The sequence below is a fragment of the Cololabis saira genome, chromosome 7 (genome assembly GCF_033807715.1).
Source record: "Cololabis saira isolate AMF1-May2022 chromosome 7, fColSai1.1, whole genome shotgun sequence".
Taxonomy (NCBI): Eukaryota; Metazoa; Chordata; class Actinopteri; order Beloniformes; family Belonidae; genus Cololabis; species Cololabis saira.
The window spans coordinates 25,814,634-25,958,812 of record NC_084593.1 but is presented as its reverse complement, the minus strand read 5'-3'; the positions used below and the strand labels follow the sequence as shown (position 1 = coordinate 25,958,812).

The window sequence follows — 144,179 nt, the reverse complement described above, 5'->3', positions numbered from 1 at the left end:
CCGGGCGGCCGAGTTCTGTATGAGTTGCAGTTTGTCGGTGAGTTTGGTTGGGAGGCCAGTGAGGAGAGCGTTGCAGTAATCAATACGGGATGTGATGAATGAGTGGACCAGGATTTCGGTGCTGGATTGGGACAGTGCTGGACGGAGTCTGGAGATGTTGCGGAGGTGGAAGAATGCAGTCCGGGTGATGTTGTTAATGTGAGGTGCAAATGAGAGTGTGCTGTCCAAGATGACGCCGAGGCTCTTGACGTAGGGGGAAAAGGGTACCGGGAAGCCGTTGATGATGATGGGAAGGGCGGGAGAGGGTTGTGACTTGGTGATGGTGGATTTGGAGCCGATGAGAAGAGCCTCAGTTTTATTGCCGTTGAGTTTTAAGAAGTTATTGCTCATCCAGGTATTGATGTCGTGTAGGCAGGTGGTGAGGGAAGTGGGAGGAATGGCAGCGGTGGGTTTGGAGGAGATATAGATCTGTGTGTCATCGGCGTAGGTGTGAAAATGAATCCTATGGTGACGGAGAATTGAACCTAGGGGTAGGAGGTAGATGGTGAAGAAAAGTGGACCCAATACTGACCCCTGGGGGACACCCATTGTGACACCCGTGCACCCAGATTTATGGTTCCGTAGTTGGACAAACTGTTGACGGTCAGTGAGGTATGATGAAAGCCAGGAGAGTGCAACACCAGTGATCCCAATGCCAGCCAGGCGGTCCAGGAGTATTGGGTGAGAAATGGTGTCAAAAGCTGCGCTGAGGTCCAGGAGGATGAGGATGGTAAGTAGGCCGGAGTCAGCTGCACGGAGGAGGTCGTTGGTGATTTTAACCAGGGCTGTTTCAGTGCTGTGATTGGGGCGGAAACCAGATTGGAAGGGTTCGTGGAGGTTATTTGATTTGAGGTGGGACTGTAATTGTGCTGCAACCACCCTTTCCAGAGTTTTGGAGATGAAGGGAAGGTTGGAGATGGGCCTGTAATGATTGAGGTCAGATGGGTCTGCACCGGGTTTTTTTAGGGTGGGTGTGATGGCAGCTAGTTTGAGGATTGGGGGAACAGTTCCAGTGGTGAGGGAAGAGTTAATTATTTCAGTAATCATAGGGGAAATGGATGGCAGACATGCTTTGACAAGCAGGGTCGGGAGGGGATCAAGCTGACAGGTGGTGGTTTTGGCTTTACGAATGAGTTCTGAGATGGTGTGTTCTGATACCGGAGTGAAATTGGTGAGAGAGCTGGAGAGAGGTTGGTTGGCGGTAGTTATCCAAGGTGGGTCATTTGTGGGAGTGCGTGTTGAGGCCAGTTGATGGTGAATTATGTTTATTTTGGAGCTGAAGAAGTCCGGGAAGGCGGTGCACTGGTCGGTGGAGTTGTCTGGAGGGAGGGTTTTTGGAAGCTGAAGTAAGTGGTTGACAGTTGAGAAAAGGACTCTATTGTTTCCTGTGGCAGAATTAATGAGGTTGGAGTAATATGATGATTTGGCAGTATTAAATGCATTTTTGTAGTAGTGAAGGTGGTCGGAGTACATTTGGTTGTGTACAGTGAGTCCGGTCTTTTTGTAGAGTCGTTCCAGTCGACGGCCTGTGGTTTTGAGCTGGTGGAGGTCAGGGGTGAACCAGGGGGCAGAGTGGGTAAATGAAACTGAGCGGGTTTTCAGTGGAGCCAGGGCAGTGAGGGAGGAGGAGAGACAGTTGTTGTAGTGGTTTACCAGGTCAGCAGGGGAGGAGGATGAGGGGGGATTGGGGAAGGAGCTGATAAGGGTAGAGAGATCTGTGGGGTTGACGTGTTTGATGTTCCTGAAGGAGATGATCCGTTGTTCTTTGACTTTGTGCAGTTGGGTGTGGATGTCATAAAGTATGGCTTTGTGGTCCGAGATGGGGAAGTCCATGATAGTGAGGTTGGCGGAAGTGATGTCCGTGCAGCAGATTAAATCGAGAATGTGACCTTTGTTATGTGTTGAGAGGTTGACGTGTTGTGTAATACCAAGGCAGTTCAGGAGTGATGTGAAGTCGTTTGCCAGGGTGCAGGATGGGTCGTCAATATGAATGTTGAAATCGCCATGGAGGATAACAGTAGGGGACATTGTGCATACAGATGTTAACAGTGATGAGAATTCAGTGAGGAACACAGCGGAGGGTTTTGGTGGTCTGTAGATGGTGACAATGATGATGGGTTTGGGTCCAGAGAGTTTTACGGCTAAGCATTCAAAAGAGGAGTGTTGGGGGACAGTGAGAGCAGTGACTTTTATGTTTTTACGGTAGATAAGAACCAGGCCCCCCCCCCCCCTCCCAGTGGCGCGGGGTTTACTAAAAAAGGAAAAGCCGGGTGGGGTGGTTGCATTTAACTGGGTGAAATCATTTGGCTGTTGCCACGTCTCTGTGAGGCAGAAAATGTCCAAAGTTTTGTCGGTGATGAGATCGAAGATGAGAAGGGCCTTATTGGTTAGTGATCTGATATTGAGAAGACAGAGTTTGAGACAGGTGAGTGGTGTGTATGCAGCTGCTTTGGGCAGGGGAGAGAGTACACTGTAATTGACAGGATTGATGTGGCGGTCTTTGCGGGGAGGGGGGCGTGGCTCTGTGGACCAGGCGGATCGGTGTGCAAGCTGAGGTGGAGCAATGTAGGGGGGGCTATTTTTATATTTAATTATTGCTTTGAAAGTGGCATGGGAACGGAGGGGTCTGACAGTTACAATGGTATCAATTGGGAGACCGACGGCAAGGGGTGTAATGACAGCAGGGGCCTGTAGGGGGAGGGATTTACCGAGAGAAGGAGGAGAAGAAGAAGGCACTGGTGGCACGGGGGAGTGGGTGTGGCATGTAAATAGTCATGCATGGGTGTCCTGTATGTAGTCAATAGTGTGTACAGTGCGCTGTATGTTTGTTATAAGCATGCGGCTGCCAAGCTTGCTCGGGTGAAGTCCGTCGTGCCGGTAGAATGAAGGGCGGTTCCAAAATAAATTAAAATTGTCAATGGAGTGAAAACCGTGGATACCGCAGACAGCCTGGAGCCAGAAGTGGAGGTGAAGGAGGCGACTGAAGTGCTGCTCGCCGCGGCCCAGGGTGGGAAGAGGGCCGCTGATGAAGACTGACTTTCCACAGTTTTTTAAGACGGCAAACAGGCTGTTGAAGTCCCGTTTCAGCACGTCAGGGTTACTTCGGACCACATCGTTGGTCCCAAGGTGCAAGATGATACGTTTTATGGAGTGGGGAAGTGTTTGGAGTAAACCTGGAAGTATTTTGATCATTTTTGTGACTGTGGCTCCTGGAAAACAGTGCGTGGAGGCGTTAAAAAATCGAGTATTCCTGATTATGGAGTCCCCCACTATAGCGGTGGTTGGGGGAAACAGGGGGGGGGGGCAGGCACTGTTCCTCTGTTGGAGGGGACCTTGACAAGGTTGTAGGTGCAGCTGCGGCCACTTCGCAGCGGGGTACACCACTGGAGCGTCGCGCCCTGAGTGCAGCCTCCTTCACAATTTTGCGACGGGAGGAGGAGGTGGTCACAGACCGGGACGATGAAGGTCCCGAAGCAGACCCACAACCCCCTTGGGCTGCTGGCATCGAAGCTGTGACGGGGCTAGCAGGAGGAGGATGGACAGATTGAGGGAAATCCTCGAGGCTCAGGATGTTGTATTTGTTTCCCAGCTGGAGCTCGCAGGGGGGAGGGGAGGAGGGGGGCGGGTTGGGACTTCCTCGCTCTTTCCCATTGACTGTGGACCATGCCGTTTGGATAGGGGTGGAAGTGATGGACCCGAGCCTCGGGTTCGGGTTAAGGGTGAAAGTTGCCTCTGAACTTCGGCTTTTAGTCACCCATTTTGGCTTTGGCTTGACCCCCTGCAAGAGCCATGTGTCTCCAGCCGGGGGATCCGGGTGTGAAACAGAGACTGAGGAGGCTAGCCTGGATGTAGCTGTGGGGACAGCGACAGTGTGGGGCAGAGTGGCAGGGGCTGTCCGATTAGCTGGGGCGACCGCTGCGGCAGGGGAGCCGGCATCAGGCAGCGGGAGAGTGGAGTCCAGATCAGCAGGGTTGGCAGGAGGACCGGCGCCCAGAACAATCACGGAGTCCAGGAGAGTCTCTTCATTCCTGATCCAGTGGAGGTTGGAAATGCGTTGCTCCAGCTCTGCGATCTTCTGGGACTTGCGGAGGCAGCTGTCGCAGTCGTGAGGAGAGGTGAGTGGAGCCATGGGGGAAGATGGGGTAACCTAGAAACCAGAAAACAAAACTACTGGGAATGGCAAAAAAACGGTTTTAAAGTCAAAAAATAGAGAGCTGTATTGGCGAGGGACGCCGACTCACTGTCTTCCGGGTCACGTTGACCACAGTATCATCCGAAGCGAACGCAGTGCTACGGTGCCCCAGGGTCCCTGGGTCTCTTTAGTCATGCAATTGAGGTGGTGAGAGCTTATGTCGTCCTTTTTTGCTTTCTGGAGCATGCTCCACGTTGGATCCGTGCCTGCAGAGTCTTAATACTGAAGAATACCTGAGCAGATGACTCAGCTGTTTTGTAAAGCAGCAGTTCTTCCTTGCGTGTGTCCACTAAGCGTGTGTTGTGGACGCGTAATTGTAATTGTTGTAATTGTACACTGTCTTTTATCTCCACGACTATGAGTGTTACCAGTGAATGCTGCTTCAATGTCCAACTTGTGATGCTCTTTTGTTCTACCTGGGAATGCTTCTGTCCTGACCTCAAAATCCTGAAACTGGGATCTCTCTCCTACACAAAATCTGCAAATGTGTGACCCACTGAAACTTTCAATAAACCCCCCAACTGAGTGGGCACCAAGGTTATCCGCAATCACAGAAAATACAGTGCCCTTTATTATTTTTCCTAAACAGGGCACAAAAAGACCATCTTCTTCAAGTCTTTTCAAATCACTTAACAATGGATCTAGCACTTGGGGATAACCAAATTTCTTAATGTTGTCTGCCTTGCACAAAACAGATAAATAGATAGATGATAATGTAGACCTCAATACAGATGGAATATCAGAAAACACCCAGTAAACACCTGTTACCTTGTGCTTCTTACGAGAGGTTCCTAACGGATTGCATATTTCAAAGTCATCACAGTAAAGTAGAAGTGAAAGCCTTAACTCTTCTCCACAAAGAAACGTGTTTTCCTTGAAGTGGGTACCATCATGATAACTAGTGTACTGACATGAAGAACCACAATGTCTTACACTTTTCAAAACCTTCTCCTGGATGTCACTATTTTTCAGAACTTGTGACAAGGATTGCAAAATAGGTATATACTGAAAGGTCTTTCCTTCTTTGGCATCTAGTATATACTCAACAGGTTCAACAATAGAGAAATGTTCTTTTAAATATCTATTTCTCTTGTATGCTGTGCCAAGAGGACCTTTTTCACTAAAGGCTACACTTAGAGGATTTAACTGGCAAAGGCTTTTTACTAAATCTGTGATCACCACTTCTTCAACAGTGCAGTTATGGGTTTGTAATGTGCTATGGACAATATTTTTAATAACAGGTGCAGATGCTGAACAAGTAATAAATTGAAGCTCTTCTACAATCTCATCTATACATCTTCTAGGCACATTGACTATACAGTCTAATTTAAGCAATAGTGAACCAAGCTCATCAACAATAACCTGGACTAAATCATCACCCTCTTGGACAAATGTTTCATCAGAAGTAACTTCACTTTCAATCAAACTACTATCCTCTGTTACCTCACTTGCCCGACTTGAATGTGTCTGGAATACAGTATCTTTAAAATCTTCAATGCAGTGAGGATTGTGCTTCCTACTTTTATGTGAAGCAAAAGTTGAGTATATATTCGTACTGTAGTCACAATCTTTAAAAACACAATTAACAGTTTTGTGCTTTTTCAGATGAGTCCTGAGGTGTTCAAAATATTGCTTCTCTGTGTTAAAACTACATGAATTACATACAAGACATGAAAATGAAAAGCTCTGCCCTGACTGTCGAGTCTGTGTATGATTTCTAGACAAATGTGCATGAAGTGCCCCCCAACTTTTAAACAAACAAGGACAATCTGAGTACAAGCAGGGTAGTAACCGGCCTTGACCAGTGTGTGTGCATGACCATCTCATACCACAAGATGCCTACTCTTTCTCCCTGATGAATTTGAATTTCTCCTGGACCTCCTCTCCCTAGACCTCAACTCCAACTGTCCACAAAGCCCACTGGCTCCTCCAAAGGGCACCCTGAAAATGAAGAGACACAATTTGTGGTATTAAAGCAATGGTCTAAAATATTCAGCCACAATTTTAATATTACCTTATAGTGGATGAATAAGGGGAACATTTTTTTTTTATCATGCATACATTATTTTCTACTTGCCTGAATGATGAGAATAATGTTGTTCTGATTTGCTTCCTGTTGATAGATAGAAAAATATTTTAATAAGACTTTAAGAAATAAACTGTATCATGAACAAACGAAAATGAACATTTTATCTAGCTGAATAAAACAATTACACATGACAGATTTATTTGCAAGTAGAACTTGTAACAATTAATTCTTTCATTTAACTACAAAAACATGATTCAGTTTGGTTTATCCCTGTTGAACAGTTTTTTTATTGCAAAGGCAAATTTGAACTTGAAATTTAACAATATATTAACCTTTAACAGTATACTGTAAAAGGTTACAGTATAATATAAATAACAGAGACTCAGCAGCCAGACATTTCTCTGTTTAGGAGCAGCTGAGATTGTCACTACAATGAGAATAACTGGTCCACCTTAAAGGAGCTTGAGGCTCCTTTTAAGAAATGAGACTCTCTAGCGCCACCCTTCACCACGACGGCCGTTGGGGGTACTGCAGCCAACAGTGAAGCCGGCACGGGAGAACGGGGAGAACGCACATGCAGCGTCATGTGACGTCACATCCGCAGCCCAGCGCGGGAAATTCGGGACCGAATTGCAGCACATTTTGCAGCACACAGCCTGTTCAAGGCAAAGGAGAGATACACTAGAGGGCTCATTATTTTGGGTTTGGAACGCTTCATCTGACATTATTATTAGAAAACTTAAAATGTATACAGATTTTTTTCATAAATCTTGCCACAATCTGGCCTCAAGCTCCTTTAAATGTCAGCCCACCTTAACTAAGCCTGGTCAGGTCTATGCTCCGTCACGTGACTTGTACAAGAGGCTAACCCATTGTGGCTAACTTCAGGGCTAACCCGCTTCACTTTAAGGTGGCAAGCAAGACACGGGATCTTGTTTTGGGTCTTCAGGAGTTGTAGCATTTATTCACCGACAAACAGCAACGTTACACACACTGCACCGCTACGTTTCACTTCATACTCTCTGCTTTGGTCGCCACACACACGCACGCACACACACACACACACGCGCACACACACGCACGCACGCACGCGGTGTTCATGGTAAATGTAGTGTACAGCTAGACTGACCAAAAACAGCGCTGCAGGGAGAACTGCGCTGGACCATAGGCTATATAGTTAGCTCATTCATCATCACCGGCCAAACTGGCCGGTAAGTTTTTATTGATACCCGCCAAAGTGAATTTGAACCTGCATTGGACGGGTGTTAATTTAGAGCCCTGCCTATACCTAGTGAAATAACTGTCTACTATGACGGAAAAAGTTGTTAACCCAAATTAGTGCAGACTGGTAAACATATAGACAATTTATTGTGAGTATCGACACTAATACGGACACATTTGGTGTCGAAAGTATCGGTCCGCACATCACGAAGTTGCTGTGGGCTTCACACTGCATGGCACAGCCTGCTACTAGCCGTGCTAACTAGCTTCTTGTCAAAAAAAGGAGCAGCACGGTACAATGTGGCGTTATGCTAGCTTTAAATTAACTTATGAACAGTGACATATCTTGCGTCTAACTACATGCAGACTTACATTATATCACAAATTTAAAACAGAATGGTAATAAGTTATTACCAATAACTTACCTGCGAAATGACTGTCGTGCGTGCTACACCTTCCTCTGTGATGCTGTAACGTCCGAGCAGAGCCAGTCCAGTCCTGTTGTACTGTACGTAGGGTTGCCAACATCCAGATTTGCAAATGAGGGACACCTGTGGCGGGCGGCCGAAAATTTTTGGGGTTTTTGGGGGTCAAAAACGCATAAATGACAGCATTTTGGCACAATACCTATAACAGACTATACAAACACAGGCTACTGTATTACACTAAATACACTTACAGTAACAAGATTGTAATAACAACTCATGATCAGTTTGATCAGTTTTGTATTTGAGGTATACATGTGAGACACTTATAGTTCAAGTATGTATTTATTTTTGGCACAATGTGCAAAATAAGAAGATGACAATTGCTGTCTAATTTTTTCTTGTTTTAACACTTTAAAACAATGTAAACAGTGTAACAGCAATAATCAATTAAATCGTAGGCCCACTAGTGCAACCATGTTGTGCAAACAGTTTTAGGTTATTGCCTAGCCTACTTATTTGAAACTTACTAACTTTACAGTAACTTAACATTTCTTTTTTTTCCAACAAAAAAAGTGCAAAATCAGAATTGCAAAATCTTCTGAACAACAAATCAACAAGGTGCAATATATAACACTGAAAGCAAACACATACACACACACACACACACACACACACACACACACACAAAACAGCACCGCGGACAGTGTCTGCCTTCTCCCTATCTCTGTCTCTCTTTAAGACTTAAGTGTCCATCATTGGGAAGCAGGGGTGTCTGTGACAGATTGGTCCTGACTGATTGAGAAGAAAGAAAAAGAAGAACAAAGGACAGACTAATTAGGAGAGTGTAAAGACTATTTGAGTGAGACCAATAGTAAAAATACAAATTAAATAAAGAACTTGCATGTTTCTTCAGGTCATTTTCTCCACCGTGACTTATAGAAAAATCCCTCCGACAGAACGTGCAGAAGCCCCGCACACAGGCTTAACCCAAACGTATTTTTCCTCCCACTTTTTGTTATATGACACAAGTCTTTTCTTTTTCGAAGGGCCGGGGCCTGGGACATCCACGTCCTCCTCTTCATATTCTCTCTCATCATTGAGTTTGAGTTTATTTTATTTATAACAGGGACAATACATATTAATGAACATATACATGTAAATATGCAAGATTATAGCCAACGGCTAATTTTCATCTTTAGTCCCTTAGGCAGGTTAGTGTCAACAACATAAAATACTAAAATCAATAAAACAACAGTAACGACAAGTAGAACAGTTAGCAGGAGGAGCAATTACAAGTGTCCTTAAAAACACGATAGGACAGAAAAGGAAAAGAAAAGCAACATCAATGAAAAGTATACATGTTTTAGGCACGGTTGTGGCAACAGTGTTGTTCTTCCAATAGCCAAGCTTTAAGATGTTTGGTAAAAGAGGACAGATTCGGGAGTTCACGTATTGTGTTTGGTATTGAATTCCAGGTGTGGGAAGCACGAACAGAAAAAGTGGCTTGGCTAAAGGCACTCTTTCTGAACGGAACTACACAGTCACCTCTAGAACCAGCTCTTGTTGATCTGTTTGAATTTTTTTTCACAAAATCTTGTAATGGAGGAGGTGCTTTGCCATGGAGGATTTTGTAAATCAAGATAGCGTCTGTGTGTTTAACAGTGTTGTCCCAGCTTAAGCGCTCATGTTTTTGTAATATCTGACAGTGATGGTACGTTTTTGGTTTTTTATCCAATACTTTCAGAGCTTGTTTATAAACCGTTTCAATCGGTTTTAGTCTCGTCTTACAGGCCGATGCCCAACTTGTTATGCAATAGGACATATGTGACATGATCATAGCATCAAAATACAATTTTGCTGACTCAAGAGTTAGATTGTTTCTAATAAACCTAAAGTTGGACAAGTTAAACTTAATTCTATTCACAGTGTTTTTTATCTGTCGTTTAAAGAGAAGTTGTGAGTCAAGAGTGATTCCCAAGTATTTAAACTCTTGCACCACCTCAATTGTTTTGCCTTGCACAGAAACGTTGGTATCGCTGTCAGTATTTGCTCTTTTTGAGAAGAAGAAGTACATACACACAGTCTTGGATGTGTTCAAGTATAGTTGGGATTTCTCAAGCCAGTTATACACATTTGTCATAGCATCTGTCAGTTCTTGCGCAGCGTGTTTTTTGTCCTTTGCATGGACATACAGAACAGTATCATCGGCATACATTTGGCAGGTGACATTCGAAGGACAACAACTTGGCAGATCATTTATAAACAAACTGAAAAGCAGTGGACCTAGCACTGACCCCTGCGGTACCCCAAGATTGTTGTTGCGTAATGTTGACTTCATGTTTTGTATCCTAACACACTGTGATCTTGCAGATATGTATGATTCAATCCAATTCAGAGTACTTTGGGAGAAGTTAAAGCTAGACAGTTTGGTCAACAGTATCTGATGGTTAATGGTCTCAAATGCTTTTCTAAGATCGATGAAAACAGCACCAATGACACCGCCTCCATCAAGCTTTGATTTGATATTTTCCAGAAAGAAGCAAACCGCCGTCTCAGTAGAATGATGTTTTCTAAAGCCAAATTGCATCCTGTTCAAGGTATATGGACTGTTGTTAAGATGATCTTCAATTTGCTCTGCTACTATTTTTTCCATGACTTTGGAGACTGCTGGAAGTATGCTTATCGGTCTGTAGTTGCTGGGTATTGCAGGATTACCTGACTTAAAGACTGGTGTAATGACAGAGCACTTCCAGGGTTCAGGGAAGGAACTTTCGTTTATGGATTTATTTATAATAGTAGTTAAGGGTGCTATGAAAGATTCTTTGTGATATTTTAGAAATGTTACATCCATACAAAATGCATCTTTGGCTTTAGAGCTTTTGAGGCCACACACAGCTTTATCAACTTGTGACTGCGACACTACGCACAAATTAAGAACGGGGTTGTCGGCGTTCAGTGGCATTGGTGGGTGGTATTCTATCTGGGGGAAGTTGCTTTGAGTCAGTTCTTTAACTGAGTCTATAAAGTAATCGTTCAACATTGTTGCAATGTCCCTTGGATCATGGATGACTTTCTCTTCTAGCTGTAGCTCCCTAATTTCTCTGTGCACTGTACTATTTCCCGTCAATTTTTTAATATTTGTCCAGATCTCTTTAGCATTTCCTCTTGCAGTACTGATTATATTAATAAAAAAATTTGCTTTTGCAAATCGAATTTCCTTTACGACTTTATTTCTAAGAGAAGTAAATGTCTGTCTATCATTCACCCTTTTCGTTTTAAGTGATATTTTGAGAGCATGATCTCGTTTTTTCAGTAATGTCCATATGGTTTCATTCAACCACGGGAGGTGATTCTTTTTTGATGGTTTTGCTTTAATTTTTCTAGTAAATGCAGACACTGTGTCTTGGATAACAGTCATGAATACGTTACAGTTGTCACTAACATGATTATGGGTGAGATAATTATCCCAGTTGATATTGTTTAGTGCCTCTGTCAAATTTGGAATCTCCCTCCTTGGTACTCTCATCTGCTCTGATGTTGTTTTCTTAGTACAAGAAAATCTATTTTTAGATAGCTTTCTTGAGAACAGAATGAGGTTATGGTCTGACAGACCTGTGATCATATTGAACGTCTTTTGAATTCTCTCACACTTGTTGGAAAAGACAAGATCTATGCATGTTTCCGAGGAAGTAGTTAGTCTGGTGGGACCTTTGATTAATTGAGTAAAATTAAGATTAGTTAATAGTGATTTTAACTGTCTCCGATTTGATTTGTCAAGCCAGTTAATATTTAAATCTCCAAGCAAGATTACTTCATTTTTCGTGTCACATTCCTTAAGTACAGCCTGAAGCTCTGCATAGAAAGCATTAGAAGCTGATGGAGGTCTATACATCCCAATCAGCGTTATCGACATTTGTGGAGAGAGAGCTATTTTAAGACCGATACATTCAAGGTTATGTACACAGACCCATTCTATCTGTTTGCACTTAAAGTGTTCCCTTACATAAAATATTACACCTCCACCCCGATTTCCCACCCGGTCTTTCCTAAAGATGTTGTAGCCTGGTACATGTAGTCCAGCCATCGGTGAATTTATATTTAGCCAGGTCTCAGACAAACATAAAAAGTCCAGGTTCGAGTTACTTAATAGATTATGAACTTGGTCACACTTGGGCAAAATACTTCTAATATTTAAATGTCCACCAAGAAGACCTCTTGGCTTATATTGTGGGTCCCAGATTACCTTGGCTTGGTTAAGGGTGCTGTGTAAATTTGCAGATCGTTGTTTTTTGAACACAGGGTTTCTGGGGCATAACCCACTCCTGGACTCACCTATCGCTGCACTGCTGAGGGAGCCTGAATGAGCTGCTGGCAGTGGTGGAGGTCCCGCTGGCATCGATGTCAAGCCAGCCAGTGGTGGTGGAGGTCCAGCTAGCTGAGGTGGAGGCCCAGCCAGTGGTGGTGGAGGCCCAGCCAGCGGTGGTGGAGGCCCAGCCAGCGGTGGTGGAGGCCCAGCCAGCGGTGGTGGAGGCCCAGCCAGCGGTGGTGGAGGCCCAGGCAGCAGAGGTGGAGGCCCAGGCAGCAGAGGCGGAGGCCCAGGCAGCAGAGGCGGAGGCCCAGGCAGCAGAGGCGGAGGCCCAGGCAGCAGAGGCGGAGGCCCAGGCAGCAGAGGCGGAGGCCCAGGCAGCAGAGGCGGAGGCCCAGGCAGCAGAGGCGGAGGCCCAGGCAGCAGAGGCGGAGGCCCAGGCAGCAGAGGCGGAGGCCCAGGCAGCAGAGGCGGAGGCCCAGGCAGCAGAGGCGGAGGCCATTTTCACGTCCTCCTGCAGCAGCGCTCATTTTTCCGTGCGAGACTAGATGTAAATATTGGCACGCGTTTCACTTCCTCACAAACCAACGCAGCACACCCACATCGCGCGCGCACGTCCATACACACACACAGAGACTGAATCACACGCACATAAGCACGTGAGCACTGCATACTGAGCGGTCCTAGTAGTGCCCTTAGGAATCAGCTGGCCAGACAGGCCGGGAGACAGACACACAATGCGCGCATACAAAGAGAAAAAATATATGCATCCTCCCTTTACCCGTGCGGCCGCTGCGGCGGGACAAAGAGCGTCCCGTGCGGGATGCGCTCATTTTGGCTCAAATGCGTGATGGTCCGCCTAAATTGGGACGGTTGGCAACCCTAACTGTGCGCATGCGTCGTACATGCGTTTCAAAACGCTACACTTTCAAAGTAAAGTTTATGTAGTATTTATAGGTTAATGCACATACAACTATTAAACATTTAAATATTATGAGGAAATCTAAGTAAAACGTACTCTTCCCCCATAATTCATGTATTACGTTAATAAAATGTTTAATTTTACTGAAGAAACTCTAGTTCTCACTGAATCTTAAAAATACAAGGTAGAAATTATGACATTTACTCTAATAGAGTTTACTACACCAAAAAGTCACTTTTTTCAGTGTGGTGTAAAAGGGGTGTATTTATGTTTGAAACTCCTTATTTAGCAGAGAATCCACACCTCTATCTTTCATAAGAGATCCTTGCAGATTTTTCCATCTCAAGTAGCAATCTCTATGTGCCTCTCTCCTCTCATGGACTGGGAATTTGTTGTACATTTGACGCCACTTTACATCACACATTTTATATCCATTTTGACTGGTCAGTGCACTAGTGGACGGCTTTTTCTGTACATGGGAGAAAAGCACACATGGTGTGCAATAAAGCGAATTATTGCTTTGACTAAAAGTCAGCCAGTCTCTCCACCTTTTCTCTTTTATTTGCTGCCTTTATGTAATTCAGGTAGTCGGGGAATGGCTTCCCCTTTGAATCACTTGGCATTTGTACTTCTTTCTCTCTCATGGCAAGTTATCTTACTATTTTCTCCCGATCCTGATCATTTAAGTCTGCTGGCCAGAAACCATTGTCATCAGTCAGATGATCTTCCCTTTCCTCAACATCAGCTTGTTGCTCTTCCTGCCTCTCTGTTGTCTTTCTGACTCTTTCTTTCTCTGTATTAGATTAGATTAGATTAGAAAACTTTATTGATCCCCAAGGGGAAACTGCTTTGCCATGCAATAAAAACACAAACATCCACTTAACAAAGAATACAAACATTTCCATACCATTGCACAAAGCTTATCAACATGATTGGATACTTCATACAACAGAGTAGGCTGCTCAAAGCAAGTGATTTAAATTGATATGAATATAGGCAAGGATAAATAAATAAATAGATATAAGAAAATATACACCTCCAGAAGATTAAAAAACAACAACAACAACAACAAAAGACAGCCGCTATTTGTGGTTAAAATATCTGACTGCTGCAGGAACAAAGGAGCGTCTGAGTCATTCAGTAGAACACCGAGGCATCATTAACCGCTCACTGAAGGAGCTTTTAAGATCCTTAAATATATTGTGGAGTGGGTGGTTATCAAAGAGGAGGACTGTTTTCAACTTGGTCCTTGTTCTCTTCTCCACTATTACCTCAAGCTTATCTGGGTTAAAACCAATCACTGAGCCAGCCCTCTTGATTATTTTATTAATCCTGTTCTTGTCGTCAATAGGTATACTGCCTCCCCAGCACAGAACAGCATAAAATAAGACACTAGCCAGAATGCCCTGGTAGAAAATGCCTAGCAGCCTTGGGCTAATGTCAAAGGATCTAAGTTTCCTTAGAAAGAAAAGCCTGGACTGAGCCTTCTTTACAAGGACCCCCGTATTTTCCTTCCAGTTGAGCTTATTGTCCAAATGGACACCAAGATATTTGTAGGACTCCACAATTTCTATTCTCTGATTATTAATTGTCACTGGGACAGCCTCCTCTTTTTTCTTTCTAAAATCGATAATTAGCTTTGGACAGATACTGGACATTATGCGCGCATGTCAAACCGCATCTTAACTTTAACAATTCAGACATGAACTTCCAATCTCAGCTTCTAAAGTGCATTATTTTAGTATGTAGAAAACATTAATAACAAACAATTTAACCACCAGAAATTACACCCTGCAGCATTCTATAAAACTTTCACAGTACGAACAAGTGTAACATCCTGAAAAATTCCACTCATCAGGCTCTGATAAATGTATAAAATTCTTGAACAGAACAGACAACAAACCAGCCGTTCATAAGTGCAGGCTGAATGTCATGTTGTACACTGAAAGATGCTGGCCTAGGCTAGAAGCTTTATTTTTCAGAGTCATGAACCTGGAGGATGGTTTTGGATGCAGTGTGTCGAGTCCCACAAAAAGTCTCTGAAAGACCTCAAATGTTTTGACAAGTTTGGAAGGATACTGGAGGTCAAGCGCGTATGTCAATCCGAGGAGTAGGCTGCATGCTCTGGCCACGTTGCCAAGATCAGTGAGTACTGGGATTCCCTCTGGGATGATGCCCACCCCATCTGGCTCACGACACACATAGATCCTCATGATGTCCGTTTTCAGGTCCTCATGCACACTGGTCTCTGCTGTTCCCTTTAAAACATACAAGCACAGTAATTACTCTAAGACCAACTGTCTCATTTGTCGATGAAAGATAAAAATACGTTAACTAGATGTTATGTGATTTAATTAAGATAGCTTCTCTGAAGACCACTTTGAAAACTAGAAAATTTCAGAACAATCCTAATTTGAGATCTTGTACATTAGACTTAAGATATAGGGTGCAATTCTATCCACTTATACACATATTCCAAAAAACCCTGAATGGAGACACTAGAAATAAAAAAAATAAAAATCTTGAAATATCACTAAAAAGTTTTAATGCTCACTTGAAGTGCTTTTTCCCCCAGCTACTTATATTTTTCCCTTTAAAGGGAAAGTTCCGTTTTTACAACGTGGACCTTATTTCTGGCATTAAATACAGTCGTATACTCAACCATAAATGTTTGGTGTCATTTGGACGTCCCGGGCACAGCTCTCTGTTTATTCTGTTTGCTACTGTTAGTTTCCTTGTTTACTGTTAGTTATTTGAAACATGGCTAAATCTTGTGGATGACGACTTTGAATATGATGGATGTCCTTACCGTTTTTAGCCAGAGTATACGTGCCCGGGATGCACGCTCAGAGATGACGTCATACATGTCAGAGGTTTTCTTTATACAGCCATACACCGATACACACACAGCCCCGGATGATGACAACAAGCAACTCTAGCGATTCATAAAAGAATATTGGTGAAATTAACAAGTTTTGCGGCAGTAATGTGTTATTTAGAGGCTGCAGACGGTGCCCCCATTCACTCCCGTTATATGGATAAGCGGCTCCCGCAAAACTCTTAACATCTTCCGAAGGACTCCAAATGACACCAAACTTTTCTGGGTGAGTATACGACCGTATTTAATGCCAGAAATAAGGTCCAGGTTGTAAAAAACTGAACTTTCCCTTTAACTAGCTGCATGCTGCTTGCTCTCTCCACCTACACCTGACTCATGCCAGTTCAGTAAGTTTACATAAAAACAACCCAGTTTAAGCTTGAACAGTAGACCGATCCAACCCTGCTTTCAAACAATACTTACAGAGGAGTCAGAGATGAGCTCTTGTCCACTCTCTCCCATATACTTGAGGCATCTCAGTGTTATCTCTCTCTTCTTCACAACACAGGCACTTGGGTCCTAGAGTTAATAAAAGAATAATGAAAAACAGGATTTGAAAAACAGGCCAGCATTGTTTTTACTATTTATTTTGTTCGATTTGTGTGACTCCGAAGTTGTTCAAATTTCCTATTTTTGATCTGGGCATAAAATCAAAAGTGCAAAAAACATCAACTATTATTTGATATTTGATATCAGATTTATAATCATATAATGACATAAATCATTTTTTCATTTTCAATTGAATCTTGAAATAACAAATAATACAGGGATAAATATCACTCCAAACTAGCAATACCATCATCACTTTGGGTCGGTATTTCTTAATCCGTAAAGCTTATTATTTTTTTATTTTTTAAATTCGACTTTAACCAAAACCACTTGAAACTATCAACTAAAAATGTTAAATGCAATATTTACCCAGAAAAGCAAGATAAGTAAACAAACTACTCAATGTAATTTATATTGTTCTTTTAACCTTTTAGCAAATTTTGCCCCACCTGTATCAGCTCCATCAACAAGTTCTTGATGCGCTGACCAACTGCTCCTCCCTTGACAGAGAACAGCTCCAGGAGGTTGGGAGTAAACTTGTCCAGCTGGGAAAGGAAAGTCGATGCCAGTGGCACAGCAGTGCATCTTTGGAACTCTGCATTTATCTGTAAGACAGCAAATGTCTGTTACTTGGGGCATTTAGAAGGTGTAAAAACTAGCAACCTTTCAGTTTTATGCAATCCAATACTCCCCCAAATTCTACAAAAATTAAAGTTAATGTCAGTATGTTTAGAAAAAAAGTGTGTCTAGTATCTCAACTCCAAGTCACAATGACACAAGTCCACATCTCTGCTCTGTAATGAGAAGTATTGGAGACTCAGGAAAACTTGAATGATAAATAATTTACCTGGAATGGATCAAAGAGGGCAGGACATCGCTCCTTAAACTCAACCACCCCTGGGGACTGTCCGACAACTTCTTGTCGTCTCCAGCTGTATGTCGTGGCCATCATGTCATTTATGCTCTTGACACTGTCCTTTTTCTTGCTGGCTGCAATCAGGTCAATTCTCAGATTCTCAAGAGTGTTGTCCGTTACACCAAGTGGGTGTGGGGGTAGGAAGTTTACTTCTGCCTTCTTTGGCTTCTTGATATTTTTTGCAGGCTTTTGCTCATCCTCTGCCTTGCCTTTCAGTGAGTTGATCAGGATTTCAGGGCTTCCCAGTGCCTTGCGCTTTGTCCAGTAGTTTCCACATTTGTATTTCAGGCTTTGCTGCCACCCATAAATTCCATTAAATGATCCGGGCTCCCTCAAGCAGGTATGCTTCTCTACTAGTGCCTCTGCCACTGCAGATCTCTGGGCATCATTGGGGTAAGCTGTGTATAGAAACATGGCCTCTGCCAGGCGCTTCAGGATGTCTGATTTGACACTTGGTGACTTCAGTAGAGTGCCTTCTCTTAAATAGATCTCATTGCCTTGCCTCAAAGCCAGCTCGGTGTTGTGCGAGAAAGTTGGAATGGGGAACACAGCAGGCCATGGCTTCTGCCTTTTAGAGGTGGGGGAAGGACTGAGAGCTCAGATCAGAATCATCAGGGGTGCTTTCCTGGGGGGCAACTGTCAATGTTAAGTTTATCGGTGCATAGACTACTTTAAGTGTGTCTTTATCTTTCAGTTCATTTGTAGACGTTAGGGTGAAAAAGTCATCAAAGTCTTCATCTTTGTATTGAAGACTTGCATCTATGGGGATGGAGAAATTTTCTTTGACAGCTACAACCAACTCGTCCACAGTTGAGGGTATGCCACTGCTGAGTGTAAGTTTCTTTACCTCTTGGTCAATTAGGACCCGGAATCTCAATGTTTGTTCCATGTCTAGGAAGATAGAAGACACAGAGATGTGATACAATAATACTCAACACCGGAGGCAGATGTGGCGCTTCAATGTCACCATGCGCTTTCCTGCTACAATGTAGGCTGACAGAGGACATACATCACTAAGACTTTGTTGTTCAACAAGAGTTATGTGATCTGTTTTATCCAGATGATATCCACGATAGTGTTCATCGTACCAGGACATCTGTGTTCTCGCGGTAAAATGCACTCTTTCCCCCAAAAGCACAATTTGAACAATCTCTGCAAAATCTGGAAGACCACCAGTAGAACCATAGGCCACAATCATGCCTTTTGAGTACCTTGTTCCATGATACGTGACTGTGTCAGCCAGCTGAACTTGATCCTGAGCAGGAGAAAGACGCCTGATTGACCTCTGAACATCTACATGCAGAACATCCAATGGCACGGATGTTACTCTTACAACACTAAGAGCAGACAAAACTGTTGTGGAATGCAGATGGTGGCTTATCATAAGCTGGTGCTTCGTAGCCAGGGACAAGAGTATGTTCTTGAAGTTTCCACTGTGACTGTCAGTTTTGTCAGCCCATTTATATGGAAACTGCGAGATGTCGCTGTTTAGTTCACTGAATGTGAAATATTTTTTAGAAATGAAAACACTGAAGCACAGACCCAGTTCCAAGGGAACAATGCCTTCAAAAATGTCGTGCAATACGTCAGGTGGGTAGCCTGTGACACAGTGGAAATAGCGCAGATTTTCAGTCAATGGGCAAGCCTTTTTTACACCATAACAGTGTGTCAAAGCAGGGTTTTCTGTAACAGTCAATACATGAGTGGCATATGCCTCTTTAGTACGAGCTGGGAATGCACCTGACCTCACCTCCTTTCTCTGAAATTCTGATCGCTGTCCGAGACAAAATCTACAAATGAATGGTCCAGAAAAATTTCCACAAGTCCACAAATTGATCGTGCCCCAAGATTATCTGCAGCTACACAAAGCACACTTCCTTTCACATTTTGTCCAAGAGAGGAAATGTAGACGCCTTCATGCTCCAAGATAGCAATGTCTTTTAACAAAGGGGCAAGCACTTCATCATAGCCAAATCTTTTGATGTCAACTGCTTTACATACAAGATCCAAGTATACTGAGTTCAGAGTGGATCGAGATGAGTGAGGGATGTTACCAAACACCCAGTATACTGCTGTAATTTTATGCTTCTTTCTTGATGTTCCCAGCGGATTACAAATCTCGAAGTCATCAATGTATAGTACAAGTGTAATTCTTAGTTCTTCAGAATAAAAAGAATTCTCTTTGTAGACTGTACCGTCACGATAGGATTCATATATAGTCGATGAAAACTGCCCCTGTTCTTCACTCAGAATTTTTTCTCTAAGATTTTCTTTGCCCAAAATCTGAATCACGGACTCAAGAATTGGGACACTGGAAACTTCTCTTCTAATTCGGCTCAAGGATGTATTCAACAGGTTCAACAACTTCAAATTTTTCTTTATAATACTGCCGTCTCTTGAATGATGAGGACAGGGGACCTACACTACTGAGTGCTGTACTTAGGGGATTGGATTTGCACAATTCTTCCACAAGAGATGTAACAAACGTGTCATCAGTGGTTTGGTTATTTTTCTTGAAATGCGAAACAACAATATCTCTCACTGAAGTTATGGGTGCAGAACTTGCTATGAAGTGAAGATCATAAACCAATTCATCAATGCACCGGACTGAAACATTATGAAGACTTTCTAATTTCAACAAGAGGGATGCTATGAACTCTACAACCACATTGCTTCCATCTTCCTCTTCATACTGTGCATTTATGCCAGTGACTTCATAATTACCATCATTGTGACCATTATCCTCTTCAGAGGCTTCAAAATCAAGTGTTTCCTCTGATTCTGTTAACTGTTGACAGATAATGCCTGGTTTGAAATCCTGGAAAGTATGTGGAGTATGCTTCCTGTGTTTGTGGGTCGCAAACGTCCCATAAACATTTGTTTGGTGATGGCACCTTGCAAAGACACACTTTATAGTCTCATTATTCTTCAGATGATGACCTATGTGTTCAAAAAAATCCTTTTCACAAGGAAATCCAGGTTTTTTACATAATAGGCAGGTAAACGAAAAAGTTACTTGTGGTGAGCTGAGAACTTCTGGATGGTACCTTGACAGGTGACAGCGGAGGGAACTCAAGTTTTTAAAGGAGCATGGGCAATCTAAATGTATACAAGGCATGGCTGTGTCCAAAGGTTCCATGATGCAGTCTATAATGCTTCAAAATATCAGTCTTTGCTGGTACAACAGTGCTGTATAATTTACAAGGCTGTCATTAAAAAAAAGAAAAGGTATGGTTTATCTCTAGCCTTTTTGATACAAGCCTATTTTGGATACATGGCTTAAAGGGATAGTTCGGTTGTATGAGGTGCTCGTCTATTGTCAGTTGCCTACACTAGTTGACACTGCACTCTCCCAGTTTGGAGAAATGCAGGAGGCCACAGCATGAAATTTAATAGTGCAGCAGATTAACTCATTTTATCAACACGATACTTCACTTTGGTATAGAAGCATGAAATTTGGCACAGATACTCTCCAAGGTCTACTCTTAAGGGAACAGGTGCGTGCCACTCAAAATTCCAAGATGCCGGCCCCAAAATCCAAGATGACCGCCCGAAAACGTGCTTTTTCCTTTATAACTCAAAATGCCTTGATTTTTTTTTTTTATATTAAAGTTGAATATAAAGTTGGGTATTGTGGACATTTTGGTACCAAGTACATGTCTGTATCCATTACGGTTCTTGAGATACATCATACAGAAACTTGTATATACCCGGAAAAGTGAGAATTTTGTAAGATTGATTGTTGTTACGAGAACATGGATTCATGAAAATGTTACTCTCATAACCTGATATTTCCAGTAGGGTTACTTACTATTAAGACAACCTGGGGGTTGTCTTATTAGTTAAAGATGTCGGCCCTTTTTTCAAGATGGCCATCAAATTCTCATTATAGTAGAGTATAGTAGAGTGAATGTCACTACACAACCAGGGCACACTGGTGACATCACTGCTGTGGAACTCAGCATGGGGTTCAGTGCCAGCTGATCTAGTTGTACTAATACTGTAGTTGTTGTCTAGTAGTGATAGTATAGCTTTGTTTAGTGTCCCAAATGCTGTCTAACAGCCCCATGTCAATTAGGTAGTACTAGTTAGATGTAGTTAGATAGCCGCACCTGAATTGACAGGTTGTGCCAGTGCGGGAGAGCCGAGCCAAGGGTAAGTGGGGCATTACAAGACTTGTTCATGTATTCTTACCTGGAAGGTGTACCGATCACACGGGACTTAAATGGCACTGGATGAATGATCGGGCTAGGTGTAGGTGACCCGAACCTAGTTGAATCCCATACCCGAATGTGTAGCATTATGATTAAGGTGGTATATAAGGATAACCCCTCGGCCTTAATCAGACATGGCAAATGCAAACCCAATGTTAGCTAAGAGGCAAACTGATTGGAAGAAATGCTGTCTTTGTCAGACAGACAAGAAAGAAGATCTACAATCACCACCTACGCATCATGTTCTTCAACATGATGGCTATACAATGCTCGCCACCAACGTTCCACTCTTCCATGAGATCAAGCAAATGCCAATGATCCTGGACCTGGGAAGGCTGGATGAAGGTGGTGGGATAGAAGCTACTTTGAGAAGGAACCAAGTACCATTTAAACTGTCGAGCTTTGTTCAACAACACAAAGTTACTTTGTGCAAGGAAGAGACACTCCAATACTCAGTGCAGTGAAACAGATGACAGTCAAGTAAAGCATCGCAGATCCATGATGCAAAAAAGTAAGGATGATCAGGTTTGCTTTCTTTGTGATAAGATATCTTCTGCATCTGAGCTCAGCCAGGTCATGACAATGCACACAAACAACAGACTACATGAATGTGCACACACACTGAATGATGGTAAATTATTGGCTAAACTCAGTGGGGGTGATGCCATTGCACAGGAGCTGAAATACCATCCTGCATGCCTCGCTTGTCTTTACAACAGGGAGAAACTCCACCTCAGAAGACTTGAGTCCCTTCAGAGTGACACAGTTCAAACAGATCTCTTTCCTCAGGCTCTCTGTGAATTGGTGAACTCTCCCATCTTCAGCAAACTAGGTCAATACCCTCCTGTATTGACTGATGGTGAGCTAGAGATCTTGGAGAAGTTTGTTGTCCTCATGTATGACAGATCGAGTACGGCCGTTAGTGTAGATGAGGCTAGGCTTGATGTGTTTGCCCGAAAGCAGAGGCCATATGAAGCCATTCCTCCAACAAGAGCAGCTCTGCTTCAACACACTAAACGCGCTGCCTATCAGGCAGGCTGCATATGGGGTCAGGCAACCCAGCGTAAGCCACAAGAAGAGAGCCCTGCTGATTGGGGATGGACAAAGGTCGGTGCACAGTGGCAGGTCTACTGGACAGCAAATGCGTCTGTTGCTCAAAGTTGTGAACAGCTGGCCAAGTGTAACTGCAAATCAGAGTGTTGTGGAAGGTGCAAATGTTTCAAGTTGGGTTTCAATTGCACAGCACTGTGCGGTTGCAAATGTGAATAGAGCAAGTACACTGAAAACCTTGTGGTGGGCCTGGAGCCTATCGAGTACCGTGATGACAAGTGCACCTTCCTTGATATGATGCCCCTGATGCAACCCATAATACTGAGTGCCAAGCAGGGAGAACTGTAGTATTTTAGATGGTCTTTTGTTTGACTCGGCGGGGGATCGAATGCACAACCTTTCAAATTCAGTGTGGACATTAACATCTTAAATTTTTGCTGGTCATTGAATTTTGCGATAACAGTGGCCCTTTCTATGCCTGCAATCTTGCAAAAGGCAGCATCTTGATTTTTTACTGGCTATACACTTTTTCAAAAAGAGTGGCCAACACAATATTTGGAGCATATATGATTGCATCAATATTTAAGCATTGTAACAATGAATATAGGACAGGAGTGGAAGACATGTTAAAAAACGGTCCCATCCTGAATATTTACTGGCCGTTTTCCAAACAAGTGGCCCTTCCTCTTTGTAAGCTGCACCTTGCCGTGGTGGAGAGGCTTGAGTATTCCAATGATCCCGAGGGCTATGCCGGTGGGGATTTTAATTTATATCCCTGGCAAGTTTAACTAAGCTGGATAGGTAAAAGGTGAGGAGGCAGACAAAGCAGCGCCCTGGGCCTCCAGGTTGAGGTTTGGCCATGGGGATATCTAAGATTAAGACAACCCCCAGGTTGTCTTAATAGTAAGTAACCCTACTGAAAATATCAGGTTATGAGAGTAACATTTTCATAAATCCATGTTCTCGTAACAACAATCTTACAAAATTCTCACTTTTCCGGGTATATACAAGTTTCTATATGATGTATCTCAAGAACCGTAATGGATACAGACATGTACTTGGTACCAAAATGTCCACAATACCTAGGTTTATATTCAATTTCAATATATTTATGGGGCTTAAAACCAAGGCATTTTGAGTTATAAAGGAAAAAACACATTTTTGGGCGGACATCTTGGATTTTGGGGCCGGCATCTTGGAATTTTGAGTGGCACGCACCTGTTCCCTAAAGAGTAGACCTTGGAGAGTATCTGTGCCAAATTTCATGCTTCTATATCAAAGTGAAGTATCGTTTCACTAATCTGCTTTACTATAAGGAATATATTGCTACAGAGAGGAGCACAGGAAAAAACATTTTACCTTCTTAAAAAAGGCTCACCTGGAGAAAAAAAAAATCTGTATTTAAAATTTTCACCACTTGATCTTGCCGTAAGGCAGCCTTTTCATTTGTAACTATATTTGCTCAACCACATGTGAAAATTGAGAAAATTGAGAAAATACAGATCCAAATGAAAAGGCAGACTGATGGCAACATGAAGCAGCAATATTCTATATATAGTGTAAACAGATTGAAACAGATGATTTTTCAGGTGAGCTGTTTTAAAGTTGCTAAAATGTGTTTCTCCTGTGTCCCCACTGGCAGCATGTTGCCCCTCATCTACTGCAGGCAATACACTGACAACGCACAAGCACCTCATGCATCCCAACTTCAAATAAACCAAACTATTACTTTAATTATTCTAAAAAATGACATAATAATTTGACACAAAAGCCTATTTTGAAAAAACATGTTATTTGTTAGTCTGACCCTCTTGAGGACTTACCCAATGTGTGTGAACAAATGCTGCTCCACTAGGCTTGATGTGAGGGTATTCTGAAGAAATAACTGGAAGAAAGCAGAGAGTTAATTTATGATAATATCAAGAGGAAGAATGTTAATGCAAATAACAAGTTAGTCAAGAAATTTTTAATTTCTTTTCACTTGAACAAAGTTTTAAAATGAATTAAAGTTCAGTCAAATATGTCACCCGACTAAGGTTAGGCATTTGCTACCAACAAATAATTTGATTATGAAATTGTAATAATGCATTATGCATATAATACATAGTGAGCACACATTTGTGTTAAGCAGTAGCTTAATACCAATATATTCAAATCTGTACTTCCTGAAAAATGTATAATTAGCCATTGTTCTTTGTTGACACTGAAGCCAATGTATTTTATCATTGTTTAGAATGTAACAGACCTCACTGATGTATGTGTAAAAATATTTATTGCAGCTTTCAAATATTTTATAACTTTATTAATCACCAATATGTATGTAAAATTGGGAAACGTCATGAAATGTCAAGCTCCTTAATAGCCTAAAAACATTTTCTAATCTCAGATTGTACTTTTGCTCCATTTTCTAGTAACACCACCTCCAGGCCTGGAAACACTTGTCAAGCGGTTTCCATGACCAAAGCATATGCACTCTCAAATTCAAATAGCTTTATTGGCATAAACAAACATGTTGTTGCCCAAGCAATTGACATTGCATAGGCTATTAGATCAATCATACATCTATTTTTTTTTTTAAATATATAAAAGACAAAAATTAAATCTCTCTCTCTCTCCCTCAGTGACAGGTACTTCCTGCATGAAGTTCACATGTTAGCAAGACTTTAAACTGCCATTACTCATATGATCATTTTAACCCTGAGTAGTTTATTGTAACCCATGCAAAAATCAAATGAGAGATAGCATTCTGTTAACTGCTCCACTCACTTCCTGCCTCATCACAATCATCACAATATGACTATCAAATCATCACAATATGGTTTCATCACTGCTTGTGGTCAGACTGAACTGAATACAGTTGTAGACATAACTTCCAAACACCTCAATAGCATAATAACACTTTCTAATCTCAGATTAAACCAAAATACCTCATGTTCATGTTGAAAACATCGATTATTTAACACCGTTATATGACTTTAAATTTCAGTTGATGAAATTCAAGATCAAATGTCCCACACAGTCAAGATATCACATGCTCTTCTTTTTGTGACTATCTCTGGACAGCTGCTGTGCAGCTCCTGCTGGATTAGCTTGTTTGCTTTTAGCAAACTAACAGCACTTCTACTTCGACCGCCGTTACAACTCACAACTTACTTAGTTTTGAAGCTGTTTAATTTCCCCCCTCCTTCTTTTGCCTTCTGGCTCCTAACCTGTTCGCTGCATGCAGCACAGCATCAGAGAGGCTCACTACGCTGTGCGGGTGGGTTGGTGTGTGCGCGCGCGTGTCTGTGTGTGTGTGTGTCGGGGATAAAAGACCCAGGCCGTTAAAACTACAGACACAGCCGGATGGACGGACTGTCACTGTCAGTAAAGACTTAATGGATATGTTGTGCTTTTTTAAATTGTAACTTACACTGGTAAGACGTCCCTCTGATGCGGCGGCCCAGCGGGAAAAGTCCCGATAACCAGTAAAACACTGTGTATAGCCCTACCGTCCTGATCAAAACCGCTTCCTCCCATTCAAATGACTGCGAGTCACCGCAGGGCGGCGTGTACTTGACCGCAAAACGATGGGGACTTTTTTATCTGGCCAGCACGCCAGGCCTGTAAGTTACTGAAAAGAGCAGCTAATTTATTAAAAATTTTGGACTCCTAACGTTAAGCGAAAAAGGCGGTAACAGATGATAACTAGAAAATTTCAGGAATTTTTTTTTTTTAAATATTTTTATCCCGGTTTTTTCCCAATTTTTATCACCCAGTGCTCCTACCTAACAGTCCTGTGCATTGCCATCCTCTACCAACCCCGGGAGGGCCCCGCACTGACCCAGGTCTCCTTAACCTGAGGAGTGAGCAGGCCGCATCTTTTCACCAGACAGGTGGGGGTTTCTCCGGCCGGACATAGCGCGTGGAAGGATCACGTTATTCCGGCCGGATCCTCCCCACCCCATCTGGCGCCCCGGTTGGCCAGAGGGGGCATGTATAGCCCAGGACTGTGTGCATGTTTTTGTGAGGGTAGCTCCCATTAGCTACCCAGGGGAACACGGGGAGAATATGCAAACTCCACACAGAGAGATCCTTTCGCCAACCCCACCCAGGGTGTGCGCGCTGAAGTCATGGGGCATCTAACACGCACTTCAGCGCCCACAGCGTCCCCGGCGGGGACGAACCCAGGACCTTCTTGCTGTGAGACGGCTGCACTACCTGCTGCGCCACCGTGCCCCCTAGGAAATTTTGATATGGGCATGCCCTACTGCCCATTCGTCCCCTCTTGCTGCTTAGGTTTGGGGCTGTAGTGGTTGTGTTCGGGGTGGTTCTATGTAAGTTTGAGGTGTTTACGATTGTATTGCATTCATTACTGTGCTCCCCATAGTTATTAATGGGGGGTGCTTTTTGGCGTCTAGCGTCGCCACGGTAACACCTTTGACTGAGAAAATTAATGCCCATCGAGGCATGATGGAGACGCATCTAACGATGTATGCCATGCGTGGGTGCACGTTCCACTATCGCAAAAACTGTAATAAGTGGCATAATGAGGTTGTACAGTCCGTTAGTGCCAATCGGGCCGAGTGGTTGAAAGTTTGAACGATGTCTCTACGATAAAGTTCGGCCGAGCAATAAGCGTCCGAATTTTCTCCTTTTTTTTCTCCTTTTTTGCATCTAGCGCCCCAACGGTAACGCTTTTGACTGAGAAAAGTAATGCCCATCGAGGCACGATGGAGACGCATCTAACGATGTATGCCGTGCATGGGTGCACGTTCCGGTTCAGACTACGTTAATGGATAGGTTTTTTTTTTTTCACCCTGGTAAAAAAAAAAACATTCAAATGAATGGGGCCATTTGGCATGGATTTTGACATAAAATTTCCTTAAGTCACAGCTTCATGAAATTTGAATATGTTGAATTCCACAGCGTGCCGAGTCGGGGAACATTTGTACGATGTCTCTATGATAATCTGTTGCCTAGCAACAAGCATCCAAAGTCAAACGGAAATAATAAAAAAAAGGAAAGGTCAATATCGCAAAAACCGTAATAATTGGTATAATGAGGTTGTACGTTCAGTTAGTGCCAATCGGGCTTAGTGTTTGAAAGTTTGAACGATGTCTCTACGATAAAGTTCGGCCGAGCAATAAGCGTCCGAATTCTCGCCTTTTTTTTTGCTTTTTGGCATCTAGCGTTGCCACAGTAACACTTTTGACTGAGAAAAGTAATGCCCATCGAGGCACGATGGAGACGCATCTAACGGTGTATGCCATGCATTGGTGCAAGTTCCGGTTCAGGAACGTTTCCAAAGGGTGCTTGCTGAAAAATAAATCAGTGGCATATCGGAAGACAAATAGCAGTAAAAAAAGACCCCAACTAATTACATTCCATGAATGTGATTCTGTGATGTCAATTAATATGAAATGTAAAATAAAAATGAAGCAATTTAGGGGCAAGTGTACGTTTTGTTCACACATTGCACAGTAACTATGGCATTTAATAAGATCAACCTGAAATTTCGTAATATTACTTGTTGCTTCAAGTACAGAATTTCAGCACTATGAAAAAAGACTGTGCTATGTAATTTAATCAATGTGTTTCATTACAGCACAGTAATAAGAGAATCCTGTATATTTTCATGTAGCTATAGATTTAACTAACTTAAACTTGTGTCTGCAGTCCTTGTGATGGGATGGTGAAAGGCTGGTGAAAAATAGCTGCTTAACATTTAAACATAATGCTCAGAATTCTCTGGTTGTAGCTACAGGTCTAGCAAATCATTTTGCTATTAAAACTTAATTTAGCTTTTTTAACCAACTGAAGCTTGGAATAGATCATGGAATTGTAGTACATTTTAGAGAATAGGAATGATTCAGACCAACAAATGGGCTAGAACCAATTACAAATTTATCACAATTATCAACATCCCTGCAATATATAAAATTTGAAATAAACTAGGAATTGTTTTGTGCAAGATGTGGGTTTTCATTCATACACACAATGGAGGCATTGTTTTTGATTAACAAAATAAAAATACCTCATTCTAGCCCTACAAATCTTGGAAGGTGTAATGTGATCATGTGTGTTCACTTTGAGATGTATTTTGCCTCCACATTTTAAAGTTAAAACAATTGCAGACTAATCCTACAGCCCTGCAATAAATCAGACTTTGATGTAGGTTATATTGTAAATTATGTTTCACCTTAATTATATCAGTGAGTGTGAACTACATCATGAATCAATACCTTTCCAAGACAGTTTCAAGAACATAACCTTTAAAACCTTTAAAGTAGGATTGATTGCATATGTAAAATTTAAAAATTAAAACAAAATTAATGAAATGAGATTAAATATATTGTGTTTCCTTTTTACTGTATGTTTGCATTTATTGTATCATAATTAAATTAAAACATGTTAAATAACAATTATATAGCACTTTTTGTTTTCAATAACTGAATGATTTTTTTCCCCATTGTGACATGAATTTTCCATGCCACATTTTAATCAAATCAAATCACAACACAGATATCAAATTGAAGAGGATCACTGCATTTCAGTGTTAATTTCAAAAACATCCATAAGTGGAAAACATATTCAAGACATGCTAGTTTTCTGATTTGCGTCCATTCTATGATGACAATTTTAATGGTAATCTTCAAAAAAAATTGTAAAAATAAAGATTTACTGGATTACAGTTAAAGAAAAATATGTAACTCTTTGACCAAAAATAAATACATCCCATTGCTTCAGAAATCCGGAGTCATCCTCATGCAGATATGCAGGGAGAGCACGGAGGACAGCAGCACGTCTGACATGGACGTCAACTTGTTCCTTGGGTGAAAAATAAAACATTCTTTCTTTACTATGACTGGTAAACAGCATAGGCACCATATTAAGTACAAAGAGCCCATGTCTTTAGAGATGAGAGTTCTACCAAAGATAAACCAAAATCTACTGTAGCATCATTATCAAGTACCAAGAAGCTTAACCAACCTACCTGGAGGTCATAAATCCTGAAGATCTGACTGAGGACTTCGGCTACTTTTCCTGTGCGTGCAGCTTTCTTCCTGAACAAGCTCTGAAGAAGAGGGGCATGGCGGTCCAACTCAGCATAGAAGTAGCTCTTCAGGTTGATGTTTCAGATTCTGTCAAACTCTGCACAGATCTGCAAAAAAATTACTGTTTAAGTCAGAGTATAATGTATATGTGTCCTTTCAGAAAAGAAAAAATGAACAGCAATGAAAAATGCCACACTAATGTGAACAGTAAAAACCTGACATTCTACTATGACCACAGTAAAACTGTCCAGGTTCTCACCAACACAGCCACACAAAAGAATTGCATTTAATACATCTGCTCAAATAGGTATAGTAAGAAAAACATGTTCACCTGTGACTCCATTCTGAGGGCAGGCCAGCGTTCCAGGATCTCACGACAGGTGGTTCATCACTGATGACTTCTTTCCGCCGCAGGGCAAAGGTGGTCTGCATTAACTTCCCAATCAGGGGAAGGTTCTTGTCAGTCATCTTCCCTTCACCTACGATTTGGAGTCTCAATCGTTCAAGGCTTGCAGCATCTTCACCTCTTGGGAAGTTTGGGAGGAAATTCACCTCTGCCCTCTTTGGTCTTTTGATGTTAGTGTGGGGAGCTTGTTTGTCTGGATTGTTTCTGCTCCTTTTCCCAGAATTTACAGCTACCTCATGAAATCCTGCACGGCACAATTCAGTGTGGAAGTTCCCCATCTTAAATTTTAAGCTATTTTTCCAACCATACCATCCTGTCTGAGATCCTGGCTCTTTTAGACAGGGATGCTTAGTGACTAGTGCTTCTGCTACTATTGAAACCTGCTTATCGTCGGGGTATGCTGTGAAGCTATTCATTTTGTCAGCAAGGGTCTCAAGAATGTTATGCTTTTGCCCCTTAGATACCTTGAGACTTTTTCCTGTTCTGTCATATTTAGCATTTCCGTCACTGAGTAAGAATTCTACCTCGTAAGAAAAAGTGGGCAATGGAAAAACATCAGGCCGTCTGTCAGCCCTGCTTGGAGTCATGGCATGAGGTAGTATTATTGTGTCATCTGATGCTACTGAACTGGCATCACTCTCACACCTGATCACTTTCAGCACAGTCTTCTGTGGAAGTTCCTCAATGTCTAAAAGGGAACATAACTGTCCATTGTTATGTGTGGCCAGGTATGGGTTGCTCCACACCTAGGAGTGTGTGTGTGTTGTTGCTGCTGTCTTCTCCCCCTCTCCTTCCTCTTTGTTCCCTCCTCCACAGGCCGGCAGTCAGTTAGCAATCAGGAGGTAGGGGATAAGGAGGAGGAGGAGGGAGGCCTCGCTCACTCTGGGGCAGCAGTAGCAGGGGAAGGTTTGTTTTGTTTCATTTTTGGGAACAGGTAACCCTTATTTTTCATCTGGCCATAATGGCAGAGTTTTCTTATTTTATTTTGTTATTTTAGTTTGAGTTGGAGATTGCCGGTAGTCCTGTTATCGGTTTTTGTTTGGTTATAGGTTTACCTGGGTTTTCTTATTTAGTGGGGAAAGTGCGTGGTCCGACGGCCCATTGTGTGGCTGGCCCTGTGCTTACCCCTCTTTTGTTCTTTTTGGCTGGGATCTCCATCTCCTTTTGGTTCATTACTTTTGGGTTAACCTTTTCCTTGTTTTTTCTCCCTAGTATTTGAAAACAATAATCAAATAAACTTTTGTTTTCAAACTTGAAATCATTGTGTGGACTCACGCGGTAAGCATGCTGCATCAATGTCATGCTGAAGCACATTTGTACGTGTAAGCACGTCTGAAAACAAAGAAACATGAGACCTAATTAATTTGACCACATCCTCACGTTTCGGCTCATTCAAATGAGAAAAACTCCAATCAAGTTTTGACAACATTTCTAAATTTTTAAGCCGTCCTGAATGACAGCAGTGGACGGACCAGTGACATCACTTTCATCAAAACTGCGCATCAACGGAGTCAGCACTGGAAAGCGACAGGTGCGCATCAGTGGAGTCAGTACTGGACAGCGACAGGACAGTTTTAACGTTCTCCTTAGAAGAAGACAAAGGGACACTTTCTCTCTCCAAGTACGGCTTAATCATGTTGATATGGCACAACCTACTCCGCCTTCTGCGATCTGGTGTTCTAACAATATAGTCACGATCATTCAGCTTCTCTTTGATCTCATGCGGACCACTATATCGAGCCTGTAGAGCTGAACCAGGAATAGGCAGCATTACCAACACTGTATCGCCTGGATCGAAACTCCTCAGCCGTGCGTCTTGATCAAACCATGTCTTCATTTTTGTCTGCACAACAGCAATGTTTCCCTTTGCCAACTCACAAGCACGGTGAAGTTTAAAACGAAAGTTACTGACATAGTCACACACATTTTGCTGTTTTTCGTCACTCAGCCACTTTTCCTGGAGAAGCCTAAGAGGACCACGCACAGTGTGTGCGAAAACCAGCTCAGCCGGACTAAAGCCTAGAGACTCCTGCACGACCTCACGAGCCGCAAACAGAAGAAGGTGAACACCCTCATCTGTACATTTTTGGCAACGGGCAGTCCTTCCCCTCGCTTGGAAGGATGGCTGGGGGGTGTGATTGGGAGGTGGTCGGGCTGGTGGTGGTAGGGGAGGAGCATAACTGGGGGTTGACTGGAAGGTGTAGTATGGCTTAGTTTGGGGTAAGGAGTGGGCCATCTGGGTGTTGCTGTTGTTCACCTGAGCATCCATTAGTGCGGCCACCATCTGTGTTAGGGTTTCCACCTGCGCGCTGAGCTGTTGGATGGTCTGGTGGTTCTTGTCGTCCGCAGGGGTGGGTCTTGGCTTGTCATCCATCTCCTGTCTCCACCTTGGCAGTGTGGGCCTGTGTGTTCTTCTGGCGGGGAGGCTGGCCCAGTCTGCGCTGATGTTCATTCTCGTCGCTGATCATTTTCGTAATTCGGCCGAGGATCTCCTCATCAGTGACTTGGCGGTTGGAGACAAGGGGTCTCAGTCTCTGTCGGAGGTCAGCATGTTTCGCTCCCAGGCCCTGGTAGATCATGTTGAGGAAGACCTCTTGAATGGTCTTAGGGTCGTAACAGATGTCTGTGTTGGCCTGTTTTGACTGGAAAAGGAGCCTCTGCTTGAGTCCAATCATGCGGTACAGGAACTACTGAGGTGACTCTTGTTCGGCTTGTCGGGCACACATCAGCTCCTGGAACATCTCCGTTGTAGCCTTCTCCCCAAGATGCTTCAGCTAATGCATCAAATTCAGCATTGGACGGATAAGCTTTATATTTGATTATCTGTGATGCCAAACTTTCAAGAATGTCTGACTTCATTCTTGGACTAGGAGTGAAGAGGGTACCACGGTTTTGAAAGTCAATAGCTGCATGCTGGAGTTGTAGCTCGACATCATAGACAAACACAGGCACAGGAAAGATGTCTGGCCATAGCTCACATCTGAGGGATGATGATGATGAGCCAGAAGAGAGAATGTCAGTGTCCACGGATTAAATGGAAGCGGTATCACCCATGCTGGGCTCCACTGAAGAAAGGCAAGGGCTACTTGTAGACAAAGCACTTGGGAGGTAATTCACTTTGATAGTGTCTTTATTGTGGATGTCTGAGGTGGAATTCAGGTTTATGAACTCATCAAAACCGGTGTCCTTGTATTGTAGTCTGAAGTCTCCTGACACCTCACATTGTCTCTTTATTTCACCTTTTAGTTCCTCAACAGAATCTGGAATTCCTAAAGACAGGTTGACTTTGGAAGAGTCATTTTCTCCAAGGATGATATGAAGCACTGGCAATGTTGCCATATTGGTTGACAAGTTATTCTGAAGAAAAGCAGAAAAAAATGATTATAAACAGGGCTGCACATAAGTGGGCCGCCAGAGCGCATGCGCCGTCAAAATCCACAGTGCGCTGTCAATCTTGTGCTGCGAAGCGCTTTTGCGTACCAACAGCTGGGGCTCATTTTATTGGTTGTGGCCAGACCAGAATACTAATATTAAAAAATCTATTGGGAGAGCTTTTCCCCAGAACTGCCACTCAAAGTTGGTACTGGCCAATCACAGCGCTCGTTACTCCCCCTCCATGCTCGTTGGGCAGGAAGAGAGGTAAGAATCAGCTTTATTGAACAAACCCTGACACGTCTCGTCAAAATGTCCAAGAAGCAAGCGCCATTAAGTAATTATTTTGGCGTTCCACCACCACCAACTACAAAGAGACGCCAAACTGAACCACTACCCGAATCGAACAGAAAACGTGTGTTCGCCGAGAAGTGGCTGCATGATGTTACGCGGCGACGCGCACCATGCGTTCGCGCTCCCGCGTATCCTACCCCGTAAGCTCTGCGTTGGTGCAACGCGGAACCATAAATCAGCCAGTGTCCGTCAGTGCGTGCAGCAGTTTCCTGCACCAGCAAGACGCTGCTCTCTAATGGCTCAAAGTTTATGAAAACCCCAAATAAAAAATAAATTAGAGAATATTTTATGAAATCAATAAACAATTCCATCATCCAAATTATAACAAATAAAGGTTCAACATATCTATTGAAATAGATTCACTTTTACACCATATTCTAGTTGAATTATTGAAATAAATTAACTTTTACACCATATTCTAGTTGAATTATTGAAATAAATTAACTTTTACACCATATTCTAGTTGAATTATTGAAATAAATTAACTTTTACACCATATTCTAGTTGAATTATTGAAATAAATTAACTTTGTAAAGGACCATATTGAGCCATTCATCTTTATAAGTGAATAAATATCGTTTTCCTGCATCCTTCTTTTATCGGTCCGGCGAGACGGGTCACCGTGTTTTTGGAGGCCCAAGTCACATATCCAGGGGCTCCTTTGAGCACCAGACCAAAATAATTATGTGCAGCCCTGATTATAAACCATATAGATGGTAAGACCTTGACCTCAAGCACATTCACCAGAGAATATCCTTGCATTCACCCGCCAATCCACTCAAAATGGAGTTCTGAGCATACGCAATGCCCGACCTACGGAAACTCATCAAGGACATTTTTAGTGTGTACAGAGGTGATTGTGCGATTCATTCAACAGTGTTACGTTGTACTTACATAGCTGACTTCTTTTGCTTGAAGTTTTCATTTTAACTTACGCTTAATTAAGAGGACTACGTTTTAAAACCAAACACAGAAAAATGTATTAAATTTAATATAGAGTGGCGCTGTCTTGGTTCACATAACTCGTAAGGCCCGCAAAGAAGTCTCTGTCATCAGATGAACTGGCACTGGCGACATCTGTCAGCGAAGGATCCTCCAGGTGCTCCTTGATGTAGTCAATTCCTGAAATACAGGGAAGGTGAAATACCATTAGTACAGCTGAAATACCAAAAATAATATAATGGAGAATACAAAAGGTAGATACATTTTATATTGGTGTTCAAACGCTGATGCATTATTTCTCCCTGCTCAGCACAATTAGACAATCATAACAACCAGGAATGCATATGCAGAAGGAAATCAGACAATTAGGGGAGCTTAAATACCCCTCCCAAATTGGTCAGCTGATTGCCACTTCAGTGTATACGTGTCTTGTATAACACTGTTTACATCCACATACTACAATGCAGTGTATTAACCTCTCAAGTGTATGCCCCCTGAACTAACGTCGCAAACTACGAATCCCTATCATACAAGTAAAAATGCATTATGTCCATGTGCTCACCCAGTTTGATTGTAGCATCATCTTTTGTCCAAGTAGTTTTGAATTTGGGGACAAGAATTGTAGCTGCAATCAGTTCAGGATCTCTAAAGATGTAATCAAAGTGCTCTTTATGCCAGCTAGCAGGGCATTAGCCAATGGCCTGGAGTGCTTCAGCGGCATCTTAGCTTTCTCCACTTTGGAAGTCAGACAGGTAATCGTTGGAAGCAGTCAGACACATTTTATGGGTGCACAGATGTGATAATTACTTTTTTATTACGCAATTTATGTGTACTGTGTCTATATTTTCTCCTTTTAATTTTAATGGTGGCGGCGCCCTAGCGCCCCCTATTGACAAGCTGCCACTGGTTATGACTCTGTAAGACTTCTCTAATGTCATGTTTGAGTATCGGCTGGGACAAGGAAAATATCTGAGTCAAATGCTCCACTATTTGCTGAGATGCCATGTCAGATACATGAAGAATAGATTGCATCTTTAGGAATAATGATGCCACGTTATGGTTCAGCTGGGCTGAACTTAAAGTGTCTGTGTCACACCTACTGTTTACCTCATCGAGATCAAATGTGTATGTTCAATTATTAATGATACTATTTCATAATACATCCTACCTGTAGCTGTTAAAAGGCTCTGGAGATGATCTCTCAACCATACACTTGAGCCTACGAAGAAATACGTACACAGGCCTGGTTAGTATCATGCTAACACACTCACATTGGGCTGTTAAGCATTGTTTGTTTCACGTTAACACACACACATGACGGATTGGCTATGGTGGTTACTCGACAACGTAAAATATTGACTGTGTGACGCTAACGCTTATTGTAATAAGTACACTCACAGTATGCGCGTGCATAACCGGCGGCCAGGAAACCTAGACAACCAGCAGATACCGGAAAGAAGGAAGATGCTTTCCGCCTCTTCTGCCTCTGCCGTTACATTGGCTCAACACAATTTAAAAACAAAAAGGTTATTATATATATTTGCTTAGTTAGTACCTTGATGTATCTTTCAGCCAGTGTCCAGTCAAGGTTTTCTGCCTTTCGCTTGTCCCAGCCACTTGCCTGGATTGTTAGCATATCTGTGTGAACTGGAAACACAATGTATGTGCAGTAATTTAGGTTCACAATGAGGACCAAAGGTCGGATACTACATTGATGATTCTCTAATATTGTCACATAACCCTGGAAAGATTCATACACTTAACGTGTCATAAGTTAAATTATTATAAAGAGAATCTTGATCCGAGTGTTGACTAGACAATTGTTTTCAAAATGAGCACCTATGCATGGAACTCTAAAATGCAAAGGCCAAGCATCAGGTTCAAACCCGTTCTCAGAAGGGGGAATATGGGAAATATGTAAGTCTGGTGCTGTTTGTCTCCTCGGGAGTTGGACACCTGAAAAGATTTGACTCCACCTCACCATGAAGAAGCACTCTATTGTAGAGAGGGTCTACACCTTCTGGTTTGATGTATGTGGAGAAGGATTTATACTGCAGCATGATAATGACCCCAATCACACCCCAAAGCTCTGACAGAACCACTTGAAGACCAAATATGATAATGAGAAATAGTGCTGCATTAAAAAAAACTAAAAATATGTTGGCTTGTGGTGTCAATTTGGACACAACTATACATGAAAAATGCTTACCGGCTTTTGACATGTACTTGGAACATGTGGCTGCTCGGGAGAGGAAGCTGTTAACCTGTTCAACCTCCTCCCCGATTGTAGTTCCAGCTCCTTCTTGATTGCGTCCCCCCCATTTTAACTGTAACACATTTACATGAATGTTATCATTTAGAAAACAAAAAGTGGGGGCAGAGGACAGACAATCATAGTGTGTGTGGTAGAAATGGTAAGAAATACATCTAACTGTCATTATTACCTCACACATCCATGAATGTGCTTTTGCATGCATGTTGGAGAGAAATGGGCACGTTTTCAGCAAGTCCTCCAACTCTGGACAGTGGTCCACAACTCTCTGCAGATATGGCCAATATTTGCAGACCACATCAGAGCAAAAAAAACTGGATGGTCTGTGAAGCTAGCTGTTTCTGGAGATATAATGGGTATGCAAATATTTCTCCACGGAACATATTCAGTCCCTTCAGTAAAACCCCATGACAGCAGACAGCAACTTCAACACCTTCCTCGTCTAGTTTGCTCGCAGACTTGTTGGCGGACTCTCGTGCTGCTGTCCACTGACCTGCACCACATCTCCCTTTCTCTGGATTCTTAAACAGATGAGGGCAAATACAGACATTTCCACAGTTACATTTTACAAAATAAGCTGTAAATCATGGAATTATGGCATTTGTTGCAGTAATGCCACTATATTACTTAAATAAACCAAATCATGTTTAAAAGTTTAAAAAACAGGCTACAAGCATTCATAGTGTTACACATGAAGAAATATAAATTAAGCTTACATGTCCAGTTGTTCCATGGATGTAATCAACAAAGGAGGACACCTCAGTATCAGTGGCCAAAAAGACTCCATAAAAAAACCCATCAGGTCTTGAAAGAAATATATAGATGTGGGTTACATTTACAGTATAAAAGCAATTTGTGGCTCACTAGTACATTTCATTTCATTGTACATGAATGTTACACACCCTGGTTGGCTTTTGAGACGATATAATTTGCGGTTCCCATCCACTGCAACTGCCAACATGGAGGGTGTGCATGCAGGGCACTGAAAATGCTGGACCTGGGACAGCTTGTCAACCTCAAATTTGGTATAGGCCCATTCGAGGAAGGCCCTCCGCATTGTGTCCCCACATATGTTACCACTCTGAGAGCAAAAGTGAAAAAACAAAACAGTAAACAGTAAAACCCTGCAGTTATTAGTACACAGCTCACGATGTGTCGAAGATTGGCTTCACTCCGTGTTCATGATGAAAAAAGGGCTCTGTCAAGAAATGTGTGCTGAAACTTTGGGGATTGTAAAAACAAGTCCTTACAGTGAATCAGTTATTTAAAAGGTGATCCAAACAAGATAACTTAAATGGTGAATCCACTCACTCGCCCAAAGAGTTTTGTTCTACACTCTAGCATGCTGACAAAAGCTTGTCGCGACATCCCTGGGGCAGATCACTTATGGTCACTGGCAAGGTTTTTCCACAGGAGCAGTTTACTGATGGAAGGAAGAGGTTGTATCTTCCTGAAATTTCAGAGAAAAATAATTATCTCTTGTTCACAAGAAACAAAAAGCACAATAGGAAGAAAATAAAAAACAGGGTTACCATTCATTCCAATTAAAATAACTGGCTTTCCCTTGGAAAAGCTTATTTGCCCAGTGGAGCAGTCACAGCAGGGAGGAACGATTGGCAACATGGAATCTAAAAAGCAGAATTAGTTTCCATATTAGAGTAAATGAAACCAAAAACTCTGGGTGTTGTTTCTATCAAACAAAACTTCATCCAGCATGTTTGTTGGAGTAAACCAGGGTTTGTGTAAAATGTAAAACAGTCTATAACCTGAGACTTAAAAAATACCTTTTTCATGATAGGAGAATTTCCCTCCCTCATCCTGCTAAACAAAAGTGGATGGCGGCAGGTGTCTTAAGAACCCCTCCACCACGGATGCTCTGTTATGAAGCACCAGGGCCTCATGTGTGGAAAGGTCACAGGCTGTGCAGTAGAGTGATCGCGGTAAACAGTCCCTATACATCACTAATGCAGCCTTGTGTCCACAATGAGGGCAAACTCCCTCCTTGGGCTTGGATTCATTTTTATTTATCCCAATTACTAAAGTTTCTCTTTTTTTCTCCAGTGAACAATTTAAGACAACGTAGAATACAAAAATATGAAAAAGATAACAACCCATTCAACTAATTAACACATGTAGCGCAGTATGCAAGTGCCTTTGCAGATATATTTCTTACACTTTCTTACACTTACTTGCCCTAGCTGGGGAAGTGGCTGTGGTAGCTGGATCGTTAGGTTGATCAGGAGCTCCTGCACTCTGAATAGCTTTCACAACTGTTGCTGAGGCTTCTGTGCAGGGGACATGCTTCCTTCTTCCAATGAGTGGAGTTACAAGTGCCTTTCCTAGCTGCTCCAAGAACACCCTCCTCTTGTTCTTCTTATGAGATATCCAGGTCGGGTTGATCTCTCTCCAGATCACAAAGGCATTGTAGGGTGGAAACATCAATGATGTTGTGGAAGCTGACCAGGGGCCAGCGGGCAGTCATCCTTCTGCAACTGTATGTTCCAATCACCTTATCTAGATTGTACACACCTCCTTTGTTGCGGTTGTAGTCTAGGATGATGACTTCCTGTCCTCATGATCGCTAATGTCACCATCTGTGTGCAGTTTGCTCAGAAGTACTACTTTCTTGTTTTTCTTTGGGAGGTAAGAAACTACAGTGGCCGTGGGCGTGAAGGCGAACTTTGATGAGAAGACCTCTCTCTCCTTTGTTGCAAGCAGTGCAGGTGGGAGCTCAGGCTTGTTCTTTCGAACTGTACCAAGTTCCAACCATGGTGATCTTAATCTTCAGGAGCTGCTGTCCAAGTTCATAAGAGGTAAAGAAATTATCACATGTCACATTGTGACCACTCAGTCCCATCCGCATCCCCTGGTTCTTCTCTGGGCATCCACTGGTCAGCTTTCCAGTATATACTTGCATTTTCCAAGCATAGCTTGATTTGGCATCGCAAGCCACCCATGACTTGATCCCATATTTTGCTGGCTTGTAGTATCAGTGTCACAGAAAACAGTAAAAAAAAAATAGATTACCTTTAAATGGAACCAGCTGCTCATCCACTGTTACGTCAGGCCCTGGATTGTAGAGGTAGGGCAGCCGCTCCACCCACTTGTCCCAGACCTCTCTAATGGCTGCAAGTTTGTCTGTCACACGTCTTTCTGGTCTTGATTCACTGTCATCAAATCGTAGCAGTCTTGAGTAGGTGTGAAAGAGTTTGAGTGGCATTGTGGCTCGGAAAATTGGCCTTCCACTCTCTGCATCCCTTAGAGTAGCTGCAGCCTTACCTCGGCATCTGTATACACCTGCTAAGATTAGTAGCCCTAAGTAGGCCTGCAGGTCAGTCTCATCCATCTATTTCCAGCTGTCTCTATATTTGCGAAAGCCCTCCAGATTTGTCATCTCCAGGATTATTTTTTCTATTGCTGGTGTGATAAACAGGTAGAATGTAGAGACAATGTCATGGGCATGAGAAACGGCATACCTTGTGGGTCCTGGGGTCATCTTTATGACGTTTTGTGCTGCATGCCTGCCGTGTTGGTTATATGCTGCTGAGGACCATGTTATTTTGCCATTTATTGAAAGGAAAGTCTCTCTTTCAGCTTCAGAGTTTTCTTCTTCTTCAGAAGATGATTGATCATGCTCCGAGTTATATTCCTCCTCATCTTCTTCCTCTGAGACATCCTCCATTTCCTCTTCCGAATCAGAGTTGTCTTGCTGGACATCTGCAAAAATCAGCTCTAGAGCCTTTTCAGCATTATAACGCACACTCATGGCATCAGCACGGACAGAATTCGGGGTCCTGTCATCTGCAGCACCTTTATAACCCCTTGAAATCCACAAAAAAGAGCTCTGCAGGCTGCGAAAACGCCACCTGTCTTGTGTTGTTTATGTCTGCTACTGTCTTGTTCACGTGTACTACTAATTGATCTAAGACTGATCAAAGGCACAGCAATCTGCGAGAAGACCACCTGATTTGTCTTGTTTACTTCTGCTACTGATTGATCTGAGACACAACTAAAACATTGTAACATTCTGTGGTGTGGAAATAACTCTTTGACCTTGATTTAAACTCTATTTGCCTTATGGGTCATTTTGACCCGAAGACCACCTTTGTACTTTTTTTTGTACAGCTTACATGGAAATGTGACTAAAAACAACATTTCATTTTTTCTACTTTTGGGGCCAATCTAGGAAAAGTCATAACATTTAAAGCAAAAAAAAATGTCGTTTAGGGGATTTTTTTTTTGGTTTTTACACACATTTTGACCCGAGGACAACAGGAGGGTTAAAATAATTGCCTAAGTCATTTTTTGCAATTTTTCAGGAAACACAAAAAACTGAACCATTTGTTGAATATTTACAAACAATTTTAATCAAAAAAGTTGTAACAACAGATGTCTTTTGACATACAAACAGCAAGGTCAGTCAAACATGGAACATGACAGAATTCAATGACTTAGGCTAATTTTTGAACATGCCTTTGTGACCTAGGCAATTTTACAGCACAAACAAAACATAATGCCGAGAAGGCATGTGCATTTTTTCCACTTCTCCTTCCAGCTCTTCTTTGCTGGGTTCTTGTCTGATGCCTATTAGTGTGGCAAATTGTCAAAGAAGTGATGACACTCGACAGGCATGATGGGTTTCATTGACTGGAGGTCCTGGAACTTTATCTCTTTTCTTTTTTTTTTTTAATATTTTTATCCCGGTTTTTTCCCCCCATTTTATCACCCAGTGCTCCTACCTAACAGTCCTGGGCATTGCCATCCCCTACCAACCCCGGGAGGGCCCTGCACTGAGCTCAGGTCTCCTCCTTAACCTGAGGAGTGAGCAGGCCGCATCTTTTCACCAGACAGGGTGGGGCTTCTCCGGCCGGACGTAGCGCGTGGAAGGATCACGTTATTCCGGCCGGATCCTCCCCACCCCATCTGGCGCCCCAGTTGGCCAGAGGGGGCATGTATAGCCCAGGACTGTGTGCATGTTTTTGTGAGGGTAGCTCCCATTGGCTACCTCTCTCTTTGATTGGCAGAGCACATGGAAACAAACTTATCCATGCCATTGGCCCATTTGGCACCTGCACCCTTTGTGGCAGTTCTTCCCACACAGTCTTCTGAAAAGGACAGCTTGAAATGGACCTTGCCTTCACTGCTAAACTGAAGAGCCCCCAAGTCATGCACAGTCGGGTCTCCAACATTTTTGCCTGGTCTGATGCTGAAGAAGTAAGATCCATTCAGCTTCAGGAACTCACCGTGCTTGAGCACTTTCACATAGTAAGGTGATGGCCTGAGTATGCATTCGCTACACATGTATTGCGATTCTGATAACCGCAACCGTCGCTCCACACTATGATCTCCTTGAGGTCTGGATGGCCTTTGATCACACCTTCAAAATGATGATACTGAAGATGTGCAAATACCTCGCTACAGAGGTCACCTTCTGATTCGTCCCAAACGTAGCAGTAGCCTTTCTTTGATCTCAAGTTGAAAAGGGTAAAGTTGTGGACCTGCAGTTTTGTTTTGTAATATAGGCTGCTGGCTTGGGTTTTTGGACACAGTAGCACAGCTTGCAAGTCCATTGTCCAAACTGACTTTTCTTCATCAGCAGAACCCTTGTCCCTAGATTTTTCTTGCCTCGCTTCATCCTTCTTGGTGACATGTGCGTCGTATGCAGCCTTACTGATATTTCCATGTTTGAATGAAACACAAACATCACACTGATCTTTTTTTGGAATAAATACGCTGTATCTCAAGAACTGTAATGGATACAGACATGCACTTGGTACCAAAATGTCCACAATACCCAACTTTATATTCAACTTTAAAGGGGACCTATTATGATAACACGTTTTGTCTTGCTTTAACATATATAAAGTGGTTTCCCCTCAGCCTGCCAACTCAGAGAAGGAGGAAAGTAACCAAATTCTGCAGTGTCTGTACAGCCGCCCGGATGAGTCGTCCAGTCTGATGTGGCTTCTACGAGTCGTTCAAATTCTGCTCCCGTCGTTACGTAACGAGGGAAGCAATGCGTGAAATCACGCCCACAACTAACTCCGCCGGCTGGAGCTTCCGCCATTTTTTAGTAGCGGTGTATCGCGTCATTCAGGCAGCCAATCAGCACAGTGCCTCATTATCATAGCCTCCCCACCCACTCAGAATCCCGCATAGATAATGAGGTTAGAGACTGGGAAGATAAAGACATGGCTCAGAGGCTGAATTTCTAATTTATTTAGCAAAAACAATCAAAAGCTTGTTTTTAAGACATTCGAGGCCTGTTTAAAATAGGTATTACATGCCATAATAGGTCCCCTTTAATATATGTATGGGGCTTCAAATCAAGGCATTCCGAGTTATAAAGGAAAAAGCACGTTTTCGGGCTGACATCTTGATTTTAGGGGCCGCCCTCTTGGAATTTTGAGTGGCACGCGCCTTTTTCCTAAAGAGTAGACCTTGGAGAGTATCTGTGCCAAATTTCATGTTTCTTTACCAAAGTGAAGTATCGTTTCACTAATCTACTGTACTAATGGGAGCGCGTTCCGGCTGGCCTCCGGGACCGGTCGGCCCAGCGGGTTGTGGCTCTCTCCAGCCCAGGAGCCGGGGTCTGTGCGCCCAGCCTGGCTCTGCTTCTCCATCTCGGCCAGGAGCAACCACGGGCCGGCGTCACCAACCCCGGGTCCCTTCCCGCAAGAGGCCCACCTGCAGGCAGCTCCGCAGCAGCGTGCCCCCTCCGTGCTGATCGTCGGGACCTCGATGGTCAGGCACATGATGGTGCACGGCGGCCGGGCCTTCTGCCACCCCGGAGCCTGCATTAAGGAGGTTGAGTCCTCCGCCCTCCAGCTGTGTGCTCAGCACAGCTTGGCCTCCACGCTGGTCCTGGAGTATTTCACATACATAAGTTTTATGTCTGGTATTGTTTTTATGTAAAGCACTTTGTGCTGCATTTCTTATGCATGAAAGTTGCTATATAAATAAAGTTTGATTTGATTTGAATATGCTTCTTGGAAATTTTCAAAAATTGTTTTTTAACAGAGATGGGGATTATAATTTGAGTGGGGATAACAATTTAAAACATCCTTGTTCCGCACAACACTAAAGACATTTATCATTTCCATATGTGGAGTGAAGTTGTGGAACAGTTTGGGTGCGGCGCTCAAGCAATGTCCAAGCATGACCCAGTTCAAACAGCGGTACGAAAATATGGTTTTCACAGGGTACAGGCAGGATGAAGGGCTTTGACAATCACCAGGTGTTTCCACAGATCATTTAGTCACTTGTTTACTTACATTATTTATTTTCTTTGTTTGTAAATATGTACATATGTAACATAAATATGTAACTCATAGACCCATGCATATGGACACACACACGTGCATACATACACACATATACACACACACGCACTCACTTCACTGGACTCATAATGGACGCTCTATTGTGTTTGTTGCCAGTTAATTGCTATCTCTATGTCAGTATCTGCTAAACTACCCAAAAAAGGGCTAAAAATAGCTCATGTAAACATATGCAGCCTCAGATATAAGGTTCAGGATGTTCAGGATCTGCTAACAACGAATAATATTAATATATTGGCAATGTCAGAAACCCACCTTGATGACTCATTTGATGATGGTCAGCTGTTAATACAAGGATACAGTATATATAGGAGGGACAGAAACATTAATGGGGGAGGAGTTGCATTCTATGTGCAAAGCCACATTTATGTTAAGTATAGAGAAGATTTAATGTCAAGTGGTGTAGAAATAGTGTGGCTGCAAGTCCAGCTACCCCATTTAAAACCTTTGTTAGTGGGTTGCTGTTATAGACCACCAGGCTCTGACTGTCTTTATTTAAACAATATGTGTGAAATGATCGACAAAGTATGTGATGAGAACAAAGAAATATACTTATTGGGAGATATGAACGTTAACTTTCTTTCATCTGATTGTGCACTAAAAAAGAAACTATTGTCAGTAACAAGTGCTTGCAATCTGGAGCAGGTGATAAAACAACCAACAAGAGTAGTCACTAACAGCAATGGTGTAACATCATCCACATTAATAGATCACATCTATACTAACGCTGGAGAACAATGTTCAAAAGCAGTATCTGTACCGATAGGCTTTAGTGACCATAATGTCATAGCAATCTGTAGGAAAGCCAAAGTACCAAAGGCTGGACCAAAAATAGTATTCAAAAGATCATTCAAACTATTTTGTTGTGATTCATATGTGGAGGATGTTAAAAATATAAGCTGGTCTAATGTCTTTAAAGAGAAGGATCCAAACTGTGCTCTTGAGGCTTTTATGAAATTAATAACTCCAATAATGGATAAACACGCACCTCTTAAGAAGGTAACTGTAAGAACTGTTAATGCACCATGGATCGACAAGGAGTTAAAGAAATGTATGGCTGACAGAGACAGAATAAAGAAGGCAGCAATAAAATCTGGTGATCTCTCGGAGTGGCAGTTGTACTGTAAAATAAGAAACGAGGTGACTAAATTGAATAGGAAAAAAAAGAGATTATATTATACAGCAAGAATAAACAGTATAAAGCATGATGGTAAAAAGCTATGGGGAACCTTGAACAACATTATGGGCAGAAGCAATACCCCAATACCATCCTATATAGAGTCGGAAGGGGCACTCATAACCAAACCACTAGAAATAGCAAATTACTTTAATGATTATTTTATAAGTAAAGTTGAAAAACTGAGGCAGGAGATGCCAAAATCTAATTGTGATGCTTCCTATGCACACATTAGAGACAAAATAATGAAGAACAAAAAATGTAAGTTTGAACTATGTAAAGTTAATATTGCAGAAGTGGAAAAATTATTGTTGTCCATCAATAATGACAAGCCACCTGGTAGTGACAATATAGATGGAAAACTTTTAAAGAATGTAGCTGCTCAAATTGCTGCTCCAGTTTGTCACATTTTTAACTTAAGCTTTGAATGTAATATCTGCCCACTGATATGGAAAGAAGCTCGGGTGATACCACTCCCAAAGAACACCAAGAATGCCTTCACTGGCTCTAATAGCCGACCAATAAGTTTGACACCAGCTCTTAATAAAATCCTAGAAAAAATAGTTTTCAATCAAATACAAGATTATTTTACTGTGAATAATTTGATAAGTGAATACCAGCATGCTTATAGAGAGGACCACTCAACAGCCACAGCACTTACTCAAATGACAGAAGATTGGTTGAGAGAGATGGACAGGAAAAATCTGGTGGGAGCAGTACTATTGGACTACAGTGCAGCCTTTGATGTAATTGATCACAGACTGCTAATTAATAAACTCAGGTGGTATGGTTTCACTCCAACAACGACTGCATGGATGGAGAGTTATCTACACAATAGAACCCAAAGAGTATTTTTTAATGGCAGCTTCTCAAAGATTAGAAATGTTGAGTCTGGAATTCCACAAGGAAGTTCATTAGGTCCTTTACTCTACTCTATATTTACGAATGACTTTCCTCTGACGCTAGAAAAAGCAAAAGTGTCTATGTTTTCTGATGACACGACATTATATGCACATGCACCCACAGTAAGAGAAATCAGTGAAATCCTAAATAAAGAACTGACTGCAGTAGTAAGATGGGTAACTAGTAACAGACTCGCTTTAAATATACAAAAAACAAAAAGCATTATCTTTGGCACAAATTATTCACTGAGTGTTAAACCCCAGTTAAATTTGATGTTAAAGAATATAAATGTTGAGCAGGTCAAAGAAACAAAGCTCTTGGGTGTCATCTTGACAAACAATCTGTCATGGACAAGACATACAGATACAGTGGTTGCTAAGATGGGGAAGAACATATCAATTATAAGAAGATGTTCAATGTATTTAACTCTACAACTGACCAAAAAGGTAATTGAGACACTTGTCTTGTCAAACCTAGACTACTGCTCAGTGATATGGTCTGGTGCAAATATGAGGGACCTGGGAAAGCTGCAGCTGGCTCAAAATAGAGCAGCTCGGCTTGCTTTCAAATGTACATTAAGGTCTAATGTGAATGAGATGCATGTCAAGCTCTCCTGGACAAAAGTCACAGAGAGGCTGACAATGTCACTCCTTGTATTCTTAAGGAAAATTATATTGTCAAAACATCCCATCTGTCTATATAATCAACTCACATTATGTTCCGACACACATACTTATAAAACCAGACATGCCACAAGAGGTTGTTACCAACTGCCTAAAGCAAAAAAGGACTCTATGCAAAGTACTGTGTTGTATCGAGCCAGGTCATCATGGAATGCACTGCCAGAAACCATCACCAAAGAAAAAACAAAACTGGGTTTCAAGAGGCTACTGAAATGTCATCTGATAGCCCATAGTAATATATAGTAATATATAATAATATATAGTAAAATATAGTAGTATATAGTAATATATAGTAGTATATAGTAATATATAGTAATATATAGTAATAGGTAGAAGGCACACGACGAGGGCACGGCCAGAAACACATACATACACATACACACTCACAAATGATGATGATTGTTGTTACTGTTTTATTTTGTTTTACTCCTTAAGTTGATCTATGAGATAATTATTTTTGTCTCATTTTATTTATTTATTACTATTATTGGGTAGTATTTTTTTTCTGGTTGTTTCTGTTTTTGTTGTTTTGTAATTTTACTTAATTGTTATCATTGTTTTAATTATTGCTGCAATGGTTGCAGTCATCATTAGTGTAAGTTTTTCCTTATCATTATAATTTGTATTTTAGTTGAACTTTTTCATTACCGGTACTCAATGTGAACTTACGGGTGGACCCCAGGAAGATTAGTAGCTGCTGTGCAGCTGCTAATGGGGATCCAATCAAATAAACAAATAAACAAACTATGTATATTCATGAGGTGTTGGTACACAATATATGAGAAGGGAGAAGGGGTAGGATTAAATAAGCACATGCTTCTTTCTACTCCTTTTCGGACATGGTAACATTGTTTTATTTTTTTTGTTGTTTTGACTATTTTGACTTGTGTGTTTTTATGTTTTCTCATGTTCGGAATAAAGCTTACATTCATTCATTCATTCATTCATTCATTCATTCATTCATTCATTCAACAAATTACACCATGTTGGCCATGTGGCAAGCTGCTCAATCAGGGAGAAGAGAAGAGAGCAGGCTGACAATTGAGGCCTTTTGTAAGGTGGGACCACATCCTCAGGTGTGGCTAAAAAGAATGGACGGCCCCCTCTTCAGCCACAGGGACAGGAACTGCTGTGAAGACACACACAAATTAGTAAGGCCGTCACAAAATTAAGAAAAAGAAAACATAATACTGTTGAAAAGTATTTTCCATATCTTTTTTGAGATTTAAAATTGGGTTTTAAAATGACGTGTTGGTATTGTATTTGTTTTTCAAGTTGCTGCATCCCACAGGTTACAGTTCTCTTCACATTTATGGTCAAATCAAACCTAAAATGAAACGGCAGTTTAAAATGTAACCATCAAATATAGAAGCGGTCAATCTTCTACTTTTTATCGGTCCCAGCTGGCTTAGTTTTAGCGGTCCCAGCTGGCTTAGTTTTAGCAGTAAATGTTACAGATGAAAATCTTTGTTGACATTGTGTCAGAGTTTGTCGGTCTAACTGGTAATAACTAATTTAATGAAGACATTACTCAAAGAATTCAATGATAGTATGTACTGTAGATGTTTATTTCACTACAAAACGCCGCCATTAATACTACAAAATATATTACACAACACACAATGTTTCAATAAAATAAGTGGAAAAATTCAGTCAAATTACTGTCTTATAATGAGGCTTTTACCAATTAATAAGGCCTTTTTCTGATGTTTTCCAGTGAAATTTAATGGGACTAGATGTATGTAAGCAATGGCTGCACGTAAATTGTACAGGAGAGTATAGCTTTAATGAAGGCATAGTCATGCTAATTTGGCTGAAAATGGATGTTGAATTTACCAGTTTGGTACGTAAATTTTATGTTATTTTGTAAAGGATTACAGTTTAAAATTGTAACATTTACAGGTTGTTCTATAATGTGTTTTACAATCCGCTGTATCTTTTACAGTATTATTCCGGTAACCACAGCTGCCAGTTTGTTTTCTGTAAAAACTTTTTTTTTTACTTACAGTTGGTGACTTTCTGCCCATATAGTGCTGGTCTTCAACAGCTTCTAACGATTTGCTCCCAGTATGGTTCTGGCTTTGACATTAAATATGATGCAAGGAAGAATAGTGTTATTCTTGTTAGTATGGAGGACAGTAAAGCAGTAAACATGTCCTGATTTCTCTGTATTTTTTACTGTCCTTAAAGTATGTGATGATGTTAAATACTTAAGACATAAACTGATGATCTGAAGTATGTACAAGTTAACATCTTGATCTGCAAATTTGGTGCTTGGTATGACTACATTGTTTAAACCAGTGTTTCCCAACCCTGGTCCTCGAGGCCCACTGTCCTGCATGTTTTAGATGTTACCCTGCTTCAGCACACCTGATTCTAATTAATGGTCCTAATTAGCTTGTCATCAAGGTCTGCACAATTCTGTTGATGACACAGCTCCTTGTATCACGGTGTGCTGAAGCAGGGAAACATCTAAAACATGCAGGACAGTGGGCCTCGAGGACCAGGGTTGGGAAACAATGGTTTAAAGCAGGGGTCACCAATCCTGGTCCTCGAGGGCCGGTGTCCTGCAGGTTTTAGATGTTTCACTGCTTTAACACACCTGATTGTAATTAATCCTCATCATCAGCTTGTCATCCAGGGCTGAACAGTTCTGTTACTGACACAGTCACTTATATCATGGTGCAATGAAGCAGGGAAACATGTAAAACCTGCAGGGACACCGGCCCTCGAGGACCAGGATTGGTGACCCCTGATCTAAAACATGCAGGACAGTGGGCCTCGAGGACCAGGGTTGGGAAACAATGGTTTAAAGCATACTGTACTCTTATGTTTGGGGTGTCAGGCTCCAGTCCTCGAGGGCCGGTGTCCTGCATGTTTTAGATGTTTCCCTGCTTTAACACACCTGATTCTAATTAATCGTCACCAGCTTGTCATCAAGGTCTGGATAGTTCTGTTGATGACACAGCTCCCTGTATCACGGTTTGATTAAAAAAAGGGACACATCTAAAACATGCAGGACACCGGCCCTCGAGGACTGGAGTCCGACACTACTGTGCAGGCAGAACATAAAGAGCAGTAAACCAAAACTTAATGTAGCATATAAGGATGAAATTAGGCTGCTGCTTAAGCTACCAGATGGAACAGTGCAAGTCCAATGTTTGTAAATGTTGCCATGCCTGTACCTGCTCTGATGTGTTGCACAGACAGTCTCGTGTATATATGCAGAAAAGACAGAGGTGATCATTTTTGGCCCTAAAAATAAAAGTGAAAAGATCAGCGCTCACCTTGGCTCCATGTCATTGACAGCTACAAATAAAGCCAGAAATCTTGGTGTAATTATTGATTCAGACCTGAACTTCAACAGCCATCTAAAGTTTATCACTAAATCTGCCTATTACCACCTAAAAAACATTGCTAGAATTAAGGGGATTCTCTCTAAACAAGACATGGAAAAACGTGTTCATGCATTCATTTTCAGTAGGCTGGATTATTGCAATGGCATCTTTACAGGCCTTAACAAGAAATCAATCAGGCAGCTGCAGCTGATCCAGAACGCTGCTGCCAGAGTCCTTACAAACACCAGGATACTGGACCATATTACACCGGTCATGAAATCACTACACTGGCTTCCAGTGAGTCAAAGGATAGAGTTTAAAATCTTACTGCTGGTCTACAAAGACCTGAATGGTCTTGGACCAAAATACATGCTGGATCGGTTTGTTGTGTGTCCCAAGAACCAGAACCAAGCAAGGTGAGGCAGCGTTCAGTTATTCTGCTCCTCACCGGTGGAACAAACTTCCTGTAGACCTGAGGTCTGCTCCAACTGTAGATCCTTTAAATCAGCCCTAAAAACATTAGTGTTTACTGAAGCTTACTCCTAAATGAAATACTTACCTTTAACAACTTGTGCTTTTTATTATTTTACCTCTTTTATTATTTTATTTCATTTTATTTGTTATTTAAGCGTACTCTTAAAATTAAATACTTTTTGAAAACCGCGAATGAGATGTGTACCTGCGGTACTCTACTGCCCTTAGTTTTCAGCAACTTGTGCTTTTTATTATTTTACCTTCTCTTCTCATAATTTTATTTCATTTTATTTGTTATTTACTGTCTAATTATGTCTTGCCGCTTTTAATGTTGATGTAAAGCACTTTGAATTACCTTGTGTTGAATTGTGCTGTATAAATAAACTTGCCTTGCCTATATGCATGTGCAGGCTATCAGATTCTGCAAACAGTATAATATCAACACTGACAAACGGTCAGGTTATTTTCTAGTGTGTGGAATCATTGGCTTCTTTGTCTATGTGTAAATATATAATAATATGGATTTCGTCTGTTTTTACTTTATTTTATTGTGTATACTTTTTGTACTATGGATTCTATGTGTGGCCTTAAAGGTTGTGATTGATTGATTGATATATTTGCTGCTTTTATTTTTTTTTTATTTTAACTGCCCAGAAGATGGTGTCCATTTTAGACTATAGGCTAATAGCTTTTATTTCTAGACTTTGTATTAGACATGAGTTCTCCTGAATAATATTGGGGCATTTTTTTAAAGTAATAAAGGTATTAAATAAGGATTATCATTTAGTTTGTCTTATTATGAAAGGCTTGACATCTTACTTCAACTCAGTGTTCTGCTTAGCACACTCCCACAGTCTGCACACTTTTGCCGAGGTCAACAGCGGCCTCGTGTGGACTTACCCTGTACCTGCAGCTCTGCCAGCCTCCCTCACGTCATAAACATTTTTATTTTCATCGTGGTTTATAATGCCATTTTCCCATACAGCACAATAACATAGCAATGCATGGAAACTCCTTGATGAGTAATTACAAGAAAAGTGCCACTGATATGTCACGTATTTGGCAAAACGATAGGCAAAGTGTGACCCACATAGTTTTGCATCTGTTCTCCCCTCCCACATGCGTCTGTTACGTATTGGTTCTGGATGTTGGCACATGCACTGCCGCATTCTGCAACGTCTCCTCCCCTTTCAATTTGTATTCACCATTTTATGTCCACCCATGCTGCAATAATGACACTGGACCGCTATGAAATACCCAAACCCCCTTATCATTGACTTATGTTGCATAACGATGGAGGTAGTCGGTAGCAAAGACATATAATCCGCTGTTTGCAAGGTGACGACGCTGCACAGAGAGGAAGGAATAAGGGGTGTGGTGTCGGAATACTCCATCACACAGAGCTCGGTGAACAGACGGCATATCGCCATGGCAACGCAGCTCCTCTAGTGAGGTTGCTGTCCAGGGTGCTGAAAGAAGCAGAGGGAGGGGCTGGAGCAGAGACTTCTACAAATGCAGGCGTATCCCTGACGGTTTTATTATTTTCTTTTTGTTTTCATTGAGAAAAAAAAAATAGAAGTGAGGCAACAAATACACAGATGTGAGCTGTGCATATGTTAGCCTGCTGGTGTCAGCTGCTGGTTGTTTTTGTGCTTTATTACACATTGTTGCATTGCCTTGTCATCTGTGTCTAATCTGTCAGTGAAACAGAGCAGCTATAGACACGCACAATACAAGTCACATTTCAGGCTCAGTGGTGATAAGGGAGGGGGGGGAAGAAATACATTTTTGTTTTTAAATTTCTGTCTAAAGATATGTATTTTCTTATTTTGCATCAAACTGTAGCAGTCAAACCAGTAGCCCTCATGAAAGCATATTTTTTATTATCTGGGTCTGAATGGTATTTTCTTTGTGTGTCCTGATATGACCTCATCTCTCTGGGGAGGTGAGGTCATGTGAACACACACAATGAGACAGGCTCACTTATTATCTCACCAGCATGGAACAAATGAATAAGTAAACCCTGCACATTTTTTACATGTACAACAGTGTTACCAGTTATCATAACTTATTTATCTATTTTGATTAACTGTATATCTATACACCAATCAAGCATTCTGCTGCACAATTCCTACTCTTTGGTTCTGTTTATATTATTATATTTGATCTTAAGATGAGATTTATTTATTAATTATTCAGAAATATTCAAGATTCATATTCATTTTGTACATTGCATATTGTATATACTGACATTTTAGTATTCTTTAAAAAATCTGTTCAGTCTTGTGACATATAACCAGTAATTAATGTGTGATATAGAAAATATTACATTTTTATCACAGATAATCACATTTATAGTACTCAAGTATGACAAAGATGTGTATTTATTTATTCATATCAATACTGTGTCTGCTGGTTGGAAATATGTGCTCTTGAAGCAGTTTAATGACGGATGAAAAATCATTGTGGAAACACAGCTCAATTTCTTTTCTTGTACTTTCTTTGTTAGTTAAGATTCAGGTTCCTTTTTTGGTATCTTTTTTTGTTATAACTTGTTTTTGGTATAATTCTAAAACTGTCTCCACATTACAGTTTGATGAAACTAGAAACGAGTCTAAAAAGCTAAAAGAAAAGTCCACTCCTTGACACTATAACAGGGTTTTGCCTGTAAGAAATTATATGTGGGTAAAAGCACAAATGACAATGTTTCAAATTGAAAAGCAGAAGATATGACCTACATATGACATTGTCTGCACTGACAGACTCCAGTATGCACATGTCCTTTGCGCATACTGGATACTTGTGCAATCTCCTTGAAAGTCAGTAAAAACCTTTTGCCAATCACCGGCTGCTATGAAAAGAGGTCAGTTAGTGGATGAATGAGAGCAATATATGCAGAATATCTAATATTCCATCCCAACATTCTTTTACATTCCAATTTATTACTGTATCAGTACTATTGTGATGCTCCTGGATATAACTTTCTCAAATAACAGACCAAGAGATCAATATTCAGTTCAAATTCTTGCAGGTAATCAATTTTCTTTAAATGGCAACTTCAAGAAATTAACATGCATAATGTATTTTTCTTCCCACATGCATAGAATGCTAGGTGTTTGTGTGACAAGCTCTGCTGCAGTTACAAAATCTCTTCCCATTTATGATATCTGTGTTAGGCCTGACTGATATGTAAAGCTTGTTTAGAAAATGGTCCACATTATCACTTATCTACCAGAACACGAATCACAACAGATGTAGTGATTACAACTTAGATATCCTTCAAAGGTTCTTTTTTCTGGAGAAGAGATGAAAATTTGATTCAAATAAAAAGACAGAGGGATAAAATAGGTTCTGCTAAAATGAAGATTAACCCCATCTGATTAATTGCTTGTGAGGTTCAGACAGAAATAATAATTATAACAATTTAAACTTTTTATCATTGTCATTGCAAATGTATTATACTTCAACAAATCAATATTCTTTGAGCTTATCTAATATTAAGTGAACAGAAATTTGCTATAATAAGGACCATAATTTAAACCTGTTTTACAGTAATGTAGATATCCACAAAAAATATACATTTGATGCAAAAGTGAAGAGATCAAGAAAATTCATCACCAAATCTGTTTTTGTGTTTAATAGTTCATAAAGACCAGACCATAGCATCCATTTGGCTCACATTACACAAGTGACTACATGTTCTACTATGAAATTACCACTGTACAAAAGCACTTACTGTATAAGTTTGGCTGTAACACATTATAACAAGAAATGCAACAGGACCTGTGCTTAAGAGTTTAAATATATGTTCTCTGAATGTGAAATTCTGTAATATGATTGATGAGCCGTAGATCTGATGATGACTCATAATTTTGTACACATTTAAGAGGTGCAAAAGCAATTAAAACTGAAAATGTAAGGCATTTTATACAGACGCATGGTGAATTTTGTCAGTTATATCTGTGTCTCAATTCATGTGTTGATATGCAGACACATCAAGTACATCAGTCATATACATGAGCACACCCTTAAAAAAAATAAAACAGATATGTTGCTTCAGTACCTTTATGTATGCATTAACTTATCACCAACTGCAAGACACTGAAATTAAGTAACATCCACAGGTTAAGATTAGGAAGTAAAAAAAAGTTAAAGTATGCACTGGTGTTTCTAATATCATTATATACAGTAGTCATAAAGACATGTCATTCTTTTCTCAAAGAATCACTGTGTTCAGTTCAAACATCAAGACTCATCCTCTTTGTTCTCTTGAGTTCATGCTGAGTTCATAACTTTGAGTTGTTTGAAGGGAATTCTATTGCTCTTGCTTAATAAAATAATAAATAAAAATAAGACTGAATGAATATGGCACTCTGTTGTTTTTGCATTAAAATGTAATTTTCCATTGTGTTGAGAAAAAAAAAACAAGCTAAACTGGAAAATTTGGAAATGTTCAATACCATTTAAACATCTAAAGCTATTGAAATACTTTGATTATTCCATGCCGAAACAACTGAAAGGCATGATGGCAAAAGGCCTTGTTCTTTGTTCAGCGTTGCATAAAGTCAGCAACCCCCTTCATATTTAGGCCTTTCTTACTTTTAAAGCACAAAAGAATAAAGTGAAAACCATAAAATGACTAAAATCTACCACGTTTATGAAATACTGATTCTTTTTTTTTTATTCCTGTTTTTATTGTATGTTAATGTTTTACTGAGAAATCTTTTTCACCTTTTCAGTTTATATTATACATTAATGCTGTTATGGAGTCGGATGAAAGACAGGTAACAACTTTTATGTAAAGGGAAAACAGTCTCTCTATGGCATTTCAACATTTTCCCATCCACCCTTACAGTCCTTGTAGTGGCTTCTTTAAATATTCACAGGTGCATATGTTTTTTTTACAGTCTGCTCATTTGTGAGCATCTCTTCTTGAAAGACCTTTGTATGGCAGTAGCTGAAGTCATGCAGTCACATCATGCATAACACTTGGACATAAAGGCATTGTTATTTTTTTCGTGTGCTTAAAGAAGGAGAGGGGTGGGGCTTGTTATTAGATAAGTCATAGTCCATTGGTGTTACAGCATGACAGCTACACACGGAGCGACTAAAAAAGAGCAGACTGAGCAGGTTTGATGTGGGAAGTGGGGGTGGAGAGAGAGGAGCAGTAGCTGATACGCTGTTCCTCCTTTCTTCCATGAAGCTTTCCTGTTAGCATCATCACCGTAAACAGCAGGAGGGATGGTCTTACGTGGAACTGCTGCTGCTAGTGGTGGATGCCTGTCAATAAGACAAGAGAATTAGACAAATGTGGAAGAGGAACGACGGCACTCAGAGTCTTGTGACTGGCCAAACTGACATATCTCATGCAGCCGATGTCTGTCACTCAACAGGGGCTTCAGGCAGAGGACAGAGTGGGTGAGGGGACTGGACGCATCCTTGAACGTGTAGCGGTGAGGTAGCAGTTCTATCAATGAATACCATGCTCCAAAATTATGTGAAGGAAAGTGGTTGCTAGGTAACTGGGGAACTGGGTTTCTCTTTGCGCTACTCCTGCACAAAGAATTAGGTCACATTTCAGACTACAGGAGATGGGTCATTTATGTTTAGATGTGTCATTCTGTGAAGAGGACAGAAACAGCATGATCCGGATCCACTTACAAACATTTGTCAATAAGTCTTATTCCTAATACAGCATTAATGGGTCAGGAGGGGGATGAACAGATTAATATTCACATGCACTGCATCCTTTTAAGAACATAGTGATTCAGGTGGGGCAATAAATATTTTCTTGTCATTTATACTCAGAGCAGAGACCATATTGTAAAAAGCAAATTCAGCATATCATGTGCTAAAGGAGAATTTTGTCTGAGCCTTAGATACAGGCTAAGATGCATTGCTAGGTATACTTATAACCAATAGCAATGTCTAGGACAAGAACATTGTTTTTAAACTATTTAATGTGAATCACCATGTTTGCTTGATTGTCTACAAGAGGTCAGTCAAGCCCATCATTGCTTCATGTCAAAGAAACTGTTAAAAAATTATTTCAGATGGTCCAAATCCTGAAATCCTGACAAATGCGGTGTTAATGACTGAGCTAATCAGTTAGTACAGGCAACTTTTATAAGCTTTAAAGATGAGACAGTAATGTCAGTAACACTGAACAAAATTTAAGTGAAGAGCTAAAAGGACCTGGCAAACTGTATGTGATATCAAAAGCGAGGTCCTTTGCAATAAGAAAAATACTCCTACAAGAGAAAACAAGACAAAATGATAAATCAATAATAATAATAATAGTTTAAAAAATCCACTGAAAATAAAATGAACACAAGAAACAAAATACAAAACGATCTGCAATATAATTCAAAAAGGTTATCCGGGGAGGGGGGACTCTGCATACCTCCATCTGCTGAGTGGACTTTCCTCATTTAGGGTACTTTAGAGTGGGGAGAAAAAAACAAGCAGTTTAATGGTCAGTGCATGGCAAGAACAAAAGAATAAGGTTTTGTTTCAGTGTATGCATCCTGTCACCACAGAGTTAATGTCAAGACACTATGAATTAAATATTAACTTTGAAAAATGGTATTGGCAGAATTTGTGACTTTTAATAAGAAAACACTGCTTGTAGCATAAACATATAATTTAGCCTCACAGCTCTTCTTTCACTCCACAGCATACATACTTACCTAGATAGATAGATAGATAGATAGATAGATAGATAGATAGATAGATAGATAGATAGATAGATAGATAGATAGATAGATAGATAGATAGATAGATAGATAATGAAGGTGCAGAGCATAAAAACTCCATGCACACTTGCACCAGCAGCAAGAGAAGAAAAAGTACAAAAACTGAAGTTTTTCAACTTTCATTAGAATATTAAGTAACATGAATGAAGTATATAGTAAAAAGAACAAGTGAGTTAAAAACATCTTGTAAGTTTTTTTATTTCTGTCTTTTCTTTCAATTTGTGCGTTCACTGCAACAACAGAGAAAAATGTAACGGAAACAGATTCTTTTAAACCTCTTGAGGATTTAACTGAAGATTTGAGATTATTTTTAGAGTTGCACAACTTGCATTCATCAGTTATTTTAAAGTGTTTTTCCAGCATTATGACATGAGTATATGGTTCTTTTTTTCATTTTTGTGATGACTCAGTCACTGTATAAAGAACACACACACACACACACACACACACACACACACACACACACACTTACAGACAGCTATGTCAACTAAATTAAAATGTGTGAGGATCAATAGTTAAAAAGGTGGTTAAAGATTACATAGGCGTTATAAGGTGCCATTTCCCCACATTTACTGAGATTCACCGGTCTAATTATTGGGTTTATCAATTTTTTTTTTTTTCTCTATTTCTGTTTGATATAGTTTGTTCCACGACTGAAAAGGTTCAGTTTAATGCTTAACATAATCAATAAAACATGTGTCCACTGTTGTCTGTTTAAATATGAAAGTTGAAATTTTTGAAAGTGGCCTGTATTTGGCTTTGTTCTTTTCTTTTCCAACGGTAATATGTCTTGTGATTAATCTGAAATCTGGTGAACTGATTGATCACTTGTACCTGCAGGGTTGAAGCAGCTGAGTCACTAGTATCGGTCAATCCTGTTCCTCTTGGTAAACTGGACACGAAGTACCGGGAGCCCTTCGGCAGAGGCTGTCTAACCACCATCTTTCCTTTCCTGGTCTCAGCTAGAAACAGACTGTACCAGTAGGCATCGTTGGAGACCAGAGTGGAGTCTGCAATGGTGGAGTTCCTCTCACTGATCACACTGTTCCTGCTGGGAGGAGCCGGTTTACTGCCTTTGGGACTCTGACACTTGAGCACGATGGTGACAAGGATGGTGATCAGCAGCAGAAATGACACTGAGCCCAGACCGATGAGCAAATACAGGTTCAGGTCTGAAAAGATGTCGTATTCCAGAGGCATCTCAGTCATGTCAGAGTAGGTCTTAACAGCAGTCTCCACTGTGATCAGCTTGATGGTGACTGTAGCTGAGAGAGCGGGCTGTCCGTTGTCCTTGGCAACAACAACCAGTCTGAGGTGACGTGGATCTTTGTAACTGAACATCCTCATAGTCCGGATCTCTCCGTTGTATTGGTCCAGACTGAACAAACTGGCATCAGTCACTTGTAGAAACTGGTAGGTAATCCGAGAGTTGTGCACCGAGTCTGTATCTAAGGCTATCACCTTAGCAACCAGGGAGCCTTTATCAGTGGATCTGGGGATCTTTTCCTCCACCACCGAGCCATGTGCACGCCATGGAGAGACAATGACTGGAGCATTGTCGTTCTGATCCACAATAATGATGTGGACGGTCACGTTACTGCTGAGTGGAGGAGAACCAGAGTCTCTGGCCTCGATGTGGAAAAGAAACTCATCCTCAATCTCATAGTCAAAAGTTTTCAGAGCGTAAAGGTTACCATTCTCTGGATTGATGGAGAACAGCATGGACATGGAAGTGTTGACAATCTCCCTCTCTATGATGAAGTAAACTAGATACTGGTTTTCATGGAGATCAGGGTCAAATGCAGTGAGTGAGCTGAGCAGGGCTCCAGGTGCGTTATTCTCCATTACACGTATAGTATAAAACGACTGGGGGAACTGTGGAACATTGTCATTAACATCCAGCAGCTCTAAAGTCATAGTCTCATTGTCAGATAAAGGAGGAGAACCTCTGTCTGTGACTGTGAACGTGATGTCATATTCTGGGACCTTCTCACGGTCTAATGGCTCTGACACCACTAACTCATAATAGTTATCAGAGGACTCCCTCAGTTTGAAAGGCATGTTACCTGGAATATGCAGATCAACCTTTCCATTATCACCTGAGTCTTTATCACTGATACTAACTACAGCTATCACCGTGTCTAACTCAATGTTTTCACTAACTGGGGTCTGAAATGATTTAATAGAAATTTGTGGATGATTATCATTCATATCAGTCACCTGTATGGTCAGTTTACACTGTCCAGATAAGGAGTTGGGTCCCTTATCACTGGCTATTACCTCCATCTCATATATTTTAAAATCCTCATAGTTTATCATCTCTCTCACTGTTATTTCACCATTTTCTGGATTCAGGTTAAATATATTTTGTGTTCTCTCTGATGTGTACAAACTATAAGAATAAAAAACATCAGAGTTGGACCCTTCATCTAAGTCAGTAGCATTCAGTTTGATTACTAAACTACCAATCGGGGAGTTTTCCATCACATCTACCACGTACTTGTCTTTGTCAAAGGAAGGGGCGTTGTCGTTCACGTCAAGCACGCGAACAATGATGCTGGCTGTACCTGTGCGTGTGGGGACTCCTCCATCCACAGCAGTGAGAATTAGATTATGAACAGCGTGCTGCTCTCTGTCTAAGGCTTTTTTCAGAACCAAATCGGCAAATTTGGTCCCATCTCTCCCGGTCTGAATCTCCAGTGCAAAGTGATCGCTTGCGCTCAGGTGGTAATCCTTCACAGAATTAGTTCCCACATCTGGGTCTGCAGCATTATTCAGGGAAAATCTCTCCCCAACGGGACTTGATTCTGAGATATCTAAATGCATCGTTCCTCTCCGAAAATGAGGCGCGTTGTCATTAATGTCCATTATTTCCACCTCAATATTAAACATACGTATCGGATTCTCTATTGCAGCGTCTAATTTAAGAGAGCAGAGCGTAGTTGTCTTCGAAGGGCACAGTGACTCTCTATCTATCCTTTCCAAAATAAACAGTTCTCCAGTGTCTTTGTTGATGTCCAGATACTTTTTATTGGCAACAACATCCACGCGCATTTTTCTCGACTTCAGCGTGTTCGCGTCTAATCCCAAATCAGCTGCCAAATTTGCAACAACAGATCCCTCCTCCATTTCTTCGGGGACAGAATAATGAGTTACTGCAGATACTGAGTTTACGATGACGGAAAAAACGAGAAATACCTGCACGTACCCCATCCTGACAGGCTGCGCAGTTATGAAGATTCGGTTAGTAACGCCTTGAAATGTTCTGAACCGAGGATGAATCTTTCTCCTCGTTGGACGAAGACACAAGCAAAGAATGTAAAAGGGGGCTGTTCTTCAACAGGAATGACATGGTTACAAACAACACAGCTCCCTTCCCTCAGATAAACTATCGCGATAATGATGGCGCGCATCAGGGCACAAGAGTTCCCAGCTGGTCAGCAGTGAAAACATTTGAGCTGCCTTTAAAACTTTTTAAAAGGAATTTCAATAATCGTTTCAAATTACTCCTAATCTGGGTATATATTGATACAATTTCAAAAAGCAGAAACATTTTCATAACGTCATCATTGCTGTGGTGGGGCATAGAAAAGTGACCACGAGAAATACAGAGTGTGTCGTTCATAATAGTGTTTCATCCCAAGGGTTTTTGTTTTGTTCAGTATTCCTATAAACGGTGGTAGCGATGGAAATTTAGTAATCTGTTAAATCTTTTCGATATGGAAATTAATCTGCTCTAAAATAAAGATAAAATTCAAACTAAGAAAGAAAAATTTACTTTTCAAATTGCATTAAAAGTTTACATACAAGAATATATGGAGATTTCATTAAAAACACACCGCCACAAAGTTTAAAAACAAATAAAAAGTATGTAACAAACTGTTGATGGACATGATATATATATATATATATATATATATATATATATATATATATATATATATATATATATATATATATATGTATATGTGTGTGTGTGTGTGTGCGTGCGTGTATGTGTATGTGTATGTGTATGTGCATATGTATGTATGTATGTATGTATGTGTGTGTGTGTGTGTGTGTGTGTGTGTGTATGTATGTATGTATGTATGTATGTATGTATGTGTGTATGTGTGTATGTGTGTGTGTGTGTGTGTGTGTGTGTGTGTGTGTGTGTGTGTGTGTGTGTGTGTGTGTGTGTGTGTGTGTGTGTGTGTGTGTGTATATGTGTGTGTATATGTGTGTGTAAACTGAGTGTCAGGAGCGCTTTGGTCACTTGATAGCATCCTGATTAGCATACCGATAAGCATACCAAAAAAATAAATAAACACTTTAAAAAACGGTTAGTACTCATGAACTGAATGGTCTGTTCAACAAAAGTTCCCTTGATAATAGCTTCATTATGAAAAGAAAATCCCCATCAATTTGAATTATTAAATATATGGCAAATACAGCACAAGTCTCTGAAAGCCTCTGCAATAACTTTTAAATTTTAAATGCTTTAAAATTATATCAACTTGTAGTTACTGCATAACCATTAAGTTGACCAAAATGTTGCTTGTTTTCTTTTTTCTTTCTATTTCTTAAATTAAGAACACTTTAGATTTAGATTATTTAAGTTACAGGTCCAACAGTACAAACTATGTGACAGTAAGCTCATGTTTTAATACTGAGTTTCATGTTGCCAGTATAGGCTACATTGTTTCTACTTTTGTTTTCTGGTTACAAATTAGATCTTTCTCAAGTAGAAGTAGAACGTGTTGCTTCACTGTCTATAAATATCCTTCTTCACCACAGTGATTATGTTGATCTACCAAAAGATCAACATAATAAGTTGTTCTACGGAATTAATCCAATATAACATTTTCAGATACATTAAAGTTTTTCCTTTTCTTCACTTTTAGAATCTAGAGTATGATTTCTAGGAGTGTGATTGGGATTGTTGTCCCACTAAAACACTATTCCTCTGTCAAACTGCCGGAGGCTGTAATCTTTTCAGACAGATTCTTTTTTTATGTTTACAAGCATTCTCCGTCTATTCTGTAAATGCAGTGTTGCAGACACATATAATCTTTCTTATGTCATTGACAGCTCACAAATCAAGCCAGACATCTTGGTGTAATTATTGACTCAGACCTGAACTTCAACAGCCATCTAAAGTTTATCACTAAATCTACCTATTACCACCTAAAAAACATTGCTAGAATTAAGGGGATTCTGTCTAAACAAGACACGGAAAAACTTATTCACGCATTCATTTTCAGTAGGCTGGATTATTGCAATGGCATCTTTACAGGTCTTAACAAGAAATCAATCAGGCAGCTGCAGCTGATCCAAAACGCTGCCGCCAGAGTCCTTACAAACACCAGGAAACTGGACCACATTACACCGGTCATGAAATCACTACAATGGCTTCCAGTGAGTCAAAGGATAGAGTTTAAAATCTTACTGCTGGTTTACAAAGACCTGAATGATCTTGGACCAAAATACATGGTTGATCTGTTAGTTCCTATGAAGCTCCCAGACCCCTGAGGTTCATCTGGATCTGGTTTGTTGTGGTTCCCAAGAACCAGAACCAAGCAAGGTGAGGCAGCGTTCAGTTATTCTGCTCCTCACCGGTGGAACAAACCTCCTGTAGACCTGAGGTCTGCTCCAACTGTCAGCTCCTTTAAAGCAGGCCTAAAAACATTACTGTTTACTGAAGCGTACTCTTGAATTAAATACTTACCTGCTGTACTATACTGCCCTTACTTTTTTAGAACTTGTTCTTTTTATTATTTTACCTCTTTTCTTATCATTTTATTTCATTTTATTTGTTATTTACTGTTTAATTGTGTCTTGCCGCTTTTAATGTTGATGTAAAGCACTTTGAATTACCTTGTGTTGAATTGTGCTATGCAAATAAACTTGCCTTGCCTTCTGTTATTTCAGTGTTTCTCTGAAAGGCCTGTGTATTCAGTAAAATAATCCTGGGTCACATTAAAGATGCCATCTGACCAAAGAATGTGCTCTCAAAATGTATCCTGCTTGTTTTCACTTCCTCTATCAGAGTTCAAACAGGCAGTTAGTTAGTTAGTTAGTTAGTTAGTTAGTTAGGTAGGTAGGTAGGTAGGTAGGTAGGTAGGTAGGTAGGTAGGTAGGTAGGTAGGTAGGTAGGTAGGTAGGTAGGTAGGTAGGTAGGTAGGTAGGTAGGTAGGTAGGTAGGTAGGTAGGTAGGTAGGTAGGTAGGTAGGTAGGTAGGTAGGTAGGTAGGTAGGTAGGTAGGTAGGTAGGTAGGTAGGTAGGTAGGTAGGTAGCTGTATACATTGGAAAAAGAGGGTTCAACATTAAGAAATTTTGCATTGAGCTCAAACACGAAGTATCAATTAACCCTGTCACACAAGTCTAATCCATTTCCCTATCATTTTGACATGATACTAAATTGGTAAAGTGCTACATTATGATTTTTAAGGTGAAAAATCTCTCTGACTCTCTTGGATATTATGGAGGCATGTTGTCTGTCCTTATTACTTTTTCAACTGTGTTTTTACTCATTTTACCTGATCACTATTCTTCTATGTTAGTATTCATTCATGGCCATTCAAAATAGTATCAGTCAGTTGCAATGCTTATTCTTGAACACGATGCACTCAGGCAGAGGATTATACGGTGGGGACGAAAAAACATACTTTTTTTAAAGGTGATATGATTACAGAGTTTAAAATATTACGCAAATAACAAAAGTCCACTACATTCAACTATGTTATTATTCTTAATTTCTTTCAAATTAACTGCAGATAATACAATCTTATTTATCTTGCTTTTTTACAGTTTGAAAGTTTTCAAAGTTTGACTTTGAAAACTGTATTTAAATTATAAAAGAGTAAAAAGACAGAAATTACAAAGTTTCAAGTAAAAAATAAAAGGTATTACAATGAGATATAAGTGTGGGGTAAATTACATCTAAATGTTGTTTCTAATGTGTGTGAACTTCTGTTAGACTTAGGGAGCAAATTAGCTCACAACTTCGCAGCATTTTTCCATAATTGACTTAATGGACATTCCCCATACCTGCAGGGTGGAAGCAGCTGAGTCACTAGTGTCGGTCAGTCCAGTTCCTCTTGGTAAACTGGACACGATGTACCGGGAGCCCTTCGGCAGAGGCTGTCTAACCACCATCTTTCCTTTCCTGGTCTCAGCTAGAAACAGACTGTACCAGTAGGCATCGTTGGAGACCAGAGTGGAGTCTGCAATGGTGGAGTTCCTCTCACTGATCACACTGTTCCTGCTGGGAGGAGCCGGTTTACTGCCTTTGGGGCTCTGACACTTGAGCACGATGGTGACAAGGATGGTGATCAGCAGCAGAAATGACACTGAGCCCAGACCGATGAGCAAATACAGGTTCAGGTCTGAAAAGATGTCGTATTCCAGAGGCATCTCAGTCATGTCAGAGTAGGTCTTAACAGCAGTCTCCACTGTGATCAGCTTGATGGTGACTGTAGCTGAGAGAGCGGGCTGTCCGTTGTCCTTGGCAACAACAACCAGTCTGAGGTGACGTGGATCTTTGTAACTGAACATCCTCATAGTCCGGATCTCTCCGTTGTATTGGTCCAGACTGAACAAACTGGCATCAGTCACTTGTAGAAACTGGTAGGTAATCCGAGAGTTGTGCACCGAGTCTGTATCTAAGGCTATCACCTTAGCAACCAGGGAGCCTTTATCAGTGGATCTGGGGATCTTTTCCTCCACCACCGAGCCGTGCGCACGCCATGGAGAGACAATGACTGGAGCATTGTCGTTCTGATCCACAATAATGATGTGGACGGTCACGTTACTGCTGAGTGGAGGAGAACCAGAGTCTCTGGCCTCGATGTGGAAAAGAAACTCATTCTCAATCTCATAGTCAAAAGTTTTCAGAGCATAAAGATTACCGTTCTCTGGATTGATGGAGAACAGCATGGACATGGAAGTGTTGACAATCTCCCTCTCTATGATGAAGTAAACTAGATACTGGTTTTCATGGAGATCAGGGTCAAATGCAGTGAGTGAACTGAGCAGGCCTCCAGGTGCGTTATTCTCCATTACACGTATAGTATAAAAGGACTGGGGGAACTGTGGAACATTGTCATTAACATCCAGCAGCTCTAAAGTCATAGTCTCATTGTCAGATAAAGGAGGAGAACCTCTGTCTGTGACTGTGAACGTGATGTCATATTCTGGGACCTTCTCACGGTCTAATGGCTCTGACACCACTAACTCATAATAGTTATCAGAGGACTCCCTCAGTTTGAAAGGCATGTTACCTGGAATATGCAGATCAACCTTTCCATTATCACCTGAGTCTTTATCACTGATACTAACTACAGCTATCACCGTGTCTAACTCAATGTTTTCACTAACTGGACTTCGAAATGATTTGATGGAAATTTCTGGATGATTATCATTCATATCAGTCACCTGTATGGTCAGTTTACACTGTCCAGATAAGGAGTTGGGCCCTTTATCACTGGCTATTACCTCCATCTCATATATTTTAAAATCCTCATAGTTTATCATCTCTCTCACTGTTATTTCACCATTTCCTGGATTCAAGTTAAACATCTGTTGTGTTCTCTCTGATGTGTACAAACTATAAGAATAAACAACATCAGAATTGGACCCTTCATCTAAGTCAGTAGCATTCAGTTTGATTACTAAACTACCAATCGGGGAGTTTTCCATCACATCTACCACGTATTTGTCTTTGTCAAAGGAAGGGGCGTTGTCGTTCACGTCAAGCACGCGAACAATGATGCTGGCTGTACCTGTGCGTGTGGGGACTCCTCCATCCACAGCAGTGAGAATTAGATTATGAACAGCGTGCTGCTCTCTGTCTAAGGCTTTTTTCAGAACTAAATCGGCAAATTTGGTCCCATCTCTCCCCGTTTGAATTTCAATAGAAAACTGATCGCTTGCGCTCAGGTGGTAATCCTTCACAGAATTAGTTCCCACATCTGGGTCTGCAGCATTATTCAAGGAAAACCTCTCTCCAACGGGACTTGATTCTGAGATATCTAAATGCATTGTTCCTCTCCGAAAATGAGGCGCATTGTCATTAATGTCCATTATTTCCACCTCAATATTAAACATGCGTATCGGATTTTCTATTGTGGCGTCTAATTTAAGAAAGCAGGACGTAGTTGTCTTTAGTGGACAAAGAAATTCCCTGTCTATCCTTTCCAAAATAAAGAGCTCTCCCGTGTCTTTGTTGATGTCAAGATATTTTTTGCTGCCCACTGCGTCCACGCGCATCTTCCTTTCACTTAAACTCCGCACATCTAATCCCAAATCAGTTGCTAAATTTGCAACGACGGAGCCTTCGTCCATTTCCTCCGGAACAGAATAATGAGTGACACCATAAACCAAGTCCGTGATGGCGCAAAAACAGAAAAATAAAGAGACATACCCCTTCCATGGAAACTGAAGAATCTGACTAGCCATTGAGATTAAACCATGAAAACGGACGTACAGCGATGAAAAGAGAATGTCCCCTATACTCCGTGATAACGCGTCCCGAGGATGTTGAAGGAAAGCAAATCGGTACTTGCCTGCTAAAGGTCTTTCCATACAGCCTCCAATGAGCTGCCGTCAAACTGATGACTTCACCAGTGAAGGGATTTTGTGGAGAGCAGCGACATGTATAGCTCCTTGTGAGACTTGGCACCCCTTTTTCTTGTCGCGTATAATTTTTGATACAATTCAATATGTTGAAAATCATAAAAGGCTTACTCGGTTTTTGTTATCATATTTACTATGCATACTTGTTTTGCGTTTTACTTGCATATACTATTTTATGTGTAAGTCACCTTAATCCAATATAAACTAAGTTAATGTAAGAAGTGATGAGCAACACCGGCAGTTGCCTGCGTACTTTGGTATCAAGACATTTGTCCTTGCAGTATTCAAGAAAAAAAGATGTATGGATTTATAAAAAATGAATATTATAAAAAGGTCCTAATTCATGCGAGATTGTTTTTAGATAGCATTACCTTTATGTAGACAGCATGTAATACTATTTGGAACTTTTTTTAAATAAACAAAACAAAATATAATCACAACATCATGATATACGTGTTTAAAAGTTTTTATAGAAGGAATGTACAAACACTTGTGTCTGAAAAAATATATAGCCTACATTGAACTGTCTCTCAGAGAGTAAATTAGCTCATAAAACTGCCAAATTTGTTTTGCATGATTAACTTTATGGATATGCCTCATACCTGCAGGGTTGATGCAGCTGAGTCACTAGTATCGGTCAGTCCAGTTCCTCTTGGTAAACTGGACACGATGTACCGGGAGCCCTTCGGCAGAGGCTGTCTAACCACCATCTTTCCTTTCCTGGTCTCAGCTAGAAACAGACTGTACCAGTAGGCATCGTTGGAGACCAGAGTGGAGTCTGCAATGGTGGAGTTCCTCTCACTGATCACACTGTTCCTGCTGGGAGGAGCCGGTTTACTGCCTTTGGGACTCTGACACTTGAGCACGATGGTGACAAGGATGGTGATCAGCAGCAGAAATGACACTGAGCCCAGACCGATGAGCAAGTACAGGTTCAGGTCTGAAAAGATGTCGTATTCCAGAGGCATCTCAGTCATGTCAGAGTAGGTCTTAACAGCAGTCTCCACTGTGATCAGCTTGATGGTGACTGTAGCTGAGAGAGCGGGCTGTCCGTTGTCTTTGGCAACAACAACCAGTCTGAGGTGACGTGGATCTTTGTTACTGAACATCCTCATAGTCCGGATCTCTCCGTTGTATTGGTCCAGACTGAACAAACTGGCATCAGTCACCTGTAGAAACTGGTAGGTAATCCGAGAGTTGTGCACCGAGTCTGTATCTAAGGCTATCACCTTAGCAACCAGGGAGCCTTTATCAGTGGATCTGGGGATCTTTTCCTCCACCACCGAGCCGTGTGCACGCCATGGAGAGACAATGACTGGAGCATTGTCGTTCTGATCCACAATAATGATGTGGACGGTCACATTACTGCTGAGTGGAGGGGAACCAGAGTCTCTGGCCTCGATGTGGAAAAGAAACTCATTCTCAATCTCATAGTCAAATGTCTTCAGAGCGTAAAGGTTACCGTTCTCTGGATTGATGGAGAACAGCATGGACATGGAAGTGTTGACAATCTCCCTCTCTATGATGAAGTAAACTAGATACTGGTTTTCATGGAGATCAGGGTCAAACGCAGTGAGTGAGCTGAGCAGGGCTCCAGGTGCGTTATTCTCCATTACACGTATAGTATAAAATGACTGGGGGAACTGTGGAACATTGTCATTAACATCCAGCAGCTCTAAAGTCATAGTCTCATTGTCAGATAAAGGAGGAGAACCTCTGTCTGTCACTGTGAACGTGATGTCATATTCTGGGACCTTCTCGCGGTCTAATGGCTCTGACACCACTAACTCATAATAGTTATCAGAGGACTCCCTCAGTTTGAAAGGCATGTTACCTGGAATATGCAGATCAACCTTTCCATTATCACCTGAGTCTTTATCACTGATACTAACTACAGCTATCACTGTGTCTAACTCAATGTTTTCACTAACTGGGGTCTGAAATGATTTAATAGAAATTTGTGGATGATTGTCATTCATGTCCTTAACTTGAATTGTGACTTTACATTGTCCCGTTAATGGACTGGCCCCTTTGTCAGTTGCTATTACCTCCATATCATAAATCCTGAAATCCTCATAATTTAACACTCCTTTAACAGTAATGTCACCAGTGGTTGGATTCAAATAAAAGGTTTCTTGCGTTTTCTCTGATGTATAAAAACTATATGAATACACAACGTCTGAATTCGATCCCTCGTCTAAATCTGTCGCATTAAGATCAATAACAAGACTTCCTATTGGAGAATTCTCTAAAACACTGACTTCGTAGCTCTCTTTTTCAAATTTTGGGGCGTTATCATTTGTATCCAGAACATGAACGATTATGCTGGCTGTACCAGATCGAGATGGCACACCACCATCTACAGCTGTAAGTATCAAATAGTGAACTGCTATCTCCTCTCTGTTTAAACTTTTTTTTAAGATCAGTTCTGCAAATTTTGAACCATCTCTTCCAGATTGGATTTCTATTGTAAAATATTCGCTCTCACTCAGGTGGTACGTTTTTACGGAGTTAGATCCAACGTCTGGATCTACTGCATTGCTGACAGAAAAACGTTCACCGGCCTGCGTGGATTCTGAAATATCTAAATCTATCGTATCTCTTCTGAAATGAGGTACGTTATCATTTATGTCTAAAATTTCCAACTCAATATAAAATATCCGTTTAGGGTTTTCGATTATAGCTTCCATTTTTAAATAGCAAGTTGTCTTGGCGGAACACAGAGTCTCTCTGTCAATTCGCTCAACAATGTACAGCTCCCCTGTTTCTTTGTTCACATCCAGATATTTGCGATTTGCAATGATCTCCAGACGCATTTTCCGCTCCACTAGAGTCTTCACATCTAGTCCCAAATCTCCAGCGAGATTTGCAACAACCGAGCCTTCTTCCAGTTCTTCGGGGACTGAATAGTGTGTCACAGCTGAAGCGGAATTTAACGTAACAAGAAAGAAGATAATTGTCGAGACATACCTTGTCCACTGTTGAGAAAGGATGCAAAGACCCATCATCACCTATCTTTGTTTTTATGAGCGTGATTAAAAATCCGTTCCCCAGTGAATCTGAACCCGAACCGGAATCTCTATTAATTTCCCGGAAAAATAAACAAATAGAGAGAAAAAGCTTTGAAATCCATAGGAATTAAGCCTGGCAGCTTTTCATTTCCCGTTTTTCTCGATTATCTTCAGCGAAGACTGTCATGGCGATGGTGATGTCACAAATTTATAAAACTGGGGTACAGCGCCTCATTGTGCAACAGAGAGGTAATTTCCTCAATGTCTGCAAGATTTAAACTTATTTTACTTTTTTACTGTCGCAAATCTAAGTGCTCCGATTTTGGTTTGGGTTTTACTTCAGTAAAATATTTTACTCCGTTCAGTTATCTTCTTGCAACCTGTCTCTTCGGTAGTTTCTTTTTACAATCTCAAGTAAGTTTAATAATTTGTCCTTTATCCATGATTTCAATGATATGTTTTATTGTGTGCTACAAGGAAATGTTTTCCCATGAAGTTTTGTTTTTAGTAAAATTGCATGTTTGTGTGAGAAACCACGGAAACGCCTGGTATGATAGATAAATGGGAAAATGAGGGGAGAATATGAAGGATTCACGAAGAAATAGTTAATTTATGAAGATTGTTTTCACCTGGTTAAAAAAATACACATTTAAAATTGCTACTGTGAATACAAAAATGTACAAAATTATTTTGCATAACTGGAAAAACAATATGTCCATAAGAAGATTTTGCGTTTTTTCATAAGGATATAATTGTTCTTTAATCGTTTGTTATAGCTTTAATTTTATATTAGATTAAGTGTGTGTTTGATTAAACTCAGATAGGAGCCGATTACAGTGTGTGTAGTTGTGGGATTAACAGAGGTTTCTCACCTGCAAGGTGGAAGCAGCTGAGTCACTAGTATCGGTCAGTCCAGTTCCTCTTGGTAAACTGGACACGATGTACCGGGAGCCCTTCGGCAGAGGCTGTCTAACCACCATCTTTCCTTTCCTGGTCTCAGCTAGAAACAGACTGTACCAGTAGGCATCGTTGGAGACCAGAGTGGAGTCTGCAATGGTGGAGTTCCTCTCACTGATCACACTGTTCCTGCTGGGAGGAGCCGGTTTACTGCCTTTGGGACTCTGACACTTGAGCACGATGGTGACAAGGATGGTGATCAGCAGCAGAAATGACACTGAGCCCAGACCGATGAGCAAATACAGGTTCAGGTCTGAAAAGATGTCGTATTCCAGAGGCATCTCAGTCATGTCAGAGTAGGTCTTAACAGCAGTCTCCACTGTGATCAGCTTGATGGTGACTGTAGCTGAGAGAGCGGGCTGTCCGTTGTCCTTGGCAACAACAACCAGTCTGAGGTGACGTGGATCTTTGTAACTGAACATCCTCATAGTCCGGATCTCTCCGTTGTATTGGTCCAGACTGAACAAACTGGCATCAGTCACTTGTAGAAACTGGTAGGTAATCCGAGAGTTGTGCACCGAGTCTGTATCTAAGGCTATCATCTTAGCAACCAGGGAGCCTTTATCAGTGGATCTGGGGATCTTTTCCTCCACCACCGAGCCATGTGCACGCCATGGAGAGACAATGACTGGAGCATTGTCGTTCTGATCCACAATAATGATGTGGACGGTCACGTTACTGCTGAGTGGAGGAGAACCTGAGTCTCTGGCCTCGATGTGGAAAAGAAACTCATTCTCAATCTCATAGTCAAACGTTTTCAGAGCATAAAGATTACCGTTCTCTGGATTGATGGAGAACAGCATGGACATGGAAGTGTTGACAATCTCCCTCTCTATGATGAAGTAAACTAGATACTGGTTTTCATGGAGATCAGGGTCAAACGCAGTGAGTGAACTGAGCAGGGCTCCAGGTGCGTTATTCTCCATTACACGTATCGTATAAAACGACTGGGGGAACTGTGGAACATTGTCATTAACATCCAGCAGCTCTAAAGTCATAGTCTCATTGTCAGATAAAGGAGGAGAACCTCTGTCTGTGACTGTGAACGTGATGTCATATTCTGGGACCTTCTCACGGTCTAATGGCTCTGACACCACTAACTCATAATAGTTATCAGAGGACTCCCTCAGTTTGAAAGGCATGTTACCTGGAATATGCAGATCAACCTTTCCATTATCACCTGAGTCTTTATCACTGATACTAACTACAGCTATCACTGTGTCTAACTCAATGTTTTCACTGACTGGACTTTGAAATGATTTGATAGATAATTCTGGGTGGTTGTCATTCATGTCTTCAACTACAATCTTTATGGTACATTGTCCTGATAAACTGTTGGCTCCTTTATCTGTTGCTATAACTTCCATATCATAAATCCTGAAATCCTCATAATTCAACATTCCTTTAACAGTAATTTCACCAGTAGATGGATTGAGATGAAACGTTTCTTGTGTTTTTTCAGACGTATATAAACTATATGAGTATGTTATATCCGAGTTTGATCCTTCATCCAAATCCGTTGCGTTGAGATGAATAACGAGACTTCCAATCGGAGAATTTTCCATTATTTTTATATTGTAAACTGATTCGTCAAATGTAGGAGCATTATCATTTGTATCCAAAACGCGGACAATAACGCTAGCAGTACCAGATCGAGCAGGTTTTCCTCCATCTACGGCCGTCAGTATTAAATTATGAACCGCTTTTTGCTCCCGATCCAAGGTTTTTGTTAAGATTAACTCGGCGAATTTAGATCCGTCTCTTCCGGTCTGAATCTTAATATTAAAATGTTCACTTTCAGTAAGATAATACGTTTTAACCGAATTAGTTCCGACGTCGGGATCAACTGCATTGCTGAGAGAAAATGTATCTCCTTTTGGTGTCGCTTCTGATATATCTAAATATATGGTGTCTCTTCGAAATTGTGGGGCGTTGTCGTTCATGTCCAAAATTTCTACTTCTATGTTAAATATTCGTATTGGGTTTTCTAGTATTACTTCCAATCGGAGATAACACGATTCTGACAATTTGTTGCTGCAAATATATTCCCTGTCAATCTTTTCTACAACATACATCTCGCCAGTCTCTTTGTTCACGTCCAGATATTTTTTGTTAGCAATGATGTCGAGCCGCATCTTCCTCTCATTCAGTGCTTGAACGTCCAGACTGAGATCCGTGGCGAGGTTAGCGATAATTGAGCCTTCTTTCATTTCTTCTGGTATAGAATAATGAGTTTCTGATGTCGACATGTTTTCAACGAATAAAGAGAGTATATGAATACTGAGCAGCACATACCTTTTCAGAGACTTCATTGTTACAGCGGAAGCCACTGTTGTGTGCGAAGGACAATACGTCTGTACCATGTACTGTATCTTTTTCCAGACTTAACGGTTTTCTTAAATATGTTCAGAGATATTTATATCATGCAGATCGTGCAGTAATAGAAAAAAAGGGAAAATAAAAGGTTAGCTTGTCTTCGGTGGAGTTTCAGCACCATGGAGCTGTCCTCTCATTTAAGCTTCTGATGACACGATTCACAGTCTTGGTTTTCAAGGACTAGATTCTTAGCAACAAAATAGCGCCACCCTTTACTCATTTTAATTTTCTAAACATAATACTCTAAAATGGTTCGTTTGCTGTCATACTTTTTAATTAGCGTTAGTATTATACTACATAACGTTGAATTCAGAATGGTGTGATCACAAATAACTGTAACTTTCAAGTGACATCATATTTTTTGCGCTTGAAATAAAGTTGGGACCACTACCGTTTTCAAGCACACTGTCGACTAGTTTATTTAAGCATTGCTTCACGATCCCAATTCATAAACCTCGTGTTACATATTTTATAGGGTAATACGTTTTCAGGAATTAATTTTGAGTGTGATTACATAAATATCAAGTAATTTTCTTATGATATAATTTCAACTGTTTAGCGATCCATTTAAAACCCGTATTTTAACCAGTATTAAATTAAATTGGACTTTTAGCAAACAGATCAACGTAATTATGAAGAGAAATGTGTTTTAAGTGAGATAGCACAATACATATGTTTAATAATAATTTCAATTTCATGTGTGTGGACTTTGAGGACACATTGTTTGAATATAATATTAAAAAAGTTTACTCTCCACCTACTAATTAACATTAAGTAAGGTTTCCATCCATCCATCCATCCATCCATCCATCCATCCATCCATCCATCCATCCATCCATCCATCCATCCATCCATCCATCCATCCATCCATCCATCCATCCATCCATTTTCTAAACCCGCTTTATCCTTTGCAGGGTCACGGGTGTCTGCTGGAATCTATCTCAGCCAATTTAAGGCAAGAGGCAGTGGTTCACCCTGGACAGGTCGCCAGTCCATCACAGGGCCACATATATAAACAGTCATACTCACACTCACACCTACGGGCAATTTAGAAGCACCCACTACGCATGTTTTTGGACTGTAGGAGGAAGCCGGAGTAACAAGAGGAAACCCACCAAGCACAGGGATAACATGCAAACTCCACACAGAAAGACCCTGCCGGGCCTGGGAGACAATCTGGGAACCTTCTTGCTGTGAGGCAACAGTGCTAACCACCAAGCCACTGTGCTGCCAAGTAAGGTTTCCTTAAAGATTAAAATGCAGGTCAATCAAAGTCTTACCCAAAACACAGTTTCAAAATTAATAAGGAGCTTATTTGTGTTAGAAATGTTAGAGATGCAACTGAAAGTGAAAAAATAATAATTTATCATAAAAAAAGGAAAATATAGTGGAATTAAATATCAATGTACAGTAATTACTACCTAATGCCAGCACATATAATAAACTGAAGACTGGCTCAGGAAGAGGACGTGTAAATAACTGCAGAAAAGTGACTCAAATACCTTGTTTAGTGCGTCAGTGAACATATGGATGCATTGATGTGTGCATTAGAATCTGTAAAGGTATTACAATTACTGCAGGAACATGGCATTTTAAAATAAATATTAATGAATAAGTTAATATAGTGGTAAATATATATTTTGTGTTTACTTGGTCATACAAAATTTTTTTTGCCATGCCAACATTCTATTTTATCAAGATTCAATCCGGTGCATGTATGATAATACATGATCACTGAATAACATTTAGCAGAAAGGAGTATTACTTGAATGAAAAGCCAAAACCAAATACACTACAGTTGTACCTGTAAGGTTGAAGCAGCTGAGTCACTAGTATCGGTCAGTCCTGTTCCTCTTGGTAAACTGGACACGATGTACCGGGAGCCCTTCGGCAGAGGCTGTCTAACCACCATCTTTCCTTTCCTGGTCTCAGCTAGAAACAGACTGTACCAGTAGGCATCGTTGGAGACCAGAGTGGAGTCTGCAATGGTGGAGTTCCTCTCACTGATCACACTGTTCCTGCTGGGAGGAGCCGGTTTACTGCCTTTGGGACTCTGACACTTGAGCACGATGGTGACAAGGATGGTGATCAGCAGCAGAAATGACACTGAGCCCAGACCGATGAGCAAATACAGGTTAAGATCTGAAAAGATGTCGTATTCCAGAGGCATCTCAGTCATGTCAGAGTAGGTCTTAACAGCAGTCTCCACTGTGATCAGCTTGATGGTGACTGTAGCTGAGAGAGCGGGCTGTCCGTTGTCCTTGGCAACAACAACCAGTCTGAGGTGACGTGGATCTTTGTAACTGAACATCCTCATAGTCCGGATCTCTCCGTTGTATTGGTCCAGACTGAACAAACTGGCATCAGTCACTTGTAGAAACTGGTAGGTAATCCGAGAGTTGTGCACCGAGTCTGTATCTAAGGCTATCACCTTAGCAACCAGGGAGCCTTTATCAGTGGATCTGGGGATCTTTTCCTCCACCACCGAGCCGTGTGCACGCCATGGAGAGACAATGACTGGAGCATTGTCGTTCTGATCCACAATAATGATGTGGACGGTCACGTTACTGCTGAGTGGAGGAGAACCAGAGTCTCTGGCCTCGATGTGGAAAAGAAACTCATTCTCAATCTCATAGTCAAACGTTTTCAGAGCGTAAAGATTACCGTTCTCTGGATTGATGGAGAACAGCATGGACATGGAAGTGTTGACAATCTCCCTCTCTATGATGAAATAAACTAGATACTGGTTTTCATGGAGATCAGGGTCAAATGCAGTGAGTGAGCTGAGCAGGGCTCCAGGTGCGTTATTCTCCATTACACGTATAGTATAAAACGACTGGGGGAACTGTGGAACATTGTCATTAACATCCAGCAGCTCTAAAGTCATAGTCTCATTGTCAGATAAAGGAGGAGAACCTCTGTCTGTGACTGTGAACGTGATGTCATATTCTGGGACCTTCTCACGGTCTAATGGCTCTGACACCACTAACTCATAATAGTTATCAGAGGACTCCCTCAGTTTGAAAGGCATGTTACCTGGAATATGCAGATCAACCTTTCCATTATCACCTGAGTCTTTATCACTGATACTAACTACAGCTATCACCGTGTCTAACTCAATGTTTTCACTGACTGGACTTTGAAATGATTTGATAGATAATTCTGGGTGGTTGTCATTCATGTCTTCAACTACAATCTTTATGGTACATTGTCCTGATAAACTGTTGGCTCCTTTATCTGTTGCTATAACTTCCATATCATAAATCCTGAAATCCTCATAATTCAACATCCCCTTAACTGTAATTTCACCTGTAGATGGATTCAGACTAAATGTTTCCTGTGTTTTTTCTGATGTATATAAACTATATGAATATGTTATATCAGAATTGGATCCTTCATCTAAATCGATCGCATTGAGATTTATAACAAGACTTCCAATCGGAGAATTTTCCATTATTTTTATATTGTAGACGGATCTGTCAAATGTAGGAACATTATCATTTGTATCCAGAACGTGAACAATAATTCTGACAGTACCTGATCGAGCAGGTTTTCCTCCATCTACAGCCGTGAGTATTAAATTATGAACAGGCTGATGCTCCCGATCTAGTGTTTTTTTCAAAATTAAATCAGCAAATTTAGATCCGTCTCTACCGGTCTGAATTTCAATGTTAAAATATTCACTCTCACTTAGATCATACGTTTTTACTGAATTTGATCCGACATCAGGATCCACAGCATTACTTAGAGAAAATTTCTCTCCTTTTGTCGTGGCTTCAGATATATCTAAATGTATGGTGTCTCTTAGAAATCGCGGCGCATTGTCGTTCATGTCTAATACTTCTAATTCTATGTTAAACATCCGCAATGGATTTTCTAGAGTTACTTCAAGTTTAAGATAGCATGATGACAATCCTTTGGTAGTGCAAATATATTCTCTGTCAATCTTCTCAACAATATACAGCTCACCAGTCTCTTTGTTCACATCGAGATATTTCTTGTTCGCAATGATGTCGAGCCGCATCTTCCTCTCATTCAGTGTCCTAACATCCAGACTGAGATCCGTGGCGAGGTTTGCGACAACCGAGCCTTCTTTCATTTCTTCTTCTATAGAGTAATGTGTCACTGAAGTCGATATATGGCGAATGAAGATGAGAAGGATAATGAGAATCACTGGCCTTTCCCAAGACGTATTTGTTCCGACAGGGCCCATTGTCCAGTTGAATATCAGCAAAGGGTTTTATATAGGCGTCCAATAAAGAATTATTCCGCACAAAAATTTATTCCAAATAAACAATTTAAATCATCCGAAAATATAACACAGCAAATATCCTCAAGTTCGGATAAATGTTTCAGCACCACAGAGCTGTCCTGTCTTTGCTCGATACAACGTAAAGACAAAAACGCCCTGTCGTGGCGTTCAGAGCAAAGACTTCTGTCAACAAAACAGCGCCACCATTCACGTTATTAAAACTATGATTGGTTAATATTACGGTTTAAAAAAAAAAAATGTAATAATAGATTTGATTTAAACCAAATCTGAGCAACATTTAACAGGATTAAACACCTATAGTTTGTTTCATTTCATCACAATTATAACCTTTACATTGAAATATAGTGGAGTTTGGTTTAAATCGTTAAAAAAAATATATATATATATATATATTTAAATTTTGTGGAGGTTTCTTTGATATAAATGTAAATTATAGGATGAATATCCGGAATACACACCTTCAAAATGTTGATAGAAAAAAATGTTGCCTATATTTAATATTGACTTCAATATATAATGCCTGATCACAATATGCCTGGGAGAAATAAACGCACTTTGAGAGTAACGTCCTTAAAAACCAAAATGTTTAAATTCATTACATTTCACTTGGAAGAATACATTGTAAAGTAAAAAATTGTTATTGCTACATTTGTAATGTACGTTTCTCTGTTTTTTTGCGTGATAATGACTAGAAAAATATTTTTTCTAGGATTTTGTGAAATGTTATCTCCAATTGAGCTTTCTTTACTGCATAATGTCCAAATAAATGGGAACTGAACCCTTTAAGTCAAACTAAAGAAACATCATATTTTGCGTTGTATGTTTTTGTTTTGCTTTGTTTTATTTTTTTCTTATTTTAGGAAGCTCATTTTTTTTTTTTAAATTGTAAAAAAGTAGAGCAATGCGCAAAAAAAAATGTTGCTATGCATTTGAGTGTCTTTCATACAAACTTAACTAAAGTTAAGTAACCAGTGCAAACATTTTGGAGAATTGCACATGTTGCTGCACTATATAAGATGTAAATATTAGGCCTGTTATTAAACAGTAAAAACTAGTATGAAATTGTAAAGAATATTTAATGAATCGCATACTAAAAAAATAATGTAAAGATGCTAGATTCGTACCTGCAGGGTGGAAGCAGCTGAGTCACTAGTGTCGGTCAGTCCAGTTCCTCTTGGTAAACTGGACACGATGTACCGGGAGCCCTTCGGCAGAGGCTGTCTAACCACCATCTTTCCTTTCCTGGTCTCAGCTAGAAACAGACTGTACCAGTAGGCATCGTTGGAGACCAGAGTGGAGTCTGCAATGGTGGAGTTCCTCTCACTGATCACACTGTTCCTGCTGGGAGGAGCCGGTTTACTGCCTTTGGGACTCTGACACTTGAGCACGATGGTGACAAGGATGGTGATCAGCAGCAGAAATGACACTGAGCCCAGACCGATGAGCAAATACAGGTTCAGGTCTGAAAAGATGTCGTATTCCAGAGGCATCTCAGTCATGTCAGAGTAGGTCTTAACAGCAGTCTCCACTGTGATCAGCTTGATGGTGACTGTAGCTGAGAGAGCGGGCTGTCCGTTGTCCTTGGCAACAACAACCAGTCTGAGGTGACGTGGATCTTTGTAACTGAACATCCTCATAGTCCGGATCTCTCCGTTGTATTGGTCCAGACTGAACAAACTGGCATCAGTCACTTGTAGAAACTGGTAGGTAATCCGAGAGTTGTGCACCGAGTCTGTATCTAAGGCTATCACCTTAGCAACCAGGGAGCCTTTATCAGTGGATCTGGGGATCTTTTCCTCCACCACCGAGCCGTGTGCACGCCATGGAGAGACAATGACTGGAGCATTGTCGTTCTGATCCACAATAATGATGTGGACGGTCACGTTACTGCTGAGTGGAGGAGAACCAGAGTCTCTGGCCTCGATGTGGAAAAGAAACTCATTCTCAATCTCATAGTCAAACGTTTTCAGAGCGTAAAGGTTACCGTTCTCTGGATTGATGGAGAACAGCATTGACATGGAAGTGTTGACAATCTCCCTCTCTATGATGAAATAAACTAGATACTGGTTTTCATGGAGATCAGGGTCAAATGCAGTGAGTGAGCTGAGCAGGGCTCCAGGTGCGTTATTCTCCATTACACGTATAGTATAAAACGACTGGGGGAACTGTGGAACATTGTCATTAACATCCAGCAGCTCTAAAGTCATAGTCTCATTGTCAGATAAAGGAGGAGAACCTCTGTCTGTGACTGTGAACGTGATGTCATATTCTGGGACCTTCTCACGGTCTAATGGCTCTGACACCACTAACTCATAATAGTTATCAGAGGACTCCCTCAGTTTGAAAGGCATGTTACCTGGAATATGCAGATCAACCTTTCCATTATCACCTGAGTCTTTATCACTGATACTAACTACAGCTATCACCGTGTCTAACTCAATGTTTTCACTGACTGGACTTTGAAATGATTTGATAGATAATTCTGGGTGGTTGTCATTCATGTCTTCAACTACAATCTTTATGGTACATTGTCCTGATAAACTGTTGGCTCCTTTATCTGTTGCTATAACTTCCATATCATAAATCCTGAAATCCTCATAATTCAACATTCCCTTAACAGTAATTTCACCAGTAGATGGATTAAGATTAAATGCTTCCTGTGTTTTTTCTGATGTATATAAACTATATGAATATGTTATATCAGAATTTGATCCTTCATCTAAATCTATTGCATTGAGATTTATAACAAGACTTCCAATCGGAGAATTTTCCATTATTTTTATATTGTAGACTGATCTGTCAAATGTAGGAACATTATCATTTGTATCCAGAACGTGAACAATAATTCTGACAGTACCTGATCGAACAGGTTTTCCTCCATCTACAGCCGTGAGTATTAAATTATGAACAGGCTGATGCTCCCGATCTAATGTTTTTTTCAAAATTAAATCAGCAAATTTAGATCCGTCTCTACCGGTCTGAATTTCAATGTTAAAATATTCACTCTCACTTAGATCATACGTTTTTACTGAATTTGATCCGACATCAGGATCCACAGCATTACTTAGAGAAAATCTATCTCCTTTTGTCGTGGCTTCAGATATATCTAAATGTATGGTGTCTCTTAGAAATCGCGGCGCATTGTCGTTCATGTCTAGTACTTCTAATTCTATGTTAAACATCCGCAATGGATTTTCTAGAGTTACTTCAAGTTTAAGATAGCAGGATGACAATCCTTTGGTATTGCAAATGTGTTCTCTGTCAATCTTCTCAACAATATACAGCTCACCAGTCTCTTTGTTCACATCGAGATATTTCTTGTTCGCAATGATGTCGAGCCGCATCTTCCTCTCATTCAGTGTCTTAACATCCAGACTGAGATCCGTGGCGAGGTTTGCGACAACCGAGCCTTCTTTCATTTCTTCTTCTATAGAGTAATGTGTCACTGAAGTCGATATATGGCGAATAAAGATGAGAAGGATAATGAGAATCACTGGCCTTTCCCAAGACGTATTTGTTCCGACAGGGCCCATTGTCCAGTTGAATATCAGCAAAGGGTTTTATATAGGCGTCCAATAAAGACTTATTCCGCACAAAAATTAATTCCAAATAAACAATTTAAATCATCCGAAAATATACCACAGCAAATATCCTCAAGTTCGGATAAATGTTTCAGCACCACAGAGCTGTCCTGTCTTTGCTCGATACAACGTAAAGACAAAAACGCCCTGTCGTGGCGTTCAGAGCAAAGACTTCTGTCAACAAAACAGCGCCACCATTCACGTTATTCAAACTATGATTGGTTAATATTACGGTTTTAAAAAAAAAAAATGTAATAATAGATTTGATTTAAACCAAATCTGAGCAACATTGCAGGATTAAACACCTATAGTTTGTTTAATTGTATCACAATTATAACCTTTACATTGAAATATAGTGGAGTTGGGTTTAAATCGTTAAAAATATATATATAAAAAAATTTTGTGGAGGTTTCTTTGATATAAATGTAAATTATAGGAAGAATCTCCGGAATACACACCTTTAAAATGTCGATAGAAAAAAATGTTGCCTATATTTAATATTTACTTCAATATATAATGCCTGATCACAATATGCCTGGGAGAAATAAACGCACTTTGAGAGTAACGTCCTTAAAAACCAAAATGTTTAAATTCAATACATTTCACTTGGAAGAATACATTTTAAAGTAAAAAATTGTTATTGCTACATTTGTAATGTACTTTTCTTTGTTTTTTGCGTGATAATTACTAGAAAAGGATTTTGTGAAATGTTATCTCAAAATATGAAAATTGAGCTTTCTTTACTGCATAATGTCGAAATAGATGGGAACTGAACCCTTTAAGTCAAACTAAAGAAACATCATATTTTGCGTTGTATGTTTTTGTTTTGCTTTGTTTTATTTTTTTCTTATTGTAGGAAGCTCCTATTTTTTTTTTAAATTGTAGAAAAAGTAGAGCAATGGCAAAAAAAAATGTTGCTATGGATTTAAGTGTCTTTCATACAAACTTAACTAAAGTTAAGTAACCAGTGCAAACATTTTGGAGAATTGCACATGTTGCTGCACTCAATAAGATGTAAAGATTAGGCCTGTTATTAAACAGTAAAAACTAGTATGAAATTGTAAAGAATATTTAATGAATCGCATACTAAAAAAATAATGTAAAGATGCTTCGTACCTGCAGGGTGGAAGCAGCTGAGTCACTAGTATCGGTCAATCCAGTTCCTCTTGGTAAACTGGACACGATGTACCGGGAGCCCTTCGGCAGAGGCTGTCTAACCACCATCTTTCCTTTCCTGGTCTCAGCTAGAAACAGACTGTACCAGTAGGCATCGTTGGAGACCAGAGTGGAGTCTGCAATGGTGGAGTTCCTCTCACTGATCACACTGTTCCTGCTGGGAGGAGCCGGTTTACTGCCTTTGGGACTCTGACACTTGAGCACGATGGTGACAAGGATGGTGATCAGCAGCAGAAATGACACTGAGCCCAGACCGATGAGCAAATACAGGTTCAGGTCTGAAAAGATGTCGTATTCCAGAGGCATCTCAGTCATGTCAGAGTAGGTCTTAACAGCAGTCTCCACTGTGATCAGCTTGATGGTGACTGTAGCTGAGAGAGCGGGCTGTCCGTTGTCCTTGGCAACAACAACCAGTCTGAGGTGACGTGGATCTTTGTAACTGAACATCCTCATAGTCCGGATCTCTCCGTTGTATTGGTCCAGACTGAACAAACTGGCATCAGTCACTTGTAGAAACTGGTAGGTAATCCGAGAGTTGTGCACCGAGTCTGTATCTAAGGCTATCACCTTAGCAACCAGGGAGCCTTTATCAGTGGATCTGGGGATCTTTTCCTCCACCACCGAGCCGTGTGCACGCCATGGAGAGACAATGACTGGAGCATTGTCGTTCTGATCCACAATAATGATGTGGACGGTCACGTTACTGCTGAGTGGAGGAGAACCAGAGTCTCTGGCCTCGATGTGGAAAAGAAACTCATTCTCAATCTCATAGTCAAACGTTTTCAGAGCGTAAAGATTACCGTTCTCTGGATTGATGGAGAACAGCATGGACATGGAAGTGTTGACAATCTCCCTCTCTATGATGAAGTAAACTAGATACTGGTTTTCATGGAGATCAGGGTCAAACGCAGTGAGTGAACTGAGCAGGGCTCCAGGTGCGTTATTCTCCATTACACGTATAGTATAAAACGACTGGGGGAACTGTGGAACATTGTCATTAACATCCAGCAGCTCTAAAGTCATAGTCTCATTGTCAGATAAAGGAGGAGAACCTCTGTCTGTGACTGTGAACGTGATGTCATATTCTGGGACCTTCTCACGGTCTAATGGCTCTGACACCACTAACTCATAATAGTTATCAGAGGACTCCCTCAGTTTGAAAGGCATGTTACCTGGAATATGCAGATCAACCTTTCCATTATCACCTGAGTCTTTATCACTGATACTAACTACAGCTATCACCGTGTCTAACTCAATGTTTTCACTGACTGGACTCTGAAATGATTTGATAGATAATTCTGGGTGGTTGTCATTCATGTCTTCAACTACAATCTTTATTGTACATTGTCCTGATAAACTGTTGGCTCCTTTATCTGTTGCTATAACTTCCATATCATAAATCCTGAAATCCTCATAATTCAACATTCCTTTAACAGTAATTTCACCAGTAGATGGATTCAGATTAAATGTTTCCTGTGTTTTTTCTGATGTATATAAACTATATGAATATGTTATATCAGAATTTGATCCTTCATCTAAATCTGTTGCGTTGAGATGAATTATAAGACTTCCAATCGGAGAATTTTCCATTATTTTTACGCTCAGGTTTGTATTTTTAAAAACAGGAGCATTATCATTTGTATCCAAAATACGAACTATCACGTTAGCTGTACCAGAACGAGCGGGGTTTCCCCCATCTACGGCTGTGAGTATTAAATTATGAACAGCCTTCTGCTCCCGATCTAATGTTTTTTTCAAGATCAAATCGGCAAATTGTGTCCCTTCTCTTCCGGTTTGAACTTCAATATTAAAATATTCACTTTCACTCAATTGATACGTTTTTACGGAGTTAGAGCCAACATCAGGATCCACTGCATTACTGAGAGAAAATCTCTCTCCTTTTGGAGTGGCTTCAGATATATCCAGATATATAGTGTCTCTGCGAAATTGTGGGGCGTTGTCGTTCATGTCCATGATCTCCACCTCGATATTAGATATTCGTACTGGATTCTCTAAAATTAGCTCTAGTCTGAGATAACATGACGCCAAATTGGTCGCGCAAATGTATTCTCTATCTATCTTCTCCACAATATACAGTTCCCCCGTCTCTTTGTTCACGTCCAGATATCTCTTGTTAGCAATGATGTCAAGACGCATCTTCCTGTCATTCAGTGTCTTAACATCCAGACTGAGATCGGTAGCGAGGTTGGCGACAACGGAGCCTTCTTTCATTTCCTCGGGTATAGAATAATGTGTAAATGAAGTCAATATATTGCCAACAAATGAATAGATAACGACCACAATGAACAGAACATACCATTTCCATGAATCCATTGTTATGATAGAATCCGCAGATCAGTGCCTTGCATACAAAAAAATCAGTCGTTATATTTAAGGTTTCCCGAATAATTTAGTTTTGCAGCAGTGGTCTTCATACCAATCTTTTTCCGACCAAATAATGATCTGTAGATTTGTCCGGAGGAAAAGGAGCTAGTAGGTTTTCCCTTTCGGGTTTTTTCAGCAGCTCTGAGCTGTCCACCGCTTTCTCACGTCATCCCGAGAAAAGCGAGACACTCCTCTGCCGTTTTGAGCCTGTGCATAACAGCGCCACCCATACACTTTTGGCTGGATTTAAATGATTTTAGATGTGTTATTCCAAATTCAACATAATTCAATTCCTAATGAGTGTTTGTTGCATGAATTGAACAATTATTATTATACTTTGATGGCCTTTTATCAACATTGGTGATTACGTTCAGTCGCAAGAAGGAAATCTGCATGTGAAATTAGAAATAACTCAATAAATTGCTCATGAATAATAAATAAACAAAAGGATTATCAATTCGTACCTGCAGGGTGGAAGCAGCTGAGTCACTAGTATCGGTCAGTCCAGTTCCTCTTGGTAAACTGGACACGATGTACCGGGAGCCCTTCGGCAGAGGCTGTCTAACCACCATCTTTCCCTTCCTGGTCTCAGCTAGAAACAGACTGTACCAGTAGGCATCGTTGGAGACCAGAGTGGAGTCTGCAATGGTGGAGTTCCTCTCACTGATCACACTGTTCCTGCTGGGAGGAGCCGGTTTACTGCCTTTGGGACTCTGACACTTGAGCACGATGGTGACAAGGATGGTGATCAGCAGCAGAAATGACACTGAGCCCAGACCGATGAGCAAATACAGGTTCAGGTCTGAAAAGATGTCGTATTCCAGAGGCATCTCAGTCATGTCAGAGTAGGTCTTAACAGCAGTCTCCACTGTGATCAGCTTGATGGTGACTGTAGCTGAGAGAGCGGGCTGTCCGTTGTCCTTGGCAACAACAACCAGTCTGAGGTGACGTGGATCTTTGTAACTGAACATCCTCATAGTCCGGATCTCTCCGTTGTATTGGTCCAGACTGAACAAACTGGCATCAGTCACTTGTAGAAACTGGTAGGTAATCCGAGAGTTGTGCACCGAGTCTGTATCTAAGGCTATCACCTTAGCAACCAGGGAGCCTTTATCAGTGGATCTGGGGATCTTTTCCTCCACCACCGAGCCGTGTGCACGCCATGGAGAGACAATGACTGGAGCATTGTCGTTCTGATCCACAATAATGATGTGGACGGTCACGTTACTGCTGAGTGGAGGAGAACCAGAGTCTCTGGCCTCGATGTGGAAAAGAAACTCATTCTCAATCTCATAGTCAAACGTTTTCAGAGCGTAAAGATTACCATTCTCTGGATTAATGGAGAACAGCATGGACATGGAAGTGTTGACAATCTCCCTCTCTATGATGAAGTAAACTAGATACTGGTTTTCATGGAGATCAGGGTCAAACGCAGTGAGTGAGCTAAGCAGGGCTCCAGGTGCGTTATTCTCCATTACACGTATAGTATAAAACGACTGGGGGAACTGTGGAACATTGTCATTAACATCCAGCAGCTCTAAAGTCATAGTCTCATTGTCAGATAAAGGAGGAGAACCTCTGTCTGTGACTGTGAACGTGATGTCATATTCTGGGACCTTCTCACGGTCTAATTGCTCTGACACCACTAACTCATAATAGTTATCAGAGGACTCCCTCAGTTTGAAAGGCATGTTACCTGGAATATGCAGATCAACCTTTCCATTATCACCTGAGTCTTTATCACTGATACTAACTACAGCTATCACTGTGTCTAACTCAATGTTTTCACTGACTGGACTTTGAAATGATTTGATAGATAATTCTGGGTGGTTGTCATTCATGTCTTCAACTACAATCTTTATGGTACATTGTCCTGATAAACTGTTGGCTCCTTTATCTGTTGCTATAACTTCCATATCATAAATCCTGAAATCCTCATAATTCAACATCCCCTTAACTGTAATTTCACCTGTAGAAGGATTGAGATTAAACGTTTCTTGTGTTTTTTCAGACGTATATAAACTATATGAGTACGTTATATCCGAGTTCGATCCTTCATCCAAATCCGTTGCGTTGAGATGAATAACGAGACTTCCAATCGGAGAATTTTCCATTATTTTTATGTTGTACACTGATTCGTCAAATGTAGGAGCATTATCATTTGTATCCAATACGCGGACAATAACGCTAGCTGTACCAGATCGAGCAGGTTTTCCTCCATCTACAGCCGTCAGTATTAAATTATGAACCGCTTTTTGCTCCCGATCCAGTGTTTTTGTTAAGATTAACTCGGCGAATTTAGATCCGTCTCTCCCGGTCTGAATCTTAATATTAAAATCTTCACTTTCAGTAAGATAATACGTTTTAAGTGAATTAGTTCCAACGTCGGGATCAACTGCATTGCTGAGAGAAAATGTCTCTCCTTTTGGTGTCGCTTCTGATATATCTAAATATATGGTGTCTCTTCGAAATTGTGGGGCGTTGTCGTTCATGTCCATGATCTCCACCTCGATATTAGATATTCGTACTGGATTCTCTAAAATTACCTCTAGTCTGAGATAACAAGACGCCGAAGACTTGCTGTTGCAAATGTATTCTCTATCTATCTTCTCCACAATATACAGTTCCCCCGTCTCTTTGTTCACATCCAGATATCTCTTGTTAGCAATGATGTCGAGTCGCATCTTCCTCTGATTTAGTGTCTTAACATCCAGACTGAGATCGGTAGCGAGGTTGGCGACAACAGAGCCTTCTTTCATTTCCTCGGGTATAGAATAATGAATCTCTGATGTCGACATGCTTTGAACGAGTAAGAATATAATACAAATATTTAGCAGCACGCACCTTTTCAGAGACTCCATTGTTACAGCGGAACCCACCGTTGTGTGCAACACGCAACACATCAGTTGGAATTGCATATTTTTCCAGAGAGAACGTTATTCCAAAACATGTTCAGACAGATGTACGTTATGCACACCCCTTCTCAGTAAAAATGTTTCGCTACCTTTCCGTAGGTTTCAGCACCATGGAACTGTCCTGTCCTTTTTCTCAAAGGCTTCTGGCGGCGCCGATTCACAGCCTCGGCTTTCAAGGGCTAGTGTTTTAGGAACAAAATAGCGCCACCCTTAACGCTTTTAAAAACTCTTTTTACTTTTCTGAACAGGATTCTTGTCATATAATTTCATTGCTATCAGAGTTTATATAAACTTCATAGTTATTCTGGTACAGTTCAATTCAGAATGCTACAATCACGCTTAATTTTCACTTCTTAGGGAATGTATATTTGTTGCGCTTCAAGATTCGACGTGTTCTTGTTACAGAGCGAACAGTTTAAGTTAAGGTGCAAGGTTCCAGTACAAAGTCGCTGGGTTACATCTTAAATATCCTAATACATATGCAGGAATTATTTTTGAATTTAATTACATGGCTATACATTTTTTTGTTTGGGGGACATTTTAAAGGTTTTCTGACCCGTTTTAAACTTATGCGCAATACAAAGAACAAAATTAAATGTGATTTTGAGCAAAAGAAAAACCAGATCAAGATGATAGAGGTATGTTTTCATGGCAAAAAGAGCAAATTTAATTCCTCATTTTAGTTTTTTAGTAATTTTTATTTGCTCGCATATGGACATTTTCGAATACTATTAATTAAAGAAGTAGATTTCTTTAAAGATTAAAATTAAAGTTCAAGTTTATCTCAAAATCGATTTCTCTAATGCACAGAATTCAGCTAACTTTAAAATGTTTTAGAAAACAAAGTAGGCCTACATCGAAAAATAAATGGTTATTGTGAAGATTCAAGGAAAGAACGGTAGGTGGAAATCACTCAGCTGTATAGCACACATACAAGGAACTGAAGACTGGCTGATGAAGACAATATAAAAATAACTGATGTAGAGTGGTGATTATAATATCTTGATTTTTGTTTTAATTAGCATATAGCTGTTGCTGTCAAAAGGTGACTTAAATACAGTTTAGATACGTGTATTGTGGTACATGGTGTTGTAAATAACTTTTATAACTATAATTCATATATTTCATATTGTGTGTTTTCATGTAGTAATATATTTTCATAATCAAATGTATCATTATGTTATCCAAATGAAACAAAATGTTGCCTTATTAGTTTTCTGTTTCAACATTTAATGAGGTTAATTATAAGCCTAAATGATAAATCATGATCAATTAATAAAATACAGCCAAATTACATGTTACTTAGGTGATTAAGACAAATACACACTATAATCATACCTGCAGGGTGGAAGCAGCTGAGTCACTAGTATCGGTCAGTCCTGTTCCTCTTGGTAAACTGGACACGATGTACCGGGAGCCCTTCGGCAGAGGCTGTCTAACCACCATCTTTCCTTTCCTGGTCTCAGCTAGAAACAGACTGTACCAGTAGGCATCGTTGGAGACCAGAGTGGAGTCTGCAATGGTGGAGTTCCTCTCACTGATCACACTGTTCCTGCTGGGAGGAGCCGCTTTACTGCCTTTGGGACTCTGACACTTGAGCACGATGGTGACAAGGATGGTGATCAGCAGCAGAAATGACACTGAGCCCAGACCGATGAGCAAATACAGGTTCAGGTCTGAAAAGATGTCGTATTCCAGAGGCATCTCAGTCATGTCAGAGTAGGTCTTAACAGCAGTCTCCACTGTGATCAGCTTGATGGTGACTGTAGCTGAGAGAGCGGGCTGTCCGTTGTCCTTGGCAACAACAACCAGTCTGAGGTGACGTGGATCTTTGTAACTGAACATCCTCATAGTCCGGATCTCTCCATTGTATTGGTCCAGACTGAACAAACTGGCATCAGTCACTTGTAGAAACTGGTAGGTAATCCGAGAGTTGTGCACCGAGTCTGTATCTAAGGCTATCACCTTAGCAACCAGGGAGCCTTTATCAGTGGATCTGGGGATCTTTTCCTCCACCACCGAGCCGTGTGCACGCCATGGAGAGACAATGACTGGAGCATTGTCGTTCTGATCCACAATAATGATGTGGACGGTCACGTTACTGCTGAGTGGAGGAGAACCAGAGTCTCTGGCCTCGATGTGGAAAAGAAACTCATTCTCAATCTCATAGTCAAACGTTTTCAGTGCGTAAAGGTTACCGTTCTCTGGATTGATGGAGAACAGCATGGACATGGAAGTGTTGACAATCTCCCTCTCTATGATGAAGTAAACTAGATACTGGTTTTCATGGAGATCAGGGTCAAATGCAGTGAGTGAGCTGAGCAGGGCTCCAGGTGCGTTATTCTCCATTACACGTATAGTATAAAACGACTGGGGGAACTGTGGAACATTGTCATTAACATCCAGCAGCTCTAAAGTCATAGTCTCATTGTCAGATAAAGGAGGAGAACCTCTGTCTGTGACTGTGAACGTGATGTCATATTCTGGGACTTTCTCACGGTCTAATGGCTCTGACACCACTAACTCATAATAGTTATCAGAGGACTCCCTCAGTTTGAAAGGCATGTTACCTGGAATATGCAGATCAACCTTTCCATTATCACCTGAGTCTTTATCACTGATACTAACTACAGCTATCACCGTGTTTAACTCAATTTTTTCACTGACTGGACTTTGAAATGATTTGATAGATAATTCTGGGTGGTTGTCATTCATGTCTTCAACTACAATCTTTATGGTACATTGTCCTGATAAACTGTTGGCTCCTTTATCTGTTGCTATAACTTCCATATCATAAATCCTGAAATCCTCATAATTCAACATTCCTTTAACAGTAATTTCACCAGTAGAAGGATTCAGATGAAATGTTTCTTGTGTTTTTTCAGACGTATATAAACTATATGTGTATGTTATATCCGAGTTTGATCCTTCATCCAAATCCGTTGCGTTGAGATGAATAACAAGAGTTCCAATCGGAGAATTTTCCATTATTTTTATGTTGTACACTGATTCGTCAAATGTAGGAGCATTATCATTTGTATCCAAAACGCGGACAATAACGCTAGCTGTACCAGATCGAGCAGGTTTTCCTCCATCTACAGCCGTCAGTATTAAATTATGAACCGCTATTTGCTCCCGATCCAAGGTTTTTGTTAAGATTAACTCGGCGAATTTAGATCCGTCTCTACCGGTCTGAATCTTAATATTAAAATGTTCACTTTCAGTAAGATAATACGTTTTAACAGAATTAGTTCCAACGTCGTTATCAACTGCATTGCTGAGAGAAAATTTCTCTCCTTTTGGTGTCGCTTCTGATATATCTAAATATACGGTGCCTCTTCGAAATTGTGGGGCGTTGTCATTTATGTCCATGATCTCCACCTCGATATTAGATATTCGTTCTGGATTCTCTAAAATTACCTCTAGTCTGAGATAACAAGACGCCGAAGACTTGGTGTTGCAAATGTATTCTCTATCTATCTTCTCCACAATATACAGTTCCCCCGTCTCTTTGTTCACGTCCAGATATCTCTTGTTAGCAATGATGTCAAGACGCATCTTCCTGTCATTCAGTGTTTTAACATCCAGACTGAGATCGGTAGCGAGGTTGGCGACAACGGAGCCTTCTTTCATTTCCTCGGGTATAGAATAATGAATCTCTGATGTCGACATGTTTTGAACGAGTAAGAATATAATAAAAATGTTTAGCAGCACGCACCTTTTCAGAGACTCCATTGTTACAGCGGAACCCACCGTTGTGTGCAACACGCAACACATCAGTTGGAATTGTATATTTTTCCAGAGAGAACGTTATTCCAAAACATGTTCAGACAGATGTACGTTATGCACACCCCTTCTCAGTAAGAATGTTTCGCTACCTTTCCGTAGGTTTCAGCACCATGGAACTGTCCTGTCCTTTTTCTCAAAGGCTTCTGGCGGCGCCGATTCACAGCCTCGGCTTTCAAGGGCTAGTGTTTTAGGAACAAAATAGCGCCACCCTTAACGCTTAAGACTCTTTTTACTTTTCTGAACAGGATTCTTGTCATATAATTTCATTGCTATCAGAGTTTAAATGAGCTTTATAGTTGTCTTGGACACTGTTCAATTCAGAATGCTACAATCACGCTTAATTTTCACGTCTTAATGAGTGTATATTTGTTGCGCTTCAAAATGGGACGTGTTCTTGTTACAGAGTCAACAGTTTAAGTTTAGGTGCAAGGTTCCAGTACAAAGTCGCTGGGTTACATCTTAAATATCCTAATACATATGCAGGAATTCATTCTGAGGTTAATTACATGGATATACAATTTTTGTGTGGGTGGGACATTTTAAAGATTTTCTGACCCGTTTTAAACTTATGCGCAATACATAGAACGAAATTAAATTTGATTTTGAGCAAACGAAAAACCAGATCAATATAATAAGAGGTATGTTTTCATGTCAAAGTGAGAGAATTGAATTGCTCCTTTTAGTTTTTTAGTCTTTTTTTATTTTCTCGGCATGTGGACATTTTCGAATAATATTAATTAAATAAGTAGATTTCTTTAAAGATTAAAATGTAAGTTCAAGTTTATCTCAAAATCGACTTCTCTAATGCACAGAATTCAGCTAACTTTAAAATGTCTTAGAAAACAAAGTACATCGAAAAATAAATGGTTATTGTGAAGATTTAAAGAAAGAACGGTAGGTGGAAATCAGTGGCCGTGCACTCCACTATATAGTACACATACAAGGAACTGAAGACTGGCTGATGAAGACGATATAAATATAACTCATGTAGAGTGGTGATTATAATAACTTGATTGATGTGTTAATTTGCATATAGCTGATGCTGTCAAAAGGTGACTTAAATAGAGTTTACATACGTGTATTGTGGTACATGGTGTTGTAAATAACTTTTATAACTATAATTCATGTATTTCATATTGTGTGTTTTCATGTAGTAATATATTTTCAAATCAAATGTATCATTATGTTATCCAAATGAAACAAAATGTTGCCTTATTAGTTTTTCTGTTTCAACATTTAATGAGGTTAATTATAAGCCTAAATGATAAATCATGATCAATTAATAAAATACAGCCAAATTACATGTTACTTAGGTGATTAAGACAAATACACACTGTAATCATACCTGCAGGGTTGAAGCAGCTGAGTCACTAGTATCGGTCAGTCCTGTTCCTCTTGGTAAACTGGACACGATGTACCGGGAGCCCTTCGGCAGAGGCTGTCTAACCACCATCTTTCCTTTCCTGGTCTCAGCTAGAAACAGACTGTACCAGTAGGCATCGTTGGAGACCAGAGTGGAGTCTGCAATGGTGGAGTTCCTCTCACTGATCACACTGTTCCTGCTGGGAGGAGCCGGTTTACTGCCTTTGGGACTCTGACACTTGAGCACGATGGTGACAAGGATGGTGATCAGCAGCAGAAATGACACTGAGCCCAGGCCGATGAGCAAATACAGGTTCAGGTCTGAAAAGATGTCGTATTCCAGAGGCATCTCAGTCATGTCAGAGTAGGTCTTAACAGCAGTCTCCACTGTGATCAGCTTGATGGTGACTGTAGCTGAGAGAGCGGGCTGTCCGTTGTCCTTGGCAACAACAACCAGTCTGAGGTGACGTGGATCTTTGTAACTGAACATCCTCATAGTCCGGATCTCTCCGTTGTATTGGTCCAGACTGAACAAACTGGCATCAGTCACCTGGAGAAACTGGTAGGTAATCCGAGAGTTGTGCACCGAGTCTGTATCTAAGGCTATCACCTTAGAGACCAGGGAACCTTTATCAGTGGATCTGGGGATCTTTTCCTCCACCACCGAGCCGTGTGCACGCCATGGAGAGACAATGACTGGAGCATTGTCGTTCTGATCCACAATAATGATGTGGACGGTCACGTTACTGCTGAGTGGAGGAGAACCAGAGTCTCTGGCCTCGATGTGGAAAAGAAACTCATTCTCAATCTCATAGTCAAACGTTTTCAGTGCGTAAAGGTTACCGTTCTCTGGATTGATGGAGAACAGCATGGACATGGAAGTGTTGACAATCTCCCTCTCTATGATGAAGTAAACTAGATACTGGTTTTCATGGAGATCAGGGTCAAATGCAGTGAGTGAACTGAGCAGGCCTCCAGGTGCGTTATTCTCCATTACACGTATAGTATAAAACGACTGGGGGAACTGTGGAACATTGTCATTAACATCCAGCAGCTCTAAAGTCATAGTCTCATTGTCAGATAAAGGAGGAGAACCTCTGTCTGTGACTGTGAACGTGATGTCATATTCTGGGACCTTCTCACGGTCTAATGGCTCTGACACCACTAACTCATAATAGTTATCAGAGGACTCCCTCAGTTTGAAAGGCATGTTACCTGGAATATGCAGATCAACCTTTCCATTATCACCTGAGTCTTTATCACTGATACTAACTACAGCTATCACCGTGTCTAACTCAATGTTTTCACTGACTGGACTTTGAAATGATTTGATAGATAATTCTGGGTGGTTGTCATTCATGTCTTCAACTACAATCTTTATAGTACATTGTCCTGATAAACTGTTGGCTCCTTTATCTGTTGCTATAACCTCCATATCATAAATCCTGAAATCCTCATAATTCAACATTCCTTTAACTGTAATTTCACCAGTAGATGGATTGAGATGAAACGTTTCTTGTGTTTTTTCAGACGTATATAAACTATATAAGTACGTTATATCCGAGTTTGATCCTTCATCCAAATCCGTTGCGTTGAGATGAATAACGAGACTTCCAATCGGAGAATTTTCCATTATTTTTATGTTGTACACTGATTCGTCAAATGTAGGAGCATTATCATTTGTATCCAAAACGCGAACAATAACGCTAGCTGTACCAGATCGAGCAGGTTTTCCTCCATCTACGGCCGTCAGTATTAAATTATGAACCGCTTTTTGCTCCCGATCCAAGTTTTTTGTTAAGATTAACTCGGCGAATTTGGATCCGTCTCTTCCGGTCTGAATCTTAATATTAAAATATTCACTCTCACTCAGATAATACGATTTTACTGAGTTAGATCCAACATCAGGATCGATTGCATTGCTGAGAGAAAATGTCTCTCCTTTTGGAGTCGCTTCAGATATATCCAGATATATAGTGTCTCTGCGAAATTGTGGGGCGTTGTCGTTCATGTCCATGATCTCCACCTCGATATTAGATATTCGTACTGGATTCTCTAAAATTACCTCTAGTTTGAGATAACATGAGGCCAAATTGGTGTTGCAAATGTATTCTCTATCTATCTTCTCCACAATATACAGTTCCCCCGTCTCTTTGTTCACATCCAGATATCTCTTGTTAGCAATGATGTCAAGACGCATCTTCCTCTCATTTAGGGTTTTAACATCCAGACTGAGATCGGTAGCGAGGTTGGCGACAACGGAGCCTTCTTTCATTTCCTCGGGTATAGAATAATGAATCTTTGATGTCGACATGCTTTGAACGAGTAAGAATATAATAAAAATGTTTAGCAGCACGCACCTTTTCAGAGACTCCATTGTTACAGCGGAACCCACCCTTGTGTGCAAGACACAACACATCAGTTGGAATTGTATATTTTTCCAGAAAGAACGTTATTCCAAAACATGTTCAGACAGATGAACGTTATGCACACCCCTTCTCAGTAAAAATGTTTCGCTACCTTTCCGTAGGTTTCAGCACCATGGAACTGTCCTGTCCTTTTTCTCAAAGGGTTCTGGCGGCGCCGATTCACAGGCTCGGCTTTCAAGGGCTAGTGTTTTAGGAACAAAATAGCGCCACCCTTAACGCTTTTAAAGACTCTTTTTACTTTTCTGAACAGGATTCTTGTCATATAATTTCATTGCTATCAGAGTGTCTAAGCTTCATAGTTATCCTGGTACAGTTCAATTCAGAATGCTACAATCACGGTTAATTTTCACTTCGTAGTGAGTGTATATTTTGTTGCTCTTCAAAATGTGACGTGTTCTTGTTACAGAGTGAACAGTTTAAGTTTACGTGCAAGGTTTTAGTACAAAGTCGCTGCATCACATCTTAAATATCCTAATACATATGCAGGAATTCATTCTGAGGTTAATTACACACATTTTTTTGTGTGGGTGAAATTTTAAAGGTTTTCTGACCCGTTATAAACTTGTGCGCAATACAAAGAATGAAATTAAATGTGATATTGAGCAAACGAAAAACCAGATTAATATGATAAGAGGTATGTTTTCATGTCAAAGAGAGAGAATCTAATTGCTCATTTTAGTTTTTTTGTCTTTTTTATTTTCTCGGCATGTGGACATTTTCGAATACTATTAATTAAATTAGTAGATTTCTTTAAAGATTCAAATGTAAGTTCAAGTTTATCTCAAAATCGAGTTCTCTAATGCAAAGTATTCAGCTAACTTGAAAATGTTTTAGAAAACAAAGTACATCGAAAAATACATGGTTATTGTGAAGATTTAAAGAAAGAAAGGTAGGTGGAAATCAGTGGCCGTGAACTCCACTATATAGCACACATACAAGGAACTGAAGACTGGCTGATGAAGACGAAATCAAAATAACTGATGTAGAGGGGTGATTATAATGTCTTGATTTTTGTTTTAATTAGCATATAGCTGTTGCTGTCAAAGGTGTTTTAAATACAGTTTAGATACGTGTATTGTGGTACATGGTGTTGTAAATAACTTTTATAACTATAATTCATGTATTTCATATTGTGTGTTTTCATGTATATATTTTCCTAATGAAATATGTATAATTATGTTATCCAAATAAAACAAAATGTTGCCTTATTAGTTTTCTGTTTCAACATTTAATCAGGTTAATTATAAGCCTAAATGTTAAATCATTATCGATTAATAAAACACAGCCAAATTACATGTTACTTAGGTGATTAAGACAAATACACACTATAATCATACCTGCAGGGTTGAAGCAGCTGAGTCACTAGTGTCGGTCAGTCCTGTTCCTCTTGGTAAACTGGACACGATGTACCGGGAGCCCTTCGGCAGAGGCTGTCTAACCACCATCTTTCCTTTCCTGGTCTCAGCTAGAAACAGACTGTACCAGTAGGCATCGTTGGAGACCAGAGTGGAGTCTGCAATGGTGGAGTTCCTCTCACTGATCACACTGTTCCTGCTGGGAGGAGCCGGTTTACTGCCTTTGGGACTCTGACACTTGAGCACGATGGTGACAAGGATGGTGATCAGCAGCAGAAATGACACTGAGCCCAGGCCGATGAGCAAATACAGGTTCAGGTCTGAAAAGATGTCGTATTCCAGAGGCATCTCAGTCATGTCAGAGTAGGTCTTAATAGCAGTCTCCACTGTGATCAGCTTGATGGTGACTGTAGCTGAGAGAGCGGGCTGTCCGTTGTCCTTGGCAACAACAACCAGTCTGAGGTGACGTGGATCTTTGTAACTGAACATCCTCATAGTCCGGATCTCTCCGTTGTATTGGTCCAGACTGAACAAACTGGCATCAGTCACCTGGAGAAACTGGTAGGTAATCCGAGAGTTGTGCACCGAGTCTGTATCTAAGGCTATCACCTTAGAGACCAGGGAACCTTTATCAGTGGATCTGGGGATCTTTTCCTCCACCACTGAGCCGTGTGCACGCCATGGAGAGACAATGACTGGAGCATTGTCGTTCTGATCCACAATAATGATGTGGACGGTCACGTTACTGCTGAGTGGAGGAGAACCAGAGTCTCTGGCCTCGATGTGGAAAAGAAACTCATTCTCAATCTCATAGTCAAACGTTTTCAGAGCGTAAAGGTTACCGTTCTCTGGATTGATGGAGAACAGCATGGACATGGAAGTGTTGACAATCTCCCTCTCTATGATGAAGTAAACTAGATACTGGTTTTCATGGAGATCAGGGTCAAATGCAGTGAGTGAACTGAGCAGGGCTCCAGGTGCGTTATTCTCCATTACACGTATAGTATAAAACGACTGGGGGAACTGTGGAACATTGTCATTAACATCCAGCAGCTCTAAAGTCATAGTCTCATTGTCAGATAAACGAGGAGAACCTCTGTCTGTGACTGTGAACGTGATGTCATACTCTGGGACCTTCTCACGGTCTAATGGCTCTGACACCACTAACTCATAATAGTTATCAGAGGACTCCCTCAGTTTGAAAGGCATGTTACCTGGAATATGCAGATCAACCTTTCCATTATCACCTGAGTCTTTATCACTGATACTAACTACAGCTATCACCGTGTCTAACTCAATGTTTTCACTGACTGGACTTTGAAATGATTTGATAGATAATTCTGGGTGGTTGTCATTCATGTCTTCAACTACAATCTTTATGGTACATTGTCCTGATAAACTGTTGGCTCCTTTATCTGTTGCTATAACTTCCATATCATAAATCCTGAAATCCTCATAATTCAACATCCCCTTAACTGTAATTTCACCTGTAGATGGATTAAGATTAAATGTTTCTTGGGTTTTTTCAGAAGTATATAAACTATATGAGTATGTTAAATCAGAATTTGATCCTTCATCTAAATCTGTTGCATTGAGATGAATTATAAGACTTCCAATCGGAGAATTTTCCATTAACTTTACGCTGAGGTTTGCATTTTTAAAAACAGGAGCATTATCATTTGTATCCAAAACGTGAACAATAATGCTGGCTGTGCCAGATCTAGCAGGTGTTCCTCCATCTACGGCTGTGAGTATTAAATTATGAACCGCCTTCTTTTCTCGATCTAATGTCTTTTTTAAGATCAAATCTGCGAATTTGGACCCCTCTCTTCCAGTCTGAACTTCAATATTAAAATATTCACTTTCACTTAGGTGATACGTCTTCACAGAGTTAGAGCCAACATCAGGATCAGCTGCATTACTGAGAGAAAATCTCTCCCCGTTTGGCGTCGCTTCTGATATATCCAAATGTATGGCGTCTCTACGAAATTGTGGGGCGTTGTCGTTCACGTCCAAAATTTCCACCTCCATGTTAAAAATTCGTAAGGGATTTTCGAGTATAACCTCAAGCCTTAGATAACAAGAGGCAGACGACTTTGTAGGGCAAATATATTCTCTGTCTATTTTCTCCATAACATACAGTTCGCCAGTCTCTTTGTTCACATCCAGATATCTCTTGTTAGCAATGATGTCGAGCCGCATCTTCCTTTCAATGAGGGTGTTAACATCGAGGCCGAGATCGTTTGCAAGATTTGCTACAACTGATCCTTCTTTCATTTCTTCGGGTATAGAATAATGAGTCACCGAGGTCGCCGTCTTGTTTATAAAATAAAATTGTATGAAGAGAGCAAGCAAGACGTACCTTTTCCATGACTGCATTGTTGTAGTTGAACCCACATGCGTTAGCGTGGGCTACAGCAAATAATTCGTACCATAAATCTCTCACTTAACAATAACTTTTGCTCCAGATTTCCTTATCTCAAACATATTCCGACCGCAGGATGTCAAGTGGGTGTTTCAGCAGTAAAAGAGATATGACTTGGCCGTCGAATGTTTCAGCACCACGGAGCTGTTCTGGTCGTTCTACAACGAGAACAGCAGTCACCCCGGAGCCGTTCAGTCACTGGAGTTTTACTAACAGAGCAGCGCCCCCAACATTTCTCCTTACTCTTTACACTGGTTCAGACAGAATATCTAAAAAATGTCTTTGGTCAATTGTGTATAATTCGGTAAACTGATTTGAGATGTTTTTACTCCGTTACTTGTTCGAAAGAATGATAACACTTACTTTTTTATAAACTTTAAAGGTGAGGTTTGATCACCACAAACATATTACGTGAAATTAAATATCGCTTGATTTATTGCTAATCAAATTTAAATATCATCATAACAACATAGACAAATGCGTATTTGTATAAATATGTTTTTTTTACCTGCAGAGTTGAAGCAGCTGAGTCACTAGTGTCGGTCAGTCCTGTTCCTCTTGGTAAACTGGACACGATGTACCGGGAGCCCTTCGGCAGAGGCTGTCTAACCACCATCTTTCCTTTCCTGGTCTCAGCTAGAAACAGACTGTACCAGTAGGCATCGTTGGAGACCAGAGTGGAGTCTGCAATGGTGGAGTTCCTCTCACTGATCACACTGTTCCTGCTGGGAGGAGCCGGTTTACTGCCTTTGGGACTCTGACACTTGAGCACGATGGTGACAAGGATGGTGATCAGCAGCAGAAATGACACTGAGCCCAGACCGATGAGCAAATACAGGTTCAGGTCTGAAAAGATGTCGTATTCCAGAGGCATCTCAGTCATGTCAGAGTAGGTCTTAACAGCAGTCTCCACTGTGATCAGCTTGATGGTGACTGTAGCTGAGAGAGCGGGCTGTCCGTTGTCCTTGGCAACAACAACCAGTCTGAGGTGACGTGGATCTTTGTAACTGAACATCCTCATAGTCCGGATCTCTCCGTTGTATTGGTCCAGACTGAACAAACTGGCATCAGTCACTTGTAGAAACTGGTAGGTAATCCGAGAGTTGTGAACCGAGTCTGTATCTAAGGCTATCACCTTAGCAACCAGGGAGCCTTTATCAGTGGATCTGGGGATCTTTTCCTCCACCACCGAGCCGTGTGCACGCCATGGAGAGACAATGACTGGAGCATTGTCGTTCTGATCCACAATAATGATGTGGACGGTCACGTTACTGCTGAGTGGAGGAGAACCAGAGTCTCTGGCCTCGATGTGGAAAAGAAACTCATTCTCAATCTCATAGTCAAAAGTTTTCAGTGCGTAAAGGTTACCGTTCTCTGGATTGATGGAGAACAGCATTGACATGGAAGTGTTGACAATCTCCCTCTCTATGATGAAGTAAACTAAATACTGGTTTTCATGGAGATCAGGGTCAAATGCAGTGAGTGAACTGAGCAGGCCTCCAGGTGCGTTATTCTCCATTACACGTATAGTATAAAACGACTGGGGGAACTGTGGCGCGTTGTCATTAACATCTAGTAGATTTACATTTATTGTTTCGTTATCAGACAAAGGGGGCGTGCCTGCGTCTTTCACAATCAGCATTATTACATATTCAGGTACTTTTTCACGATCCAAAGGCTCGGACACAAGTAGTTTGTAATGCCGAGGTCTATCTGACGATTCGTTAAGTACAAATGGCATGGACTGATGTATGGATAATGTTACGTTTCCATTTTCCCCAGTATCTCTGTCACTTATATCTATCAGAGCAATGACAGTTCCTACTGGTATGTTTTCAGCCACTGTGTTTTTAACAGACTGTATGGTGATTTCTGGATAATTATCATTCATATCCGTCACATGAACAACAACTTTACACTGTCCCAGCAGGGGGTTTGGCCCCTTATCTCTGGCCTCAATGTACATTTCGTAAAATTTCATATCTTCATAATCCATCGTTCCCTTCACCGTTATCTCCCCAGTGTTAGGATTTAGTGCAAACACTTCTTGGGTTTTTTCCGACGTGTAAAGGGTGAATGAGTACACTATCTCTGAATTTGGGCCCTCGTCAATATCTGTTGCGATTAGCTTCTTCGCCAGTGTTCCTATTGGGGTGTTTTCTGTCATATTTATCGTGTAAGTTTGCTCGTCAAATCGAGGAGGATTGTCGTTTGTATCCTGTACTCTCACAATGATATTGGCAGTGCCGGAGCGCACAGGTACACCACCATCCACAGCCGTGAGAATTAAATTATGCACCGCATCCTCCTCTCGATCTAAAGATTTGGTCAATACTAAATCCACATACTGAGTGCCATCAGTACCTGTCTGGATTTCAATGGTGAAATGTTCACTCGCACTGAGTTTGTATGTTTTAATTGTATTGACGCCCACATCTGGATCTACGGCGTTAGGCAGCGAAAATCTTTCTCCTGGTGTTGCGGACTCGGACACGTCGAGCTCTACTCTGTCTCTTCGAAAATGTGGAGCGTTATCGTTAATGTCCGTGATTCCAAGCTCAATGTTGAAGATGCGTAAAGGACTTTCTATGATAACGTCGAGCTTTAGAAAACAGGATGTTGGCTTCGCTGGACAAAGATATTCCCTGTCCACCTTTTCCACGATATAAAGTTCTCCCGTATTTTTGTTAAAGTCTAGATATTTTTTACTGGTAAAAATGTCGAGTTTTACCTCTCGTTGTGGCTCCAGTCCCAAATCTGCTGCCAGATTAGCCACTACCGAGCCGGTCTCCATCTCCTCGGCTATCGAGTACCGTGTCACAGACAAAGCACTGGGCCATACTGCAGCCAGGACAAAGGCAGCGCCCCAAAATGTCATCCTTTCCTCTGCAAGGAGAAAATTCTCTATCGATTCTAAACGTCCGTGGTGTTTTGTTGATTTTGAAATTCTGACAAAATAATAGGTGATTCTTAAATGAAATTATTAACATTAGGGCTTGTTAATTTGTTTAAGAATTAAAAAAAGAAAGAAAAACATGTTGCCCAGAAGACGCCGTGTCCAACACACTCCGCGCAAATAGGTGTGTCATCGCTTCAAAAAAGGAGATGGATCTTGCTGTAATGGCCAATAGTGACACCATGTGACTAAACTGCACAGTGACATGTACGGTAGTGTAGTGTCATTTCACACAGAATTATGTTGATGTTGCTCATATATTTTTTACAGGGAACAATCTGCGGGCAGGTTTTTCTTGGTTGTTTTGATCAAAATTAATCTTAAACCCAGAGAGCCCCGTGAGCTCTATAATGTCTGTACACAGAGAAGAACATGGTGTAAATGTATGTCATGTTTGTACTCATAGAATTAAGGAGTGCAGCATATTACAAAGAGAAAACTTTTTTTTCCAATTCAATTCAATTTAATTTATATAGCGTCTAAGCAGAAGTTGTCTCTATAGGTGCTTTCCAGAGACCCAGAACATGACCCCCGAGTAATTATTACACAAACATAACATAAACAATGGCAGGTAAATATTCCCTTAGTGAGAGAAAAACCAAAAACAAACTACAAGAACAATGGACAACTATGAGATACTTATAATTAATAAAAAATGGAGGAGGAGAAGAGAAGGGTGAGGTCAGTGGATCATGTCGGTGTCCTCCTGCAGCGTTGCTCTATAGCAGCATATCTACCACAAAGCTATGTTTGAGAGACTAACTATTATAGTCTTGTTATAGCTGCAGCTATGACTACTGACTCTAACACATTAGAGTTTACACTAACTACACTGAAGCGCATGCAAATATAACATATTTAAATATGTGATATTAACAATTAAAAATGAAGTTTGTTGCTTTACATGAATACATCTAGTTTTGAACTTAATCTACATTTGTTCAAAAAGCAGTATCCGCAGTATTTATGAAATCTTTTCATTTACACACAAACAACAAACAATGATCTTGTTATATTTACTTTTCCTTTAACAATTTTAATTTATTGGGCAGATTGACCAACGTTTAGATGAAACATGCTTTATTTGTTTTTTTTTGTAGAACACAACAGTAAAAAATATCTTTGTATAAACTACTTAATTTTTAGTATGTACAAAATTCAGTCATAAGTAAAGTCAACTTAACTTTTGCAAGTAAAGTCAACTTGATTTTTAATTTTTATTTTCCTTTTTATCTTTTTTTTCTTTTTTTCCTTTTTTCTTTTTTTCTCTTTGTTCTTTTTTTCTCTTTTGTTTTTCTTTTTTCCTTTTTCTTTTTTTCCTTTTTTCTCTTTTTTTCTTCTTTTTTTCTCTTTTTCCCTTTTTTCTTTTTTTTCTCTTTTTTTTCTTTTAAAAGTCAACTTAATTTTGATAAATGAAGTAAAATTAACACAATTAAGCTGACTGTACTTGCAAAATGTATTATTCACATACATAAAATTAAGTACTTTATACAAAGACTAGTCTTTCTTGATCTACATAATAATATCATGCAAAAAGTTGACTTATTTTTTTAAAGTATCAGCACAATATTTGTATCAGCGTAGAGGTTTACTAACACTAACTAGATGTTTACTGAACACTAACTAGAGGTTTACTTAATACTAACTAGGCTATAGGCTTTACTAAACAGAAAGGTTTTAAATTTGGTTTTAAAGGTGGTAGTGGTGTCAGCCTCCTTAACCCAGATTGGAAGTTGGTTCCATAGTAACGGTGCCTGATAGCAAAACGCCTGCCCTCCTTCAGATTCAAATGTGGTGATATATATGATATAAATGTGGTGGATAATATTCTAAATGATTTTGGAACAGAGAAATATACATTATCTGCTCTCTACTAAATGCAATATTCTGCTTTCACACTGGTACCATATAGTAGTGAGTGACCAATCACACTGTTTCCTTTCAGGCTGATTCTGTCACACCGTGGTGGGGTTGTCTTGTCCTGGGCCTTTTTGTCTTGTCATTTCCTGTTTTATTTTGAAAGAAGTACCTCTCCTCTCGTTTCAGGTCACTTGCCCTTCCTCATGTGTCACCGGTCTGATTGCCCTCCCTGATTCCTGATTGTTTTCACCTGCTCCTCATTACCCTCATGTGTTCAAATACTCTGCGTCTCCCCTGGTCTTGTGCCAGTGTTTTTCTTGGTTCATGTGCTTCACCCCAGCCGTCTTCACAGTTTTGGATCACAGTTGTTGCCACAGTTCTTATCAGTTTCCTCCAAGTGAGAGATTTTTAGTTGTAAGTCTTATATCCTAGTGGAATTTTCTAGTTAATTTTTGCATAGCCTTTTGTTTCCTCCATGTGGAGTGATTTTGGGTTTTGGTATTGATTAAACCTGCTTCTTGTTGAAGAAGCACGTTATAGAAAATATTTCATAGCCTGCTTTTTTTCTCAGCCTTGGGATTAAACTGAAATATCTATTAAAGACTCTGATACTCTGCATCTGTGTCCTGTGTATACGCCTGGTCCTGACAGATTCCCAACATATCTGGTCAGGAGGTTGCTTAATAATGCCAGTTACATGAGCACAAAGCAGGTATTACCTCTGGCAAATTTAATTTGACAAACCTGTCTGAGGCTTCAAATACATTTTATAGCCAGTTTGGTTTATTTTTAAAAATCTTGATGACAATGTTTGGGATCATTTTAAAGTGATATATGATTGATTTTGGAAATGCTTGTTTACCTGGTATGTTTTTGATAAATTTACTGAAATTATAATTGTCTGAATATTATTTATGCTTATGTTAAAACATAGCTAATACTGATCAACAGTACTTAACAAGTGACATGTCAACAGTTGGAAATATTATTTCCCCCTTTATAAATATTATAAAGAGTAATTGGAGCCTACTTATTAAAGCACTGATGTCAGTATTTATGAAACGGAAATCAAAATGCTACAAAATCAAATCTGTCATGACCAATGAACATATTTGAGGGTACATAAAGTGAAAACAATAACCTTTTCTGTTTTTTGAGATCATATTTAATTTTCCGAGGTGAATTTAAACAAAAAAAAAAAATCCAGCAATTAAAAGAAAAAAGTTAGGGGGCTATAACTTGTTGGGATATAGCTCTGAATATGTGTCATCGGTGAACTGTTTAGATTTATAGAATTCTGTGACGCCAATCAATATCAGAATAGAATTATCCAACTTCGTTCATCGTGTGTTGGAAGTGGTAACTCTTTGATCTTGTTTCGTTGCTTCACTGTAACTGTAAATTATCAGTAGTGAGGTTTATGTATATTTACAATTAAACTAAAGTTTAAAGCTGCACATTGGTCTCAAAAGAGTGACACTGCTGAAAAAAAAAGGTTGGAGACTGGAATCAAGTGGGAGAGTGTGTATTTGGGAAAAATATACAGGCCTGTTGTTTTTTATTAAAAATGAATGCTAAAAAAATGGCTTTGGGTGTAAATGGAATGCTGGACTTTTTTGTTTGCTTATTTGTTTTCTCTTTTTTCTCTCTTTTGCTTGTCTCAAAATAGGACAAAAGAAGAACCAGGGCTCCTTTTTCCTGCATCCACTGTGTTTATGTTTCAGCCTCAGCCTCCTTTACCTGTCACTGTTGTGATTTACGTTAATGTAAACGTCAACTCTACAGTATTATGATACTTTTGAAAATGATTCCCTCCTGTAATACTCTTGATGTTTGAGGATGAAATGATTATTACTCAATGATGCCATCTGCTGGAGTAAAATGAGAAGGAGGAGGAGACGACCCAGAAGAAAAAAAGGAGGAAAAAGAAGAGGCTTAAAGCTTTTAATCAAAAGTGTATTTATTGTGTATAAATGATATTTAAAGAAAATATATATATCAAGCATTTTTCCTCTTTACAAGGTGATGCTCAATTTGAGGTCTCTATAAACCAGTATGTTTCAACCCTGGTCCAGGACAGACATGGACAATTTTGTTGGTCCATTAAAGAAAGAAAACCCACAATGGTCACTGAAATAACTTGAAAACTGACAATAGTGTTCTTTTCTTTTCTTTGACTTATTCATTTTTGCATCGCTGGCCATAGAGCTGATGTGACATGACAAGAAGCTCCAGTTTTGTCTTATCTATCCAAAGAACATTCTCCCAGAACTATTGCGGTTTGACCAAATCTATTTTGGCCTTTTTATGATTTGCTTTCAACAGTCGAGTTGTCCTCAGTTGTCTACTTTGGCTCTATCAGTAATGGATGGTGTGATCTCAAGGAAAGTTGTTCTGGGTTCTTTGGTCACCATTTGTACTTTATCAGTCTCACCAATTTGTCTTTAATTTTCCTCTTGTGGCCACATCCAAGATGGTTGGCTACAGTCCCTTTATCCCTAAAATTCTGGATGAAAATCCAGATGAAAAATGAAAAACTGTTGTCACTGGAATCAAGCTGTTCTGATATGGTCTTCTAGCCTTTACGTTTATGTCTATCATTTTGTTACTGAATTCCTCAGACAACTTTCTACTTTGCTGTTTCTGGTCCAGGATCAGTGTGGTGCACTCCATGATATATAAAAAAGAGTTATGTTTAAATAAGTAGACTGGCTGACTGTAAGATTGAAGACACCTTTGATTCTAATTGCAGGTGACAGTGAGTTGAACATGTCACTATGGTCAAATAATTTTCAATTTCTTCTTGGGCTATGAGGTATTTTGTCATGGCCACATTCTTTTAGTTGATTTTTTAATGATTTTTAAATTATTTTCATTAGTCTGTTTTCAGTAAATCATTATCTTTCATTGCTTTTGTCAGTTTCAAATATTTCAGAGATCATTGGGGGTTATTGTTTTTCTTTAATAAAATGATACCAACACATTTTTCCACATGTTTATTTTAAATTGTACATATGGGCTGTATGTACAACTTCATAAAAGTGTCTCAATGACATTTAAATGTTATCACTTAGCAGACACTTTTATTGAAAAGCCACTTACAAGTGAGGAAAAATATTCAAGCTTCAATCTGCAGAAAACTTTAACTTGTGCATAAAGTGCTTAATCTGTTTAAATATATTTAAATGAATAATCAAAATAGAACTGCTGTAGAAGTGAAAATAAAGTGTGAGTAAGGAGTTTTAGGGTGCTTATAGATATTTAAGGACATGGCTCATGGAGGTTCTTGAAAGTAGAAAGAAGATCCCTACTGACAGTAGACCTTTCTATCACAAAGTCAGATTTGTCTGGACTAAAACATTCATGGCCGATGGCAGAGGAATGGCACTGTGTTTCTATCAGCAGTATTGTCTCAGAGAAATTACAAGATGGAGTATAGATCTTCTCATCTGAGTCTGCCTGTTTAAATACTTGCCTCACAACCCTGCTCACTCACAGTTTCTTACACAAGATTTCAACTTGGACACAAAGTATTGTTTCTAACAAAAGTGACTCCCATTAATTAACCTGGTCTGAAACAAGAGTTGAATATTTTTAAGAAAATGCCCCTATGTGCTTGATGTGACTTGTACTTGACTTGCACTTAACTTTTCATTAGAAACCACCATTTCAGAGTACTTCTTTTTGTATTTCTGTACAACTTTGGCTTCTTACTAGCTTAAAACAATAAGATATTACTTAAGCACATCATGAATATAGAAACATTGTTGATGATTAACATATCCAACAATAGTAAAATGATTCATTTAAAAAAAAAATCTGAGCTGCACTGTAGTCTTTATAGTAGTTTTATGTAACTTTAACTGTAACTTTTAATTGCTATATTGCTACTATGACTAATGAGTTAAGTAAATATGTACTATAAGTAAATAAAAAAGTTTGAGGTATTTTTATGTTTTTTCCATAAACATAATTTCTACCATATAACTTTTCTTGTCAATTATTAGGGAAAAAAACACGACAAAATGGATTGTTCTGAGAGGTTACAGGAGTCCATGGGGCAAAAATAGAGAGACAGTACTTGATGCGCTCTCTGCTGGACAACTATGCATATTGCAGCAAGACAGAGAAAGGCCAGTACTGCAGTAATTTCAGCACCATGGCAAAGGACAGCTCCCTTTACGAATGACCAAAATGGTCATGTCACAAATTACTTGTGTTTAAACAGGGTAATTGTCATAACTTTTAGGACTTTCAATTTCGCAGTGATATTTGGATTTGCCAGTATTTAAAATAAACTAGTATACAGTATACGTGAACCCAATACTCGTTTGCAGTCTTTACATTTTAGTTTCTGAATATATTTCTAGCTTTAAGGTTGTTCTTTGACCAGTTTTGTAAACTTGTATTTAAACAGTGCCATTTGTGACTGAAGATAAGACAAACTGGTCTAAAAATGGCTGCCCCTCCAATTGTCCCAGTGGATCACCTTCCTGCAGAGAAGGTTAACCTTCTCTCCTCCAAGCTCTCTGTGGACACCGGTTTCCTTATTAACAAAATTATTTCATTTCAAGCCACAGGACAACCTAATTATCCTGCTCACTTCTGGCCGCTGGCCTGCTCTCATCTGTTGCTGGTAGGAACTAATTCCCCAAGAAGTTTGAAATGAAAGGGCACAGAGAGAGAGCGAGAGAGAGAGAAAGAAGCCACAGGCTCCTCAGCTTTTATTCAGGTGTGGCATTTGCAGTTGATCCCACACTTCCCCAGATGCTTGTATTCGTGTTTCGTCGTCTTAATTAAAGTGATATTTCGAGAGAGGAGGTTCTGTTTGTTCAGTTAATGAACCCCGGTATTCTCTGCGGGCAAATGGAAATGCAAGCACTCCAATTAGCATATGTTAGCATTTTACTGTGTTTATTCCTCACTGTGGAAAACAGCTTACAAAGGCAAAAAGCTTTCTGCCCTTGTAAGAGAAGTTGCAGAACTTTTCCACTCCAAAATAATTGACTCATGGTAATTAAGCATAGATCTGAGAAACTCACACGCAACGACTTTATCTATGTAGATCCATGGAATCCTATTTGCGTGTGTGGGTCAGTACAACCTTGTGTTGCGGCTGATGACACGAGAATGTTTAGAAAAACATAAGAAAAGACCAGGTGAAAAAAATACTTTATTTTCATAAATGCATATATTACATGTTTGGGAAAAATGTCCCATCATTACAGTAGTCTGCATCATTGTGCAGCTTGAATATACATTTACATAATATTTGTCATATTTACACAAGCATTGTTAGCAAACAAACATACAAAAAAGGAGCCTTTCCTTTTGATATAACCAAAAATATAAATTCACAAGTATGTGCAAGATTATTGTCCATGTATGCTTTTCAAAACATTATGTATGGAAATACTGCACCAGTTTGATTGTCTAAATTATAGTAATCATAACAATAACAGCAGTGATGACAATAATAGTAATAATAACAGACATATACAATAACAGTGTTGCAGTAGCATGTCACATAAATATCCATCAGACCTCTCATTATTTTTCTTCTTTGGGGGAATTATTGATCTTCTGTATTTCCATACAACTTATAAATTATTTTTCAATTTAATTTATTAATGGTCTGTCCCTCTGTTTTCATATGTGGTTGTTCTTCCTTTTTTAATCATCCATCAAGGCAGCATCTGAACAGTCAGTCATTGTACAGGTCATTATTTATCATAGCAGCTTCTCCCTGGGGGGACATCTGAAGACGTCTCTTCTTGCCAAAAGTTGAGAACGAGTTGTGGACATCCAGCTCACTTCGCTGTGCAGTGGGCCGCAACGTGCAAAAGCCTGACGGAGTTCCGGGGATGTACACATTGTGGTGGTAGTCGGGTGGTGGGTGCGGGTGTGGGTGGGGGGGGATGGACGGCTGCTGCTGTTGGGGAGGAGGTGTGCACCGAGGAGTCCAGGGGCGAGAGGAGAGTCCACTGGGTGAGGGAGACATCTTATATTCTGTAAGGAAGACCAAAAAAAAGAGATGCAACTGTAGTTAAAACCACTGACCTTGCTTACAGGCGCTATTGTCATCTGCAGAACACAAGCATGACAAACAATTACGTTATGTCTTTAACTGTGTTGAATATAACCCGCATTAAGCAGTTGAAGGGATTGAGAAAAATATTATGATATTACAGCACAGGGTAACATTGTGTGGTTGCATGTGTGTAATTTTGATGGAAGTAGCTTTACATACAGCATTAAGTACCTTTCATGCCTTTCATATGGGTACCCCAGGTCCAGTACTGCCCAGGGGCCATGGAGGTGATGTAATTTTCTGGGTCTGCATGCATGGCCTTATGCACCAGGGTGCCATCCATATTTATAGAGTTGTAACTAAAAAGTCAAATTGCAGAATATTTAAGATTTGCAACATTGTTATTTTCATCACATATATTTGTTTCATCACCAAGGCAAAAACGGACAAAAAGTTACCTTTTGATTGATGAGTTCTGGTTCTTTGTGAGAGTCCAGTCTGTATTTGGTTGCTTCAGCTGCAACAAAAAGTACAAAACCATTAATAATTAAAACTTGACTGCCATTATTCGAGCAAAATAATCCCTTCCAGCTGGAAGGGAACTTTTTTCATGAATGATTCCCTTGCTGTCCAATAATTAATAATTAAAAATAAAATGTCTACTGTACAATGTCTTTATCCCTCATCCGTGATGAGTGACAGGAGCTGGGACTCGTTAGATCTTGAAATAGACCCTCTTTTTAGATGGATCGTGGGCGCCACCCTGTGGACGTTGGCAGGACACATAATGAGCGGCGCCTTCAGCTATGATTCGCCTGTTATAAAGTTTTGCTTTTATCCTCGGCTGCGCAGCAGAAAGGGTGAAGGGGGGCACCCGAGTGATATTTTTTCCGGATTTGAGGCTCATGGTATGGATTCCATGTTCTATTAATTCACCAGCAGCTGTTAACAAAGAGAATGCGAGGTAAGCGTATTAGAATCGGTATTTAAAATACTCTCTTTGCCAACTATGCACAAAACCAATTAGAACCCCACCGGGATGAAACGAAACATGATTTTAATCTTCAAAGGAAACCGTGCCAGGGAAGAAATTAAGAAAATTACACACGTCATTGTTTTGTGGATTTTATGCATCATTTTACATTAATATTTGCCTGATGCTCCTCCAGCAAGGTTTTTAATTAAAAGTCTCTGGGAGAGCCTTGAAAAGTTTTCGGCTCTCGTAGCTGTAAATGCACAGCTCTGCATTCCTACAGTGAAGTATTTGCACGCATTGCACATGTCATAAACATGTATTTAATCTCCCTTTTCACTTTCATCCCTACACGGCCTGTAGTTTATGTAATGCTAAAACATTTTACGAGTGATCCGTCTTTTATGTGTCACTGACGACCTCACGAGGACTCATAAGTATACACTAAGGGACTGTGGGTGAATTAGTGGAACCAATTAATAAGAGGAAGGACACTTTCTCCTGAAGGAGCATAGCTGCAGGCGGAACAATAACCGTGACCTCGAAATCCCTCCCTTGTGGCCAGAGGTGTTTGTGCCCGTGACATTTCTCATTCTGCTTGGTGGATTCTGGTGTGAGGGCACTGACTCTTTGTCCCTGTGCGTTTGGGGGGGAATGCGGAGAGGAAAATCAGCATTACGCACACATTTAAGCTGTGCTGTTCCGTCTGGTAAAATTAGAAAACAAAATGCCCTCTCTCATTGTCTCCTTCCCTCCCTCTTCTTCGATTACCTCGCTCTGCTCCTCCGTCCTCGCTTAACAAATATGAAGCTACGCCTCTCTCTCTGTCTCTCTCTTTCTCTCTCTCTATCTCTCTCTCTCTCCCTCTCAAAGGACAACGCCGGGACCGATCTACAGGCTGTCCACGTCTCAGTCCAGCCATGTCCTTGTATCCCCCCCACTTCTCCTTGCCCCCTCCTCGATGTCCTCCCCTGTCTCTCCAAAACCGGTCATTTGCCATTTTTCATCAATAATTGACAACCTCCCCCTTCTCTCCACCCCCGTTTTAAGTGGTTCGGTCGGACTTGTGCCCTTGAGGCACAGTTAGTGAGGTTATCTGTCCTATATTATTAGTTTGAGCGCAAGAAGGCTTGTGGCAAAGCAATAATTGCCTGAATCCAAACTACCACTATTCGCTGTTGTATCCAACGTTGCTTTCATGTTCAAACTCAGGTGAATGTGCTGGAAGCAGGTGCATGTGTGTTCCACCTCAGTCCATGATAAGCATTTAGTGACACTGCTTGATTGTTCACAGGTCACAGTCTATTACAGATAGTTTGTGCTTGAGTATTAAACACTTGATTTGTTAGCAATACTGGAAGAGCTCTCTTCTTCCTCTCACACAATAGCTGACATTTAATTTCATCCTAAAACACGGTCTGTTCGCAGCATATGCTCCTCGCAAAATGGGGCTTCACACTTTCATTAAGATGTCAATTATATTATTGTCATCAGTTTTAAGTCCCTGCATGTGCACAACACTATCAATACGTCTCAGTAAAACCGGATGACTATTCTTTAATAATATGAATTATGACTGTAGAAATATAATGTTGTTTAAGCACTAATCTTACGCACATCTTTTTCTTTAAGTTGACTTTGAAGTCCCGTGCAGGCGTGATTTGACCTTCATATAGGTTAGAATGACGATGTGTAGATTCCTTTTGAGGGAGGTTTTATTGTACCAATGAGTAAACTAAAATGAAAACAACAACGCAAGCTCCTATAAGTCTCATACTAAATGGGGTTTTCACTCTACCTCGCTGGGAGTAGTTGCTCCGTTGTTCACGGACGCGCTCCGACTGTGCGCGCTCCACGGGTTTTCCGCGCTCTTCGCCTCGTTGTTCCGCGGTGTGCTCGGGCTGCACGGCTTCAGAAACATAAAGTCACTTTTGGCTGATTCGGGGGTCAGACACACTTTATAACAATAAGACTGGGAGAGACTGCTATTTCCATTCACCTCCATACAGTTCGTGGGGACTTTGGCCGCGGATGAAATCTGCAGGTTGAGGTTGGATTTTTTGAACACCTCCGCGGGCGGCTCGGGCTGAAAGCCCCCGCAGCAGCAGCAGGCGAGCGGAGGCAGGTTGTACCCGCTGTGGGTCTCCCTGTCCTTGTAGCACTTGACCGCGGCCAGCACGATGATAGCCACCAGGAATATCAGGGATATCGTGCTCAGTGACACGATCAAGTAGACTGCCAGGTTCGAGGGGGGCTGTGGGCTCAGTGTGAGGTCTCCGAAATCTGACAGCGACTCCGGCACGCTGTCCACCACTGTGAGGACAATGGAAACGGTGGCGGACAGCGGCGGCTGTCCGTTGTCCTTGACTAATATCACCAGCCTTTGTCTTGTTGCGTCTCTTTCTACCAGGCGGCGGATAGTTCGGATTTCCCCCGTGTACAGAGCCACGCTGAGCAGCCCCGGGTCCGTGGCCTGGATCACCTGGTAGGACAGCCGGGAGTTCTGCCCCGCGTCCGCGTCTAGCGCTGTTATTTTGGTCACCAGATACCCGGCGTCCACTGACCGCGGGACCACCTCTGTGGCCACGGTGCCGTTTTTGGGCTGAGGGGATACAATAACAGGTGCGTTGTCATTCTGGTCCAAGACAAAGACGTTCACTGTCACGTTGCTGGCGAGAGGAGGGAAGCCGGCGTCCTGCGCCTGGACCAGAATCTGAAAGTTTCTAAGTTGCTCATAATCAAAGGAGCGCAGTGCATATATGTTGCCGTTGTCGGAGTTGATGGAGACGTAAGTGGACACGGGCATGCCCTGGATCTGACCCTCGAGGATGGAATAAGACAGATAGGCGTTCTGGTTAGAATCGGGGTCGAAGGCACTTACGGAGCAAATGGAAGCGCCCGGGGCGTTATTCTCGGTCACATAAACTGTGTATGAAGGTTGCGAGAACCGCGGGGGGTTGTCGTTAATGTCAGATACTTGGACGAGGATCGTTTTCCTGGTAGAGAGCGAAGGGGAGCCTAAATCCCGAGCTGTGAGGGTGACGTTGTACTCTGACACCGCTTCCCTGTCCAGGAACTCGCTCGTAACCAGAGTATAATAGTTTTTAAAAGATGAATGGAGCTGGAAGGGGACGTTGCTCGGAATCTGACAGTCTACGTTCCCGTTCTCTCCCGAGTCCCGGTCCATCACACTGATCACGGCTATCACCGTGCCCGGCGGCGCGTCTTCCTGCACAGGTGTGGACACGGATGTGAGGATGACCTCGGGGGCGTTGTCATTCACATCCAGGATGTCTACCAGCACTTTACTGTGCACCGCCACAGCCGACGGTCCCCTGTCTTTGGCTTGCACGTAAAGCTCATACACGCTGGCTTTTTCATAGTCCACGACGCCCTTCACTCGAATTTCACCCATGTATGGATCCACGCTGAATAGTTCGCGCACCTTGAGTGGTGCGTGGCCGCTAAACGCATAAGTAACCTCCCCGTTTGAGCCTTCATCCAAGTCTGTGGCGTTCAGTTTCAGCACCAGCGTCCCTCTCGGTGCGTTCTCTACCAGACTTGCTCTGTAAACTGAGCGGTCAAAGACGGGCACGTTATCGTTCGCGTCTAACACTGTAATAGTTATCAACGCTGTCCCGGAGCGCTCCGGCGAGCCGCCATCAAACGCAGTGAGGACCATTTCGTGCCTTTTCTGTTGTTCTCTGTCCAGTGGGGTGTCCAGCACAAGCTCGGCAAACTTGCTTCCGTCGTTGCGCGTCTGGATGTTGAGTACAAAGTGCTGGTTTGCGCTCAGCTGGTAGGAGCGCAGCGAGTTGGTGCCCACGTCCTGGTCCTGCGCGCTCTCCAGCGGGAACCGTGAGCCGGGCGCGGCGGACTCGGTGATGTCGAGGTTAAACTCACTCCACGGGAAACTGGGGGAGTTGTCGTTCACGTCTAAAATTTCCACTTCTACTCTGTACAGTTCTAATGGGTTTTCAATGACCACTTGCAAGTGCAGAAAGCAGCCCGGACTTCGTTCACACAGCTCCTCTCTGTCTATCTTTTCGTTGACAAAGAGGATGCCGTTCTCCAAGTTCACTTCTAAATACTGCCTCTTTGCGCCGGAGACGATACGGAACCGGCGGGCTGACAGTTTGGCCACATCCAGACCCAGGTCCTCTGCGATGTTGCCCACAAAGGCTCCGTGCTCCAGCTCTTCGGGGATAGAGTATCGAATTTGCGCAAGAACAAGGTCCACTACACACGCACATAGAAGTAGACATATGACCAGACCTGTTACTGGTACCCAGCTGCCTCTGGAGAGTCTATGATCCATTTCAGCAGCGTGCGTAAAAATCACCTCACCCAGACATCTTTCCCCTCATAAAGTCATCCAGCTGTTTAGCTGCAAAAATAAAGACACAAAGTGTTAAAAAAAAGATCTTCAGATGTTAGGTTTGCTGCATCTCTGTGTGTAGATAACTTTGCAACACTAAAGAGTGGAGAAAAATGAAAGAGGAGAGTAAAAACGGCTCTCTCTGTGTTGTACCCCACGCGCAATACTGGCGGTGTGTGAACGAGGAGGGCTCGTGCTTTGATTTTCCAGTGTATTAGGCGCTCGGGGGTGATGGTGGGCAGGCGCGTCTGTGTGTGTGTGTGTGTGTGTGTGTGTGTGTGTGTGTGTGTGTGTGTGCGTGTGAGAGAGAGAGAGAGAGAGAGAGAGAGAGAGAGAGAGAGAGAGAGAGAGAGAGAGAGAGAGAGAGAGAGAGAGAGAGAGAGAGAGAGAGAGAGAGAGAGAGCTTGTGTGGGACTGGAGAAGTGGAGGGGAGAGGACGCCTCTCACTGTTCCGTATTGGAGGACGCCAACGCGAAGTGCGACTCTAATTACTGTAGACGTTTAACTCTTTCCCATCCTCGTGTCTGACCCATTAAAGAGACGAGAAGGCGCAAATTTGACACCAGACGTCAGAGGCAGATTTGGATTAGGGGACAAAGTGTGTCGTGGGTGTCGTTTTCCTAGGATGCATTTAGCAGATGAGGACGGATAAGGATTTGTCTTGGTGTTCCGGGTGTCTTACACGATGACAGTGATAGTCGACATGATTTAAGTCTGTTGATCACAGCTCCACTGCAGCCCAGAAGAGGAAGAACGCCCGTGTTCCAACTTTGTTGTAATACAGAAAACAAAACACGCAGGCTTCAGCCCTGAGCTCTCGTTCCCTTTGCCTCAAATGGCCCAGTGGCCACTACAAGTAGGCTCCCGGGACTCCATAATGCTTTTTAATTAGAGCCCTTTGAAGATGAATGCCCACACTGCAAAACAGTCCCATTCATTAATCATCACACACGAATGGGCTTTTACAAAAAGAATCTTTGATAGGTCAGGATATTCATTTTTAATCAACATATAAATGAGTATGAGCTACTTTGTGGAGCTTAAAATGATTACTCCGATAATCAAAAATGGCCAACATATACGCATTTGATTACTTTAATTCATGTAAGTAAGACTTGTATCAACATAATCATCATAAAAGCAATGTCACAAAACCACAATCACACTTGTCTTTAATCAGGTATTATAGTTTGGATTAGATAAATATCCCATAGGTGATGTGTTTACAAGGTTTAAAGAGGAGAGAAAACGCAAGCATGGATGATGGACAGATTAAAGCCTTTAAATCAGATTAGGAATGACCCCAGTGGTTGGAAGTACCGCAGCTATTTTTTTTCTTTTTTGTTTGTTTGGTTTTGTTTTTTGTTTTTACGCGATGAAAAGAACAACCCTTCGGAGCCAGCGCATGTTTGTTCCTATCTAATCTTTTATTTCCCGTGAATCCTAGTCAGACAGACGATCACTGAAGAACAGAGAGGGCGAAGGGAAGAGTAAAAGAGGAATTAAAGGATGCCTTTGTGAATTCAAGTTCGTCTCCAGAAAGACATGAGCAGCATCCTAATGTAAAACTGGAGCTTCAAATGTGAAAGTGTCTTCTTGGGACTGACGACACAGCCTTGGCCCCCGGGTATAACTGGGCTTGTTTGCAGCTACGGGGGAGGAGGAGGGGGAAAGGAGTGAGATGAGAGAAGGAAAAAAAAAACAAATATTTCATTCGTCCTGGGAGCAGCATTTTCTATTGCACTAGATGCTATTTTCTAATAAATTGGCCCTAAAACCTGAGGACTGCATCCTCTGTTGAAAATTGGGTTGGCGGTTGGTCCTCTGTGAGAGTGATCAGAGAAGTGATGCTGATGTCTGCTGTTGCTGTGATCTTTTCATTTCAAAAGAAAAATCAAACGGTACTGTTGGGAATGCTTCCATTTGGAAATAGTGGCTGTTTGAAATTTTTTCTCTCAAGCAAAGAAGAAAATAACCCAGCAATCAGGAGATGGAGGTAGTCTGTGCACATTCAGTCTAGAATTTAAATTGCTTTGGACCAAGGTCACTATTTACAAATAAATACAGTTCCTTCTATCAAATGACAGTATTTTAGAGGAAAATCATGCATAGAATATATCCATTGTAATTCCCTTATGAGCAATAGTTCCAGACCATCTTCACCCTAACCCCTAAATACAACACCCTCCCCTTTTTAGGAAAAAAAGCAAAGGGAAATAAAATCCCCCAGGTTTAAAAAAGCAGAGACACAATCTGCTTGTAGACTTAACCTCAAGCAGATGGTTAAGCTTCTCCAGAAATGATTACATTTCTAGAAAAAGAAGAAAAAAAAACACCACCACCACCAGTTACATTGCTTTCCCCTTCTTTTTAATTAACGGAGTGGGGGATTAGTGTGCAGCTATCCGGGATCAACCGTTCTCCGACGGTAGAATACAAATGTTTTGTGATAAATAATCCCAAAGCACTCCGACCGGCGCTCCCTCGGTGCCTGTTACATTAACATGCATGACACGGAGCATTAAGCCGGTCTCATCCACCCCTATCGCCTGGCTCACCCCATTGTCCGACAGAAAGACAGCCATTACGTTTACCGAACTTCCGCTCAGCAGCCATCTGACCATGACCTGAGACTGTACTCCCCGAAGAGTACCAGAATGAAGAGGTGCTGGAGGATGAATGAGGACTTTCAGGGGATTAAACTGGACTTGCGGAGGATGCTGTTCAATTGCCTCTATTCTTTTACACTCTTTTCACAAGGGTTTTCTGATGAGCAGTGATATGCTGGTGTTTGTTGATGAGTAGTCATCAACCACACATGGACACGGATGTTGCAAAACAACTAACAGCTGATCTTTCATTGGCTATCCAATGAAAGGCGTCCAAACCTGGCAGAAAAGTGGACAAAAAGGGTTTTCATCACAGAGTGAGAGGGAAAGTGTGTTCTTATTTATTTATTTACATCTAAATTCTAGGTAAAATACTAACTGTGTTAAACATGGTGGTGACAGTATCATGATTTGGGTAGGTTGTGCTCCACATGGGCCAGGACTGAATTCTGAGTTATACCAGTGAATTATAAAGGACTGTCATCTTAATTAACAGTGAACTGACTAAAGAGAGAGTCTATTACACACCAAGACAACAAATGACCACCCTAGTCATTCCGGGCATAAGGTTGACTTGACAAGAACAGAACTTAATAATTTGGAACGACCAGGTCAAAGTTAGGGCTAACTAACAAAACTGTTGTGAAAAGATATAAACATCCACCCAGAATTTAAGATACTGAGGAAGGGGTTAAAAGTCACCCAAATTAGATACAGTGCCTATAAAAAGTCTACACATCCTTTTGAAATTGCAGGAGGATTTTTTTCTTCCATCAAAGAGACATCCAGAGAAAAAGTGGATATTTGGTGACTGGGAATATTTTGTATCTAAGAAAATATTACAACGCAATGACATCATAAGTCACATCGCCTTTTTATATTGGGGGCTCTAACTCTTCTCAGAAATGACCCGATTCAATGTTAAGCTTGTGGGTAAATCGCATACACGTTGAATGTTTAAAGCTCCATTCTATTAACAGTCAAGGGCCACAAAGAGTTATGAAAAACACTGTGAAACTTGATTGTTGAAAAGTACCAATCAGTAAAGGGATATTAAAGAATATCAGAGACTCTGAAAGTACCATGGAACACTATCAAAACCATCATGAGTTAGTGGAGAAAATATTACAACACAGAAACATTGCAAAGTTCAAGAAAGCCCTCCAAAGTTGATGAGAGGACAAGGGTTTGACTTCAATCTCTCTTATCCTGTCTGGGCCGTGGGGTAGGGTGGTAAGACTGCATTTTAGATAAAACAAACAAAACAAAAAACATTCTGTCACCATGTGAGGAAATGTGTTATGGTCTGATGAGCAGGTTGAGTTTTTTTTCCTTGATTCTAAAAGGTATTTTTGGTGTAAAACCAATATAGAGCACCATGGTAGGAACACCATAGCAACAGGGAAATATGATGGAAGTAGCATTGGGTTTTGGGGTTTCTTCTCTTCAGTGGTAGCCAGCAGCACTTGCCAAGATAGATGGGGAAATGGCTAGCTCCAAAATGTCAAGATATTTTGGTGCAAATTTTACCTCTGCTGAAAAGCTTAAAATGAAAAGGAATTTTACATTCCAACACAATGCTTACTGACTGACACATCAAAATCAAGAAAGACATGGTTTCAGGAATGGCAGTGTCAAAGTCCTTAATCCCATCAATAACCTCTGGAATTATCTAAAAATAGCCTGACACAAGACCTTGAAGTAACTTGATTTTTTTCTTTTTTTTTAAAGAGATGACTTCTGGCCTCTGGATGTATGATCTATTAGAGACTTATTCACAAAGATGATGCTGTGACAGAGGCAAAAGGTGCTTTCACAAAGTAGTTGGATGTGTGTGTGCAGACATCCACACAGTGGTGTAAGTTATATTTGCTTTTGCATGGACAAAACATCTTATATAACTTAAGAGGATCCCCTGTTATATCATGTCTTATATCTTATTTTCCTTATATTTCAGGTAATCAATCTCCCCATAGAGACCACATTTGTCTATAGTTTTACATATCATATTAACCCGACTCACTACCCACCAGTTCATAGGTTTTCTTTAATTTGAACTAAAACACTTAACCATGCTAAGGGTTTAGGTGTTTTTCATGTGAAAACTGACACTTGCATAGATTAAATTACCTTCATAATTGGAATACACTCCCTGAATTGAGATCACTCCAAGCGAAAAATAGGCTTCATTGAAAGTCCATTTATGGAACAAATTCTTAATTAAGATTTTTCAGTTTGGTGTCTGTAGTTGTTACTTTGTTCCCACCAGGGGGTTTATTACATTTATTAAGTGACTTTTTTTTTAATCTTCCTTTTCAACTGTGATCCTATAGCGCCATCTATTGGATATTTCTCTACATAACAGCTACTCCAACCGCATGACGAGGGCGCTTGAACTTATAATCAGATTCATTGATTGAGGAACCCAGGTGGTTCACCGAGTCGAAATGATTTCTCATCATTCTTTCATTACTTTAATTTATCAGGCTATCTGTAATGTTATTTCAGACTGCTCTCACGATATTTCTCGGTGCGGTATAATTATTTTCTTTTCTTTTTTTAAAAACTAGATTCTGAATTTTTCATACTGGGAAAACGTCATTTTCCATTCTAGTTATATTTCAGTTAAATTATAGGCTGGCTTCTTTGTAAACTCTAATTTCAAAGTGAAACTACATTTCCCCATAGTTCACGTTGTATGTCCTGACAACAGAATGGTAAAGAAAAGACAACAACAACTGAACCTTCAGCCCGCTTAGAATAACTGTTATAAAGGTCAGCATGGCTCTGCCGACAATCTGTGTCTGGTATTCAACTAAACGTAGCATAATGAGTTCAGGAGCACATTTTATATAACTACAGAAAAAAAAGATGAACTTGTTTAATGAGTCTTTGAGTCACAAGGGGTCATGTACCTACAGATCACGTGGTAACTGATCTAGTAGTCCACACACACACACACACACACACACACACACACACACACACACACACACACACACACACACACACACACACACACACACACACACACACACACACACACACACACACACACACACATTTTCTGTTTTCAGCGTATAGTATAGGGCGCCCTCTACTGTACATGGACGTGCATAACAACATCAACATAAAGCTAGAAGAGTAGAGAAGTGTGGTTAATGAACAGTAGCCTACTTCAGTCATTGGTAGCTTAATTATGTGATGTTCTAGGCATATATATTAATATAATAAAGTCCATGTCCTTGTCTGATAATAAGCCATGTCCCTGTTTTTTCGAGGCTGACTATATTTTTTTCCTGCATTATAAAGTTATTATGTTTACCGTCCATTTTTAATGGGCACAAATCAAGTTGTGGTCTGAAGCTTTTCTACCATCACCTCAAACTAATAGAATGTATTTTCTGCAAGGGTTTATTTGTCAAGCATCTTGTTCTGATATCTGATATCTTCATGGTAAAAGGGAGGAACAAAAGTACCGGACAGCACCCGTGGTCGAACCTCCAGCCCGTGGACTGTTGAGGTGGTAAATCGGAGAAGTAACCACTGAGCTAAACCGATACGACTACTCAGGGCTTTCAATTTACTACATAAAGATAAGTGTAATCCCGGCTCCTGTGTTGAAAGGGAGGAAGAAAACAGAATAGGCCACGCACCTGAACAAGGGCCAAGTGTTGAATGAATGATTAACACATTTGCAAAGAAATTGTATCATGATTTTTGTATCCTCAATAAAACTTTATTGAAAGAACTAAAATTGCATCATGATTCATTTAAACTTTAACTTGTCTTCCTGTAGTCGCGTCCATACAGAGCACGTCATCTGCAACGACATGTTTCAGAGTCTAAAGTTCACCAATTTCAAGCAAAAGAAAAAGAAAAAGAAAAAGAAAAAGAAAAAGAAAAATGCAGATTGTGAAAGAACTGTAAACATGTGCAGGTGTGTCAGGTGTTGTGATGGTTGTCCCTCAGGCTGTGGGATAATCTGATTTATTTTGCTGCTGTTACGCTCCTGACTCTGTTCTCTCCAAGGATGTGTTGCATTTTAGTTTGATCAGGCAGAGAATCAAATTCAGTGACTTTACTTTTTTTCTTTTGAAAGGAGCTCTGCTCAGATGAGTTCATATTTGTTTCAGTGCATCAGGAAGTGTGTCTCTGTCTCCACTTGTCTGTGTGGACAGAGCTGATGCAACCTGTTCTCTCTGAGCAGCCAGGTCTGCCTGTGCCTGCCGGTTTCTATGGCCAAGTTGTGGTCACTGAGTCTGTGGTCAAAGTCTTGCTCAGTTTCTCATCAGTCACCTTGCTCAGATATTTTGCCACCTGTCTATTTATAGCTAAATAACATTGAAGTTCGATTTGTGTTTTTCTGTCAAATGTCTGCTAAAAGAGTTACAGTCATGTTCTTTTTGTTTTTTCTACAGTTTGGTGGGTCCAGATTGTGTGAGGGGTGTCCTGAGGTCTCGTGCTATTAGAGGAGCTGAGCCTCAGGATTAGCCGGCTGAGGGGGCTCTTCTCCATGTTCTCCTCTTGGCGCTGCAGAGCTTTGTAGTGCAGGAATTTGGGTCACTTGTTTCAAGGTGTTTATAAAATTCAATGGCTCTTTTTTGAATTTTAATTAAAAGGGGGAATTGGCCCAGCTCAGTTTGGCATCCGTTGTTGGGGCTGTTCCTGTGCACTCTGAGCATGCTCTTGCAAATCTCTGTGTGCAGGATTTCAGTGCAGTGTTTGTCCCATTTTTCAAAATCTTGATTTTGAGGAGCCCACACTTCACTACGATACAGAATAATTGGTTTTATTAAGAGCCAGATTCTATTGAACCTCAGAATAATTCTCTCCAGATTCTCAGACTATGGCTTCTATTTCTATATATATGTTTATAAACCTCATATTCATCTGTGGTCTCAGGGTGCCATCTACTGTATCTGCCACTGAACAGCCCCAGTACTCACGCTGTAGCTCTATGTTGTACTGACATCCACTGGTAAGAGTAATCCTTTCAGTTGAATCTCCCCAAACTCTTCCCCCTTTAACTTCAAAGATGTCCTAATGGATATCTAATGGAAAGATCTGTAACACTCCAATCAAACTATTTGATACAGCCCTTTCATGCCCCTAGTGTGGTGTTTTTCAGCCTTTTTAGAGGCATGGCAAATTCTCTTTTAAACTATTAAATATTCACACCACCGGTCAAAAATGCATGTTTTGAGACCTCCACATCCAACACCATTTAAGACCCTTCGTCTTAAATTAAAATATATTATTTAAATACTATGCTCCTTACAAAAAAACTCACCTATATCATCAACATCTGGACTAAAGGACAAATGGTCACATCTTAGTTAGTTAGTTAGTTGATATTTATTTCGGTCAATCACAAACAAAAATCAACAAACAAGATAACACAGGTTTTTCCCCGGTCAACATTGTGATTATTTGACCGAAAAGGTCTGGGCTTGAAGCATAAAGCTTATCTTGCCCACCTTTTAACGGAATAGAGTATACAAAAGAACAAATGAAGTATCATAAGTCTACACAAAATAATAATAATAATAATAATAATAATAATAATAATAATAATAATAATAATAATAATAATAATAATAATAATAATAATAATAATAATGATGATGATGATAATGATAATAATAATAGTAATAATAATAATAATAGCAATAATATGATAATAATAATAATGACAGCTCTGAAAACAGAAAGTGAAAACATGCTAAGGAAACCGGCAAAACCAATTTAAGTTGTCATTTCATCTCATGCATGTGTGCATTCTTCTTTGTTTGCTTATTGTGTTTCTATATATGTGTCCATTACCTTTGCTTTGAATAATATCTTGTATGCTTTTATTGAATTTGCTAGTTTAAGGTCATTATCTGAGTTCCACAGTTTTACTCCTAAAACAGATAAACATCTGCCCTTTGTATTTGTTCTAACTGTTGTTGTCTCAAACATTGCTGTTCCCCTGAGGTCATGTTTGCCCTCTCTTGGCTTGAACAGTTCCTGCATGCAGCCCGGAAGTAAATTGTTATAAGCCTTGTATTATTATTATTACAGTGGTGTTCAAATTAACTATGTCTTGGAATTTAAGTGTATTGTTTTGAATGAAAAGTGGGATCTTGATGTATTTGACAGTTTTTATCATGAAATGTGACCATACCACAAGTGGGAGTGTATTAAACTCCAAACAAACCATCTCAGTCCACTTTTCTGTCCCTGCAGAATATAAATGACACCTGTTACCTCTGTGATCAGTATCTGCGACTGAAGGACACATATTAACAGTTCTTAGTGGTAGCAGTTTTTGACAGTTTTTTATTATTAATTGTGTCCATAGTGCAACATGAGAGAACGTGTCTGGCTTGGCAGGCAGTCCATTTTAGTTCTCCTTGCCCTCTAGTGTATGAGGAATATACACCCACTGACAACTTTATTTAGAACCAGGTGTACCTAATAAAGTGTATTGAGCCAGCATTAATATGTGTGACCCACATAAGCTATGGATTGAAAAACGGCTCCAATGGATTTGTCCACATGTTCAATGGTGGTCGAACCTGTGTGTGCCCACATGAACTCTGAGTAGAACCAACTGGTAAAATCTTTAATGTGGGGCATATGTTAGTAAAACTATATGGGGCCAAACAAATTTACCCTTTTATAGCTCATGCCCATTTAGTCCATCATGGACTCTATATATTTGGCCCACACAAGCTTCCCATTTCCCATAATACTGAAATCAAATAGGACCCATCATATTAGCCTATTTCAAGCCTAAACCCAATGTGTACCCAAAAAAACCTACTTTCAAGCCAGTTGTGACCCACATTAACATGATCGGATATAGCCGCCTAGAAATTCAAATAAATTATATGTATTTGCATTGCAGAGTAGAATACACTAACAAAACATTCCAGTTAGAAATAGATGATTGGCATTAGGTAACAGGATCCTAACGTTTCATTTCATTAAACAGCTATTTGAAAAAAAATATTAAACCACATTTTGCTTTTACATGTGTTCCCCACCAGTGTAAACACTCTTGAACATGCTCTTCTTTGAGGGATAAGGCAATATAAACTCTTCTGAGGCAACAGTACCCCCTAGAGTTAAAGCAGGAGAGAGCGGCCACATGGACGTAAAGGCTGATTTATGGTCCCGCGTTACATCGACGCAGAGCTTACAGCGTAAGGAACGCGGCGACGCCGCGTGACCGTTACTATGGAAACAAACTAAGCATCAAACAAACCGCAGGGAGCCGACCTCGTGTTTGATAGACCGTAGTTACCGATACATTGACCCCGATAAGTTTGATTTTCATACTTTTTTACTCCCCCTGGAGGAAGAGAGATGTCGCAAAGGTAATTTCTCGAGAAGCATTTATAGTTGTTTTTATAGTTATCTTCAGCATTTATTCAAAGGGGGTTACATCTAAAGAGCAGCGTCAAACCTAGATACAATAATAAACACTAACATACAGGGAGACAGCAATGTTTAAGACAACAGCAGTAAGAACAAATACAAAGGGCAGATGTTTATCTGTTTTAGGAGTAAAACTGTGGAACTCATTAGACAACGACCTTAAATTAGCAAACTCAATAAAATCATACAATATATTATTCAAAGCAAAGGTAATGGACACATATATAGAAGCACAATAAGCAAACAAAGAAGAATGTACACATGCATGAGATGAAATTACAACCTAAATTGGTTTTGTCGGTTTCTTTAGCATCTTTTCACTTTCTGTTTTCAGAGCTATCATCATTATTATTATCATATTATTGCTATTATTACAGTTATTACAGCTATTATTATTATTATTATTATTATTATTATTATTATTATTATTATTATTATTATTATTATTATTATTATTATTACTATTATTATTTTTATTTTGTGTAACCTCATGACACTTCATTTGTTCTTTTTGTATATTCTATTCTGTTAAAAGGTGGGCAAGATAAGCTTTATGCTTCAAGCCCAGACCTTTTTGGTCAAAATAATCACAATGTTGACCAGGGAAAAAGCTGTGGATGTTTGTTATCTTGTTTGTTGATTTTTATGCTTGTGATTGACCGAAATAAATATTAACTAACTAAAAAATACAGTATGTCTGTTTTGGTCTGTTAAGGGGGTATAATGAGCTCTGGGCAGATGTCCAGTTGCAGTTGAGTCGTCTTCTAGCTGAAGAGCTGCCTGCTGAACCCCCCCGTCCACAAAAAGACAGGGTGGTGTTCTTCCAGCAGCTGGCCCTGCTGTATGTGCGCTACATCCAAATCTTCAGGCAGCTCGAGATGGTCCATGACCAGGTGGTCCACCCTCAGAAAAGACGACTCATTCGGAAGATCCTTGATGGCATAATAGGGAGGGTGTTGGAGCTGAAGAATGAAATGGTGGAAAAGGAGTTTTCAGAGTACCACTATATGGATGATGTTCTTCATGACTTGAAGCTCACACCTGTAAGTTTAAGTTTTAAAAGCCTTTGATCTAAATTATGTTACATTTACTCACCCAGGTCTGATGCTATGTTTATCAAGGATGTATTGCAGAAGTATACAGCCGAACGAATTAAAGAAATATGTTCTATATTGTTTTTTTAGGCCGCACTTGAGATCCCCATCCCTCGCTACTTTCTCAGTGAGCAAAGCAAAGAAGTCCAAGAACGAAAAGCTATGCTGATGGATTTCCTCAAAATGATGGAGGATTCTGAAAATCTTGATGTGAGTTGAAAAGTAGCCACTTTTTAGTTAAATCCAGTTTATTTGTAACTTGAATTTTTTATTATGTCATTATGTTAGATAATACTTTTAACATTTAAGGAAGAAAACAGTCTATGAATGAGTGCAACACTGAACAGTATTACTGTTATATTGTTTACTACTCTTAACGGTGCCTGCAGCCTGTGATAGCCATGACTCAAGAGGAAGCCATTAGGTTTATTCAAGTTGCAGAGAGGGCGCGACAACGGCGTCTGAGGGCAAAGCTGAAAGAGCAAGAGGACAAGACCGAGATTACTGAAACAGAGATGGAGAGAGTTGCCATCTGCTTTCAAAAGGTTCTCTTTTATTTATTTATTTTTTTTAACTCATCATATTGCTTAACTTTGTCCTTTGACATGATTCATCCTTTATGTTTGTATATCTCGGTTGAATGAGTGCAGTTCTGGAGGGGCTACATTGGCAGGAAAACAACGAAAAAAATTCGAAATGAAAAGATGATTTTTCTGGGAATGGTGAGAGAACTAAGTCATGATATCCTAACTGTCTTAAATTCTAAAATTAAATTAATTAGTTGTTGTTTTTTTGTGTGTTTTTTTTTTTAAAACACCAATAGCTCTGCTTGACAATTTTTATCGCAGTCTCTGGATCCAAAATATCAGGCGCCATGCCCTGCAGAGATCGCTGCCCAAGCCACTGAAACTTCCAATCGGGTCAAACAAAAGAAGAATGAGGAAGATTATCAGAAGGCTGTGATAGCTGTCACAAACCAGCTACGGGAAGTGGAGGGTGAAGAGATGAGGAACAAAATGAAAAGCAAAATTCGCAAGTGGTTCTTTGAACACCGGTACGATGGCAGTGCTTTTTGCAGTAGGCTATAGAGGAATATTTGCTCTAATAGAGGACTAGTTACACAATTAAGCAAAGGGATTTGCAAGACTCTTTTTTCTTTGTCATTTTCTTATGATTTTATTTTTCTCATTTAACAGTAATGCTACAGGAGTGTTCCCAGACTATCCAGATGAAGAGGATGGAGGATCAGCCCTCATTTTTACTGAGAAGAGCCCTCAGCTGGTACAACACACACTTAGTTAACGTTACTTTTGAGTGTATAATCTGTAAATATTTTCCAGTGAATAATGTTAGGGCTATGCTTTCAGGTAAAGGAAGAAATTGATGCAATAGAAGAGGAGGAATCCAACAATAAATCTGCAGACAAGGAAAACAAGAAGGAAAAAGATAAAAAGAACAAGCTGAAGGATGATGAGGAAGTAAGTCAATACAGTTGTATATATAAAAAAAATGGATTGGTTTAATGGAACTTTCTTTAAATCAGCCTGTTTGAAAAGTATCAGAGTATGAAACAAACAATGTTACACATTATCAAGCCGACCTTTGTTGGCTCTTTCACTCAGGCAAAGATCTGCACTTTCAGTCAACTAATATAGCTCTGTTCTGAACCAAAGGAGGAGGAGGCTGGGCTGAAGATGATGCCTTCTGCTTTCCTGCCAGACCTGGAAGAAGGAAACAAAGCTTACACAGGTATGTCTCCATAAATAATATTAATACGTTTTTTTTAAAGTCACGGTATGTGATAGCTTTGGTTTGTTTGCAGCTCCCGGTTTGGGCAAATGTTTCAGTTTTATTAAATAATCAAATAGCTGTAGGCGCAAGGAAAAAAGACTTCAAACATAAAATTTGAAAAGAAAACAAAAAAAACCCAAACTGGACATATAGTCAGCTTTATCTAGTCGGAGCAAAAGCAGAGCAATAAACCAAGAGCACAATATCTTAACAAAACATGACAATTCCTTTAAACAAACCCAATTACTCTAATGGTTTGATGTGTAACTCTTCCTCTTTTAATACCAACAGCAAGATTTTATAATTTACAAGATAAAAGCAGTATATTTCTGCTATTAAAACTGTAACATGCAAAACCAGAGTTACGGTTTTTCCTCAACATCTATATTTCTTAGTGGGTAGTAATGGTATTACTCATTAACGTACAGAAAATCTGAACTAAATCTTTGCTGCCTTCAGATTTTTGGGAAAAACGCAACGAGTCCAAAAACGTCAGCCAGAAGCACGAGGTGGAGCTGATCAAAGAAGAAATGAGAAAAGTCATTCAGTCAGAAATTCGACGACAGGTGTTCCTCTACGCATTTTAAAACATTTGCATGTTTAATCAGTGATTATTTTCCCAAAAACATTCAAATGTGTATCCTATTGCACAAAATTGCTGGTTGAAAAGGTTGATAAACGAGTGTGTACCAGCTGTAGTCCTGTGGGTTCAGTAACGTATAACACTGACACTTACATTTAGTTCTGTTTGGACCAGGTAGATGAGGAGATGAGACAAGAGCTGGCTGAGCTGAAGATGGCTGTGGATAAAGACAAGGGCGGAAAAACTAAAGCAAACGCTAAGGTATTCATGTGACACACAGTTTTCACGATTCAGGTATATTTGCTCGACCTGACTGCTGACGGCATGTATTGACTTCATAGAAGAAGAAAGGATCTAAGAGTGGAAAGAAAAAGAAAAAGGAAAAAGATCTGACTGCTGACAGGTGAGAGCCTTTGTGTAAGACATGAGATTTAAGAACAGAGATGAGTTGCATTAAACTACCTAAATGTTTAATGTGAATACTGGAGAAAACAACAACGTGATTCGTTTACATCTACTAGGAGGTTGGAGTCTCTGTGTCAGGAGCTGGTGGAGCAGGGCTTGTTGAAGCAAGTAAACAATGTCAGGCTGAAGGATTATTTGGGTAAGGCACTCCTTTGTTTTCATCTGATTGTATGTAATGTGCAGAGGTTTTGTAGACCCCTCAGTATAAGCACTTGAAATGAGAAAGGCATCTGGAATTTATTTAGGCGACGATATGCTGCCATCTTCTGGTTTCTCATTTCAAAGACTGATCCAAAGACACTGTAACTCTAACTATTGGTGCTGCTTGTTCTCAGGTCATTTTAGCAACCTTGGGACCACGCTGAGGCAAAATGACATTGAGCCCATGCCATCATTATCAGATGTGCGGCAAGTCTTATCTCTATATGCAGTATTGCCATTAGGTATGAAAGTTATTCAGTTCACATTTAAAATGAATGAATGCAGTATATGTGCAGTTAAACTTGATTATGGCTTCCAGGCTCTCAAGTGGTACATGAGAAGGCTCCTTTGATAAAAGCCATCCTACTGGTAGGGCCTGCAGGCGTAGGTAAGAAGATGCTGGTCCATGCAGTTTGCCAGGAGACAGGTGCCAGCCTGTTCGACTTGTCACCTCTGAACACGGCAGGAAAGTACCCGGGCAAGGATGGTCTTGCCATGATGCTTCACATGGTGTTTAAGGTAAAGTTTTTGCCTAAAGCCATGTTCCAGCCAGAATTACCACAGACGTTTGGTCCTGGCAGTTCCTCCCAGGACATTATCGTGCTGCTTGAGTCCGTGATTGATGGCATTTCCATCGTGACTAATAGACCTGGAATGATTTGGTAAATGAGTCTGCACATAAACGTCTCTTTTTATTCCCTGTAAGCACTGTTTGTGGGGAGAAGTAGTAAGTGTGTGACTTTGATTTATAGTACACAAAGAGGCAGGCCACAGCTGATAATGTCAAGTGCATGCTTTAATCACATACTGTGGAAAGAATTACACCTACCACAAGATGTATATAATCCTTATGAAACATTCAGACAATAGTTAGTGATTCACTGATGCATCTCCTGCATATGGTTTATTTTACAGCACAGTAAACGTAACTATGAATGCACAAGTTTTATCTGGAATGACATGAATCTACCACCTTGATTAGCTCATGGGCTAGAAACTTAAAACGCAGCTTCAATAACCATTTCCACAGGTCGCAAGACTTCTGCAACCTTCTGTAATATGGATCGATGACGCAGAAAAGATGTTCTACAAGAAAGTTCCCAAAGAAGAAAAAGAGGTACATGAAAGCCAAAAAAAACAGATACTGAGTTTAAAAAAAACCAACCAAAACTAATGTGTTCTTTATTGGCTCGTTATTGATAGTAATTTCATCTAATTTGTGTGCAAGAACAGTTAGATCCTCAGCGGTTGAAGAAAGATTTGCCCAAGTCCCTAAAACTGATCAAAGGAGAGGATCGTGTCTTGATAATAGGAACAACTAAAGACCCGTTAGGTGCAGATATTAAATCGCTGTGTAAAATGTACAGCAAAATCCTCCTCATCCCAAGACCCGACTATGTCTCAAGATCCAGTAAAAACAACACACATCTTTTTTATTTTCATTTTTCATAATTATGAATATGTTAATTTTACCACAATGTTGTGAAAAGTGACTTTTGACTCTTTTTCTCTCTGTAGTTTTGTGGAAGGAACTGATCCAAAAGACAGGAGGTGAGGTAACCGAGGCCTTGGACCTCAGCTCTCTCGCAATGACATCTGATGGCTACACTCCAGGACACATAGTCCAGGCTGTTCGCAGTGTTGTGACCAAGTATCGCATCAAGCAGCAGGCAAAGAGACCTCTCACTGCTAATGAATTTGTTCCACCATTAGCCAAACTGGACCCTGTGTTCCAGGATGAGGAAGAGGCGTTGAAAGTAAGTTACTGTAGCTATATCTAAGGATTCACTTATCAGCAGAAGCTGAAGCAGAATTGAGTTCTTCTCTCTGTACACCTTTTCAAACCTGTTTCACCACAGTCCAGAATCTGTGATGGTTTTCATTACAATGATGCTTTATCTTTTTGGCTCCTGTAATCACAACCAACATTGAAGTCAGGAAGACAATATTTTCAGGAATTTGTTATTGAACTTACTCTCAAAGTTTTCATTGAAAAGTTTTCATATTTTTTTCCCTTTTGCAGCAAATGCTTAATCCATTTTCCTTTTGTGTCTCCAGAACTGGTATGCAAAGACCCCCCTGGGAAAGAAGAGAATTAAAGCTGCCACGGGAGGGGAAGAGGAAAATGCTGCAGTTCGAGGCAAAGATGCAAAAAAGAAGGGAAAAAAATAGATTTGTTTTCAACATTGGTTGAATCTTGTTTTTTTTTAAAATATGATCCCATGAGGTAAAACTGCCTGAATTTCCTTTGAGAAAAGAAATAAAAACAGCCAAAGAAAAAGATGATCATTTGTGTTTGTATGGTTTGTTTTGCTGTTAGCCGGACTGCCTTCTCCATTTAAGGAACTAGGCTTTTATGTAAATATGCTTGGATGAAATCTCCCTCCTGCTCTTACTGTAGTTGATGGGGACGGTTGTACTTTGCAGTCTTTGAGGAAAGATGCATCATCACGTAATTCAGTGTAACACAGGTCAAAAACCCAGACAAATGGGGAGGGACATGTCAAAACAGGACATCCAATGTCGAATCAATATGGAGGAAACTGTAGCAAAATTCGAAAGGGAAAATCCACAAGAAGTTGCTCGCTTTTAACTACCATATGTATTTTTTGTACATTTCAGCATTAGTGCCAACAAATATTAATCCTGTCTGCAAAATAAGTTGGTTCATTTTCTACACATACGTTTGACACTTGCTACTGAATAGATGTACCTGACCTAAAGGTGTTTTAATGTTAATATGTGGCACAGCTGGAGCTACAGCTAGAGCCACAAGGACGCACCTTGAACAGCGACCTCTGCTGGGCACAATGTTGTATGTCTGAGCTGCAGGCTCAGCAACGTCTGAACTGCATCAAAAACACGTTATGCAAGAATTTTGTACAATATCAGTTGTTGTCCTATGAGATCTTTGATTAAACGTTTTGATCACTTTTGAATGTTGACTACTGTATAAACTGGAGGCTACAGCTATACGATAGTATCCAAGCTAATGTTCTTTTTTTCCATCAGGACAAATATCAAAACCAGAAAGAGTAAAATAGGCTATATTTATGTACCTGAATGTGATGTTTATGATGTTGAAAGAAGCAGAAATAAATGTTACTAAATTCTGACATTCACTTATAGATCATTTAAATGCAAATCACAATAATACAAAAACAACTACAATTTAGAATGTCCTTCATCATCTGTAATGCTTGTGTTATTTCATTCTAATATGTCGAATCTATTGATCATCCCTGTCAATCAATGCCATGCCGTTTTTTTTAAACTTTATTAGCAAATCTTGCTATACCAACACCAACCACCAAGGTATACAATAGTGTGGAACAGCAAATACAATGATGGAGTAAATTATAAAAATATTAAGTATGAATAAGAAGTCATATATAATGAAGGTAACAGTCATAATAATAATAATAATAATAATAATAATAATAATAATAATAATAATAATAATAATAATAATAATAATAATAATAATAATAATAATAATAAAGATGAGTAAGTAAATAAATAGAGAATAAAATAAATACATAAATAAATAAAACAGGAAACTAAAACAGGTATGAGGAATAGAATCAGATGCATAGAAAAAACAATAAGGAAAGGTCAAGACAGTTATAAATAAAAGGTTAGTCAGAGGATACAGGGAAAAACTTTTCATAGTTGATTAAAAATATATTGCTTTTTTGTTGTTTATCAAATAAAGAGATTTAATGAGAGAATTTAATTCTAGTAGAAAAGGGGCAAATTTAGGAGTAGCACCAGCAAATTTTTGTTTGTGACTAAAGAATTTAGCGTAAATAATGATAAAATTCAATAGGTGTTCAAGAGCACGATCTTTAGGATAATCAAAGTTACAAATAATATCTTTAATGTCAAGTAAATAAACAGATTTAGCAGCATTGAAAAAATGAAACTCATGATCACTCCAAAATGTTTTGGATATGTCACAGTGAAAAAATAGATGCAGAGATGTTTCTGTTTCGTCATTACAAAAAGTACAGGAGTCATTAACATATGTAAATTTAGCAATGATACAGTTGACAGGGTATATGTTGTGTAGAATTTTGGAGTGGGTTTCTTTTGCTTTGTTTGAGATGCAATATTTATGTGGTAGGAGCTGCAGGCTCTTCTCCAGTTTATGTCTTCAATGTGAGATCGCCAATAGAATTTACCTCTAGGAATAACTTGGTTCTTTTTTTTGAAAACACTGGCGTATATGCTTTAAATTACACTTTTTATCTGTTAGTTCTATTCCACCTAACATTAATGCAGGTAGCGCTTTTGTAAAGTTACTATAACTCATGTGGTTTTTCACAAGTTGAATTAAATCTTTCGAAATAGCACGGGTTACAGTATTAAATTCTTTAAAGGGAACAGGGAAACTATGTACAGACATAATGTGTTCATAAGATAGTATATTGCCAGATTCATCAAAGAGTTGGAGAATATGGTTAATGTTCTTTTCAAACCATTTATGTAGAAACAAGGATTTGTTTCTGATAAGGACATTGCTGTTATTCCAGAGAAGAGCTTTGTGGGGTGAGAAATTGTGGTCAAAAGACAACTTCCAAGCTAGAAGGGCTTGCTGATTGAATTTTGAAAGTTTGATTGGTAATCTGCTGGGTAAGAAGTCACATTTCAAGAGAAAAGCCAGGCCTCCTAATCTATTAAAGATGTAGTTTGGGATGAAGAACCACATTGAGTCGGGGTTTATGAGACATTTTTTTAGCCAGCTAACTTTGAAGGTGTTAATAGTATCAATGACGTCTAAGACTTCCAGACCACCTTCTGCTTTGCAGTTAGAAAGTACACCTTTTTTAAGTTTGTGTGGTTTGTTCTTCCAAATGAACATCAAAAAAACTTTGTTAATTTGTGTGGCTGTTGAATCATTCACGAAAAGGGATAATGATGGATACACAAAACGGGATAGGCCTTCCACTTTAGAGAGAAGGACTCTACCGAGAACAGACAGATCTCTTTGAAGCCAGGTATTAAAGATGGATTTAGTTTTATTTATTCTGTTTGAAAAGTTTAAATGTTGCCTGGATATAACATTTTTGGTTATAAAAACTCCAAAATATCTTACAGATTCCTTTACAGGTATATTTTCAATAAACGAGTCATTGCAGTTGTGTAAGGATCAAATTTCACATTTAGCCATATTTAGTCTTAATCCTGAAGCATTAGAGAATTGATTAATCAAGTTAATAGAATTAGATAATTGGAGTTTATCTTTTAAGAAGAGAAAGGGACATTTTTAATTATCTGACAAAAATAGATATACCTTCAAGATTTTTATCGTTTACTATATGAATTGACAACAGTTCAGCGACTAAGATAAGCAAAAAGTGTGATATAGGGCAACCTTGACGTACGCCTTTGTTAATTTGGAATCTTTTAGAGGTGTTCATGTTAATTATTACAGAGCTGTTGATATCTCTATAAAACATGTTAATAATATTAATAAAGTTGTGACCAAAACCAAATCCATTAAGAGATTGTAAAAGAATGTTATGCTCAATCGTGTCAAAGGCTTTATAAAAGTCTAAGAACAAGATAAGAGCTTCATCATCAATGCCATGACGTTTCCTCTGGCAGGGCTGTAAATGATGTCATCGCGTTGTCCTTTGACGCTGACACGGCAGCTCCACTAGGGGGAGCTAGAGACCAATACAAGACAGGCCAAAGCGCATTTATCCACTTTCTGTCGTCTGTCTTTGCAGAAATAGACGCATGAATTTAGACTCACGTATGTCAAAAGGTATGTGTATCTGTTAAGAACGTGTGTCTTTGCTTTAGCCTGCTGTTACCTACCACTGTTTGGCTGATGAATAAGCATTTATGGAATTACCTCTTTGAATACCTCTGTGTGTGTGTGTGTGTGTGTGTGTGTGTGTGTGTGTGTGTGTGTGTGTGTGTGTGTGTGTGTGTGTGTGTGTGTGTGTGTGTGTGTGTGTGTGTGTGTGTGTGTGTGTGTGTGTGTGTGTGTAGGGGTCGAGGGGTGAACAGAAGGCAAAGGGAAGTGAGTGCGGACAAAACAAAATACAGTAATGTGATGAAAAGGCGGGTGACTTCCACCTGCAATTAGCTTCACCCCATCACTCTGCAGTTTCCATAATAACCTGCTGAACTTTGTCCAGCGTGTCACCACAATATCTATATCGGAGAAGATAAACAGACAAAACGAGATGTGGGAGTGAAAGGTGAGGTGGGAGGTCACGCAAGACAGAGAGATATGAGCAAGAAATCATGAGGGAGGAAGGCAGGTGAGAAGAGATAAGGGAGTACAAAGAAAGCCTCCAGAAAAATGTTAAAGACACCCAGTAGCACACCAAGCAGTGAGGTGATAGGAAAATAAAGAGCATGGATAGGGGGAAGAAGAGGGAGGGAAAAAAGAGGGGAAAGAGGGAGAATAGAGGTTTTGGTCCACATGCTCCTCAGCTGTGTAAACTGAAGGTCTTTGCTGCTTCTCGGATTCCCCTGAAGAAGGGGGATATTTATAGGAGGCTGGCAGTGGTAGTGAATGGACCCTTGCTCTGTCACACCCACTAATATTATTATTATTACTTTATATGCGCAAAACTGGAAAATGTCAGCAACCTGAGAGGCCTACAGAGACAGTACGTGCATGGATTGTGCTCCACTTGTCTGCGAGTGCGAGCGTGTGTGTGTGTGTATCGTCATGTTCCTGAGAAACTGTTGGTGCAACGTAGTATTTTGGGCAAACGAAAGAAGAAAGCGATTTGGAGAAAACAGAAATATGGAGAGACATTGGCATGTATCAACGGGTGTAACCTGATCTACCAAACTTATTAGAGCTGTCAAAGAATGAAGGACAGAGAAAAGACAAAAAAAAAAGAGCGAGGTGGAGCAGGGCTAGACAGACACAGACATGAGCACATATTCCACTTCCAGATTATAAGATTCCCGAAAGTTGCAGACATGTTGAAACAGACTACACACACACATGCATATGCACACACGTTGGCATTCAGATCCACAGCTACTTGGTAACAGATGCAAACTTGGGCGCACATGCAGAAACACAAACAGTGTGATAGACATAACAGACGTGCACGCGCATGCACACATGCTGGGAAGAGAGGAAATTCCAGAGGGAACAGGTGGGAGTGGCGATAGCAATCTATCAGGATGACTTTGATCTCCTCCATGCTCCTGTCACCACCGCTGAAATACCCTGGATGGATCAGGACTGTCTTTAATCAATCATAATGTGTATATGCGCATTGAAATTTAGGAAGAAAATGCTTTGAAAGTATTTTGGTGTGGTTCTGTTTTTATGGAGTGGGGTGATATCAGAATCAGCTCAATGTAAATCCATGGAGATGCAACCTTGTTTATGGGATTCCCACTGTAAACATGGTTTTCTAACAAACAGTGGCATCTCTCTCCCCTTTCTTTGCCTCTTCTGTTTTTTGGGGTTTTTGTTTTTAGTGTTGGTCTCAACAAGAAAAGACGGTCGGAGGGTGGCAGTGTTGAGAGGAGCTACGGGAAGTATGCTGGGTTACACCTGAAACATAAATAACCTCAGGGGGTTGTTTGGTCTGGATGGGTGAAATAAAATTGCAGAGTTGATAGAGTTATGCGCTTACGTAATATTTATAATTTTATCATGATTTTCAATATGACGATCCGATAGGAGGGAGGCAAGAAACACACAAGGAAGGATTGGCAAAGGAAGACTGATTGGGAAACAGAGTCAGAGACATGTACTGGCACAAACCCTGCGGATCGTGAGGACGGAAGTCAGCGGTCAAATGAGTCTCTTTGTAGGCGCCTGTCCTCGGTATGACCTTATCTCTCAGGTATATGCGAGAAAATCACTGAGTACAATGTATCACAAAGAAGTACACACAATGTCCGTGTATCAGCCAAGAGTGTGTGAGTGCATGTGGGCGAGTGCCAAGGCAGAGGTGAGAGTGGAGAGCCCCTGCCTTAGGGGCCACAAAGACAGCTGACTGACAAGCTGCATGAACATGATTGTGCCTGTGTAATCCTCTACACACTAAATCCTCATAATCACGCCATTTCTCATCTTTTGTCCTTCCACTCCACCCGTTCCAATACTCCCCTCTTCCCAATCCCCTTCCTTCTTTTTAATGCTTCTCTTAAATAACCTTCATTCATACGTCGCTTTGCTTCCTCTTGGCCTATCGTGCTCAGGAGTGGACTTGTATTATTGACCCCGTTGGCAATTATCTACTTTAAAGTCATGAATGGAGCTGTGTGCGTGAACAGCTTTGCACATAAACACGTTGGTCAGCTCATAGAGTGTGCTGCATCGGCAAAACACACGCTGTAATCAAGAAAAGATGCAAGGATGGAAAAAAAATTAACCAAATTGTGACGGAAACCCTTTGCAGAAATTATTCATTTCCCTGCTTTTTATGTTTTCCTTGTGCTGACTGTACACTCCTCCCACTCCCAAGTCTCCCTCTTTCACTCAGTCTTTTCCTCATGCACATTCCACTGTTTTTTGCATATCTCTGACTCTACAAACACACTCCATGCACTATACCTCACCACTTTTAAAAAAACTTGCCATCCCCCTCTCATTCTCTCCTTTTCTCTTCCTAAGTCTCCAACTCATTCCCAGCCCTCCCCTCACTACCTGACATTGTGGCACGGTGCCCAATGAGTCACACCTCTGCTAAAATCATCAGAGATGGAGGGAGGAGGGAGCAAAAGAAAGAAATCATCAGGGAGAGAGAAAAAGCATGAGTATGACAGAGAGAAAAATATAGAAAATAGAAATGGGAGGAGAGAAAAGTTTGGGAGGCAGTAAGAAGGAGCCTCCGGGGAGAGAAAAGAGCATAGAGTGCATTTAACTTTTTGACTCCAGTAGTCAGTGTGTGCATGTCAGTAACAGTTAGCCTTCAGACAACAACACTTTCCACACATTGCCCTGGCACACACATGCACGCACGAATGTGCTTGCACGCACAACTATATACAATCACAGACACTCGTGACATCGTGCCTAAGCCCACCTGCATCCTCTGCGGTCGTGTACACACGCGCGAACACACGCATACACACAGAAATCAGACATGCAAACAAACCCGAGTAGAACATTCGGGCTGCAGCCCTGCCTCTCTACATCGGCCTCCCCCACCCTCTCTGCCCGTTGCCCCTGGATACCACACAAACACTCCCTGTTGGGAAACAGGGAGTCAGGAGAGGACGTACATGGGTCACACACCTCCCCAAGCCCCACGAGTTTGAAAGCGGCTGTGCGTGTTAATGTGTGCGAGTGTGTCTGTGGCTTTTGTGCATATGCTTAAACCGTAAACTGTAGCCACTTTTTGCATAATCTGTTTCCCCATCTTGAAATCTCATGCACAAGGAAAAAAAAACAACTAGTGAAATTAATGTGCATTTCCCCAAAGATCCTATTAAATGTGTGTCATGAAAAATGAACAGGAGCGTGTGAATTGTCAAAGAGGTGAACATCCACGATAACAAATATGAATAAATGAAAAGAATAAAAATTCTAAAAACAACTGTTGTAGGCGGGATAGAGAAGTATTGTTTACTGAAGAAAGTCTGCCTTGTCCTGTGATTTCACTCATGATAAGCCTTATCCCTGAACTGTGAACCCAGCTTGCTTGTCACAGTGGGGGTGCTGACTTTAACGAGGCTTATGTTTTATGAACCCTGAGAGATCGCAGCAAGCCGTGTGGATGCTGCAGTGTGCCACGTGCCTGTCATCGTTCAGCACTGTTGTTTTTGAGCACATCTATGCCTCTGTTAAACAAGCATGCTCCTCTGATGAGCAGGCTTTCTCTTTCCTGATGGTGTATTGATAGGCTTATTGAAAAATCAATCACGCCATCAGTCAGTTAAGTTCCTCCGTCTTTTAGATCTTCAGGTTGTCTTATCACCATATGTCCAGATGGAAAGGAACCGGGGTGGTTTCATGTTCCCTTTATCTTTGGCTTTGCACTGAGGGATTCATTTGGATTTTAGGGAAACTGAAAGACTGCAGCTGAAGACTCTTTAGTACGTCTACAAATGGTACAATCTATTCTGCTTTGATGGGGTCAATCCCAACTGAAGCTCCGAGCTTAGGAAGTGGAATAGGCTTCTACCCTTAGCTGTAATGTTTTTAAAGCCATACCAGCCAGCCACAAAGCTCCTTTTGCCCTTTGTGCTGAACACACCAGACAAAACCTTGGAAACCATCCACTGCAAAGCACATTCCCAGAGTATTTCTTTTTTTTTTCTTCTTCTTCTTCTTTTTACAAGTGTGGGATGGGGTCGAACAACAATTACGGTAAAATGTGACTAATATGTCACAGACACACTGGTGTGTTTTTTCCTGACGTGCTCTTTCCTTTTTTCCCTTTCCCATCCATCCACTGCTCACTCCTTGAAAATTCTTCCCTCTCACTTCAAACCCCTGTAATTACAAACAAAAGCGCTGACTCTTCTCCAGCTGAAACAATGATAATGATGGAGCATAGTATGTGTATGTGCGTATCCCCATCACAGCGGCGGTGACGTTGATGGGTGTTGAGAAATGTGTGGAGGACAGTCAGGATTAACACGCGTGTCGCCCCACACACGACTGAGAGAGTGGTGTGTGAGTGTGTGTGTGTGCGCGCATATCTTGACTCCGTCTTGATAGCAGAGATCCAACACACAGCTGCTCTCTGAGCTTGGCATTTAAATGAGGCAAACAGACACTTAGAGTAAATGAATTACAGATTGAGGCGGTGACAACACAGATCGAAAAGATTTGAGGAGCAGCAAACGCGAGAGCGGGATGGATTTAAACACGAGGCTGTAAATGGCAAACAGTAACGTGCACGTTGAAACAGGGACAGAGGAGCTGACATTGTTTGTCACTTCTTAAGTTGGCATTGTCACACCAAAAAAGATTAAAAAAAACAACGTGCAATTGAAGATTAGATGTGTGTGTGTGTTGCAGTTGTATCTGGGACACATGTATGGATGGTTTGGAGGTAGAGTGTGTACTGCCTGGTTGTGTTTGGAGCAGGCCCAGGCCAGAGGACCTCAAAGAGCTGAATGTCATCATCAGAACTGTCGGAGAGCCAAGCAGTAATCACACCCAGATCACCTACACGCTCACGCCAACTTACAACACCAGTCACTCTAGAGCGGTGTGTGTATGTGTGGTTGTGTAAAAAAAAAGGGAGCACCGATTGAGGGAATGAGAGAAAAATGAAAGACAAGAAGCATATGTCCGTGCAGAAAGTATGCATCCTATGTTAGTGTAAAAAGTGTGCGCTCACACAAGTATGTGGCCATGGTGTGAGTATCGGGAATGAGTGAAGGCTAGAGATGTGTGTGCTGGAGAAGAGGGTGTATTTTTTTCTCTCCTCTTTCTTCCTCCCTCTCTCCATGTCAGTCTCATATCTCCCCCCTCTATTTTCCATTTTTACATGCAGCTCCAGATGTGAAGGCAGTGAAATATTAAATTACTGAAATGGGCTTGTTTCTGCACTTTAACTACATAAAAAAACAACCCAGTCTCTGCTCTTTTGTGACTTAACACACAGATTCACCATTTATAATGACATTTAAAAATGATCCTGAGTATTCACTAGAGGTATAAAAAGACGTATCCTGATGTGTATTCCTTCGTTGTTTGAGGGGGATTGACTTTGTTGGAAGAGTGTAATGCATTTTTAGCTTTGAAACACAGTTCGTGTTAGAGTAGAGGCTCCACCTGCTCGCTGTGTCAGAGTCATGAGATCCTGTTGAATAATCTTTCATGCTGAGGAAGATTGTAAACTAAGTGAAATGACCCAAAAGTATCGCACTTGGAAACACAATGAGTGCTGGATGAATTCTCTAAATGTTAAGTAAAGGAGCTAAAGTGCTTCCTTTATTGTCTCCTCTATACTTGGAAACAGTATATCATCCTTTATGAAAGAATATACACGCTTTACTTCTACTCCTTTCAGTTATCATCATAACATTGGTAAACAAAATATCAGGTGATCCTGCTTTTCCTGACATATACAGCCATTAAAAGCTCGGCTTTTAATGTACAGTATGTCATAGATGTTGTATTTCCTTTTTATTCCAAAGAACTGCGTTTTTCTCAGAATGAGTCTTATGTGGGAGGCAAAATCAGGCTCCTCTTTTGGGTTTGGGATGCAGAAACCAGTGAGTCTTCGTCGTTTTGTAAATGTTTACGCTTCTTTCTCCATTTAGTGAATTTTGCCGTGGTCATCTCGCTCTGGTTCAAGCCAACTTTCAACTCGTCAGAAACTCGACCTCTGCAATGCATCATCATTGAGAGGGGCATTGCCGGTCTTTTGGAGGACTACACATGAGCTCCTCTCCATAGTCTCTGCATTTATTTACAGTAATTCCCATACTCCTTCCGTGTAAATGGAGTGAGAGCCAGGATTCACACATTCATGTATCAGGCTTCCCCAGTCTCAGTTACCATCTTGCTTTTTCATACCATTACCGTTTTAAAAATAAACTCTGAGTCTTGTAACTTGTAAAAAAAAAAAAAAGTTGAGAACTGCCTCTCTTATAAGCAATTGCGCAAACACCAGCCAATCAAATCGTCTTACTTATCACATCTGATGTTGTGCCGGACTGTTGCTACAATTCCAGTTGTCAGTCCCACCCATCATCAGTAAGAATAAATGCACTTGTACTGAATACAACAAACTAAACAACCGAGAAAAGCACCTATAACTCTTGCCCTGTCAATATTGGTCTGTATAACACTTAAAAACATACGTTCTTTACATAAGTTTTTAATCTCAAACCAGTCACATGTATGCTGTGTGCAATATTACCGCAAATGTTTACATTGGAACTGCAGGTAGCTGCATCACAACTATCATAACTTAATTGTATTGAATGAAGAATATATGGACCATTTGGGTGATTTTTTAGCTGTGATACCTTGGTGGGACAGATTGCGATAGCATATTTGGCAGACCGCCTTTGTCTTGTCATCACTCCATATAAAGTGTTGCCACACAGCTGTAGTCTTCAGCACTGGGTTTACTTTAAGAAACCAAAGTTAAGTCTTACTGCAGGGGACAGTCACAAGTGAGCACATCTGCTTGTGGGTAGATTGTATTGTATATTATTAAAGGTGTAATATTTTCACTTATTACCACTATTGCAACAAACGCTACTGTGTGACATGAGTGATAATAAACAGTATTTTAATATGGCTTTCACTGCTTTTTATGCACAGAACAAATACAGACTATTATGCTATCATAGTATGTATAGTGTAACCTTACAACGCTAGAAACCAGCATGAGGCACATATGAATTTTTCAGTGAAGGTGACTATGTTTATGTATGTGTGCGTAGCGTTTACAGGAGAGCAGGGGGAAATAAAAGAATCCCCAAGAATAGGTCTTGTGAGAAACAAGATTACAGTTGTAACTTTGAACCTATTTTACAGATGGGTGTATAAAATGTCCCAGGAGCCAGACTCCATAACCGAGGGTCTGGACAAGAAGGGTCAGGAAACCTTAGGCCATACCTTCAGCTGCTACCTGCGCCATATACTGTAATACCTGACTCATAAGTCTCCTCCTGCAGACGATGGGGCAACAGGAAGGTGGGCCCACGTAATCTGCCTGGGTTATGCAGGGCCAGGCCCCTTGGGTGAAAACAGAGCCACCAGGCGCTCACAAACAAGTCCCTACCCAACGTCTGGCCACAGGATGGGACCCTGATGATGCACTCCTGGGCAGAAGATACTGTGCTTCTTGTTTTAACTTTGTCATAAAAGTCTGATTGAATTACTCTTAATCTGGCCGATCCCTCACAACCAAATTTCCTTGGGAGACCCTTTGGGGGGCATTTACCCCAAAACATAGCCCCTGGGATTATTCGGGCATGGAGAACCCCACCACCATGATGAGGTGTTGATTCAAGGAGGAGTTTAGGTATCTTGGGAACTTGTTCACGAGTGAGGGAAGAATAGAGCGGGGATCAACAGGCGTATCGGGGGATGTTTCTGCATGACTAGTCTGTCATAGTGAAGAGAGAGTTGAACCAGAGGGCAAGGCTCTCTGTTTATCAGTCAATGAACGTATCCTCACCTATGGTCATAAACTGTGGGTGGTGACCAAGAGAATGAGACTGCGGATGCAAGCGGCTGAAATGAATTTCCTACACAGGAAGGCTGAACTCTCCTTAGTGATAGGCTGAGAGGTTCACCATTTGGGAGTCACTCAGAGTTGAGTCACTGGTGGTCAGGGCATCTGGTTTGGAAGCCTGCTGGACAGCTCCCTGGGGAGGTGTTTCAGGCATATCCAACTGTGGCAGAGGCAGCATAAGGTGATGGGATTATATCTTTCAGCTGGCGCGGAA

The 144,179-nt window shown here is 40.5% G+C and overlaps 9 protein-coding genes across 15 annotated transcripts; 1 reads left to right on the top strand and 8 right to left on the bottom strand.

Annotated features, from left to right (window-relative positions):
• Positions 1–54,113: 54,113 nt before the first annotated feature.
• LOC133446984 (protocadherin alpha-C2-like) lies at positions 54,114–102,504 on the bottom strand. Of its 5 annotated transcripts, none has more exons than XM_061725253.1 (3): positions 85,636–88,434; positions 57,446–57,481; positions 54,114–56,322 (listed from the first exon to the last, which is right to left on the bottom strand). In XM_061725253.1, exons 1-2 carry the CDS (start codon positions 88,087–88,089, stop codon positions 57,470–57,472), a joined length of 2,466 nt encoding a protein of 821 aa, XP_061581237.1. In that variant the 5' UTR covers positions 88,090–88,434; the 3' UTR covers positions 54,114–56,322; positions 57,446–57,469. The 5 variants fall into 5 exon arrangements, with proteins under 5 accessions (XP_061581237.1, XP_061581238.1, XP_061581241.1 ...); XM_061725254.1 differs by lacking the exon at positions 85,636–88,434 and adding an exon at positions 71,296–73,883; XM_061725257.1 differs by lacking the exon at positions 85,636–88,434 and adding an exon at positions 99,955–102,504 and having other exon boundaries at positions 54,115–56,322.
• On the bottom strand, positions 68,009–71,030 carry LOC133446989 (protocadherin alpha-C2-like). Its single transcript, XM_061725261.1, has one exon. It carries the CDS (start codon positions 70,418–70,420, stop codon positions 68,009–68,011), a length of 2,412 nt encoding a protein of 803 aa, XP_061581245.1. The 5' UTR covers positions 70,421–71,030.
• LOC133446987 (protocadherin alpha-C2-like) lies at positions 75,549–78,137 on the bottom strand. The gene has a single exon (XM_061725260.1). The coding sequence runs from the start codon at positions 77,967–77,969 to the stop codon at positions 75,549–75,551; it is 2,421 nt and encodes an 806-aa protein (XP_061581244.1). The 5' UTR covers positions 77,970–78,137.
• On the bottom strand, positions 79,142–81,698 carry LOC133447572 (protocadherin alpha-C2-like). The gene has a single exon (XM_061726283.1). The coding sequence runs from the start codon at positions 81,560–81,562 to the stop codon at positions 79,142–79,144; it is 2,421 nt and encodes an 806-aa protein (XP_061582267.1). The 5' UTR covers positions 81,563–81,698.
• On the bottom strand, positions 89,419–92,051 carry LOC133446985 (protocadherin alpha-C2-like). The gene has a single exon (XM_061725258.1). The coding sequence runs from the start codon at positions 91,861–91,863 to the stop codon at positions 89,419–89,421; it is 2,445 nt and encodes an 814-aa protein (XP_061581242.1). The 5' UTR covers positions 91,864–92,051.
• On the bottom strand, positions 93,215–95,796 carry LOC133446986 (protocadherin alpha-C2-like). Its single transcript, XM_061725259.1, has one exon. The coding sequence runs from the start codon at positions 95,654–95,656 to the stop codon at positions 93,215–93,217; it is 2,442 nt and encodes an 813-aa protein (XP_061581243.1). The 5' UTR covers positions 95,657–95,796.
• On the bottom strand, positions 96,998–99,596 carry LOC133446990 (protocadherin alpha-C2-like). The gene has a single exon (XM_061725262.1). The coding sequence runs from the start codon at positions 99,398–99,400 to the stop codon at positions 96,998–97,000; it is 2,403 nt and encodes an 800-aa protein (XP_061581246.1). The 5' UTR covers positions 99,401–99,596.
• A 6,931-nt stretch (positions 102,505–109,435) lies between the features above and the next one.
• On the bottom strand, positions 109,436–115,809 carry si:ch73-233f7.1 (uncharacterized protein LOC100537710 homolog). Of its 3 annotated transcripts, XM_061725250.1 has the most exons (5): positions 113,266–115,809; positions 113,065–113,175; positions 110,752–110,810; positions 110,525–110,652; positions 109,436–110,271 (listed from the first exon to the last, which is right to left on the bottom strand). In XM_061725250.1, the coding sequence occupies exons 1-5, from the start codon at positions 115,582–115,584 to the stop codon at positions 109,967–109,969; spliced, it is 2,922 nt and encodes a 973-aa protein (XP_061581234.1). In that variant the 5' UTR covers positions 115,585–115,809; the 3' UTR covers positions 109,436–109,966. The 3 variants fall into 3 exon arrangements, with proteins under 3 accessions (XP_061581234.1, XP_061581233.1, XP_061581235.1); XM_061725249.1 differs by having other exon boundaries at positions 113,065–115,809; XM_061725251.1 differs by having other exon boundaries at positions 110,139–110,271; positions 110,513–110,652; positions 113,065–115,809.
• Positions 115,810–125,548: 9,739 nt separating this feature from the next.
• On the top strand, positions 125,549–131,987 carry zgc:153738 (uncharacterized protein LOC558115 homolog). The gene is made up of 19 exons (XM_061726282.1): positions 125,549–125,620; positions 126,397–126,724; positions 126,866–126,985; positions 127,165–127,320; positions 127,426–127,497; positions 127,624–127,829; positions 127,972–128,056; positions 128,143–128,253; positions 128,449–128,524; positions 129,026–129,132; positions 129,324–129,410; positions 129,491–129,552; positions 129,671–129,753; positions 129,950–130,057; positions 130,135–130,334; positions 130,846–130,932; positions 131,049–131,226; positions 131,334–131,572; positions 131,874–131,987. Exons 1-19 carry the CDS (start codon positions 125,610–125,612, stop codon positions 131,985–131,987), a joined length of 2,430 nt encoding a protein of 809 aa, XP_061582266.1. The 5' UTR covers positions 125,549–125,609.
• Positions 131,988–144,179: the final 12,192 nt, after the last annotated feature.

What these genes read in the sequence shown, in the direction of transcription:
- si:ch73-233f7.1 (XM_061725249.1), bottom strand. Translation starts at nt 115,584, where the DNA reads ATGGATCATAGACTCTCCAGAGGCAGCTGGGTACCAGTAACAGGTCTG. An exon ending in GAGCAACTACTCCCAGCGAG is followed by an intron (nt 110,811 to 113,064) that starts GTAGAGTGAAAA and finishes TTTTTGTTGCAG; the next exon opens with CTGAAGCAACCAAATACAGA. An exon ending in CCATATGAAAGGCATGAAAG is followed by an intron (nt 110,272 to 110,524) that starts GTACTTAATGCT and finishes TCTTCCTTACAG; the next exon opens with AATATAAGATGTCTCCCTCA.
- zgc:153738 (XM_061726282.1), top strand. An exon ending in ATGACTTGAAGCTCACACCT is followed by an intron (nt 126,725 to 126,865) that starts GTAAGTTTAAGT and finishes TTGTTTTTTTAG; the next exon opens with GCCGCACTTGAGATCCCCAT. An exon ending in AAACTAAAGCAAACGCTAAG is followed by an intron (nt 129,411 to 129,490) that starts GTATTCATGTGA and finishes TTGACTTCATAG; the next exon opens with AAGAAGAAAGGATCTAAGAG.
- LOC133446984 (XM_061725253.1), bottom strand. Translation starts at nt 88,089, where the DNA reads ATGCAATTCCAACTGATGTGTTGCGTGTTGCACACAACGGTGGGTTCC.
- LOC133446989 (XM_061725261.1), bottom strand. Translation starts at nt 70,420, where the DNA reads ATGATGGGTCTTTGCATCCTTTCTCAACAGTGGACAAGGTATGTCTCG.
- LOC133446986 (XM_061725259.1), bottom strand. Translation starts at nt 95,656, where the DNA reads ATGTGTTGTGTCTTGCACACAAGGGTGGGTTCCGCTGTAACAATGGAG.
- LOC133447572 (XM_061726283.1), bottom strand. Translation starts at nt 81,562, where the DNA reads ATGGGCCCTGTCGGAACAAATACGTCTTGGGAAAGGCCAGTGATTCTC.
- LOC133446985 (XM_061725258.1), bottom strand. Translation starts at nt 91,863, where the DNA reads ATGTGTTGCGTGTTGCACACAACGGTGGGTTCCGCTGTAACAATGGAG.
- LOC133446990 (XM_061725262.1), bottom strand. Translation starts at nt 99,400, where the DNA reads ATGCAGTCATGGAAAAGGTACGTCTTGCTTGCTCTCTTCATACAATTT.
- LOC133446987 (XM_061725260.1), bottom strand. Translation starts at nt 77,969, where the DNA reads ATGGGCCCTGTCGGAACAAATACGTCTTGGGAAAGGCCAGTGATTCTC.